General features: G+C 41.5%; 1 protein-coding gene across 1 annotated transcript; it reads left to right on the top strand.

Moving 5' to 3' along the window:
* The first annotated feature begins 83,681 nt into the window (after nucleotides 1-83,681).
* LOC148040285 (uncharacterized) lies at nucleotides 83,682-141,755 on the top strand. Its single transcript, XM_087666448.1, has 4 exons — nucleotides 83,682-84,615; nucleotides 134,595-134,678; nucleotides 140,253-141,533; nucleotides 141,625-141,755. Exons 1-3 carry the CDS (start codon nucleotides 84,383-84,385, stop codon nucleotides 140,302-140,304), a joined length of 369 nt encoding a protein of 122 aa, XP_087522574.1. The 5' UTR covers nucleotides 83,682-84,382; the 3' UTR covers nucleotides 140,305-141,533; nucleotides 141,625-141,755.
* The last annotated feature ends 2,424 nt before the right edge of the window (nucleotides 141,756-144,179 follow it).

Raw genomic sequence — 144,179 nt, 5'->3', positions numbered from 1 at the left:
TGAAGGGGAGGAAAATTGCCAAGTGCAGATCGAATTGACCCGAAGCTGGTGGAAAAGGCATTGGGCCTAGTAAACAAAGCAGAAAGGAAGTCGAAAAGAGACGTATATGCCTTACTAGGGATGGACAAGGTAAACGTCCACACCAATGACGGCATCAACTTGACAGATATTCCTGATCTTGAAATCCAACTCCAAGCCAAGATGGTGCACATGCTATTTTCTAGCCAAAGATATAACTCCATAATGAGATGCATCAACGTCCCCCTGCTAGAGAGTGCCGCAACAAGGTCACTGGATGAGGTCAACCTCATTGGGTTTGTGAGGAAGACCATTGAGACCTCAGAAAAATCCTTGGCAACGAGAGGGCAGCCCGTTGGATGAGAATCTCTCGCCACCAAGACTAAAATGAAAGCTTCGTCTTCAAAGGATGCAACCATTAGATTTGGTGGGGTCCTCACCCTGATCATTAGGGAAGCCCTAGGACAAGAGCAGGAAGAAGGAGAAGAAGGGGTGGACGAAACACCAAGCAGGTCACCACCCCACCAGGAGAACGGGAGGCATAGTCCAACAAAAGGACGCTGAGTGAAGAAGAAGAGGGCAAGGAACAAGAAGAGCAAACTAGCCGGGGAGAGGCTAGGAAGACAAACAACAAAATTGCAAAAGAATAGCAGGAGGATGAGAGGAGGAAACAAGAAAGGGCGGACTTGCAAAGGGCTTGCAGGGAGTCCAAACGGGCCGATGAGGAGAGAAAGAAAAAGCAGGAAGAGGAGGAGGAGCTGAGGAAAAAAGAGGAGAAAGACATGGCCCTTGCCACATGCAAGTCCATTGAGTAGCAATCCACGTATGATGAGCCAGAACCCACAAGCCCCATCAGAAACAAAAGGCCAAGCTCAAGTGCCTATGTGCCTGAGTTTGTGCCACTTGTAATGTAAGAAGGAAAGGGCAAAGCTCCAATCACCCCCATCCCTGCCCTCTTGATGCCCGATACCACCACCACCATCTCCACTCCTAGTTCTATGACCCAGGTAGACGCTAGCAACCTAATGGCTTGGGTCCAGTACTTTGTAAATAAGGAAATGGGCCAAGGAGCAGGAGAAGGAACCCTCTTGGTAGGGACCAAAAGACCGTGGTTGCGACAGATGCTGAGTCGAGGTGAGACCCTAAGAAGCAAAAGGTGGTAGGCTCCACAACCTTTGTCCCCACAACAGAGAGGCCACCCAAAGAATACAATGAGTACGTCAAAGAGATCCCCTCTCAACTAGAGAGAACCACGATAGCAGAGCTTGAAGTTAGAAAGGAGGCCATGGTGGCATTCCATCTACTAGAGAGAATGTGCCAAATGGCCATGTCCCAAAGGGAAGTCAATTGTCAAAGAGAGGAACTGGGAGAGAGAGAGAGAGAGGAGAGAGAAGACTACAGAGAAGAAGAAGAAGAAGAACAAAAGAGAGAGAAAGACAGTTACGAGGAGAGAGAAAGACTAGAAAAGAGGGAAAGAAGACATGGAAGCTTGGAGAGCAAGGTGAAGGAGAAAGAAGACTTGTATATTTATCAGATAATGAAAAATTAAGTCTCTCTCACCTTATATACCAGCCCCAGTGTAGCTAGTATTTCCCCGTTATTAAATCCCCCTCTCTTACATTCCATCCCCACCCGAAGGTTTTTGCCCTAAAAAACAATTTGGGAACGTGTGATAACTGGGAGGGGCCGATCAGAGTACTACTCTGTGGCACTATTACAAGGGTATACTGATGAATGAAGAGGTATTATTGTGTATGATGGGCCATGGGGTATGTATGATCCATGGGCCTTATTGGGGAGTTATAAAGATGCATTTTTGACCCAAATATTCGGGGTAAATGCGGGCTGGAGACAGTGGACAGCATGTTGTTTACTACAAGACCCTGCTGTAGTAAATCTGTCATAACTTTCTGTGGGAGACTCTGAACGGGATATGCTATACATCAAAATGGAGCTCTCAAGAAGTACGTTCAGGCCATGTAGGGTGTGCTTTGCTGTCCATAGTGTAGAAAAAAAACTGCTTTAAAACAGAGTGCTGTCTGCAATCTGTCTGGGGGAAAATAGGGCCATAGTTAGCTAGATTTCAGCCAAATCTGCTTCTAAAAGGTATGGGAACTCTTCCAAAACTGAAGTTGGCCTCCAAGAAGCTTCCTCAAGTGCTAAACGTTGCCACTTAATCAAGTATTCCATGATTGAGAGAGAGCGAAGCCTCTTTTCCCTTTGTCCTATGATTTTTTCAGGTATTTATAGAATGATGCATTCTTCATCTATTGGTGGGAGTTCCTCAACATAGTCCATGACTGAGCCAATGAAGGGCTTCAACTGACTCACATGGAAGACATTATGGATATTTGTAGATGGGGGTAATGCCAATCGATATGCCAAGTCTCCCACTCTCTTGATAATCAAGTATGGTCCATAGAACCTGTGTGCCAACTTATTGCTAGACCCATCTTTAAGGGAGGCATATCATGACTTAGGCACTTTCAAGAGCACTAAATCCCCATCTTGGAACTCCACATCCCATCTTTTGTCATTAGCATAAAGCTTCATTTGATCTTGCACTCTCTTCAAGTTAGCTTTACACTGCTGAAGTAAGGCCTGCATTCTCTCCAATTCTTCCTTGCTTTGTGGATTTATTTTATCATTGAAGATCACCACCGGAAGGGGCACCTTGTAGCCATACAAGGCCTCAAAAGGTGAAACTCCAATGCTAGCATGTGTGGAGTTATTATAGGCAAACTCAGCCAAGTGCAACCACGAGTCCCAAGCATGCTGCATATCATGACAAAAATGCCTCAAGTAAGTCTCTAGCCATTTATTGACCCTTTCTGTTTGACCATCTGTCTGTGGGGGATAATAAGCAGTGGTAGGTGCTAACTGAGTGCCCATAAAGCTGAAAACTGCCCGCCAAAAGTTACTCATAAACTTAGCATCTTGGTCATGCACAATGACCTGTGGTAAGCCATGCAATTTCAAAACATATTCCATGAATTGGCTGGCTACTTGAGAAGCATTATATTGAGTCTTCGTGGGAATGAAATGGACTGCCTTTGTGAGTTTGTCCACAACTACATAGATGCTGTCCCAACCTTTCTTGGTCACCGGTAGGCCGATGATGAAGTCCATAGTGATGTGTGTCCACTTGCCTTCAGGTATAGGCAATGGCTGAAGTAGACCAGATGGTTTTAAGGTGCTGTCCTTGTTTTGTTGACAAGGCACACAAACCAAGACAAAGTATTTCACATCTTTCCAAAGGCCCTTTTAGTAAATGCTTTTAGCAATTTTGTCATAGGTCTTAAAGATTCCCAAATGACCAGCTATGGGGGCTGAATGCATCTCCTGCATGATTTTTTGCTTGAATGGGGAGGTATGAGGGATGTCAATTCGGCCATTATACCATAAAAGCTCATTGTTCAGCTGATACGAAGAGTTTTCCATGCACTGTCCTTGTTGTAATTTCTGAAATGCATTGCTGAAATTAGCATCTAGTGGGTAAGCCTCCTGAAGCTCATGTATCCAATCACTGTGTAATTCCATGATAGCAAAGACTTTACATACCCACATTCTAGACAGGGAATCAGCCACTACATTGTCCTTCCCACGAGTGTGGGTGATGTCAAAGTCATAGTTTTGTAAGGTGGCTACCCATGTCCTTTGCTTCGGAGTCAGATTCGACTGAGGCAAGAAGTACCTGAGTACTCTATGGTCACTTTTCACTCTAAATCGCCTGCCATACAAGTAGTGATGTCATTTCTTGATGGCATAAAGGATGGCCAGCATTTCTTGATCATAGACATTCATAACCCTCTCATTTTCAGCCAACTTTTGGCTCTCAAATGCTATGACCCCATGTTCTTGTAGCAAAACTATACTAATTCCTCTCCAACTGGCATCGCACTGAATGGTGAATTCCCTAGAAAAATCAGGGCATACCAAGATAGGGGATGAAGTAAGCAAATCTTTCAGCTGATTAAAGCTTCTATCTGCCAGTGCATCCCAGAAAAATGCTTCTTTCTTCAGCCTATCAGTGAGAGGGGCTGCAATAGTGGCATAGTGCCAAATGAATCTGCGGTAAAATGAGGAGAGACCCAAGAATCCTCTTGAAGGAGGTGGTGTTTGCAGGTGTTGGCCAATCTCAGACACACTACACTTTCTTTGGGTCAGCTCTAATGTCTGCTTCATTGACAATGTGTCCCAAGTACTCAACCTCAGTCTGCATGAACAAACACTTTGTCTCCTTAACAAAGAGTCTATGATGTCTAAGTATATCAAATATCTGCCTCATGTGCATAAGGTGAGCTTCCTATGAGCGGCTATAAATGAGGATGTCATCGAAAAATACCAATACAAATTTGAATAAGTAAGGCTGAAGTATTTTGTTCATGAGGCTCTGAAACGTGGCTGGTGCATTAGTCAAGCCAAAGGGCATGACTAAGAAGTGGTAGAGCCCACGATCGGTCCTGAATGCAGTCTTTATCTCATCCCCTTCACGGATGCGTATCTGATGGTAGCCGAATCTCAAATCAATCTTTCTGAAATACTTAGCTCCCTTCAACTCATCTAACAGGTCATCCACCCTAGGAATAGGGTATCTATTTTTGATAGTGATCTTATTTAGATCTCTGTAATCAATGCACATCCTGAAAGTGCCATCTTTCTTTTTGACTAGCAAGATAGGTGATGCAAAAGGGGATGAGCTATGCTCAATGAATCCCATATCTACTAAATCTTTGACTTGCTTGGCCACTTCTTCTCTTTCACATTTGGACAGCATGTGAGGGGGTTTGTTGACCCCGGCTTGGAATGGGGCTCCAAATCAATGGGATGATCAACCGCTCTCTTGGGAGGTAATGCTGTGGGCAGCTGAAACAAGTCACCATACTCCGCAAGTAGAGCCTTAAGGGCTCAATTATCCTACATTTTTTTGGACTGATCTATGTTTTCCTTGTTTAATTGCAGCACAAAAATCTGGGAGCATTTCTTGAACTCTTTCTTGAGCTGTTTGGCTATAATAAGCTGAAATTCATTGCTATTTTCAATTCCCTGCAGATGAACAAGCTGTCCAACCCTGAAAAACTGCATGTATAGCAATGAAAAATCCATGGAAATGGTGCCCAAAGTTTTCAGCCAATCGCAGCCCAATACAATGTCTATCGGCCCCATATTGAGTGCAATCAAATCCACTTTCTGCTCATAATTTTCAACAAGCTTAATAGGTACAGTTAGGCATACATGAGTACTAATTTCCTCACTCCCATTGGTCACTTGCAACCTCATTGGTTGCTGTAAATCAGAGGCAAAACATTTCAGCCTGTCCATGACTGCTATATTTATGAAACTGTGTGTGCTACCACTATCTACCAAGACAAATACATCTTTCCCATGAATCTTTCCTTGAAGACGAAGAGTGTTGGCGCTCTTAGATCCTGTCCAAGCATCCAGGGAGATAGTACAAACAGTGGCAGCAGCATGTGAATCATTCTTATCACCCATATTCACATCCACATGACTGCCGGGGTCAAATGGAAAGGTGTCAGCTGGGTCAAAGAATTCTTCTTGCCCACATTCCTCTTCAACCTCATCATTTTCAACCGTGATTGCAAAGGCACTAGCATCCTCATGATCCTCATCTGATTCATCAAAGACTAACATGCTATGTACCCTTGCTTTTGCATTCCTCTAAGCACATTTAGATGCATGCTCGGCTGTATACTTTTCCCCGCATTTAAGGCAAAGTCCTTTTTCTTTCCTATCTTTGTAGAGGTCCATCGGGATAGAGCGTTGACCACCAAAAGCTGAGACATTTTTCTCCTTGTTGTCCCCTTGTCTATTTTCAACTCTCCCTTAGTTTGCAGTCCTAAAATTATTGTTTTGCCTAGAGGCATTAAAGGTGGGGTATGTGGGGATCTTTGGGGTGCTGAATGGCATATTTCCACCACCATAACCTACTCCAAACTGCCTGGGTCTTACAACACTTCTTGCTGCCCAAAAAGTGACTGCATAGGTCCTCTTTGCTGCTCAAACAGTGGCTCAGACGCCCCTCTTTGCTACCCATGCTGAAATGAAGCATCTCGGTGGTACTTACGAGAGTACCTCTCAGCCAATTGAATAGCTTTGAGCAAATATGATGGGTTTTGATCTGAAACATCAGCCGAGAGTTGGGGATCCAAACCATAAATGTATTTGTGAAGCTTTGCATCGTCACTAATGGACTCAACATACATTGTGAGATTGAGGAATTGGTTTGTATAGTCATGCACCGGTCATCCCACGTTGCTCTAAACCATACCATTGCCTTCTAAGCTTCTCCTTCTCAACCTAAGATACAAAGACTTGAATCATAAGGGCTTTGAATGCATCCCAAGTGTCAATAAGGTGCTGATTTTCCCTCTTTATGTACTGCCACCATGTGTGGGCAAAGCCCTCTAAGTGTATTGTGGCAAAGTGTATCTTTTGATCATCATTTCTTGGCATTATGTCAAAGTAGTCTTCAAGCTTCGAGAGCCATTCTTCTAATTCAGCTGGGGAGGATGACTGGCCATTGAACTTTGAGAAAATGATTTTGTCTCTCAACTCCCTTTCATGGTTGGGGGGTTGTCCCATATACCCAAAATGGGGCTGATCCATTGGGCTGCCAAGAAATGATCCATTGTTTGAGTGATTTCTTCCAAAAGATGGCTGAGCATGTATAGGTGGCATGGGTGTGGTTGGTGGCTGAGAATTACTTCTTATCCCATTGTTTGTGGGCTCTTCATACTTTGAGAGGGCTCTTCTTGTTCAAAGCTGATGTTGGGAATGCCCATTCTTTCCAAAATACCTTGAGTACTTGCATAGGTTGCATTTATAGATGGAATGGTCACTCTTTCAACTTGCATGCTTGGTTTATCCTCTTTTTCCTTGCCTTTCATTTGGGACTCCATCCACATTGAGAACTTGGCTGCAAGTACTTCCATGGTAGAGGTCATTTGGCGCATCTCCATCACCATTTGAGCTTGACCTTCCATTATTTCCCTATGCCTCTCTGCATGTCTAGTCTCGTGTGAGCTGAGGGTGTGATTGAGTGCACTAAGACTTCCCATGGAGTGGGAGAGGTATTCGTCTTCAACCTCAAAGTTGGTATCATCCCTCGGGGTGCGTGCATCCCTTATTTGTTGCTGAACATCTTCATTTGCTTTGTTTTTCCCCTTGTTACCCGCCATGTCTAGGTGTAGTCCTGTGAGACCACTTGTCACTGTTTTGGCTATAACTAGAGCTAGACAACTCCGATTGACTTACTTTTTTATTCAAAATGGAGGAAACAATGTCCTCTTTAAGATGAGTATATGCACGCATTTTTAGGTTTTATTCAGAAATTTCTGTAATAAAAAATGTGGGACTGTTCTGTGTAGTCCAGCACCCTGTCCACACCTAGGAAAGGCCTGTTATGGGCTGTAGGTACTTTGTATGCTCCAAGTGGGTATCCAAAACTGAACGGAGTTCTTGGAAAAGCCTGAAGGTAATCTCCAAGGTCAGCACCTCAATTCTTGGGAGTGGCAACACCTCTACAAATGCAAGCAATTTCTCCAGCACTCTAAAACAATCACAAGAGGGCTGAAATTGGGTTCTCCTTCTATCGCACTGTGGGATTCACTGTTTGCTTGGCATCATGCATCACTTGAGCACCCTTTAGCATGTTTGGCATCACTTCATCATTACTGAGCATGAGAATAAGTATTTTCATGACCGTATCAACAAGGTAGGCTCTCATACATGCATAATCATTGCCATTACTGCATACATGACTGCATAGGTGTATCCAATGATACATACATCCATCTTCAACCCAAGTAAGGCAATGCATTCCCATACATCACTACATACATGGCTGCATGCATATCTAAGGGTACATTTGCTTCATGTCATAGTCATCAAAATTCCATCATGCCAAGTCCATTTCTCAATTTTCCCAAGAAGTACATGCACCTCCAAACGAGTTTTGGGCTCCGGATCACCGGGAGGTGGGCAAAGTTCCCCCCGGGACGGGTTGTGTACCCCTTCAGGGTCCTTGATGGCAAGGGGGGTCACCCCTCTTTTGTCTTGCCACCTCGCCTGGCATTGGACTTTTCCTCACCCGGAATATACATGGCAAACATTTATTAATTAAACACCCAGCATGAGATGCATTTTAGGAATCAAAATTATGGGCTTTTCATGAAGTGCATGGAATTGGAATTGGGAATAGGGATAGAGAGCTTACCGGTAGTGACCCACTACCTACTCACCCTTATACAATGGATTTTTTAAATCAATTCTTGGCTCAGCCAATTCACAAGAAGCCAAACGGGTTATGGGTAAGCAAAAATATAATCTCAATGAAGCTTCAGCATGAGTAAAATCCATTCCAATGCCATAAGATCAAAGGGGAATGACTGAGATTAATATTCAGCATGCATACAATATCTAGGACTCCTATTACCTACTTGGACTCATACATTCTCTCAAACAAGTGGATAGGATTCAACAAGAGGCTTAAATGGAGAGAATGAGAGCCAAGAATCGGTTACCTTGAGTCTTTTGAAGAAGAAGGCAGCCACTAATGACACTTCAGTCCTTCATGAGAGCTCCAATTTGATCCCGCATGCTCCATAGCTCCAAAATGGTTGTGCTCCATCAAGAAAGGATGAAGTCAAGCTTGGGGAAGAAGGATTCTTCCATGGGGAAAGGGTATTGCTTGCATAGACTGATCAAGGGGGTGATTACTTTCAAATGAGCACTCCATAATGCCTTCTTGCTTCCAAGAAGCCTTCAAATCTTGAGAATGAGCTCCAATGTGGCTGTAGCTCGGGGGTAGGATGGCTCAAGACCTTCCCATGAAGAGCTCTTGCTGAAATTGAAGCTCTACTTCCATAGCCATGGCTGCCCACAAGTGCATGTCTTCAAATCTTGCTTCTAATCTTCTTCTTGTGCTTCTTGATGGCTGAAATCTTAAGATAGGCTTGAAGAGGGACTCCTGGGACCAAGAAAAGACCAAAATCTTCAAGATTTTTGAGCTGATACCAAGCTTACATGGCTGCCATGGACTACACAAGATCAGGGTTTCTTGAAGTGGAAAGAGGAATCCAAGAGCTGAGAAGGAAGCCTTCAATGTTGCCCAAGGGACTTGCTAAGAGCCAGGAGTGAGATCCAGGGAGGAGAGGAGGACTGGGGTGCTGTCCAGTAGCCCAGGAAGCAGCCAATTTTTTGCGCCGCAAATTACGGAGCTACTCCTGGAGGGTTGGGGATGACCACCCAGCTCAGCCCTACTTAATCTGTGGCTCCTAAGCTTCAGAAAGTGAATGGGAAAGGCTGATGCTTCATGGAAGAAGGGGGAGAGCAAGATTTGGGGCTGGTTTCCTCCATGGGAGCTTGCAGGTAGCTTGTGGAAGGAGGAGAAAGAAGACCCTCCCTGAAAAGTAACCCCAGCTAGACTTTCTTCTAACTCTTGTGACCACAGTTACTAAGAGTTTACCTTCAAAATGGGCCAAAAATGACCCACGAGCTGCTAAAGTCGGTCTTCCTCCCTCCAAACTTGGTCCAAGCTGCCATTAATGCTCCTGCCTACAGTCCTTGTGGTCCAGAAGTCTTTGGGAACTCCCCTACTGCTCCTTGTACTGTGTACATGTGACTCAAAATTTCATGTAACTAGAAAATTGTAACTAGGTAAAATGAGAGACTAACTGGGACCAAGAACCTAGGCCCTGATACCAATTGTCAAAGAGAGGAACTAGGAGAGAGAGAGAGGAGAGAGAAGACTACAGAGAAGAAGAATAAGAAGAACAGAAGAGAGAGAAAGACAGTTACGAGGAGAGAGAAAGACTAGAAAAGAGGGAAAGAAGGCATGGAAGCTTGGAGAGCAAGGTGAAGGAGAAAGAAGACTTGTATATTTAACAGATAATGAAAAATTAAGTCTCTCTCACCTTATATACCGGCTAGTGTAGGTAGTATTTCCCCGTTATTAAATCCCCCTCTCTTACATCAATGAGCTAAAAGAGTAGCTATAAGATAAGGAAGAGATAGAAGTTGAATGGCAAGTGCACTTGAACGGAGAAACCAAGGCCACACAACACCTACGGTAGCACAATGAAGAGATTGTGGCACTCTACGAAGGTCAGCAAGCTCAAATGGAGAAACTCACTAAAGCCATTGAAGAGCTGGAGGAGCTGAAGGAGGAAAGAGCTCACAAGTATGAAATAGAGATGGAGAGACTAACCCAAGATACTAACTCGGCACAGGAAGAGCAGCAATAGCTAAGGGCAGAAATGGAAGACCAAGAATAAAGGCTGATGTGCTAGCCCAGAAGCAGGGGGAAAGCCTTGAAGATGGTAAAAAAATTGGGAAAAGAGTTGAACACTCTTTCTCTTGTATGAGTTTCTTGCCTCTCACAATAGTAAGCTTCGAGCAGCCATAAATATGAAAACATTGATTACATTTACATATGATAAAAAGCTTTTCATTGAATCAAGAGTCACAAAATTGAAGTGAAAATATACAAGGATGCAAAATAACAATAAATATTCCTTTTTGTTTCTGTTTGCATCTATTTTTCTTCTTTTAGCTTTGTAACTTCTTCATCACTTTCTGCAAAGATATCTAATCTCCTTACAATGGCTTTTTTCTTTGATTGCTGGAAGAATTTGACTTGGATAGGGAGCCTCTTCTCTTCAGGAGATTGATGAGAAGATGGATGAGAAAGTGTTGGCATTTATTTCTGTTTGGAATTTACCTTACTAGTCTTTCTAGATGACTTGCCCTTCACCTTACCCTTACTCTTAGTTGAGGATTTTTGTTGTGGGGGGGGGGGGGGGGGGGGGGGGTCGGGGTTGACTGGCATGATTGCCCTATCCAAAATCAACTCAATACATCTCTCCCTTATGAGTCCCTTATCCACCACATGTATGAATTGGGGTAATCTTGGCATTGCGAGAAAAAATGTAATAAGTTGGAAAACTCAAAGACAGGTTGCACAAAAAATAAACAATGTGAAAAATACTTACATTAACCCCATCTATCTTGCGAATCTTTGAATCTATTTTCCTACAAACATTTGAAATCCCTCTCCATCCACAAGAATATGCATCATTTTGCAAGGGCACTTCTTGTTGGAGAAAGCTATATGGTTTTGAGAATCAACAATATCCTTATATGCGGTGTCCAAAAAGGTAGCCACGAGCCTGCTAGCACTGTATAAAAGGAAACATGTTACTAAAATAGACAATCAAATAAAATAAACAACAAACCAAAAGGCAAGCATTATTCTATTCAATGCACATTTTTTCTTGGCCATGGATACTACTAAGAGAGTTCATAAGGATAATATCTCTAGTGAGAATATCAATATATATGAGGCTCCAATGTCCTCTGCAAAGTGAAATGTTAGTAAGAAATGAATACAACAAAGCAGTATACATTAACCTTCACAAAATTGCATACCTTTCGACATAAGGAAAAAAAAAGGTAGTTTGTGATTGAATCAAATGTTTTGAAAAATATTTCTATGTTTGAACCATATCTCAAAAACAATTCCAGTAATAACAATGGATCAACAATAAATATAGTTCTAGAGATTTCTTGCTTGAGAGAAGCAATCAATGCCCTAAAACCAATAACAAAAACAAAGGAATGTTATTTGCAATGAACAACACGATCATTCCATAAAGTAAAAATTTTGAGAGTCAAAATGCCTTGCCTTATGCAACAAAAGTCTATAGAATCAAACAATTGAATATCTTTCTTAACAAGCATGGATTTATCCTCAAGAGAGATACTAAGATAGTCCTCTTTTGAAGAAGTGCAAGAGATATTCACAACCATTTGCTCGTATACCTCCCCCATTCTCTTTATATTGACAGGGCCAAGCACAAAAATTTTCATCTTGCATACTTCATCCTCCAACTCTATAGTACCTCCCCCATTCTCTTTATATTGACAGGGCCAAGGACAACGATTTTCCTCTTCCAAACTTCATCCTCTGACTCTATAACCTCTTGTGGTTTTTCTTATTAGGAAAACACTTGTTGGAACACGGTCTTTGTTGGGTATAAATGTATCACCTCCTCGATCCTGGCCCTTTTGCTCTCCTAGACAATTTTGGCAGAACATTAAGGATCTCAAAGACTTTTTTTATTAGTAGTGGGCAAGGGCCTCAATACCTTGTCAAATCTATACCTAATTCAACTGACCATACTAAATTCTTTGTTCTTCAAAGTCACCCTATGAGCATGAGCAATAGCAATGCAAGCATCGTTCATAAAATCAATAACAAAGTCTTCAATTGCCTATTGAAGACAAAGAATGATTACAAACTGCCATTTATTTTGCATTCCAACTTTAGTGGACACCCTTGGTAATCTATAAGAAATGACATTGACAACTTTGATAAAAGCTATCTTTGGAATGACATGCTTTGTAGATCTTTTTGCCTTCATTATCTTGCTAAAACATTTCTGAACATAATAAAATCTAGACTTTCTCTTTCTCTTCGGCTTGGAAGGCTCTTCTCCATGGCCATAAGAGGATCCATGTTGCTCTGTTTGCTAGATAGGGGCTTTAGGAGAGGTTGGAAACTTGGCAGTTGTAGGAGAGGACTGTCCAGCAAGGTCATAGGGTTGGTTGTTAACATAATGAAGCTTACTATGGGTAGGGGGAGAACACACAGTCTCTGCACTAGATTGCTTTGATTGCATGGCAGGTGATTGAGGGAAACTAGGGGTAGGAAGGATCTCACGAGGGATAACTTGAGGATCCACTGATGGCCTTGTCTCTTCCTCATGATCCTTGATGTCTATATACACCTTCCTTGAAGTTTGCTTTGTCTTGGCCATCACCTACTGAAAAATTACACAAATCAAAAACTTAAAATACAAATCAAAAGTGACATTAGATACAACGTGAAGAGAGGGAAGCCCAAGATGGAAGGTGATTCATTTGCACCGTATTTGCAAACAAATAGGGAGATTAACAACAAATACAACACAAAGGTAAAGGAGAGCCAGATCTGATGCCATGCATTCACACTGTATTTGTGGATAGTAAATCGTTTGGCACAACAATAGGTACAACGCGAACGTATGTAAGCGACAGATTGAAGGTTGACTACTTGTGTCATATCTTCAGATTGAAGGTTGTCTACTTGCAAGGCCGATACGATGCAAAGTCAGCATAATATTGGACAAGATGCACAAAGGAAGTTCACATATGGTGTGAATAGAGCAAATCAAGATAACGCACCAAACATATTCGCGCCATATTTTTGGCCTAGATCCTAGAAAGCGTAGCTCTATTAGCCTTCAAATCAAATTAACTGATACGGCACAATGGTGGGAGAGCGTTGGCAGTGTAAGAGGTCACTTGCTTTGTATCGTCGTTCACATCGTGGATGCCAAAAGTGAGCCACATAAGCTAGCACTTATCTTTTATACCTATGGGGCAAGTGACATGTGGCACTGTATAATTGGCTAGGGTTTGCAATGGCCATCCACGTGTCTGTCAACATGGTTGTTCATGTGGAAAATCCCTATCCTTGTCTATATATACATATAATTAGGCATTTATGGTTTTTTAAGAAAATTATCAAGCCTAGCTAGATTTGAGCTCTTCCTGTGTTTCTACATTTGTTCTTGTATTGTATTCGACTCAAGGATACAGAGCGATGATTTTTTTCAAGTGTCTTCAACTCTGTTGATTCACACTGTATCGTGCACTCCTTGATACAAAGCAAGCGGGCTTTCTCGTTGTTAGGGAAATGATCATTTCGTGCCGTATCATGGATCCCCTGATACGAAGCAAGGAGGCATTGTTTGTGTGGTCAGGTGCATCTTTTTGTGTCGTATCGTGCTTTCACTCATGTCTGAACCAAATGATTTTGCAGGCTCCCAAGAGGTGGTCACCCCTAATAGGAAAAGAAGAAGATTGTCTTTAAGGTCAAGGGCCTTTGGTTGTCCTGCCTTCTCCCCTAAAATTCCCATACTTCTTCCCCTTGTCCAACAGCAAATGTAGGAATGCCTAGGAAGTCTCCAAACAAAGGCAAGTCACCATTGAGGGTTCTTGGATTGTCTTAGATCATAGAGGTTTCTCCCTCAGAAAGGCTCCTAGACTTTCTTCTTCAGAATGGCATGGAGTTATCTTACTTTGGAACTGCAAAGGATATTGACTAAGATATAGATCATGTCTTAAACTCTTGCAATTAGTTTTTTGTAGAGGAGTTTACTGAGTTTGAAGGTCTTGCATTGCCTGTGGTTAACAACGATGCAAAGGAATATGTTCATATACTTATTGGGAGCTCACCTTCAGAGAAGGCTTTGTTTTCAAGAAAGTGTACATCTCATTCTCTTGACAGGTTTTGTGCATCAAATTTCTTTTATTTTGCTCATTCTAGGAAATGCAGGCTAATGTTAGAAGTAGTTGCATTCATTGTGTATAATCTTGTTAAATATCCTAACAAATCTGATGAAAAACAATTAGAGAGTCCAAAATGTTCCAAATTTTGCCTTTTGGATAAGGTGGCAAATGACAAGGATGCAGAGGAATGTTTGGACCTTGAGCAAGAAGCATATATTGCTGGCAAACTAGATGTTGCCCAATTCAAAGCTGAGACCATTATTGAAGAAAACCATGCAAATGCAGATATTGTATGCAACTCTTCTTTCTATATTGTTCCTCCACTTCCAACTTTGCCTATCAAGGACAAGGAATACATACTTCTATCAGATATCCAAAGGCTCTTCAATCTCACGGAGAATTATTGTTTAGTGATCATTGGAGAGGCTTTTGATGGTGGAAATGGCATTGTTGACTTCGAAAATAAATCTAAAGAAGAGTTACTTAAACTTGATATTGAAATGACAGATGACAAGTTTATTGAAGCAGGGGATGCCCTTTCTCTTTGTTTTAACAAGGCAAAGAATACTGAGAAAGAGTATGGAATTACTGATGAGGAGTTCCACCACCTTCAAGACACGACTTGGAATTTCCAATTTTGGAAGAGAGGAGTTGGTGTTTGTTAAAGAATTGGAAGATACCAATGAGGCACAATCATCAATTAATATATGTAATCCAACTAAGCTACAGAATTATGAAAATCAATTGATACTATTATCTTGAATTCTATAAGATACATTAATATGTTTGATTTCAACATTCATTTGACATTCATCTTCTTTTGTAGTTAGAGATTGAAGATTTTGATAACTTCTTGGGATGGAATAAAGGGACGAGATTTGGTATTAGTTCACTAAAAGATGTTGCACTTGGCCATTACTTAGCAAGGATTGATCCCCATGTTTTCTTGGTATTTCATAACATCTTCTTAGATGAAGAAACATAGCCTATACTATGTATCAAGGCACTTATAAGGCTACTTGGTTTCTTTGGGTTATAGTACAATGCACACAAGGTGATGTTTTTGGAGAAGATTGCGGCAATTAGGATTTTTGGTCATGGTCCTCATTTCTCTACTTTTAGAGCATGATAATTTTTGGCCCTCTCATCTTATGCTTTCGCAACAAACCGAACTGATATAAAATCAATAGTTGACTATAAGAGAAAAAAATTTCTATGTTATAGAGGAAAGATCCTGGAGGGGGATGAAGTTGTAAAGGATGTTGAGAGCTAGCTTTGTACTTTTCTTTCTTGAAAAATACTATGAATTTTCAAGTTTCATTATCATTTTTAGTATTCATTATTTGAAGGTTTCGTTGAAAAAACCAATTGAATAGCTCCTCAAGAGCATTGCTTTTTGTAACTCCTCCTCTATGTCTTGTGCTTCGAAAAAAACTTATACATTTTTGATAGTGAGATTTTTCCATGCCTTAGCTGAGGTGCCTGCTAGTCTCAATCCAAGGCACACCTTTTAGTAGTCCATTAGTAGGTTTTCCAAAATGATGACGCTCGATGCTCCCTTGGAGTATCATGGGGTTTGTCACTTAGGCCCTATTGAGCCTACATCGCAACGAAAGAGTTCCAACTGGAACCCACTAGGATCAACCTGAATTTTCAGATCCTAAAATCAAATGAGTCTCCTAATAGCCAGCTAACGTCAGTAATTTCAAGTTTCGACTTCTTACAGGATTACTTGAATGGAAGTGGACTTGCCATTGCACTTGGTTCAAAGAGAATGGGAGACTGAGGGGAGTGCGATACGTCAACCCTCCTGCCCGTAAGGCAAAATCCCATTTCGACCCTCTAAAACAATGCGAGTCAATTCTACCTAACAACTAGTTGGTCAATTTATCATCTTCCTATTTCTATCGCCGATTTAGAAAAGATCCCAGCTAACCGGGACCATCCTACTATTGGGTGGATGGACTCGTGCGTCGGGGGTCACGCCCACCTGCTTTCCTTTGAGGACGGTATCATCTTTAGTTTTTTTAATTACCTATAGCACATTTATTGAAACATATATAACTTGCTTCCTCAATTAGTCCATTAAATCACAGGTTTATTCATGTAATTTGTTTCATAGACACGCATACAATTCAAACAACCCTTGAATAGAAAACAAATTCCTTTATGATATTGGAAGTTTATTACAATTTCTATCTTTCTAATCCTGCGGAAGATATACTTACCCAACATAAACGAATTTCCTTTAGTTGGTACTTAGAAAAATATTGCGACAATAATTTAACGGGATGATTTACAAGATTCTTTAAATAGACTTTCACTTTGTAAGTGTTAATCAACTCCTAAGCATTATCGCATTTGGCAATAAATATATAGGATTTTTTTACTAATCTCGAGTGCGTATAACGTCCTTTACTCATTTCATGCAATAACCTTTTGCAACTATTTCCATCATGATTCTACAAATTATAATCTCGATTAATCTATCTACAAATAATAGGTAGCAGCTAACCATTTGTATGTGTATTAATACGCTCTCTAGATAAAACTGATATCTCGTGTTACAAGAGTAAATGCAAAAGCTAACATTTTATGTACTAAATTTTGAAAAAAAAACCTTATTATTTTATGTGACGATATGAAAATTATAGCCTATTTCTAATTTGTGAATAACCTGGCTTGGTACGACATCATTGGGAATTTCATCTTTGCTTGCACTTGCATTCGCCATACTCGATGTTCCATTGGTAATGGCAATTCCAACAACCTCAAGCATTCACGTATCTCTGGCAATACCTTCTTTGATTGATTGCAGTGGATTTCATGGTCTTTTTACCTCGTTGCTTTAGAGCCATCGTTCGTGAGCGGGTTGAGAGATAGAGAAGGTGGAATGAATTCGGGATGGAAGAGCGTGAGAGTTGCTTGCCGAGTTGAAAACCGAGACAAGGGGAGGTTGAGTTAATTTGTTTCCTCTCTAACCCCGTCTCTAATTCTCTCTCTCGCAGTCTCTTGGGATCTTCTTCCCTCTCTCTCTTTCTAATTCTCCCCCTGTCTAGCTCCCTCTCACAATCTCTTAGGGGGGTATCCTTCTACCTCCCTCTCTTTTCCTCCCTCTTACTCTATACTCCTAAGAAGGGCCTCTCCCCTCTTTCTCTGACCTCTCTCAATTGCTCCCCATGCCTATGATTTATAGCTAAATTAGAGAAGAAGAGTTGTGGGTAAGAAGAAGAGCTCTTTATGGAGGGGATCTTGGCAAAATCAGCAATATAAAGCTTCCAAGATGCAATCTAATGCTCAAATAGCAAATATGATGGTACCATTGGCTCCAAAAGGGGGGTAAAACCCTAGGACACATGATAAAAAATCATCCAGATCACTCCTTCTTCTCCCCATTTGGAGTATTGTTTGCTGCTTATAAACATTGATCGTGACACGCACAATTTTGCCAATCCTTCTTTTTTGTATTAAATCTCCAAAAATGACTGAAAAAGCCACTTACTTTTTTTACATGACATCTTGCACTAGAAGTTTTTATAGCTTTTTAGGATATTTAAAATAAAAAATATAAAAAATATGCTAGTTTTGTCTCAAAATCTAGTATTTTTGGACCATCCATATTATAAACACTAACACTAATGATTAATATGGCTCATAACTCCCGTTCATCTGGTAACTTCCATGACATGTGGCTATAGTCCTTGTCAATATGAAAAAAATATTGAGTTACGATCCTCAGTGTTTTTTTTTTGCTCAAGATATTCTCTATTTAATGATTTTAGAGTTCTTCAAGTCCATTTTTCAAGAAGTCGAGAAGATTTCAAATCAAAGTCGAGATATCACATAGGGGACCTTGCTCATTCATGGAGTAAGGCTCATTGAAATGAAAGATATGCTACAAATTCAAAAGAGTAACAATCATTTATGACATTGAAAATTTTATCAAAGAAATATTGGATTAAATATTCTCTCTTACCAAATAAAATGTGATATCCTTTTCTCCCCATGCCTCCTTTATTGCTTGAATAAGATTTGTAATCGAACATTTGAACTCTTCTGGATATGTGTAGGTTGTCTTTTGTTGCTTGAGGAGCTTTAGGAAGACATCGGGGTGTCTCCAAACCTCCATCATTAGAAATGCAAGTCGTGGTGTACTTGCAACGGCACACTTATCCCACACAGCTCTCTCCAATGCTCCCAAGTAATGCTCACCTTTTTTTCTGTATGGTTTCCTAAAATGTGTCTAGCTTTGAGACTCCCATTAAGACATTAGCCAAGAAATCTCTTGTTTTCCCTAAATTTTTTTTCTTAAGTAAACTTGACCTCCATGAAAACCCATTTTGGAGAGTAATGTCTCACATTTGTCTATATACTCATCTAATAAAGACAAGGGCCTAATTGAGTATGCATAGTTGAGACTCAACCTGAGAAGTTTATCAATAATTCTAATCTCTGTATGCAAAGTCCATATATGAACATTTGTAAGAGGAATTGAAAAAATGGGATCCCATATATCTTCCTTGTTTTTATATTTATTTAGATCTATAGAGTCTCTAGTTGGGGCTCTTCTTGCAAGGCACAAGTTGCTCCAATCTTTAGACCTAACACTTTTCATGCAATAAATACAAGGATATTTTACATTTGCCCCATTACATATTCCAAGCATACATTTAATCGTTTTTAAGTCAACGCTCATGTGACATTCCACATTAAAATTACCAACCCCATCACAATCAACATTTTTCCTTCACTTTGAGACTTAATAATGTTTGGAATACCTGTATGAGTGAACAACCATTTCTGTGTTTGATGATTCTCAATTGGTACCTGAGCTGCACCAACCCACCAAATCTCCATCTTAGACTAGAACTTATGCACTGATCCTTGACCCCCACCATTGATGTAGTCCAATACCTTGTTCATGATGCAAATACTGACTCTTTTCATCTTTTGTCCTTTTTGAATCTATGCTTCATCTAACTTCAAGGAAAACTTCAAAACACCATGACATTCCTCTAATGTGAGTCTATATATGTGAACCATTGCAATCTGCACTCTTCTTAGATCGACCTATATATTGTTAAATGCATTGTATTCAAAATTAGATTTTCTTTTTGTCTTTTTGTATGGCATAGATGTTTCAATATGAATATATTCTCCAAAAACATGTGGAATCTTATGATTCATGGCTATCTTTGTAACCGATACTATAAGGGCTCGAGGCAACCTAAATGTAGTTATTCTATTATATTTAAGATATTTAAACCATAATTTTGAGATAGTACGATAACCTTTTTGACTAGTATCCATAGTATCACATGTTTCTACAATTTCTTTTGGTTATACTATGTCCTTTAAGTCCTTGACCAATTCTTTGAGAGTTGGGCCTCTCAAATCCATATTCTGAGGTGACTTAAGAATCCTCAAAATATCGTTTTTATTCATGATCTCTTTTAAAATATTGATTCTCTCCTCACTCTCTCGAATATTAATGCCCAATATGTTAGAGACTTATTTCTTTGCAAGATTCAATCTTCTTTTCTTTACTCTCTCACACAAGCTAGTTATATTTTTTAATGGTCTCTTTCTCTCTCTGAATCCTATTGGAGTTTTCTTTAAGTGTGTTAGCTTGTATTGTAATGACTTATTAGCATTTTTTAGAACATCAATCTTATTTGTAAGCTCAGAAATGCTTGTGTGTGCAATAAATAATGCTTTTTTTATTTCGTTCATTTGAGCCATGTATGTGTAAGATACATAGTATAACCTTTCACAATAGCCAAGCATCCTATTATAACCTTTCCCAACATATCTCACGTAGTCATAAACGTTTAAAAAATTAGGAGGTTTACCTGTTGAAGGATCCTTTGGATAAATATTTTCATCCACCCATAAATCTACATGTTTCTTTCCTTGAGTTCACAATCTGTTGGCTTCCATCTCATTTGTTAGTACTCGATGATGCATACTTCTCGAAGATGAATAAATTGGATCTAGTTGGATGGTAAGTTTGTACTTGCATATGCTCACATCTGTATTACTTGCAGAGGTATTGCTAAACATTTTAGTAGATCAATGACAAATGAATCTCAAAGTGATAGGAAAGTGAGCACAAAGAAGAGAATGGAGAAAGAGTGTGTGAAAAGAAGACGTGGGAAAATACAAATTCTCCCAAGTTCTAAGATAAAAATGATCGAAAAGGTGACCCTAAAATAATTTAAAGATGAGGAGCAATTAATGGTTGACCTCTTCAATGAATTCAATATTCTCTCATTAATCAGATATGAGCAACCAAATTTGACAGTTTCATTCTTCCAAAATATCAACTAATTAGTAACTTAATCATTTTCTTAAAAGCACATTTTTTGAAGTGTTTTTGGCCCTAATGAAGAATCTACACTCTTCAAAGCTCAAAGGATCTTCTCCAACAAGCCATTGTAGATTTCTATCAAGTCATTGGATTCTCTTAAAGCATTGGAGCATTCTTATTGATCAGGTATTGAAATTACATGGGAGCAATCATATTGGACTTATTGAAGCTCATCTTATAATCTTCAATCTTGGTCCATTGATGGTGGTTTATGTTGAATATTAGTCGGTTGGATTCATCTACTATTCTTCATCATTAAAGAGGTAATTCTATTGCTTTTAGCTTAATCTCTCTTTTCATCCAAGTGTTGAACCAGTCCTATTGTTGATAAGAGAGTTTGAGTGTAATATATCCTCTTAATCCCCATTGAAGGGCAAGTAGAATTCAGCCTAAGACTGATTAGGATTGCTTAATGAATTTATTTCCTACCCATTCAAATGTTGATGCTAAAGTGATTGCATAAATGCTATCACTGCCTACTTACCTTGGATTTTTGTTGGATGATTGAACATTGATGCTATAGGACTAAAATAATGATGAAAAGGTAAGTGGGAATATTGTAAAAGCAGTGAGTCACTACAAAAGAGTAATGCCATATCCATAGCCTTTTCAATTTAGTCATTTCCCATTACCCACTTGCATTTCATTGAAGAATTTAAAGGCTTTTTTAGTCAATGCATAACATCCTTGCTTGATTAGCCATTAGAATGTACTTGCCATGTTGATTCCTATGAGGAAAAGTGAATGCTAGGTGAGTCGGAAAGACAAAAGAGAGGTGACCCTCCCTTTCTGATTATGACCTTGAAGGGGTGCACAACCCAGCTTAAGGAGGAACTTTGCACACCCCTCGTGTCTTGGAGCCCATGCAATTTTCAAATTTAGGTTCATCTACATTTTCCATTGTTAGAGTTTGATAGTAGTACAATAGTGATTAGCCCTATTCAGGATACCACAGGTGATTAAAGATTCCATTGGAATAAGATTGGAAGAGGTGTAGGGAATCTCTTATTTTTAGGATACCTACAAGTGGTGGTCACAAGTTTATAGGTCTTACAGCAGATACCTACCAATCTACAAGTTATTCTGGAGCCCTATAGGTGCCCCATAATCCTTTTCTGGTTTCTATAGTGGTTTACAAGAGTTTTTTCTACTCAAGGTGATGGGACCTAAAATGGGCCAACACTAGCTATAGCACTAGCCGGACCTCTGACATGCACAAGACAACCCCATGGCCTTGCAGTCAGGAGCATCTACATGACACATTGCCCTACCATCATACATACATTTTGCGTTTGTATTGTGTTCATAGTCCAACCCTTAACCTTCTCAGACTCCTCAGGGGGAGACCCTACACATCTTGGTGTAATTCACCACATAGAACAACATAGGAGGCACCCCTTGGCTGATTACTGTGGCCCCACTACGACCCTCCTACACCTTGGGGATTGGCCCCTCGATGCGTCGCTAACACATGTAACACATACGAAATAGACTCCACTCTTGGTACCAATATTATATCGTTCTAGAAATGTACCAGACCTCACTTACTTGTCCCCTTGGACCCACCATCTAGACCTACAGCTTGGGTACCTTACTCTCTCCAGCGTAGGTCATTTATACTTCAACCAATTGCTATGCATGCCAGGAATAGATACCATGTGTATGATTCATGCAATGGTAGATGCTTTATTGTGCATAAACAATTATGGTTTAAAATTAGCCTATATGTCGTGCAAAAATAACCCTTTTAATGAATTTCCCCTAATACACAATGCTGTGTTGTAGGAACCTAACACCAAGGCAAACCTCGTGCTGCTAGATCCATTATTTTCAAAATAAACTGCATTCTAAATGTTATGCATAAAAAGAACAATAAGACTTTTAATTATTCCAGCACTTAAACTATTATATTGTTCTTTTTACATAAATGTCACTTTTTGTATGTAAAAGCAATAAATACGTACTTTAACACAAAGAAAAAGGCCAAGCTGAGGCTTACCCTCATGCTTCAACCCTATCAGACATTCACATACATAGATCTTATTTTTCCTATTTTTTCAAACGTAAGAAATCTATTTTTTTTTTCATTTTTTTATTTTTTCTATTTATTTTTAATAGAAAATAGATATTTTCTATTTTTTTATGACTGATCATTTGAACTGAAACTCAGTATTTTTCTTTATTTTATCCCATGTCCACTCATTTTTCCCCACTCAAAATCAAAGAAACTATCAAATTTTCATCAAAATTATTTTTGGGTTTTAAAAATTATAATTGTTGTAAATCAATACATTTTCTGCATAACAGTGATTGCAGCCCTCAAACATAATACAAGGAACATTCAAATAAAATTTCAGTCCATGTGCACACCATTTAGACCATGAACGATAAAAAACAAGCAAAATTCTTTCATAAAATAGAGCATACCGCCTTTTTGTGTGTTTTGGGTTTTTTGAATATTTAATTGGGACTATAAATCAACCAACCAACCATGGATTTCAGCATAGATCTTTAGCCTTTAGCATCCTCAGCCTCTTGGAACAATCCGGTGCCTCCCGGACAAGCATCTATCACCCGATTCTCGAAAATGATTTTTGCCACATAAAGTGCCTCTTAAAGGGAGAGAGAGGGAGGAGAGAAAAATATTGGTTTTTGATCTCCACAACCAGGCAGCCATTTGACGAACAGAAGCAGGTGATAGGGAGCAAAGACTGAGTGTAGTCCGCGCATGAGATCAGTTGGGAGGGTTGTTTACAGCCCCCATAGCCCCCTCCTTCATCAAACGAAATGATGGCGCTCTCTTTTTCTCTGCGCATGGAAAAAATGCCCTCCCCTCCCCCAGATTTCATTTTTTGGTTGGGGTTCCAAAGGGAGCCCCCAAAAGTCATGTCTTTTGCCCCCCCTAAAGTCTATTCCCACTTGGCATTTTGGGCTTGGTCTCCCGAGCACTCCCTCTTCCGCATCCGGTGTCTGAATTGAAGTCCAAAAAATCCTGGCCGTCCACTGTTGGGCATCTCCCAAGGTCTCGTTTAACACGCCAAGAAATTATGAAAATTCACTAACTGTCATCCAGTGGGTTTTTTAAGCACTTTCGGGCATTGCCGCTTAAAATCGTACTGATTGCAACCGCCGCCTTCGACGAAGTCTATTTTTCCCCTGAAATTCGGAAATTTTGACTATTTATAAGCACTTCTCAGCATCAAAAATCATCCGTTACAAGGTGTTCCTATAGGGTCAAACAGGATACTTACAGGTGGTGGACAGGGTGCAGGAAACTTCTGTTTAGACCTGAAGATTCAATTGCAAAAAATTGTGTCCTAATCTAAATTGAGAACTTGATAGCTCCATTCAAAGAGGGGATTCTAAGCTTTGATTTGAATAAAAAATTTTGGTGATCCGATATCAAGAGCTTAAGTGATTGATTGTTGCTGATTTTCTAACACTAGGTACAGTGAGACAACACTAGGTACATCCCATCAATTGATGGGATGATGATTTTCTGACCCCTTCTACAAGTTCAAAATGTTTCAAATGGTTCATAAATATGGAAGGTATGATGGGCGAAGATCAGCCCATCATATCCCAAACAAGGAGCATGTTTCAAATTGTCAACCCTCATCTCATGGTTTTGGTCCACCTACTTTTAGGCAAAAATCATGGAACAAAGATTCATGGAGGCAACATTCTTATGGGTAGCCATCTTACAATGAAAAAGAATATAAGTAAAAGATTAATATCACTAATTTCAAAGGGGATAATGCTTCACCTTCGGAATGGGAGGGGTGGATTAATAAGCTTTAATTCTACTTCATCCTTTATCCTAGAAGTGAAGAAGCCAAGATTTGGTTCTAGCCCTTCATCTTGAAGGTTACGCCCATACTTGGTGACATTACATGCACAAGATTGGGCAAAACTTTCTCACTTGGGAGGAGTTCAAGCAAGCAATGATTGATGTTTTTGTTTCTCCTTTGGAAAAAAAAGGCTCCAAAGAATATGGTATACATGTACTCAAAGAGAAATGTCTGTTAGAGACTACTCCAATACCTACTTGAATCTTTCCATATATGTTGAAGGCATTTCAAATTTTGCTAAGCTAAATAAATACATTTTTGGTCTTGACCATGCCTTGTCATCGGAGATAGGAGCTCAACAACCAAAAACATTACATGAGACCATACAATTGGCTGAAAGATATTCCTTGAAGTACAAGAGAGATGTAGAAAAATTCCAGTAAAGGAGTATAGGCAATAATATTTCCAATCAACCTACAAAATATGGGCAAGTTTTCAACCAATCAAGAGACTCTTTTTAAAGCAAGAAAATGGGGATTATAATAGTGAAAATAATTATAATAGAAAAGTGCATTCTTTTCCTACTATTTATGCCTCTAAATAGGGTGAAAATTATGCATAGAAATAGGGGCAAATTTTGAGAAATATGGTTGAGAAAAAAGGCACTTTTTCAAGAGCTGAAAATACTCCTAAACTGTCCCACAATAGTTCTAATAGCAACTTCATTCCTCACAACAAGCTTAGAGAAATGTATGCCAAAGGATTATGCTTCAAATGTGGGGAGAAGTGGTCAAAAGATCATAAGCTAAAATGCAAAGCTAAGAATTCAAAAATCCATTTGGTGATCACTCAAGAGAAGAAGATCAAGAGGGAAGCTTACTACATGTTGATGCATACCCAATGATCAATACAAGGATTTATTTTAGCCACCATCATCTTTACCTCCAAAGCGAGAGATTGACCATCCTATTGATTTGTTGGCCAACACAAAGCCATCAATAAACCTACCTATCTCTTGTCCAAGTTTGAAAGGGAAGAAGTGGAGCAACAAGTCAAAGAATTGTTGCAAATGGGTTTAATTCAACAAGGTCAATCACCATTTTCCTCTCACATGCTCTTAGTCAAGAAGAAGGATGGATCATTTCGCATGTGCATTGATTATCAAGATTTAAACAAATCAATGGTCAATAATAGATATCATATTCTCCGAATTGATGATCTTTTGGATGAGCTTAAAGATGCAAATGTCTTTACCAAAATAGATCTTTGATTGGGTTATAATCAAATTCGAATGAAGGAAGGAGATGAGTTCAAAACAACTTTTAGGACTAAAAGAGGATTATACCACTTCTTGGTTATTCCATTTGGACTTTCCAATGCACCCATTACTTTTCAAGCCCTCATGAATAAAATATTGTAGCCCTTCTTCTTCAAAATAGTCCTTGTTTTCTTTGATGATATCCTTATTTATAACAAATCCAAGGATGAGCATTTGAAGCATATACAAGAGGTCTTTGGCACATTACGAAGACACACACTCATTGCCAAAATGACAAAGAGTTCTTTCATGGAAGATGAAGTTGAATATTTAGGTCATATTGTGGGAGAGCAAGGCATTAGATTTTTTAGGTCTTTTATGGCATCAAGGATGAGTTTTCTTGACTCCTCAATCATCTTTCAAAGACCGCATTATGCAAGAGGTGCACTCTTCACCTTTAGCAGGACATCATGGTTTGGTCAAAACATTTGATAATATTCATAAGAGCTTTTATTGGAAAGGGATTTGGAGAGATGTTAAAGACTATGTCATGTGTTGTCTTCCGTGTTAATAAAATAAGGAATCCACACTTCTACTCAATGTTTTGCTTTAGCCACTACCTATTCCTCATGGTAAGTGGATTGATATTAGCATGGATTTCATAATGGGATTGGCTACAACAAAGCACGGGTGGAATAACATTTATGTGGTGGTAGAACGGTTGACTAAATCAACCCATTTCATACCCAAATCATTCCAACAAAGGCTCAATTTACACAAAAGTAAGTGGCTGATCTGTTTATGGAATGTGTCTTCCTTAAGCTTCATGGAATGCCAATGAAGATTGTGTCTGATCATGACACCAAGTTTATGGGCGGCTTTTGGAGGAATTTGTTATCTTCTATGGGGTCTATTTTGACTCCTAGTATAGCTTATCATGCAAAAATGGATGGGAAAACTGAAAGGGTCAACAAATGGCTGGAAGTTTATTTGCATCATTTTTGCCATGGCACACAAACGCATGAGACTGTTGGCTTCATCTTGTAGAATTTTGTTATAATAATGCTCATCACATGAGTATTGGAATGTCTCCTTTTGAAGCATTATATGTTTACAAGGTTCAAGTGTCTTTCTCATTGTTTCATGATGATGTAAATCCTAATGCTTGTGAAGAGTTAGAGAAGATGGAGGCTCTTATGAAGCAATGCAAGGACAACATTGGAAAAGCTCAAGAGACGATGAAGGCCTATGCGGATGACAAAAGAAGACATGTGGAGTTTGATAAAGGTGAATGGGTTTTCTTGAAGGTTCCAAAATCTTTTTATGCTTCTCTTAAGGGAGGACATAATAAACTCGCTCATAGGTAATATGGTCCATACCAAATAGTTAAGAGAGTTGGGGATCTTGCCTATCAACTTGATTTACCTTCAACTATATGCATCCACAATGTCTTTCATGTATCTCAGCTCAAGAAGTATGTTGGCCCTGAAATCCAAGCTCTTGAAGAGCTACTATGGTTTGATCATTTATGAACCAAAAAAGATTATTAGTAAAAAGTGGGAGAAAGTTCTAAGGAACCATTTTTTGTGGAGTATCTTATTAAATGGAAGGGTTGCCTATGGAAGAATCTTCTTGGCACCATGCTTCATATTTGGAACAATTTCCATGGCTTCTCAGATAGTTCATTCGATGGATAGTAATCAGCTTGCTGTAATAAATTTTTGTTCTGAAGTTAAATGTTTTATCTTCATCAAAATTTGATTTTGATGGCATGGCTAGATACTACATATTGTCCTCTACATTTCTATACCTCATATATGGAAATTAGACACTTCTACTTCAAGATATGACCAGATTTGTACTACAACCTATTTTGGACAGCCTATAGCCATTTGTTCCATTTACATGGTTTTTCTTCATCAACTTATTTGGTCTTCTTCAGCATGGACTCCTATTTCAACATGACTTCATCTATTACAAGCTATTCTTGTACTCATTCTTGTATCTTGTTTCCAAATTCAGCTTTGAGGAGACAAAGCTTTTCTAGGCTAGGATGGCTTCTAATAGAGTAAAAGTGCCTAAATGCCTTGCCAATATCTAGCCTACTAGGGTTAAGTACAAAAGGCTAAGTTGTAACTAGACTAGGATCTTTTTGTTATTTTACAACATTACATTTTTGAGGTCTCTACCTCCCACCATCTAAGAGGGTGAATACTCTTGGCCACCATAGCTTGGGGTGCATACCATGCTACAACATGTCATCATTTGATTCTCAGCCAACAATGGTAATATCATTTTACGCCTAGTCACCTTGGCTATGGTTTCTTGCCAATTTAGTCTATTTCTTTGTATATTCAGTTTAATGGCTTCCTATGGGAATTAGCGTCTTTGCATGCCTTGAGCCACAAAGAGGGGCCGCTCTAATGGCAATACAGATAGTTATATTTATATATATATATATATATATATATATATATATATATATATTCACTCCATCTTCTTCTCTTCTACTCCTTACTCTTTTTCCTCTTCTTTCCTTTCTTATTCTTACTTCTTCTCCTTCACTTCTTCTTCTATCTCTTCCTCTTCCTCCTTCCTACTCTTTTTCTTCTTCTCCTAATCTTCTTCTCAAATATTCTTCTTTTCTTCTCCTGCACCCTATCTTCTTCTTCTACTCCCCTTCTTTTCTATTTTCTTCTAATACTTCTTCCACCATTAGATGAACTACAAGCATCCCAAGAAGACACAAAAATTAATAGCATATGCATAACCTTGCCACACGAGAAATCCAATAAGGAGAATATGAGTTTGTGTTTTGTGTTTGAGATTTGAGTTTTGAGTTTTTTGTGTGTTTTTCTTTTAAAGTTTATGTTTTGTGTTTTTGACTACCCTAACAATGCCTATCTTCACAATCTCAATCCAATGTTTTGGTTACTTCCGATTTGGCCTTTCTAACCTAGTTGCATGGGTTTCGGAATGCTAGCCACAAACATGGACGATTAGAACCCTATCGATCCCATCCATGCCCATGCACAAGCCCCCTATTCTACCACATAGTAAGAGTATGAGAACCTTGGTGGTTGCACTATTCTAGGTCCCGGCAAAATGGAACCAAAATGTTTAGCCAAACGCACCAATAATCGGGACTTTGGACGAACTTCTATTGTTTTAGAAGAAGCTACAACTCACTTCGAGCAACAATCTCTCAGCTTGTCTCTCAACACTCCACTCTAACTAACCAAGAATTCTCCTCTCCAACCCAAGAAAGCAAGAACACAAGACTAGCTCGAGTTGTAGTGAACTCGCCTAACTTACCTTCTTGCATTTGAAGACTTAAAGGCTCGAAGATGGTTCCACGACCATGATCAATACGATACAATGCCCTCACTCCTTTGCATCCACCACCAAGCACACTAACAATTTGAAGAGCTAGTAGAGAAGATGAGAAAAGCAAGATGATGATGAAGATCTTCACCTTCCCTCAATCCCTCACTCAACACACCTCTCACTCTCTCCCTCCTCTCAATCACTCTCAACACAATGGAAGAAATATGACAGACTAGAAAGATTGAATAAAAAGCTTGAGTAGTCACACACAGAGCTTCCGCAGCTTGAATGTGCCAAAAGGGGTGAATACAACTGAGATCTCCCACCCTTATATAGACTAATAATTAGGGTTAGGGTTAAGGTTTGCACCCTTTTACGTTTAGAATTTGTGCCCTTGTGAATTAGGGTTTGCATCCTCTCTTGGGCATCCTACCCACTTTTTGGACTCTAGGTCGATCAATCATCATTGCATACTTCAACCTTAGCCTAATTAGACCAAGCCTAAGATATTCTAATTACAAATACATGTGCACAACACATGCAATAGTGGTGGGTGTGACAAACACAATTGTGGGTGATAAACACAATGTGACCGGCTCTCACAGAATAATACAACCATGATAATGTGGTGATATCCATGAGTACAAAAATAATACACAAGTACCCAAAATAATACAGTAAATCTCCAAAAAATAAGAATCCCCCAAAAAATAGTATCAACACTTGCGCTTTTTCTGCAACCTTCTCAAAATACCATTAATAGTGTACTAATAGGCAAGCAATTGGATAAGAATGGTGCCAAGCTACAAAAAGTACATGATGTTGTTGAATGATTGACTTGAAAGATGGCTGATTATGGAAACCTAAGGCCTTTTGTGGAAATTAAGATCAATTATGTCAACAAATCAATGCATGCACATGCCAAACAATCAAAGGTACTCATTTTGCCATGGTTTTTACATTTTTTGTTAACAAATCTTGGGATAAGTGCATCAATATAAGCCATGTACAACCATGAAAGTTGGATAGGTTGGATGCTAATTGAGATTTGAATAGTAGCACGTGTGGAGAAAGATGAGATCTACTCATAGTAGCATTAAAATTAGTTAATAGTTTGGAGGTTGGAGACCATTTGGTAGTTCTAAAGTCTCTTGCAAACATAGCAATGAGGATTACTACATTCTTCTATGCAAAGAAGCCAAGAAATTCATCTCAAAGCAAGTAAAAGATGCATAGGGCAAAGTTTTCAACATTGGAGACCTAGTGGTGCAAGGTATTTACCATGCTAAATTTCCACAATGAAATAATATTTATGCCTTGCTAAGGGATGCACATATTACTACATTGCATGTTGATGTAATAGTTGCAATAAAGTTCCCAATGATACAAGCAAAGCACAAGGTGAAAGGGTATAGAACAATTTACTATACTCAAGAGGTGCATGAGTGCATCCTCAATAATATCTCCTACCTTAATTTCTAGCTTGCAAAACACCAAATTTGAAGGATTTATTAACTTTTCATTCAAAAATTCTTAGAGGACTCCCAATTTCTTTATAAAGAGATATATGAATATTTTCTAAGTTTCCTACAAGAGTAATATACTTTAAACTTTCTCTAGAATTTGAGTCCCAAATTTTAATTTTTCATGCAACACATAGTAATTAGTAAATAATGGAATATTTCTATCATCATAAAGAAGCTTAGGTATTACTAAGCATTTTGTAGAGAAAAGACCCATTTAGTAATTTTGGCACTCATTCAAGTGTAATTTTCAAAGCCACCTACTCAAACTAGGAAAAGTGTTATACATATATATTATACTTTACAGTAGTTTCACATGTAATAGTTGAAAAAAATTAAAAAATTTCTTCTGAATCAACAAGGATATTGGTTCAAACTTATACCATCTAATAGGTAAGTATGATAATATTTTTTACATACATAGAGTAAAGCAATTAGTTGAATCAATAAAAGAACATTTGTCTATCAATGAATACATTCCTATTAGTTAGGAATTTGTGTATGAGAGAGTGAGAGAGAGAGAATAATATTTCGCTTCACAAAAATTTGAACCATATAAAAAAAAAAAAAAGTATGATATTGTCCTATAAAAACTTCCACAAGTATCATAAAATCATCCTATTTGGCATAGTGTCTTTCAAGGAGGCATGGCTCTCATCATTATTTTTCTTCATATTTAGGAGTCCATGGTCTACTACATTCATCAACCATTGATACTTTAAGGTTAAAAGCTATATCTATATCCATCCAAAAGAAAATTATTAGGTAAAAACCTAGACTGCACCTATGGAACTACAAGTATTATCACCTTTAACCACTTGTTATTGATATCCATGATAACAATAGTTCAATAAACCTAGCTCATCTGAGACTCATTTAAAAACTTGACAATTGACATCTAGGTTTTTTAATTTCAATCAATGGTCCATTAAAAAATGACCATCTCTATCAATTTCAATCTATCATCTAGTTTTTAACATTATGTTTTTTAATTCTATTCTTCAATAGAACACCTAACTCAATGTTAAAAAATAGTGGTTATCAAATACATAATTAGGTAGCCTTTAGTAGGCTACCTATTGAGGGCTAAAATGACTAAAATTTTAGCTATTTTTTGTTGACTTTTGATTGATCTGAGGTATTATTGATTGGTTTCTAGATGGTTTGGAAGTGTTTTAGAGTGTTTTGGGTTAGGTTGAGTAGGTTTAAGAAGCTCATGATGGTTTTTATTGAGTTATGATGTGCTGATTGGTTTCGTGATGTGTCTATTTGGTTTTAATAAGTCAATTTTTGCCTTCATTTTGATATGTTTTCCTTTTGTTTGAGAGGTTGTGATTATGAATGAGTGGTTTGAGAATTTATTAGACTATGTTGAATTGTTTTTTAGGACTTGGATTGGTTTTAGTTTGAGCTAAATGGTTTTTTGTACTTCTTTTTTACCTTCTATTTAGCTTCTGTGGATCTTTTGTTGTCTTCTATATGCTTCTATGTGTGTTCTGTTATATGAATTTTTAGCTTGGGGATATTTTCCAATGCTGAAAAGAGAAGAATGGAAGCTCTTAATAGCTCGAAGTAGTAGAAAATATGGCTGTTGAAGACTTCAAGTGAAGACTGAAGTGATAGTGATAGTAGTGAGAGGTCTTGTAGTGTCTCTAGTGACCCTTCGTATCAGGCTTACCTCTTGGGAGGTGTATCCAGGACCAAGAGAGGATTATTGAGAGTGGTTCTTTATTATTGTCATGCAATATTGAGAGAGAGCATATGCGAGAGAGATAGTGCATGAGAGATAGCAATTTTCTATGAAAAAACATCATATCTATATGTGAGAGATTGAGAGAAAGACCATGAAGACTATAAAGATGATGAAATATGAATACTATGTGATGAATTCCATTAAAATTTGATCATTTCTTTTTGTTTCTTTGGTCATTTGGTTGTTTCTATGAAGAATATGTAGAAGTTTTGTTGCGATAAATCCATATGAGGTCTTACATATGATGCTATGCACAAAGTTTATTTGTTCCTACTATTCTTTTTCCTTCTTGTGGTTTTCCAAAGAATGAAGAATAAGCTTGTTTGTGAGAAAGATAGATTATCTTATATTTTTTCCCCCATGTCTTTGGTGATTCTCTTGAGGCTCTATGTTTTTAGTGCATACATAGGGAATACTACCATCAACAAGCACCAACGAAGGTTGAGAATGGGAGTTCTATCACTATTGAAGAGGAAGACAAGCAATGGAAGAGTGTAGACTTCTTGCCACTATCAAAGAATTGGAGATTTTCATTACCAAAGCTACTTTTTACAAGTGCATTCCTCAATGATAGAAACATATCACTATCTTGATACCGGCTCTCTATCATAGATGGATCACACTGTCTTCTAAAGCTATAGAAAGTTATATCACTATAGCCAAGCTACTACCTTCCTACAAAATTGAAAAGTAAAATAGAAAGAATGAGTATCAATGAAATATTTTTCCTTCATTGAAGAACTTCCAGACATCAAGTGGAAGATTGTGAAAGAAGCTTCTTCAGGAGTCATAGTTAGTGGAGGTTCACAAGGATAAGAAGAAAAAGAGCTGGGACTTGTTCACGGTTGCATAATAGCAAGATATGTGGGATGCTTAGTATAGAGATAATCTTATGTTTGTCCAATTGGAAACCCATTGAAAGTTGGTAGACATAGTTTTTTTAAATAACATAAACCATTGAGACCCTCTAAAGTTAGTACTATTAGGACAATGGCACTATGGTGATCCTAAGAAGAATGGATTTTGATACCTTAAGAATTAAATATCTTACCCTCTATAGTGGCACGAAACTCAAATTCAAAGATGTTGAAAATAAAGAAGTAGAAGAAATATTGGCAAGAGAGTCCTCTAAATACGAAAGTCCCTCTAATCCCCTTTTATTGAGTACAAAAAATGTGGAGCTAACTCCTTGATAAATGATGCAATAAAGAGGTAAACACTAAAACTAATCTAGACGTATGTGAGAAGAAAGAATGCAAAAATTGAAGTTGAGAATAATATAGCAACACAAAATCTTTCTTTGATACCCATATAGCACTTTTACAGAAGTCCTAATGGAAAATCAAGGTCCCCTTCCAAGCTAGATCCATGCTAGAAATGTTGATGACATGCCAACAAATACAATCCCATTGCTAATCTTCAAGGGATAATACAATGAAGACCCCGATCTTCATGTTGCCGAGTTTATGATAGTGTGTGTAGCCAACAATACTAGAACCCTAGATCATTGGTTGGAAATATTTTCCACCACCTTCAAAGGCATGGCATTTCAGTGATATGAGAGACAAGCAATAGGAACTTTTCAGCATATGGGATGATCTAAAAGTAGCTTTCTCACCAAATTTAGATGTGAAGCCTTCAAAGAGTGGATATGAGAGGAGTTTATGAACTTAAGTCAATTCTCTAGAGAACAAGTGGAAGCATATGTCTCTAGAATGGAATCCATAGTAAAGAGATGGACCTACCATAACTTGCATAAAGGCATACAGAAGAGAGTTTTTCTTAGAGACCTACAACCAAAGGTCCGTAAGTTTGTGGAGCTAAGAAGACTATAGTCAACTATAGTGAAAAGTGCAAGATTATATGATGAGGTCAAAGCAAGGTTATCTATAACTTCCTACCTCCTCCAATACCAAGAATGGTATACCTACCAAATGCAGTCCCAGGGATTGTTCCCTACCCCTATCCTCAAATGCAAAACATTGCCACAATATAGTGTACAAAGTCTTCAGTGGTCATAGACAATATCTGAAATAATGGTTCAATCACAATAGTAATGGCCTCAAATAGTTTTCCCAGTAGCAAAGCAACAACAACATTGGAACCCTACTAAATGAAACTAGATGTAGATGGCACAGAAAGACATCTCAAAGTAGGCAACAACCTTCCAAAGGAGGAGCTCTTGCCCCTTTTTATAACCTGTTAAAGGAGAATTTGGATATTTTTGCTTGGTTGTACAAAGACTTAAAGGGGATTGATCCCATTGTATGTCAACATCACATTGACCTAGAGCTTGATGCTAAGTCTGTACATCAATGTCAGAGATGTATGAATCCTAATTATTCTAGCCTAGTCAAGGCAAAGTTACTAAAGCTCCTAGAAGCTGAATTTATCTACCCACTGGCCAACAGTAAATGGATTTCTCCCAGCATGGTTGTACTTAAGAAGAATGGAAAGTTGTAGATCTGTGTGGACTTTTGAAAGCTCAATTCTAAGACTAAGAAATATCACTTCCCTATTCCTTTCACAGACTGACTATAATGGTACGTCATAAATGTTATTTCTTTTGCTGAATGATTTTAGTGGATATAAATAGATGCACATTGCGAAAGAAAACGAGTCCAAAATAACCTTAACCACAAAATGGGGAATTCATGCTTACAGAGTGATGCCATTTGGGCTCTATAACACCTCTGCTACCTTTAAGCAAGTTATGGTGGCCGCATTTTAGAACCACATGCATTGTTTTATTGAGGTATATTTAGATAATTTTTGTGTCTTCTATCATCTCTATAAGCATTAGGGACACCTAGAGTAGTACTTTGATCGATGTCGAGAGAATGAGATATCTCTTAACCCTAACAAATGCATCTTTTGAGTCACTTCAGGACTCATATTGGGCCACATTGTCACTGCACAAGGGATAGCCATAGATTGTGCCAAGATTGAGAATATTGCCTCTCTAGCTTTATCAACTAACCTTCAATAATTAAGCGGATTTCTTGGCCATATAGGCTAATACAGGAGGTTCATTACCCACTTTGCAACTTAGGCAGTCCCCCCAGACAAGCTCATCAGGAAGGATGCAAAGTTCATTTAGATAGATGATTGAGAATAAGGTATTAATTCCTTAAAGTAGTGCTTGATCAAAGCACCTATCCTACAATCTCCATATTGGATGACAAAATTCCATATGCACATTGATATATTAATTGAATAGCTAGACAATATGTCTTGTTAGAAAGGCTCCTCAAAGCTAGACCAACTAATTTATTATGCAAGCCTAAAATTCAATGATAGAGAGTGGAACTATATAGTGACAGAGCTTGAGTGTTTGGTGATGGTGTTTTCCTTGGAGAAGTTTTGGCATTACCTTTTGTCAACACATTTCAAGTTTTATGTAGATCATGAGACTTTGTTTTTCTTGATAAACAAGGCAAATGTCAAAGGCAGAATGATGAGATGGATCCATTTGTCCTACGAGTTTGATTTTGAAATGGTCACTAAACCTAGTTATTCCCATGTCCTAGCTAATCATCTATCATGAATCCCTCAGAGTAACGAAGGAAAGCAAGATAATCCAGATCTTCTTGATGCAGTTATGTTTCTAGTGGGGACTATTACCCCATGGTATGCATACATTGCCAACCTCTTTGCTACACAGCAATATTCTCCTGGCATCATGAGCAAAGAGAAAAATAAGATTTTTTCGGAGTTAACCCCCTATACCTTACTAGACGATATACTGTACAAGAAAGGCAAAGATGAAGTGTTGTGGATATGTGTTGCAAGAGATGAGATTAGGATTGTATTGAAAGCATACCATGACGAGCCACGCTCTGGACACTTTGTAGGAGAAACAACAGCAGAGAAAGCTTTATTAGCAGGATATTGGTGCCCTACCCTCCATAAAGATGCTTATGATTACTATAAGTGTTGTGATACATGTTAATGAATAGGGAAGCCCACAAAAACCAATGCCATGCCACTATATCCCATCCTTTCCCTAAGGCCGTTTGAGAAATCGGGTATCAACTTTCTAGGCCCGATTGATCTTCCAATCAGAAGGAAGTAAAACAAATACATTCTAGTACATATTAATTGTGTGACAAAGTAGTGTGAAGCCAAAGCTCTCAAACAAAATGCAACAACTTGGCTTTGTTCTCCTGTGCATGAGAATATTATCACCTTCTTTGGAAGTCCCTTGTCAGTGATGACAGAGGTACTCACATTCTGAATAAGATCATAGAAGAGCTAGTAGATATCTACAAGATTCCCCATCATAAGATCACACCCTATTATTGTCAAGAATCATGTGGTGGAGGGACTTTCTTGAGCTGCTGCGCCAAACACACACTGTATACACAAGAGGAAGCTCACTCAAGAACACAAGAAGAGAGATGGAGGCCAAAACGTTTTCTTGCTGATTTTTTCTTCTTCTTCCACACACTATACAATGTACAAAAAGTATAGATAAGATACAACGTAAAGGAAAGTGGCCTACTAAGTCAAACAATGCATAACAGACTACACTAATTGACTATCACTATATCTTTGCCAGCTGTAGGTAGGTGTAACATGCTAAATATAATAAGTGATAAGTCAGTTGCCATGTGAGTATCATAATGACCACCAACGTGCTAAGTGTAGATGTGCGGACCCATCTAGCCAGGCGGTCCATCATCAATGTCAACACGTGTTGAGCTTGCCATCTCAACAATTATCCCAGATCCAATAGCTAAGTCAAAGTCACCAATTGCATTCTCTGTTCAAGCCTAACAAGGACAATTGTCACACATCACCATGATTTGGATGATCAACTTATAGAAACCCTCTAGGTGTATAGAACCTCTCATAAGGCTCCCATAATACATATAATTTTTTCCAATTGGTCTATGGTATATAAGCCATCTTTTCTATTGAGCTGAAATTTCCCTCTCTACGAGTAGCCATCACAAAGCACTTAGAAGATGCCGAATCCCTACAATGCTATCTCTTGTACTTAGAATATCTGGAGGATGAGATTCACATGATGGCCTTGGGAGCCACACAATTTCAATGCAAAATCTATGATGATAACTCATCAAACAGAAAGAATTCAAAGAAGATTATCTCATCTTGGCATATGATTCGTGGTTTGGCAAGTTTCCTAAAAAGATTCAAAAATATTGGATGGGCCCTTACAAGCTACTCGCTACCAACCCTAATGGTTCTATAGAGATACAAGCCGTAGGACACTTCTAATGATCCTCTCCTAATTAATGGCTATCCCATGAAGAAGTATTTCCCTCCACCATGGGGATCTTGACAAGCATAACTGACAGTCCCTCTCTCCCTTTGGCGTCACTTATTAATGCTTCTCATGCTGCTTTTGAAAGTCATCATCATGTGGATTCTATTAATGATGTGGATGATTTCTACTATACACTCTTTTTTTAGCTATTGCCCCTTTTTTGTTCTCTCTCCTTCTAATCCAACAAATTTGGCAAGGTTGGTCCTAAACATTGCTACACTTGTCCTTGAAAAAGGAACAAACCAACAAAAAAAAGACAAGAACATTTTTTTTATAGGCTATGGGAGAAAATGTGGAAGTACCTTGGGAGTATGAAGACTAGAAAAAAAGAAAAACAAATAAATTGTTACGAGAGAAAATGAAAAGATTTCCTATTATAATAGGCCTCGCTCCAAGAAAAAGTAGTAATACCCTTGGGCAGAAAGCTAGCTATGGAAAAGGTGATAACACCCTGTAGTCTAGATTAGCTGACTTATCAATCAAACTCTCCAAGAGATGCAATCTCGAAGCTACCTCTATTGGTGCAATGTGTCCTGTCACTCTACAGAGTGTTTGACTCCTCCAGCAAAAGCACCTATATCTAAACCAAGTCCCTAATATATCGACTACTTCCTTGGATACATCCCTTTATCATAGATATTGTTTATCATCATCAACAAGCCCAAGCTGATTTTCATCAACAACCCCTTGAGTGATGTGAGTGTTCATCCTAATTGGATGGGGATGTGAGCATGGATTTCCCTCTATATCTATCAACACAATGTAAAATAGAGGATGGGGTGAGTGACTAGTCCTTGCCCTTCAATTCAAATGAGAGGTGAGATGAGTGAATGGAGTGTTGCATGCACAGGTTGGGCCTCTCAATGCACAAAGCATAATTTTTTCCTATACATGACACTATAAGGCTCTTTAGCCTTCCTTCTTACACTATATGCTAGTATAGGATAGGACACATTGTTGCACTATCAATTGTGCACAAGGCATACAAACATTTACACAAGTGACAATAAGGATTACATCAATGGCTATGAGCACTGGATTGCCCTCCTATCTCTATCAATAGTGCATGAGACAATTGGGGAGGGGGGGGGGAGGACTTAGCATAAGTAATCTTTCCTTCAATCAATGTGAGAGGTGAGGATTGAGAGACATTACGATAATTGACTATCAAGAACATTTTCATTTTCCTATAGACACATGTCAAGCCTCTATCACCACATCAGGACACATCAGTCTATTCTGTGCATTGCACTGTAAGGCTCTCTGGTCTTCCTTCTTGCACCTATGCCAGTTGGATTGGGATGCCCTAATACACTATTAATTGTACATACTGGCATACTCCCTCTGAGCCATCTCTCTCTTATTAGTTTCTAGAGGGGGTGTGAGAGATGGGTTCCTCTTGTTTGTCCTTTGAGTGATGTGAGCTATGGCATGCGTGATTGATATATCATTTTAGCATGATTGGCTATTGAGCTATGTGTTGTATTCTTCATCGACAACTTGATAGGTCTTCATCAATAATGCTACCTCCCTGGGTGCTACTACATGGTTCTAGCTATGATTGAAGCGTGATGTGGTGAGTCGCCATGGTATCTTTTACAGTCGACTTTGACACCTTACACATCAATGATTGTCTACATCAATCACCATCCAAATGGGCCAAGTGTTTCTAACCCTACCTCTTGCATTTATATATGCATGATATGTCTTAAGTATAGGGACACAAGGGTTCAATTGATTGATAAGTCTTAGGCTCTTATTGATTAGCAAACCTAGTTTGTTAAGGTTTTATGGGGACATATCCCTATGCATCTAGTCTACATACACTTATGAAAACAATTCTATCCTATCTTTAAACAACTCAATGTCTTTTCTATGCCATGCTAGGGTCCCTTCCTGACCCACTTGTTCTATTCTACCATGTACTCATGGTCTCATCTTCCCCATTTGGCCATTTCTCTTCTTTTCTAGTCTTCAATGTGAACACATCCTCACTTTACCAGAATTTCACTTTAATGTCATGATCCTACCTTTAAACTTGATATTTTTCCCTTTTACCACCTTGTTTAGAGTCATAGTTCATAAGTTATTAATTTTTTACGAATTTTACATGAATCAGATGTATTTCCATGTGAACACGTTGTTTTTGCTTCAAAACCATGGTTTGATCTATAACCAGATTCTCCCCTTCCCTAAAACATTTTTTCTTTTCATAACCCATCATTCCAATGCATGGATTAGTCATTATTAATTTTTACGTATTTACATATATTTTTCTTTGACATTTTTAGTCTTTTTTCATGCGAACACCCTCGTTTCTCATCAAAACTCTGTTGTGACTAAATAGCTATGCTCATTGTCTTCTACTAGCCATTTTTATTTCTTATTGCTTTTTATTCAGATAGACGAATTTTTTGTTATTAATTTTTGACTATATTTTCATGTTTTTTTTTGTATCTTTCCATGTGAATGCTTCTTTTTACTACTAGAAGCATTGGTTGAGTTGTCCATCATGTTTCCCCAGTTGTCCTACCCATTTTTCCTTTTTTCTACTTCATCATCCAACATTTGATTGGTCCCCAATTAAATTTTTTTTGTTTTTATGTTTTTTGGTTTTCCCACCTGCCAAGCGAACGCCCGTTTTTATCTCACAATGCGCACTCGTGGATCTGACGTGTCGTGTTCAACCCACCTGTCCTCTACACACTCCCGGTTGATCCTAACAGTTCAAATTCTTTTACCTCACCGCGCGCTTATGCGCAAGATGGGACGGCGCCTATGGTTCATCATTTAAAAGAGAAAAAACTCCAAAAAAAGAAACATAGAAAAGAAGGAAAAACCAAAAAAAAAAATCTCCTCCTCCTCCTCCCTCTTCTTCTTCTTCTTCTCCCATCTCTTCTTTCCTCTCTTCTCCTCCTCTTGCTCCTCCTCTCCCTCTCCCTTCTCCTCCACCTCCTCCTTCTCCTCTCACTACTTCTCCCACCTCTTATTCCCTCTCTTCTCCTCCTCCTGCTCCTCCTCTTCCTTTCCCTTCTCCACCCTATGGTTGCCCATCTGATACTCCCCACACCAAGCCGCCTATGTCATGAAGGGACCTGAGAGGAGAGAAAAAGAGGAGAGAAAAGGTTGTAGGAAAGAGAGAAGAAGAGTACGAAGAAGAGAGAAAGTTCAAACAATGAGAGAGAAAGACTAGAAACAAAGAGAGAAAGACAAGAGAGAAGGAGAGAGATAGTTAACATCCATGAAAGGACAGGAGGATCTAGAAAGATGAAGGACAAAGTTGTATGTTGTGTTTAAAAAATAATATCATGTACATATATCATTTTCCCTTACTCACATGGAAGACATTATGAATCTTCATGGATGGGGGAAATGCTAACCGATATGCCAAGTCTCCCACTCTTTTGGCAATCCGGTATGGCCCATAGAACCTGTGAGCTAACTATGGCCCATAGAACCTGTGGATCAATCTTTAAGGGTGGCATATTTGGACTTGGGCACCTTCAAAAGCACCAAATACCCTTCTTGGAACTCAACATCCCTTCTTTTGTCATCAGCATAAAGCTTCATTTGATCATGATGTTTCTTCAAGTTGACTTTACACTGCTGAAGTAAGGCCTACATTCTATCCAACTCCTCCTTGCTTTCTGGGTTTATCTTATCATTGAAGATAATCGTGGGAAGGGGCACCTTATAGCTATACAATGCCTCAAAATGTGAAACTCCAATGCTAGAGTGTGTAGAGTTATTATAGGCAAGCTCAGCCAAATGTAACCATGAGTCCCAAGCATGCTGCACATCATGACAGAAATGCCTCAAGTAAGTTTCCAGCCACTTGTGAACCCTCTCTGTCTGGCCATTGGTCTGTGGATGGTAAGCAGAGGAAGGGGTTAACTAAGTGCCCCTAGAGTTGAAAACTGCTTGCCAAAAGTTACTCATGAACTTAGCATCCTAGTCATGCACAATGACATGCGGTAAGCCATGTAATCTGAAAACATGTTCCATGAATTGGCTGGCTACTTGAGAAGCATTATATTGAGTCTTTGTAGGAATGAAATGGGCTACCTTGGTGAGTCTGCCCACAACTACATAGATATTGTTCCATCCTTTTTTAGTCACCACTAGGCCGGTAATAAAGCCCATAGTAATGTGTGTCCATTTGCCTTCGGGCATAGGCAATGGCTGAAGTAAACATGATGGTTTTAAGGTGATGTCCTTGTTTTGCTTACATGGCACGTAGCCCAAGACAAAATCTTTTACATCCTTCCATAGGCCCTTCCAGTGAAAGCTCTTAGCAATCTTGTCCTAGGTTTTAAATATGCCCAAATGACCAGCTGTAGGCAAGGAATGCATCTCTTGCATGATCTTTTGCTTGAATGGAGAAGCGTATGGGATGGCAATCCTACCCTGAAACCATAAGAGACTGTTCTTAAGCTGATATGGAGAGTTTTCTTCCACATGCCCTTACTATAATTTCTAGAAAATGTGGTTAAAATCAATATCTAACAAATATGCATCCTGAAGCGCTTCTATCCAATCATTATGAAGTTCCATGATGGCTAAAAGTTTACTGGCCCACATTCTAGATAACGAATCAGCAACTGCATTGTCTTTTCCCCGCGTATATGTAATGTCAAAGTTATAGTTCTGCAATGTAGCTACCCATCTGTGTTGTTTGGGGGTAAGATTAGACTGAGAGAGGAAATACTTGAGGACCCTATGGTCACTCTTGACCCTAAATCTGTTGCCATACCAGTAGTGGTGCCATTTCTTAATGGCATGAAGGATGGCCATCATCTCTTGGTCATATATATTCATGGTCGTCTCATTTTCAGCAAGTTTGTGGCTCTCAAACGCTATAACCTCATGCTCTTGTAACAATATAGCCCCTATGCCTCTGCCACTGGCGTCACACTGAATGGTGAATTCTTTCAAAAAATCTGGGCACAACAAGATCAGAGCTAAGGTAAGCAATTCCTTGAGCTGATTAAAGCTCTTATCAGCTGTGGCATCCCAGAAAAATGTATATTTCTTAAGCCTATCACAAGGGAGCTACAATAGTGGCATAATGCATAATGAATCTGCAATAGAATGATGAGAGACCAAGAAATCCTCTACATGAAGTGGTGTTTGCAGGTGTGGGCTAGTCTTTTATACACTGCACTTTCTTAGGATCATCCCTAATTCCATCTTCACTAACAATGTGCCCCAATTATTCCACTTTTGTCTACATGAAAGAGCATTTTGTCTCCTTGGCAAAGAGTTGATGCTGCCTCAACACATCAAACACCTGCCTCATATGCCAAAGGTGATCCTTCAGTGATCTACTATAGATGAGGATGTCATCAAAGAAAACCAACACAAATCTGAAATGAAAGGGCTGAAATATTTTGTTCATTAAGCTCTGAAAGGTGGCTGGTGCATTAGTTAACCCAGAAGGCATAGCTAAGAAATGATAAAGCTCTCGATTAGTCTGAAATGTTGTTTTGATCTCATCCCTTGCCCTCATGCGAATCTGGGGATAGCCTGACCTCAAATCTATCTTTATAAAGTACCTATCCCCCTTGAGCTCATCTAGCAAGTCATCTATGCATGGAATGGGATACATGTTCTTTACGGTGATCTTATTAAGATCCCTGTAGCCTATGCACATCCTGAAAGATCCATCCTTCTTTTTTACCAATAACAAGGAAGCATATGGTGAAGAACTAGGCTCAATAAATCCCATGTCCAGTAATTCTTTGACTTGTTTGGCAACTTCTTCTCTTTCACACCTAGACAATTTGTAAGGTGGCTTGTTTGCAAGCTTTGACTGAGGCTCCACATCTATGGGATGATCAACCGCCCTATTAGGGGGTAGTTCTGTAGGTACTTGGAAGAGGTCCTTGTACTCTTCTAAAAGAGCTCTCAATACTAAATTCTTTACTATTTTAGTGGATTGATCTGAATTTTCTTTATTTAACTGCAATACAAAGATTTGGGACCGTCTCTTGAAGTTGTTTGCTGGTAATAAGGTGAAATTCACTGTTATTTTGAATTCCTTGCAAGTGATTGAGCTGTCCCGTACTGGCAAACTCCTATAAGCAAGGAAAAATCCATGGTTTTAGTGCCCAAAGTTTTCAGCCAATCACAACCCAAGACAACATCTATAGGCCCCATTTCCAATGCAATTAAATCCATTTGCTGTCCAAAATTTTTAGCAAGCTGAATATTAACAGCAGGGCATACTTGAGTGCTAATTTCTTCATCCCCATTGGAAACTTGCACCTTCAATGGCTATTGTAAATCAATGGGAAAACACTTTAGCATGTCCATAGCTCTATTAATGAAACTATGAGTGCTACCACTATCTACAAGTATAAACACATCCTTCCCATGAGTTTTGCCCTTAATACATAATGTGTTAGGGCTTGTGGATCCTATTCAAGCATACATAGATATGGTATAAATAGTGGCAACATGTATTTCACCATGTGGTTCATTCTTTCCACCCATATCCCATGATACACGACCACCTTGGTCAAAAGGAAAAGACTCAGTAGGGTCAAAGAACACTTCTTGACCAAACTCTTCATCAGCATCATCCATTTTAGTAGTCATCATAAAAGCATGTGCATCCTCAGGGTCCTCCTCTGAGTCCTCAAATACCAACATGTTGTGAACATGTGCCTTAGCATATCTAAAAGCACATTTTGAGGCATGATCAGTTGTATACTTCTCGTCACACTTGAAACAAAGCCATTTTTCATTTCTTTCTTTATACAAATCCATGGGAATGGACTTTGGACTACCAAAGGCTAAAGCATTTTTTATTCTTGTTGTCCCCTTGATTATTATCCATTCTCAAGCTGTTTGCGGTTCTAAAATTACTTTGTGGTCTTGAGGCATTAAAAGTGGGGTATGTGGGGATCTTAGGAGTGCCGAATGGCATGTTACCACCAGCATAACTTGCCCCAAACTGTCACAGCCTTACAGCACCTCTTTGTGCCCAAAATGTGACTGCATAGGTCCTCTTTGCTGCCCAAACACTAGTTGAGATGCCTCTCTTTGCTATCCATGCTGAAATGAAGCATCCCATCGATAGTTACAAGAGTACCTCTCAGCCAACTCAATAGCTTTGAACAAATCCGATGGATTTTGAGCTAAAACATCTATCGAGAGTTGGGGATCTAGCCCATACACATACTTGTGTAACTTGGCATCATCACTAATCGACTCAACATACATGGTAAGGTTGAGGAACTAATTTGTGTATTCTCTAACAGTAAGATCGCGCTGTTTAAGGCCATACCATTGGCGAGCAATCTTTTCTTTCTCCACTGGGGCGACACAAATACTTGCACCATGAGTGCCTTGAATGCTTTCCAAAGTCTACTTGCTGATTTTCTCTTTTAATGTACCTCTACCATGTATATGCAAATCCTTCCAAGTGGATGGTTGCAAAATGGATCTTTTGGTCATCACTATGGGGCAAGATGTCAAAATAATCCTCAATCTTGGAAAGCCACTCTTTGAGTTCAGCTAGAGATGATGATTAACCATTGAATTTTGAGAAAATAATCTTGTCTCTTAGCTCTCTTTCATGATTAGGTGGCTGTCCCATATATTCAAACTGAGGCTGATCCACGTGGCTACCCAAAAATGATCCATTGTTAGAGTAATTTCTGCCAAAAGATGGGTGAACTCACATAGATGGCATGGGCCCTTGCGATGGCTGGAAATTACCCTTCATTGCATTGTTCATGGGCTCCTCTTACCTATGTGAAGGCTCTCCCTATTCAAAAGTGCTATTAGGGATGCCCACTCTCCCCAAAATACCTTGGGAGTTCATATTTGCTGCATTCACTGATGGGTCAATCACTCTTTCAGCATGCATACCCAACCTATCCTCATGTTCCTTCCCTTTCATTTGGAATTCCATCTACTTAGTAAGCTGGGGTAGCAAGGGGGTCCATAGTGGTCTTCATTTGACCAATGCCTTCTATCAATTCTCTATGCCTCTCAGCATGCCTTGTCTCATGCGAACTAAGGGTGTTATCATGAGAGTAATCTTCATCTTCCACCTCAAGGTTATTTTCAACCCTCGGGGCACGTGCATCCCTTATTTGTTGCTGGAGGTCATCATTTGCCTTAGTTTTTCCCATGTTCCCTACCATGGCTAAGTGAAGTCCCGTTAGACCCTCGCTCACTGTTTTGCTCGTGACTTGAGCTAGGGAGCTCTGATTGACCCACTTTTTGGTTCAAATCAAAGCTAATAATCCCCTCTTCAAAAAAAGCACAAGCACGCTGCAACAGGTTTAGTACAAAAAATTCTGTAGTAATAACAAATATGTAGCTATTTTGTGCAGTTATGCACCCCGTTTGAGAGCTGTAGGGGATTGTTTTGGCCTGTAAGGGATGGGTAGTGCCGAACTAAAGTGTCAAACTGATAGGGGGTTACTGAGGTATGCAAATACTCTTTGGGGCCTGCTCTTCAGTGCTGGTACTCACTCTTTACCTTTGTAACTGACTGAAAATGTCTACAGCACCCTGTAGGAATTCAAGAGAGCTAAAATATGGTCCCCCGTCTATTGTATGTCTACAACCACTTCTCCCATGGCACCATACATTTCTTTAGCATACATACACATGGTCTACACTGTAACATCATTGTTGAGCATGAAAATGAGCATTCCCATGACCGTGTCACTCACATATGAGCATCATACATGCACTATTTGTTGCATTCACTGTCATAACTACATACATGATTGCATGTGTATCTAAAGATACATTTTAGCATTGATTTTCAGTCATTAATCATTTCAAGTACATCAACAGTACATCAACATGCCATATACATTAGTGGCATAATCCCAAGTACATCAATCTGTCATATACATCAATGGCATCATCATAACATGCCAATTCTCATTATCCCCAAAATATCTCTACACACCTGCAAACAAGTTCGGGCTCCGGATCATCAGGAGGTGGGCAAAGTGCCCCCGGGTGGGTTGTGCACCCCTTCAGGGTCATAATCAGAAGGGGGCTTCAAGGTTCCCTCTTTTGCTTCCGACTCACCTAGAATGTATACATGGCAGACATTTGGTTTAATTAAACAATCAGCATGCTATGCATGGGATCTTAGAAGTAATTCTTTTCATGAAGTGCATGGATTTTGGGAATAGGGGAAGTGCTTACTGAGCAGTGACTCACTGCTATCTCACCTCATTTACAATGGATTTCAGATATTAGTTTATGCTCAAACAATCATCACAAGTCAAGAGATTAGGGTGAGGTAATCACTAAACAATAGTAAAAACTTTAGCATAGAATGGGCCATTTTCAATGCAAGAAAGCCTAAGAGAGGACTGAGATTAAATTGGCAGAATGTAAGCATTGAAACCTTCAATAAAATGCATGATTGACTACTTGAATCTCTCCCAACAATAGGCTTTTTGGCTCAACAATAGGATGGAAATAAAAGAGAGTTCAAGAGTCAATTACCTCTTTGATTAGTAAAGAAGGGCTAAGAATCAATGGCCAATATCCCAAGGTTGCTCTCCAATGCTCCAATTAGCTTCATGATGACAAAGCTTCAGCCAAGAATTGAGTCTTCAAGCTTGATTCTTCAATGGGAGAATGAGGGGTTGAGCTTCAGTAGATCCATGCATGCTTGAAGGCCATAAGAAGAAGAATCTCCCAAATTTTAACCCCATAATGCCTTCCCATGCTCCAAACCTCTTCCAAATTGGTAGGCAAGCTCCATTGATAGCAAAGACTCCAATCTTTAGACCCCAGGACCCAATCTTGAAGGGAACTTGAAGAAATTCAAGGTTCTTGGACTATGGCTATGGCTGCCCCAAATGTCAAGCCTCCATTTCTGCTTCCATCTTCAAATACAAGCTTCTTGATGCTTGCTTCTTCAAAGATTCTTGTAGGCACAAGCTTCTGGACCCAAAAGAGGGAAAATCCCTCAAGATTTAGTGAGCTTTGAGCAAAATTTCATGGCTGTCCATGGCCTGCACCTATTAGGGTTTCAGGGATCAAGAGAGCTCAAGAAAGGTGAGAAGAAGGCTTCATCCATGTCAAGACCACCTGCTGGAAGCTGGAGAAGAGAGCCAAGATGGAGAAGAAGCTCTAGATGACGATTATTTGCTTAGATTGCAGCCCCAAAATTTGCACCGCAAATCACGGGCTGCTACCTGGGGAGAGAGGGAAGGTCCAACCATTCAAGAGACAGCTTGAGATGAAGGTTAGAAGCCTTGGGAAGCTCTGGAAAAGTCATGAAGATCATTAAAGGTGGAGTAGAGAAGATGTATTGTGTTTTCTCCTCCATGGAATCTTGGTAAGAGCTTGGGAATGAGGAGAGAGAAGACTCAATGTGAAAAGTCTTTCCTAACTCCTATGACCACTGTCTTTAGAAATTTACCTTCAAATTTGACCCAAAATGACCCACGAGCTGCCAAATCCAGTCTTCCAGCCTCTAAACTTGGTCCAAGGACTCCATTAATGCTCCTAACTGCTATCTCCTTGTCCTTGACCTCCGGGTCCTTCAGTGCTCCTCCATTTTAGTACCTATCCCTATGTACCTAAAGCTTCTTGGATTTTTAATTGAAAAGGATGGTAACTGAGCATGTAAGGTAACTAAATGGATCAGAACCAAAGCTCTGATACCACTTGTCAAGAAGAGGAGAGGAGAGAGAGAGAGAGAGAAGAAGAGGAGAGAGAGTGTGCAAAAGAGAGAGAAAGACTACAGGAAGAGAGAGAAAGAGAGTGACGAGGAGAGAGAAAGACAACAAGAGAGAGAAAGAATCCATGAAAGCTTGGAGAGAGAAATGAAGATGAAAGGAGACTTGTATTATTATCTCATGGTGAAAAATCAAGTCCCTAACACCTTATATACCAACCAATGTAGCTAGTATTTCCCCATTATTAAATCCCCTCTCTTACAGATTCAATATATGCTTGTGCTATTGCCAAAGAATAAGAGGAGAATGCTAGAAAGTATCCAATTCTAGAGGCAGAATAGTCAGGTGCATAGTCAAAAATTTAAATGACCACCATCTTTTCAAAAAACATACCTCTATGGGCATTATATTGTAATTCAAAGTAGGCAAGAACCCTTGCAAGAGCTTTTATAAAAAGAATGGGCCCTAAGGCCTCCTCTGAGAAAGTGCTATGTAAAATCAAAAGAATATGAGGATCAATTCTAGCAAGGTAGTGTCTAAGTGCAACATTCTTAACAGAGCCACCACTGATTCTTGACCTTTGCCTCTTCCCAATAAATTATCCTCGTCTACAATCTCCAACTGGAGAAAAAAAATATAAGATGAAAAGGAGATGCAAGAAAAGGAAATGTAAAATATCTCTAGATATTCTGAAAAAGAAATAAAGCATTACCACTGGATTCTCATCATTCTCTAGTTTACTTGGATTCTATAAGTTAATTGATGATGTCTTCCTTGGTAGTGTTAAGTTCCTTAACATAGTTTGATTTTTCTCTCCCAAACTTGGAAATTTTGAGCCTTTCTCAAAGCTCATGAAACTCCTCATTAAGAATATGTAATTCCTTCTTGCAATCTTTTTCTTTGATCAATTACATAAAAAAGGCATCAAGTCCTTCAATGAAATTATCATTAAACGTTTTTGTATCTAGTAAGAGCAATTCATATTTAGACTCATGTTCAATTTAGACTCGTGCTCAATATCAATAATGCCATTAGCATCCACATAAGCTTCTGCAATAACTACCAAACAATAGTCCTCTCTCAAAATAAAGAGTCTTTGGATGTCAAACAATAGCAAGTACTCCTTGTCTTTGATTGGAAAGGTCAAAAAACATGATATAATAAGGCTTGAGGATGACTCTAATATTTCAAGGACCTCAACACTACTCTCTTCAATAATAGTCTCCACTTTGAAATGAGAAACATCTATATTCTTTGCAATAAATGCCTCCATTTGATGATCAACCTACTCCTCCACATCCTTGTCAACCTCCATGTCCTTGAGTAGACAATATCTGGAGGATCTCATTGCCTCCATATATTGCTAATCAAAAATCATTGGATACTCCACAAGAGAATACACAATGAACGTAGAAGGCTTCAATATAAGTCTATCTTTTCCTAAGTGTAGAGAGCACACAACATCTAAACCACAAAACTTCTCCAAAAAATGCATTGTACGCTTTTTTGTGAATAATACCTTCTCTATGGGTGACTTTCCAATAGGTATATGTACAAGAACCTTTGAGTCTACTTGCACAATTGGGCCTGCTAAATTTTCAAACTCTACATAGTCCTTTATGCAAAGTCTTTGCAATAAGTAACTACTTGATCAAGGTACCGTTTAGGATTGAGCATGTCCTTGCCAAATCAAAAAAATTACAATTCAATGTTATTTCAAATAAGAAAATCCAAAAGCCTTTCAGAGGGGGCTACTTATGTGATTTGAGTGAGGCATGGGATCCTCAGTGGTGATTTTCCTTTGCTTGGTGGAGTCCTCCTTGAAATTCCTACACTTCTTGTAGAGCCTAGAGAGTCGGCAGAAAGAACAACCTTTCTCTTTACTCACTCCTTAGATGTTGTAGAGGAGACACCCCTTTTCCTTTTTAGATTCAAAGCCTTGATAGATGAAATAGGGAGGGAACCTAACTCTTCAAATGTGCTTCAAGATTACCAAAATGGAAAATCAAGAGAAGAGGGAATATTCCACAATGGCACGAGGAGTGGTAGTGCAAGATCCATTTGATTCACCAATCATGCCATAATGGAATAAGGAGAATATTTGGAGGGAAAACTAGAAAAAGAAAATATGTCACAACAATGTGAACATAAGCAATCAAAGATGTGGTCCTTGCACCAGTCATACCATGATGGACATGCCAAAAAGCAGTGATAGTAGCAACCCAAGGGACATGGACACACAAAACTAGCAAAGGATTGTTGTAGTTCAAAAAACTAGCAAAGTAAAATATGCCACAATGGCACAGGGACAAGAAATCTGAGATTAAGCCCTTATGTTAGTCGCATCATGGTGGACAAGATAGGATTCAATGACAATAGAGACTCGCCAAGGGGAAGATCCACAAAGAAAAAAAATGCTAAATTATGAGTAGTAGTACACAAAGCAAAAAGGCTAGAAAAAAGCTTCAATGGATGTATTTATAGCCACTCATATTCATTGGCAAAAAATTAGCCATTGTATTGGAACATTGGACGTGTGGGAAAATTCTAGCCTTTGGAATTTTTGTTTGGAACTAGCCATTTGAAACTAGATCATCCCACTATTAAAAGCTTGAAACATGGCACGCAAAGTGGGAAAGTATATAAGGTGGATGTTTTTTGCATTGTATCATTCACACTCCTCTCCTAGCCCAACATTGTTGACTCCCTCCCTCGCAACCTCAAGTATCCTCAATTGTCTTGGGGGTAAATGCGCCTCTGCCTAGCCGCCCGTGTATTACTACATTGACAATACCCACCACTGCACACTATAGGTGGCGGGCGCCCATCACAGTCACTTATTCTTTATTCTTTTAGTGACAGTTTGAATAAAGGAAGGCCCGGCCACACATTGAGGTTGTTGGAGTTTCCACTTTTTGAGTCCCTCTCTCTCTTGGCTCTTGCTCTCCATCCGCCATAGCTCTCACCCCCAAGCTTCTTCCTCTTGGGTTCCACTTTCCTTTCAACTGGTATCAGAACAAAGGCATTGGAGCTTGCCCGACATTCTCTTTAGCCCAGATTTGAAGAGCTTCAACCCGGGCTTCTATGGTAGCCATGGCCCCTTCATTTGCATGTATGTTTTGATCTCATGCCTCCTCCTCGAGCTTCCGAACCTTCATCGGCTTCCTTTCAAGCTGAATTGGAGCCCCTTTGACATTGCCAAGTGCCCTCAAGGGCTGTTGAAGATCCCCTAGCCCCCAGGAATAGCCAGCACAATTTTTGGTGCATTTTTAGGGGGCTGGGCTGATCTGCTTTCCGGCATTTCCCTGCTCCTCCTCGGCTTCCCGGCACTCTTGGCAACCCTCCTGAGCATTGCTTGACTCCCCGGCATTAGTCCTTGACTCTCGGTGATCAATTCGAGTGCTTCTCCCTTTACCCCTTTGCTGTATACATAGTCCCAGAACTGTCAAAACAGGGCAGCACTTGACATTTATTGTTTGATGCTTCTTGGCATTGCCCATTTGATGCCTATTGATGCCCGGTGATGCCGGGATGTTATGGGATGCTATGTTTATGCTTTAGGACTGATTTGGAGCAAATTTGAGCACCGTTTGAGCTTCATTTAATAGTAAATTACTTACTGTAATACAGTGGGCTGAAGCTCATTTACTTGGTGTATGCATTGGTTAATGTATACGGGGTGCGCACTGGAGGTTTGAATGATCATACCGATGTATTTGGAGGTTTTCAAATGCTTCTTCTTGGTTCCGGAATGCTTTTGAGCTTGGATTAGGCTCCGAAATTGATCGTTCTTTACTGGCATTTGGCTTCAGTTGGCATGCTTTGGACTGGTCTATGCCTATTGTCACTGCTTGACATTTAGGCCTCTTGCATTTATGCTTTGGTTAGATATGGATGCCACTTGGTTTGGTTGCCCATGCTTCACAGCTACTTGGAGCTTCATCTTCCAATGTATTTGAGCATTTTGGATCTACTGGGCATTACATTTGGTTGTCAGTTACATGCTCTTTGAATGCTTTCAAGCTTATGCTTTACGAATCTGAGATAGCTTGGGATTTATGCTCCGGATGTACCCTACTAGGATTTGGCATGTTTGATGCTATGTATTTGATGTGTTAGAGTGTTGTTTGCTCTCTTTATATCTAACTTCACTTCCAGTGGGAGCCTCTTGGTATATTCATATGTACACAGAGTCTTATTTACAAATGAGCTTGAGCTTGTGACAGTTACATGCATTTGCTCTCTTGAGAGATTTATGTCTACAGTTAGTCTTTAATGGGCTGATTTGATACGCCTATTGGGGCATGCACCTCTCTCTATCACAGGTTTGTCAGTTTTGTATGCATCTTGGATGGTTATGTATTGAGCTGCTTGCCCTATCAGTTGTGCTTATGCTTGGTCTCTTCTCTTACCCCGAGACCCATTACATCATGACTTCTGGACCTATGAGATGTCTCTTGCCTGATAGGTTATTGGTTTGACAGTTCTTGGTACCTTCTTGCCCCTGGAAAATCATTGTTGGATGTATCTTGCTACCTGCAGTTGTAGTGACATATGTATCGGTGATTACTTCATTTTGGAACAGTTTTACATATTGCTGTCATTTATTACATCAAGATGAAATTGGCAGATTTTGAGCACTTCTATGAGGGTAATGCTTACTACTTCATGTTATCTTGGTCATATTTGGTGGATAGGTGTTTCTCTTGGTAAAATCCACTCTTTCAGCCAGTTTTAGCAATGGTTTTAGTGCATTTTTTGCTAATTACAGCAACCTGCAATTTTGCTTTTTTGCATTGATTTGGGACAATATGGCTGGTCATCTAAAAGACACAGCTCTCTCTAACATTGCCAAGTTGGATGGTACCAACTATGGGTATTGGAAGTCCCAAATATGGCAGATTTTGGTGCAAAAGTTGTAGATTAAACCCTTGCATTTCAAGGGTGTTAAACTTGAGGATATGGATGATGATGTTTGGATGGAAGTTGATGAGCTATGCAAGTCTACCATTATTTTGTCACTCTCAGAAGAGGTCCATCATAATGTTGTTGAAGATGAGAATCAGAGTGCATGGGATTTATGGGAAAAGATTCAGGAGCTCTATGCGCAGCAAAGTTCTGTGTCACAAATGTATTGGCTAAAGTAGTTAATGGACCTTCGCATGAAGGAGGGGACCTCCATTTCATCTCATTTCAGTCAATTTCATGCTATCATGAAGAGTCTGTTGTCACAGGGTATTGAGTTCAAAGACAACTTGCACCCGTTGTTTCTGCTTGGCACCTTGCCTGAATCATGGGATGTCTTCCGTACTGCAATATGCACGAACAAGCTTGATGGGCTCAAAATCAAAGATGTTGAGAGTGCTTTATTGACTAAGAAAATCAAGAGGAGAAATAATGATGCTTCCCGTTCTTCACATGCATTGATCGTTAGAGGTGATAGACATGGCAGGCATGATAATGATCATAAGGGCAAGAACTCTCAAAAGTCTCGGTCCAAGCCACGTGGTGTCGCAGTAAGTCCCGTGGAGGACTGAAGTCTAATCTTACCTATCATTATTGTGGGAAAGCAAGACATATTAGGCTGCAGTGCCATAAAATGCGATGATAAGCGCAAGAAAAAGGGAAAAGAAAAAGTGCAAGAAAAGTCTTATGAGCATAGTATTGTACTTGCAAAGTCCAGTGTGAAGATAAAATAGGTTAATGTCATGCAGGCCATTGATTCAGATGGTGATTACATACTTGCAGCTTCTTCATGCGTTGCCTTACAGGCTTGTGAGATACATTCTATGTATGCGCATTGCTGGCTTTTACATTCGGGTGCGTCCTTTCATGTGAAACCCTATAGAGATTGGTTTCATACCTATCATACCATGTCGGGTTCTGTGTGTCTTGGTGATGATAGGTCTCTTGACATTGTGGGCATTGGAGATGTTAAGCTGCAGTTTCCTTCTGGCAGTTCTTTTGTTTTCCATGATGTACGCCATGTACATGCGTTGACTCGCAGCCTTATGTCAGCTAGATAACTTGATGATGTAGGGTATTTTGTGTCTTTTGGAGACTCTGCATGGAAGATTACTCATGGCAGGCTTGTACTTGTAAGAGGTGCCAAGTCTGGCAGCCTCTATCCCTTACTTGTATATGGAGGTACGTTGGATCATGTTTTATCTGTGGGTTCTGTTCCCCATGTATCCCTTTGGCATGCTCGTTTGGGCATATGTCTCTTAAAGGAATGAAACTGCTCCGTGCTTTGCAGTATCTTCCGCCTTTTAACTCTTCACATTTTGATTCTTATGATCATTGTTTGTATGGCAAGCAAACTAGAAATACAGATTTTGATTCTTATGATCATTGTTTGTATGGCAAGCAGACTAGAAATACACATAAAAAAGTCTGGTAAGAAATGCATGGGTGAGCCCTTGGCTCTTGTGCACTCAGATGTATGTGGGCCCATGCCCTGTCAGTACCTTGGTGGGGCAAAGTACTTTGTTACTTTCATAGATGATTACTCATGTAAGGTTTGGGCTTATCCAATAAAGCAAAAATCCGATGTCTTAGACACATTTCATTGTTGGCTTGCATTGGCAAAGAACCAGTCTGGGAAAAGGCTCAAATGCGTAAGGTCAGATAATGGGGGTGAGTATGTATCACGTGCTTTTGAGAAATTTTGTGATAAGCGGGGTATTAAGGGTACTCATGAATAGGATGATTCAAGAAAGTGTCCATAGTATGCTTAGCCAGGCTGGCTTACCGCAAAAATTTTGGGCTAAGGCAATTACCACTACAGTGTATCTCATTGACAGGTCGCCTAGCACTGGCATTGACTTTCAGGTTGCAGAGGAGGTATGGGCAAGCAAGCCCCCCTCTTATGATCATTTGCGTGTCTTTGGATGTGAGGCATTCTGCCATGTGCCCAAGGCCAAATGCAATAAGCTGGATCCTAAAAGTGTCAAATGCATTTTCATTGGTTATGGAGATGTAGGAGAGATGGGTTACCATCTATGGGATCCACAGGGGCAAAAAGTGGTCCGCAGCCATGATGTCATCTTTCATGAGGACAAAATGCATATGCAGCCTGAGAAAGTGGTTGAGGTACGTAGAGTTATCTTTCAGGAGGAGCCACCTACTCCTATTCAGCCCACACCTTGGCCAGCTAGACAGCACGCAGCATCACCTAATGCTCATGGCCCAGATGCTAGACATGCTAATGTTAGACAGGATGTCGGTCAGGTAGAAGAGCCTAGATTGAGGCGTTCTACTAGAGATAGATGACCTCCTAACCATTTTGCGCCCTCTATGGATTATGTACTGGTTACAAATGCAAGAGAGCCTCTCACTTATGATGAGGCTATGTGCAGGGGTGATTGTCACTCTTGGGAGAGGGCTATGCAGTCTAAGCTTGACTCATTGCATAAGAATCAAACTTGGGATTTGGTTTCCTTTCCTCAGGGTAAGAAGGCTTTGCCATGCAAGTGGGTGTACAAGCTGAAAAGTACCCCTGGACATCCCAAGCTGGCATACAAGACTCAATTGGTTGATAAGGGTTTTAAGCAGGAGCATGGTGTTGACTTTGATAAAATCTTTTCTCCTGTGGTCAAGATGGCCACCCTACGCTTAGTCTTGGCCTTGGTTGCACAGCTTGACCTGGACTTGTACCAAACGGATGTCAAGACGGCTTTTCTACATGGAAACTTGCATGATGAGATTTACATGGAGTAGCCTAAGGGCTTTGCAGACCCTGGCAAGGAACACCTAGTGTGCAAGCTAAAGAAGAGTCTATATGGCTTAAAGCAGGCACCTAGGGAATGGTATCATAACTTTGATGCATTCATGCAATCACAGGACTACAGCCGTAGTGCTATGGATCCATGCTTGTACATGAAGAAAGTCTGTCGGTTCTTTACTGATTTTGGTACTCTATGTGGATGGCATGCTTTTAGTAGGGACAGCTCATAAGGAGCTAGATGCTCTTAAGGCTCAATTCAAGAAGAGCTTTGAGATAAAAGATCTGGGACAGGCCTCTCATATACTTGGTATGCGCATTACGCGCCATAGATCTCAGGGACTACTCTATCTGTCACAGAGGGAGTACATTCATAAAGTCCTTGAGCGCTTCCGCATGCAGGATGTTAAGCCTATTGGTTGTCCATTATCTTCTCATGTGAAGGTTTCACAGGCCGATTGTCCGCAGACAGATAAGCAAAGGGCTGAGATGGCCAAGATTCCCTATGCATCAGCCATGGGCAGTCTTATGTATGCCATAATAGCCACCCATCCAGATATAGCTTTTGCAATTGAGGTTGTGGCACGTTATATGGCTACACTTGGTAAGAAAAATTGGGATGCCGTGAAGGGTATCATGAGGTACCTGAAGGACACAACAAAGATGTGTCTTTGCTATGGCAACCAGGATACAAGAGTCGTGGGGTACACTGACTTTGATTATGCAGGATATGCAGATAGTAGGAAGTCCACTTCTAGCTATGTGTTCACTTATGCTGGAGGGGCTATCTCTTGGATGTCCAGGGCGCAGAAGTGTACGGCTCTTTCTACTATAGAGGCTGAGTATATTGCAGCCATAGAGGCTTGCAAGGAGGCTATCTGGTTAGGCGGTTTGATTGCAGACCTTGGTATGACAGATGCTATGCCTACACTGCATTCGGATTCTATGCGTGCCATTCAGTTGGCCAAGAATCTAGTCTTCCATGCAAAGACAAAACATATTGAGGCGAGGTATCACTTCATTTGCGAGGTCATTGAGGATAGGTCTGTTGACCTTGTCAAGATTCCAACTGACAAGAATCTTGCAGACTTACTCACGAAAAGACTCACTACCAAGCGTTTTGCCTTCCTTAGGAGATTGATGGGCATTGGATGAGATGACATATTTTTTCCCATCCTGTTGTACATGTGTACATGTTGTACTGTCTTTTCTTTTTCTCTCTCATTGGGTCAGATTCGCCTTTAAGTGGGAGGTTGTTGGGGGTAAAGGCGCCTCCGCCTAGCCACCCGTGTATTATTACACTGATAGTACCCGCCACTGCACACTATAGGTGGCGGGCGCCCGTCACAGTCACTTATTCTTTATTCTTTTAGTGACAGTTTGAATAAAGGAAGGCCCGGCCACACATTGTGGTTGTTGGAGTTCCCACTTTTTAAGTCTCTCTCTCTCTCTTGGCTCTTGCTCTCCATCCGCCATAGCTCTCACCGCCAAGCTTCTTCCTCCTGGGTTCCACTTCCCTTTCAAATTGTCCCTCACAACTTCACCCACAATGGTGCAATCCTATTGATCTGCACCCTAGAATGGTGTCTCCGCTATGACATCTTTCTTTTGATTTTTGAAGGTTATCCACAATGGCATAATCGTGAATTTTTTGCTATCAGCACAAGATCCCTTCACATTGGGATGGATTTCTTTCAATTCATGCAAGGTGTCTATAACACTGCGATTTCCACTTTTTGGCTAGCACCACAAGCTCCCCTTATTCCATGGTGGCTTTCTCCTTCTCTCCTCTATTTCTCAAGTTCCTCATCCTTCTGTTCTTGCTTATTTTCAATCATTTTCCTTATCCTTCTCTAATGGCTAGGACTAAGTTAGACTACAAGGAAGGTATTTATCAAACATCCCCATAGCCACAAGCCTTTAATGTTCCTTTCAAAGCATCTTGGCCAATCTATCCCAAATATTCCCATACTCAAGAGGTTCTCATTGACACTCCAATGGAAGCAACATCTTCAAATGTCAGTCAAAGAGCTTCTCCTAGTCCTTAGGCTTCAACCCCATTTGCTATCCCCAACCAAGGGGAGGATTCACCTACCCCAACCAAGAGAAAAAGGAAGTCAAGGTGGTCTTACATGCAAAGATGCTTTAGAGAAATAAGGAAATCCCAACAAAAAACTAACCATCTTATCCCAAAGGTTAAGGATATCTCAAATAGATTGTCCAGGATGGTCACAATTGATGGAATCCAAAGGAAGCAACAACTTTCATCCATTCTATGTTTACAAAACGCTACAAAGGACTTCATCATAGATTTTATGAATGATGCTTATATTGCTGCTACCCATGCACATAGGGTCACATTAATGAACAAGGACTTTAGTATGGTGAGTAAGCTTAGGTATAGGTTTTTGAAAAAGTGTTGAAGCCAATGCCTAGCACTAATTATAAAGCCTTTGAGATCCTCAATGTTCCCCCAATGTTGAGAAAGGTCACAAAGCCTATCATTGAGGATGTTAGTCACTTATATCCAACTAGAATTGCATCTCAGCAAGACAATGCCATGAAGGAGAAAATCAAAGAGGAGATTGAAAGTGAGAATGTTATTTTCAAGAGGAAGATTGATTCTATTGGCCCAATTAAAAATGAGAGGATGGGCAAGGTATTTGGCCAAATGGTTGTGAATATCTCTCGAGATGCAAATAAAGAGGATTACCTTAGCATCTCTAGAAGACAAGAATATGCTAGAGAAAAGAGATATACAACTAATAGATTTTGTTGTTTATTATTGTCTTAGGTGAGGTTTGTTGTTGGTCTTATGAACTTTTACAAAGTATCTTGCACTTCCATGTTCTCTTATTTTGGGCTTTTTTCCTATACAGGGCATACATTTCTTCTCTTAACAATGAAGTTGCAAATAACATTTTCATTATTGATCCACTTCTCTATGTGGATCTTTACTTCTCTCTATGGATGTTTTTTTAGAGTCTGGTTCAAATATTGCAAGATTCCTTAGTTTTTTTAATAGTGCCACACACACTTTTTTTTCATATGTTGAAAGGTCAATAATTCCCTTATACATGGTTGCTTTTAGTTATTTATTTTCATATATATTGCTAACTAATATTTTCTTTATATTGGACATTGGAATCTTATCTACTTTGATATTGTTGCTCAAGAGGTTATCCTTATGAATTCTCTTTCATGAATTCGTGGCATGTTCGGATTTGTTGCATCTGATATTTACTATTTCCTAACAAGTTTTCACTTCCAATGTTGCTAGACTTGTTACCACCTAGTTAGATGCCACTTTCAAAGATAATGCTGACTTTGAGAGACCTTTCAAGTTTCTCCTTCAAAAGATGCCTCTACAAAATGATCCACATAGTCTTGGATGGGGAGTTATCTTGAATGTTTGCAAGACTACTATGGATTCGAAGTTGTTGAAAATAGATGGGGTGAATGTAAGTATTTTGCCTTTTGCTTTTAAGTTAAAATTCTCTCATGTTCTCAACTAAGTTGTCTTATGTTTTGTTTCAATGCAAAGATTACCATGATTGATATACGTGGTGGATAAGGGAGAGGTGTATTCCAAGGGCAAAGCTAAGAGATAGGTGAAAGCACAAGTAGTAATAAGGGCATGCCAAGCCAACTACCCAAAACCCTCATTCTACCTCTACAAAGAATGGTGAAGGCATAGCCAAGTTAACCACCAAAAAGACTTATGTTTTCTCCACAAATAAATGTTCAAGTTGAGAGAGAGACAAACAAAGGGGAAAAACCTTAGAGAGTAGTATACTCTCTTCATTATTTTTATCACATGCAACTAGACTAGGTCTAAAGTGATTGTGCATACTAATTAGAGTATTCTATAACCCAACTTATTTACGAACCACACACTAGTGATAGCTAAGGACCTAGCTATCATGTCATGGTTCAAATAAGGTAGGATGGACTGAGCCTGCATAGTTGTAAACACTTCCCCTCAAGCTCAAGTAACTTCATGTATCCCAAGCAATGAACTTATATTTATCAAGTGATTTGGTAAAGATGTCTACAACTTGATCTTCAGTCTTCACATGAATGAGTATGGTGCCTTCCTAATGATCAAAATGGTAAGATACATGTATGTGCTTTGACCTGGCATTATAATTTGAATTGCTTGTCAAGAGCACACTGCTCATGTTATCACAATACATGTTGACTAGTTTATTCACATAAATCCCCAAGTCATCCATCAACTTAACTAGCCAAATAGCCTCACATGTAGCTAATACTACACCCGTATATTCTACTTCTGTACTTGAGAGAGCCATAGTAGGTTGTTTCATACTACTAAAACTGACCATGCTACTTCCAAGACCAAATGCATATCCATTGGTTGATCTTCTATCATACACGCAGCCAACCCAATCTACATTGCTATAACCTGTAAGCTCAAAAGGCTCACCATGCTCATAGAATAGCCCATAAGGCAATGTACCCTTCATGTATCTCAAGATCCTTCTCATAGCATCTAGGTGAGGTTTCTTGGCTACTACATAAGCTGACTAATCAACCGAACTGCATAACTCAAGTTTGGTCTATTGATAGTAAGATAGATCAGACTACCAACCATCTATCTATACATAGTCTCATTCTCTATCACATTTCCTATATCAATAGCCATCTTTACATTCTGCTCTAGTGGTGTGTCCATGGGTTTACATTCTAGCATGCCATACTTCTCTAACATATTCTATGCATACTATTTTGGTAGCATCCAGATCCCATGAGGTGTACGCATAACTTTAATCCCTAAGAAAAATTTTAGCTCTTCCAAGTCTGTAATATGAAACTCTTTTTGCAACATGGCTTTTATGTTATATCATTACATGTGATCATCAAATCATCTATACAGATCTATAATGTGAAATTCTTTCTACAACTTGGCTTTTATGTCATCAATGCCATGTATATCATTTCCTATGATCACCAAATCATCTACATAGATCACCAAAATCACATATCCTATCTCTATTTTCTTGGCAAATAAACTGTGATTAGCTTTACCCATCTAAAATCCAAGTGTTTTGCAAGTAGGAACCGATCCTTGTATTCCATGCACATGGGGCTTGCTTCAATCCATACAATGCTTTCTTCAATTTGCATGCATATAATGAATATTTGGGATGCACATAGCCCTCTGGCTAATCCATATAAACCTTTTCCACCAAATCACCATTAAGGAATGCATTTTTAACATCCATCTGATAAGTATTCCATCCTTTGGATATAGCCAATGCAATAACAATTTTGTACAGTTGCCATTGTAGCAATTAGACTAATGGTTTCCTCATAATCCATCCCATACTATTAGACATATCATTTCACTACCAACCTGGCCTTGTACCTCTCTAGTGAGCCATTAGACTTACATTTTACCTTATAGACCCACTTGCATCCAATAGGCATTTTTCCCTTGGGCAACTCAACCAAATGCCAAGTTCTATTTTTTAGCAAAGCCTTATATTCATCATACACAACCTTGCACCAATTCTCATCCTTAACTGATTATGCAAAAGATGTAGGCTCTTTGTATTTTTGCACTTATGTCATGTATGCACAATGTCTCATTGAGTATCCACTATAGGTAAGCCTATCCACAAGGTTCCTTTCACTCTACAATCTCCACAAAATTGAGGTGAACTAGATTCTACTCTCTCATGAGGCAGTATATATCTCTTCTTAACTCTAGGTATAACCACTATAGGCATGAAAAAATTGCCATCTAGACTCTCAATAGAGTCATATCTTGAAGTCAATGAACTTGTAACATCATCAAAAAACTTTTCTTTTCCTTTATCTCTCCCTCTCAGATATATCCATCTTACTGGTGGATGGAGACCCATGACTCCCGTAGCCTTTTTGTCCAAGGATGTACACTACCAAATGCATCTTGAGTAGGTCCACTGGTAGAAATAATATATTGCTATCCATTTTTCAACACATGTGCCCCTATGAAGGGTCATCATGCATTGTAACCTGCTTAGCACCATACCAAGATACTAACTCATCAAACACCACATCACACATGAGCAATATCTCACGTGTAATCAAAACATAGAACTTGTATGCCTTCCTTTCCTGTGAGCACCCAATGAAAACATACTTCACTACTTTAGGGTCAAGTTCCTTCAATTTTTCATTTGGAACATGAACATTATTAAAAAATGCTACCAAATACTTTCAAATGTTCGGATGTCAAAGTTGTAGCTATAGAGCTGCTCATAAGGTGTCTTTTCATGTTTTCCTACTATAGGTATTCTAGTCATGCCATAGATAGCCATAAGTGCTTCTTCAGCCCAATAAGACAAATGCATGTCCCTCTCATTTAACATGCAAGATGAAATATTTGATTAACATGTGTCACAATCGGCTTCTATGACACCCATGACCATCCTCACCCTTATCTTCTTAATTCTTTCTTTTACTTATAGTGCACTTAGAACCCTTAAGAAATGCATGACCAAATCCCACCCCCACAAAAACCCAACATGACTCTCCAACCACGACATCTAAGACATCAAAGTAGATACTTATTTCATCTTTGGTACTTAATTTACAAAATTATAGTGAAATAACACATCTCAAACTTATAATAAAAAACGATAGAGACATGGGTCTATTTAGAAAACTTGAAAAAAACAACTAATTAAACTAATTATTGATTTTTAAAAGAACATTCAAAAATAGGAAAAATTTCTAGTGAAATACTTATAAACAGTAATCACTTACAGAGTTTAGTAGAGAAATTAAATGCATGGTCACCTTGCCAAAATGCTGGAGAAATATACTTGAGAAATGATAGTGATAAAATAAACAAGAAGACACGTATGCACGTTTAGTTAAGAAAAATATCGAGTGAAGTTATTAGGAAAGTTTGGAAGTTATAAAAATGCTAGGAAAAAAATAGTAGGAAAATCTTATGTTCAATACCATATAAGTATTTAGATATTTTCAACACAATGAAATATCTAAATTGGTCCCAATAACAAATCTTAAAGTCACATACCTCAAAAATATGATGAAATAGTGTGAGAGGTCTAGTGAATGATTGGAATTCTCGGTGCTGAAGCCTAAGCATAGGAGTTAGAGGATGATATCATTGGGATAGTTGGGATATGGATACATAATTGTACCTTGTAGGCAAGTGGTAGTGGTAATAGTAGTTATAATAAGAAGAGATGTTATGTTTCCAGAGAGTTGGACTTTGTACTACTATGGAAACATCCTAGTCGAGGATAGAGATCACGCAATGCTATCACTAAGCAAGGAGGTGTAATAACTTCCTAAAATGTGCATGGCATAGGTGCATTTTGTACTTTTAGAGATCATGCTTTGATATTTTGTATGCTCATACACATGATGCTCTAGGGGTCATGCAATGATATTCCATATGCACATAGGGATCATGTGATGGTGTCTTTTCATGTTGAGACAGCTATAAGATACAACATATTTTTCTTTGATTTTGTACTCTATGTTTGAAAAGGCATGATGTTGTTAAAGATAGAGATTTTGCAATGCTATTTTGTATAGATGTAATAGATCCTACAATGGTAAATATTGACTTTGTGAGTGCATGGATACACTATCATGAAATATGAGAGTTTTGCAATAATGTCAAATGTTATTTTTGTGTAGCACATGAAAGTGTTGATAATTTGCTATGATGAAAATATTACAGTTTATGGTTGTTATGGGGAAAGATTATGCTTGCACCTAGATATGGTTGTTTATGGATGTGGCTAGAAAAAATGTGATAGAATGTAGACTTTCACCTAGATTATAGGTAAATATGTGTGAGGAATGTTCCTCCTTATGGTGGCACAAGAACTAATGGGGATTTGGACAATTAGAAAATACTCATGTAACTAATACTATGATACAAAAGGAATCCTTGATGGACATAGTGCATGTTGATGGGCATCGAGGGGACTTCGATTAGAAGAGAGATCTCATAGGGTGTGCTTAAGCAGGTTCACGATTAGGGTATGAAATGATAGATACCAAGAGAAATGAGAAAATTGGGATGAAGCTAAAGTATTCTAGCAATCTCAATTGGAGATCATTAAATTATACTAATAAATCAAAGCTATTTTGAAATATATTTTTCCCATTTTTTCATGTTGTAATTAAAGATATTCAATAATTTTTTTGTAATAGATTGATTAATGAAGCTACTTTTACATGTCTCATAGTGTGGTAAGGCCTTATTAGACAACTAGGCATGCCATGGTGTGCATGGAAAGCGGGTGGATGGATGTCTCATGACAATGATATCTAATTATGGATGGACCCAACTGATTAGGTGCTTTTCAAAAGGAATGAACCAAAAAAAATGCTAAACAATGACTACCTAGGGTCAATATCTTAGATCCTGACTAAGCATTATTTTAGGGGCTAGAGTTGAGATTATGCATTATGGGCAGAGGGTCAAGCTTAACTCTCCTTCACCTCTCACTATCTTTGAAGCAAGTACAACTCTTGGTCTACTTTGGATTGGGTTTGGTTTTTAATACCAAATGAGAGGGAAGCAATGGTGGAATCCAAGATAGAAGATATGGAGTGCAAGAGGATTGAGAGAAAGAGAAGTACATTAGAAAGTTTAGTGGGTATAATGAATGGTACTTTTATTCTTTGTTGTCTTTACTTATATAGAGGCAATCAAAAGGATGATTGAAGAATATTGAGCAATCCCAAAAAAGTGAGTGTGAAAAGTGAGGGATATATTAGAAGTCAACTATAATAGCTTTAAGACTTATTAATCTAGCAAAAAGCTTGCAATATATTTTGAGACACAAAGTATTATATGATAAAGATTATAAAAATATTTTTGAATTTACACCATAAGACTTTTAATAGTTTTCCCTAGAAAGGCATATAATAATTGCACAAGGAAATCTTCTATTCTAATAAAAGAAAATTTTGATTCTTAAATTAATGCAACTTTCACATTAAGCAACAATTTATCATATAAGCAACAATCTAGACACTGTTTCAAGAAAATGATTGCCAACTTCACTCTTTTCTAGTGAATAAAATGAATGTAAGGAAGTGTGAGGTGCCTCCTCCAACAGACCCGGAGGAGTTCTCTTAGTAGTCGATTGAAATTCATATCCATGCACATCACCATCCCTTCTCCCCATGTAAAATCTTAGACTTAGTTGAACATGGGAATCTCAGTTCTACTTCACAGGGGAAGTGTAGACAAGTCACCCCTAACAGCAATCTAACGCCCACCTAAGAAAGACCACTTTGTAATCAATCAAAGGCAGGAGTGAGGCTAACACCGCACTAGGTTCAAAGAGAGTGAGAGACGGGGGAGAGGGTAACTCAATCCCCCTACCCATAAGGTAAAATCTCAACTCGGTCCTCTAAAACAGTGTTAAACCTGGTAGCTAATCCTACCAATATTGGGAGGGTCACGATTTAATCAGCTCTATATAGTGTCAGAAAGTTACCCAACTTATTGGGTCCACCCTGCCATAGGTGTTCAATCATCAGAATCAAAGCCTCCCACTTTCCTCAATGGGGTTTGCTTAGTTTTCTAATTAGCAAAGCATACTACCACATTGTTTGGGCATATAAAATCAACTTCCTTTTATTATTGTGTTAAACTAGGTTCATTAAACTCAATCTTTAGCACATAGCAAACAACTTGAAAAACAGATACTTTATTTCATGAGAACATCCAGAATCATCACTCTGCAGAGTGATACAAAAATTTCTTTTTGCAGAAAGACACCATCCAACCTAGGATAGGACCTTCCAATCCCTCGGGATTGGGCTATATGTGATTGTACTCCATCCATGGTCAATAGGGAAATTACTGGCTTAGAGCCCCTCTAAGCTTCCCTAAGCCTTCGGAGCCGTCCTATATAACATGGGCACTTACCACTTGGCCCTTTGCCCTCTCAGGTGCTTGAGTGATAAAAAACCAAAAACGCCTACCTCTCTCAGGAGTGTAGGACCCGCACCCACATGTGAGTTTTTCCACACTCTGCAGAGTGTAAGGGAGCACTGGGTTGGGGGCCCCAATGTCCCAAACCACCACAATCCACAACTCGTTTGGCTGTGCAAGCCCAAAATCATAAGACCATAACTTATCATTCACAAATCCAAAAGCTGTCATAACCATAAGACATTTTACATCATCCACATCCTAGGTTTCCAATGACTTTCTCGTTGAGAACTTGCTCAAAATCCCAATAGAAAAACTGATATCTAGCCTGGTATTACAAAAGTAGATGAAGCTACCAACTCGCCTCCTGCACATCCCAATGTCTACTAGTGCTAATGTATCCTCAATGGATAACTTCACATTGACCTCCATAGGTGTAGCTATCTCCTTACACTTAGTTATGCCACATGATTTTAAGATCTTGCATGCATACTTGATGAAGATTTTGCTAGGCACTTTCTAGACTTCAATCCCCAAACAATAGTGCAACATGCCCGAGTCTATCATTTCAAACTCAGAGCTCAAAGCCTTTTCATTCTGATGGATCATATCTTGATTGTCACCTATAATAACAAGGTCATTCACATATAGGACAATCACTATAGACTTTTCACCATCCTTGTAAACATATAAATTAGCATGTGAGGCATATCTTTTGAAATTCAATCCTAATTTTTTTTAATCTATCCATTGGTACCATGATCTAGTGGCTTGTTTTAGCCCATACAATTCCTTCTTCATCTTACAAACATTGTTCTTAGAATGGGGGGCCTCAAACCCTAGTGGTTGAGCCACGTACACCTCCTCCTTGAGGTCACCATTCAAGAACATTGATTTAACATCCATTTGGTAAACTGGCCACTTTTTCAGAGTGGCCACTGCAAGTAGTATGCGAATAGTGGTCATTCTAGCAATTGGAGAAAATGATTCTTGAAAATCGAATCCTTCAACCTATGAAAATCCATGTGCAATTAATCTAGCTTTCTAATTTTCTAAGCTACCATCAACCTCGTGCTTAACCTTCTAGACCCACTTGGTGCCGATAATCTTCCTCTTTTCTGGCCAATCCACTGGCTCCCAAGTATCATTCTTCATTATGTGACATACTAAGCTTGCATAGCTCCTCTCCATGCTCGATTGGCAAGTTCTTTTTTCCAAGTATGTTGGCTCCTTTACTTCTCTCATAATCTCAACCATATTGACTATGTGAGTAGAAGCATGTCTTTGCTCCTCCATTCTCAAAGACCTCCTTGGTCAATTTGCCTATTCCTCAATTGTAGTAGGTATAGGATTACTATGATCATAGAGCTACTTCACCCATCGCGGCAATGGCTTTTCTGATGGCATGATTGTAGGTTGGTGAACTTTGTCCTCATCATATCCAAAGTCAATCCTTTCTTCTCCTTAAGAGTAGGGACAACTCTTAGGATAGGTTCATAGTAGAATACTTATTTTCTAGATGATAAAGTAGGAGAACTTATATTCTCCTCCTCCACTATATGTGGATGCTCCTTGAACACCACATCACGGCTCTCTATGATCTTCTTTACCTCTTGGTCATACAATTTGTAAGCCTTTTTCTCATCACTATAACCTAAGAATATATATTTTGTGACTTTTGGATTTAACTTGTTTCTCTTATCCTTTAGAACATGTGCATAACATTCATATCCAAAAGTTCTAAAATGTGAGACAGATGGTTTCTTACCAAAATAGGCCTCATGAGGATTTTGGCCCTAAAGATCCTTTGTGTAACTCCAATTGAGAATGTAGACTACAATATTAATAGCTTCTGCCCAAAACTAGTTAGGCAATCCCTTGCTATTAAGCATGCACCTTGCCATTTCCACAATGATATGATTTCAACATTCAACAATGCCATTCTATTGATGTATATGAGGCATTGCCAATTGAAGTTTAATCCCTTTGCTCTTACAAAAGTCTTCAAACTCCTTTGAGTTAAACTCACCATCACCATCTATTTTAAACTTCTTCACACTTTGCCCTGTTTCATTCTCAATAAGTTTTAGCCATTCTTTAAACTAACCAAAAGCTTGAGCCTTATCATGAAGGAAGTACACCACATCTTCCTACTATAGTCATCAACAATCAACATAAAATAAGAACATCCTCTTAAGGCTTTTGTAGGCATTTTACTACATAAGTCAACATGCACCAACTCTAGAGGAGCCTTTGCCTTGTTTTCTTGCTTTCTCATGGAAATTCCTTCCTTTGTTTCTTGCCCATCATACAAGCTTCACATGGTTCCTTCTTTTTAGTTACTACAGGTAGGTGAGCAACCATACCTTGATTATGCATCTCCTTTAACACTACAAAACTAATGTGACCAAATCTTTCATGCCAAAGTTTACTTGCGCCCACACCAGCAGTGGCTGTAAGAGCACTTAGATCATATAGGTTGTTCCTCCTTTCTCCTTTACAAACAACTTTGCTATCACTGTTAATAATTTTTGCACTTATCTTAGTGAACCTCACCTCATGGCCAAGATTAGTTATAGAAGCAACTGATAGCAAATTTCTCTTAATTTCTAGAACATACAACACATTTTGCAAGTTCACCATTTGTAGTAACAAAGGAAATAGTACATGTGCCCTCAACATGGCATTTTACATCATTCCCAATCATCACAGTAATGGATTCTTGTAGAGGCTTCACAAAGGCATATAGACCTTTCTTTTTAGTCATGTGATGGGAGGTGTCACTATCCAATACCCATGAGTCAGTGTTAGATATTTTTACACCAAGGAACACACTTTCTGAATGGTCTCCATGAATAACTCCACCTTTGCTTCAACTATATTGGATGTCTCATTTCCTTTAGTCTTCATGGTGCCATTCTTTTCATCTGCCTTCTTGATAGGACAATTTACAATTGCATATTCTTTTTCTTGCAATAGAAGTAATCTCCTTGAAACTTTTTCCTACCACCCTTCTTCTTTTTGTCATCAATGGTAGAGGAACCACCTTTTCCTTTCACATTGGTAGAAAATGTAGTGTCTCCACTGCGACTACCTTCTCAGGCTTTGAGTCTCAACTAGTCTTCCATTAGTATCACACAAAATTCCTCAAATGTTAAAGCTTGGAGTCTCACCTGAGTGTTTAGGGTAGCTATCAATTCATCAAATCTTGGGGTCTCACCACCTGAGTGTTTAGGGAAATTATCAATCCATCAAACTTTGGTGGACAAACCCGAAGACACCTCTAAGCTAGATCACTGGTCTTTTGTATCCCAATGCCAGTCATCTAGTTGTGTAGATTCTTGATCGGAGTGATTAATGCTTTAGCTATCTCTCCGTCAGTGAGATTCTCTACTTCTATGTGATTCTCCAAGTTTTGAATCCTTATTTAATTTTACGTTTTGTACTAACTCATTAGTACATTCCAAGCCTATGATTCCTTAGTTGTATGTTGAATCAAGGTCAAAAACACTATCATAATAGCTTGTAACTAAGGCACAAAATGTATCTATGCTCCATTTTCAAGCTCATAGAAGATCAGCATTTGGAGGAATCATAGTACTCGAATTTGATGGGTCAGGGGTGGATTGTGGTTCTAAGTTAGTCCCCAGCACTGTATCCAAAAGCTCATAAGAATCAAGGACAGTTGTGATTTTAAACTTACACAAAGTATAGTTTGTAACATCTAACTCACCTTCACTAAAGGTTGGTGGATGAATCCTTAGTGTTTAAATTGTCAGTATAACAACATCACCACTTGATATGCCAGTACCACTAATTGATGTAATGGATAATATTTCTTATCTTCGTTGTTGAAGCCCTTGCCTCTCATGTACTATTCACTCCTCAAAGCCCCTTGGGCTATGATACCATGTAGAAATTACACAACACAACGGACATAATCTAAGCAAGGAGTAGAGAACACACAGTAAATATGAGAAGAATAAAGACTGTTTTAATTTCAAACAAATTGATACAAAGATGGCTTTTTCCACCTATGTGCTTCCACTATGAAGCTTAGATGGCAATCTAGATAGATGATAGGTGAAGATCTTAAGGGTAGCTGGAAGAAATTTGACTAGGTGAAATATAGATTGGCGATGGCTTTAGAGGGGTGTTCCTTTTATATCTTAGGAAGATAGTCTAATTGGCATATCTAACCATATTATGAATCTTCCCTAGTTGGCCAAGAAATATTCCCTTTACTATAGGTCAGGGGAACTATCCTTGGATCCCTATTAGGGGGCCACTAGTTCCCTTGAGACCCCCTAGCTAGAGGCTGCATCCATAGCCCCTGGACCTTGAAATAGGGGCCCTTGATAACTCCCATGCCCTAAAAATTGATGCATTATGCCTTGAGTTTCTACCAGTATACTATTCTATCTAACCCAAAAGCTAGATCCACATTCTTCCCATAATGAGGGCCTTACAACTTAGAGCACAATATGGATCATTGGTGGCACCTTAGGAGGGTGGAGCATTTAGTACATCTAGCAAATATCTCATAATTGTACCCATCTCTTATAAGCCCCAAATTGGTTTCTCATGTTACAAATTCATATTGATATATCCAAGTCTACAATTAGAGTAATATTATGCCAGTCTCGTGAATACAACATGGATTTCCCTATGTGGCTCATGTGCAGGTAGCTCATGAATATGAATATGAATTACTCAACCGCTAAATAAGAAGGGTTGGGAATGATTTACATGGTTTAGAAGTTTCAATACTAACTTTTGCCTATCCCATTCACATTTTTCATAGACTATAAAGCCTTGCTACATGTTGCCAAGAGTAAAGAATGTCCAAGTAGATGTATTTCTAGATGACCACTATTATTGCTTCTTTTGACTTCTCTATGGTTGGGTGTAAAGGAAGAAACATAACATGGCAAGGATTCCAAGCGAAGAACTTGCGGAGTGATAATGGATGATCTATTAGATCGTTTATTCTAAATCATGTAAGAGAATGCATTATTTATATTGAACTTTACTTCTTATATGGATATTAATGAAATAGTGCATATATTTGGACCATGAATTTGTTAATAACCTACTAGAGAAGATAAGCCTTACACATCTAGTCATCAAGACTCAACCCTACAAGGTAATTATATTGCAACACTATGGGTTAGAAAAAGATAATTTGTTAATGACATGTGTATCCAAGCATGAGATTCTAGATATGCTCCAAGAAACGTACATAGGGATAGGAAGATGACACTTTGATAGAGGACATGTGTATATGAGCATGAGATTCTAGATATGCTCCAAGCAACATACGTAAGGACATATGTATCCAAGCATGAGATTCTAGATATGCTCTAAGCAACATATGTAGGGATAGGAAGAGGACACTTTGATAGAGAAAAAACTTCACAAAAGTTTTCCAAGCTCAATTGTGGTAGCTACCCTATTTAAACTATGGTTTGTTTTGTAAAACATTACGATGAGTATCAAAGCACTAGGAGGCTAATAAAAAAAGACAAAATGGAATAATATTTGTAGTAGCTTGTTAATCCTTTCAAAAATGGCAAATAGATATATATTAGTCACAATCAATGAGCTTACAAAGTGGGCTAAAGCTAGGGAAATAAGAAACAATGGAACCAAATTTATGATGCATTTCTTATGTGGGAGCAAGCCATATCAAGAGTTGGGCCATCCAATTGAAACTATGCATGATTGAGAAACACTTCCTCAGTTAAATGATAAAACATATTATATCTACCTATATAGTTATTCATAGATAGTCTTCTCCATACTATACACAAGCAAATGGCCAAGCTAAAATATAAGTAGAGGATGAAGTTCTAGGACTAGAAACCTTCAACAGTTTCTCAATTTTGGTAGAACAAATAACATTGAACTCGAAATTGTGTAAAGCAAGGGGATCAACTACTTTAGTTAAAGAAATGTTAATATGCATTATCTATGTGAACACCTACAACATACGCCACTAATACATCTACCTAGCATTGCCATTAAGGTAGTTATTGCTAGAAATATTGACCTAGAGGATGAACAACTAGTATGATTGGCATTTCTTAGGGCTAGGATAAATGTCAAAAGATAACAAAAAGTCTTGATCATAATCAAGAATGAAAGCACCCCACCAATATTTACATGCTTCAAAATAGAGATGATTTGGGAAAGAGATCTTGCTTGGATGAACCTTGAAGAGGATAGCTAAGTGTTGTTGAATTAAAAGTGCAATGCATTAATATTAGCCTTCCCAATGTCACCAATTAATCAATTTCCATTGTCACAAATAATGTGTCTAAGTGGGTGCTCAACTAGTAAAAGTGTCAATGCTACTCCGAATCCTATCATTATCAAGCAACAAAGACAAATGCATCCATTTAATAGACCTAGACCTTCTCATTGATTGCATTGATGAAACTCAACTTGACAATAAAATGGATGCCCAAAGACTTCAAAACCAAATTGCAAAACATTTGAACTTGCTCAAAACAACATCACTTGCAATCAAACCAACAGATCATTTTGTCTTTTTCTATAATTTAGCACAAGCTATTTAGAACTTAGAAGTAGATCAAGGCTTATAGTATTTAGTTTAAAGACCTTATATATAGATTACTAAGCATTGGTAACAAGTGAGATAGACTATTAGAAACAAGTAATTTTGTGTTGCAAATTGTTTGACACAAGTTGTAGATTATAGATTTCACAATTTTGAAGTTTGTTCTTGGTTGCTATTGTATGCAACAAGTAGTATTGGAGTAGAGACTTTGACAAACATAATGTAGCAATTGTATCTATGTAACTATCATAAGATCCTTTCATATTTTCTTGTGAAGGAGCAAGAACGCCATTCTTTGATGTATTGCAGTGGTTTCAAGGAGATCAATCTATTGATGTACTTCTAAATAGCTAGATATTATTATGTTACTATAACTATGAGATAGTGTTGATGTAATAGTATAATATTTTGACTATACACAATGATTTATGTAATGTGTCGATAATCATATATACATGATTAAAGATTAGTGATTCATTTTTTGTATTCTCTTGGTTTTAGTAATATTAAGCAAGTGCTATAGAAATTATGCCAATTTCATGGTACAATTTGTTGATTTTTTGGTTGGTTATTACTTGCTATTTCACGAATAGATTCATAATCAGCTATGGACATGGAATTGTATAATATAAAAAATTTTGATATTGCTAACTTTAGCTTGTGAAAGGAGCAGATCTAAAATGTTGTTATTCAAAAGAAGCGGCCCATAAGAGGCATAGATGCAAAACTAACAAACATGCCTAAAGAGGATTGGTTGGAGCTTGATGCATTGGAAAAATCCACTATTAGACTGCAGTTATTAAAATCTATGTATTTTACAATTGTTAATGAGATCGCTATACATGACTTATAGAAGAAGCTATGTGACTTCTTGTAAGAAGAAAATTGCCTGTAATAAGGTGTATCTCATGAAAAAGTTGTCTGAGTTGGAGATTAAGGAGGGAACTATGATTGCTTCTCACCTCAATGAATTCAATATCATATTGATTTAGATGCATGCTCAAAATTTAAGATAATATTTTTGTTGCGCTACTTGCATGCATCATGGGACATCTTTAGGATAGCCATTGTTTGATAATGTAGCTCTAGTTAGTGAGATGAGTTTTAATGATGTTATGGATAGTTTATTAGTTGAAGAGATATGCAAGAAATCCATGTACCAAGGCAAAAATGGTTAAGCATTGGCAAATCTTTAAAAAAGAGATAGAAAACAATATAAAGTTTAGAACCATGACATGGATGGTCATACAATAAATCTAGGTCTAGGAAAGATATTGAATGGTTTCATTGTGTAAAATATGTCATATTAAGAAGGTTTGTTACAAATGGAAGCAAGAGAAAAAAGATAAAAAGAGGAAGGTTAAGAATGTTGATGGGAAAAAAGATAAAGAAAAGGTAAATATTGAATAAATAAATGCAATTATTATGTATAATGATGATGGGGAGGTGCTCTCTCTTTTACTCTTCTCGCATTTATACTAGTTGCAATAAATTGGCAATTGTCTCAAGATTATATGCTTGACTTTGGCACATCTTTTCATGTGATACGAAGTGGTTTTGTTCATATGACAAGATCAAGCATGGCCACTAGTCCATCTTGATAATGACTATATATGTAACATAGTCGGTGTAGGTGATGTGTAGTTTGCTTTTTAGAATGGATCTATCTTTACTCTTTGAAATGTACACCATATGCCCAAGCTTACTAAGAGCTTGATACTTGTTAGTCAACTACATGACTTTGGATACTCTACTAATTTTGGGAGTCAATCATGGAAAGCCCACAAGGGATCATTTTTTATTTGCTAAAGGAGAAAAATGTGGTACTTTGTATCTACTTCATGTAACTTCTATCAAAAATCATGGAATTGTAGTAATGACAAGCAACAAAATGTATCTTTGTGGCATCACTAGTTGGAACATATATCTAGAGAAGGAATGTAGATGCTATCTAATTTGGATTACTTGCATTCACTTGATTTTTATAATCTTTCTATTTATGAGAATTGTATATATGGAAAGCATGCACATTCGACGCATAAGGAAAACTTAAACAAAAAAAAGAGCAAGCCACTTGACTTAGTGAAGTATGATATATGTGAGAATATGCATGTAAGTCTATAGAGAGCATCCTATTCTATCACACTCATTGACAATGCAACTAGTAAAATGTAAGCTTTCACTATGGATAGGAAAGACGAGGCTTTGTCTTATTTTAAAACATTTGTGGCACTTGTTGTCTACAATCAGTCTAGTAAAAAAACTTAAGTGTATCAACATTGATAATGGTGGAGAATATGTCTCTAGTGAGCTCAAAAACTCTTGTGCACGCACATGGGATAAAACAAAAACTCACAATAATCAATAACCCTACCCAAAATAGTATTGTAAAGCATATGAATAGGAGGATAAATGAAAAGATGTTGAGTATGCTATCTACTATTGATCTTACTCAAGGAGTTTGGGCTAGGACTAAGGTGATTGCTATACATTTGATAAATATGCCACACTTAATATTACTTTAGATGATGGCATTCCTAAAGAGGTATAGTTGGATAAGAAGTCCTCTTATGATCACTTAAGTGTATTTGAATGTGAAGCTTATGTACATGTATTAAAGTAAAGGTGTAGCAAGTTAGAGCCAAGATCCATTAGATGTATTTGTTTAGGTGAGATGAGTTATTGCCTTTTGGATCCAAAAGGTAGAAAGATTATACATAGTAATGATGTGGTCTTCAACAAAAGAAAGATGAATAAGTAGCCTGTGAAATTTTAAAAAATTGCTTTCTAGGATGCATTGCCACCTATTGTTTGCCATGTATGGAAAGTGTTATGCACTATATGCAAAAAGAGAACATAAATGATACTTTTGCTATGTTGAGCAAAAAGCAAGGAGATCTATTGTGAGCAATAGGTTGAGAGCCCTATGTTGCCTCAAGAAGAAATATTGGAGATTGAAATTTCCACTCTAGGCCTATTGTGTTATGAAGATCTACTCATATCTCTCATGCCCTTGAAATATTTCAATCAAGGGTCGACTATGTGATGCTTATAGATGTGGGGAGCCATCATACTATTAAAAAGGCCATGACTCATGATAATATCTTAAGTGGGAGCTAGCTATGTAGTCTGAAATGGATTCCATTATGAAGTATCAAATTCAGGAGTTAGTTTCTTTTTGTCAAAGGGTAAAAATGCTTTGCCATCCAAGTGGATCTATAAGTTGAAGGTTAGAGGTGATGCTAAACCAAAGTATAAAGCAAGCTTTATAGCCAAATCTTTGACTAAGAAAAAGGTATAGGCTTTGATGAGATATTTACACCTATGGTGAAATTGACTACTCTTCACATTATGCTTCCCTTAGTGGCTAAGGATGACATAGACCTTGTACAAGTGGATGCTAAGATAATTTTGCATGGTGACCTCCATGATGAGATCTACATATAGCAACTAGAGGATTTTATAGTATGTGGCAAAGAAAAGCTTGCCTCTACAAGCTAAAAAGGAGTGTTTATACATTAAAGAAATCCCTAAGGGAATGCTACAATAAGTTTAATGCCCTTGTGAAATCATATATGTCTGCAATAGAAGTGAGATAGTACACTAAAAAAGATAAAGATAACAACTTAATAGTGTTGATCCTTTATGTGCATGATAGGTTGTAGTTGGAAGAAAAAAAGTATGAGACTAATGCCTTGAAAAAAAGGTCAATAGGAACATTTGGAATGAATGATTTGGGACATGCAAATCACATTTTGATTATGCACATAATTAGGGATAGAACAATGTATGATCCTTTATGTGCATGATAGGTTGTGGTTGGGAAAAAAAAGTATGAGACTTGTGCATGATAGGTTGTATTTGGAGAAAGAAAAGTATGAGACAGATGCATTGAAAAAAAGGTCAATGGAAAGATTTGAAATGAAGGATTTGGGACATGCAAATCAAATTTTGATTATGCACATAATTAGGGATAGAACAAAGAGATTGCTCTATCTATCCAAAAAGGATCATGTAAGCAAAGTATTATAGCATTTCAATGTGGAGGGTGGGAAGGAAATTAATATTCCATTGCCTCCGATAGGGATGAAATGGCTAAGGTTTCATATTCATCTCTAGTGGGAGACTTGGACATTGACAAATACATGCCATTGTTGCACAATGATAGTCAAGAGTGCCATCATGTTGGCAAAGAGTCTTGTGCTTCATGTGAAAACTGAGCATATAAGAGTGAGGTATCACTTGATTCGTTAGGTGCTTAAGAGCAAGGGCATTAGGCTTGTCAAAGTTTATACTGATGATGATCCTATAGACTTTCTCACCAAGAGTTCACCCTCTAAAAAGTTTACATATTATAGGGAGTTGATGGGCATTGGGAAAGGGTACCTCACGTATATTTACCTCATATATTCTCTTATTATTTTATCTTCCTTAAATGTACATTGGCTGTTAAGTGGAAGATCGGTGGAGTAAAGGCTAATGTGGCTAGTTATCTATCTTACTCACTAATCCTAACTATGCATGTACACACTCATTCTTTATTCTTTGAATGAAAATGTAATAATGTACTTCTCACAAAAAGGGCTATTTGGGGGTACCACAAATGTAGCATTCTCTCTACCACCCCTCTCTATCTCTTTCTCTTTCTCTCTATGTGCAATCTCCATTCCCCTTGCAACTCTATCATGGATGTGACTACATATTACTAAAAAGAGCTAACAAAGTGTACATGTCTTGTGACTATACATTTAACATTTTTATACATGACAATAAAGGTTCAATGATATCTTCTACAAATACAATATCATGACTAACCTAGATACACTTACTTTGAGGATGGTATAACTTATAGCCTTTACTTTTATAATGTACCTAGAAAAATTTACTTTTACATCATTTTCGTACAACTTATTATGTTGTTGCATTGGTAATAGTGCAAATTGAGGTCAAAATAGACATGAATTAAAAAACTAATGATGCCCCTTCTTATGGGCTGTCGAGTAGTATTTGTTGACCTATGAAGACTTGTCAAATCCTGTCCCAATCTAATGAGATAAAGCAAAGGGCATTGATGACTCTACCCAAGGGATCAAAGCATCCTCTAATACCAATTATTGGATTTAGGGTTATAAGAATGCAAGTATACAACTTAGAAAGAAAGAAGCTTGAGAGAGAAAAACTCAGTGTATTGAGAGAAATTAATAGAGAAGATTTACAAGACTAAGTATGCCTAAAAGTGAATAGCAATATATAGAAGGACTAGGGAAAAACATCCTAAAGAGAAAAAACACTCCAATCATAATGTGGTCACACACATCACTATTGAAATATAGTAACAAGACTCTACTAAAGGTAGGTGGTTCATCCATTATCTTGGTTCATGCCACATTATAATCTTATGATATCTTTAATTATCTAGTCTACTCCTTCAATCAACTTGTCTATTTGGGTGTGATAGGCAATGTGGAAACCAAGTTTGGTTCCAATAGTTTGAAATATGCAAGTCCAAAACTTGGATGTGAATTTCAAATCTTTATCAAAGATTATACTTCCTTGGTGGCCCATGTGATCTAAACATCTATCTTATGAAGGGTATTACAATGTTTAAGAATTTGTAGGTGATCTTGATTAGAATCAAACAAACTACCTTTGTTAAGCTATCCACCACCAACATAATGGAGTCATATCCCTTGGTAGTGATAGAGGTAGAGTGACTATAAAATCCATACTATTGATTTTCATTTTAGGATGAAAGCATGCTATGGTGCATATACTGTTGGACAAAAAAATTAGTACTAAGTGTAGCTTCTGTTTTAACAAGCCTAATGATGTGCACATTTAGTATTGAATAAAAGGTTTATTGCATGAATAGTGATAATGAAAACAATGCATGGATACAAAGTGCATACTGTACTAATTTATGATGTATACGTGTTTCCTTTTGAGATTTTGAGCTCAAATTATAGGTGTATCATCAAACAACTCCTACCCCTCTCTTATGATTGATGAGTCTCTCTCTCTCTCTCTCTCTCTCTCTCTCTCTCTCTCTCTCTCTCTCTCTCTCTCTCTCTCTCTCTCTCTCTCTCTCTCTCTCTCTCTCTCTCTCTCTCTCTCTCTCTCTCTCTCTCTCTCTCTCTCTCTCTCTCTCTCTCTCTCTCTCTCTCTCTCTCTCTCTCTCTCTCTCTCTCTCTCTCTCTCTCTCTCTCTCTCTCTCTCTCTCTCTCTCTTTGCAATTGTGTTTGAATACACTTAACGTATACAAAAATCCACAATACCCAAACCTAGCATAGAGAGATTCATATTAAAGGTACATTACTTCATTGCACAAAAGAACAGAAAGAACCTCTAAGCAAAGACAAAAGTTAGAAAAATATACTCATGAAGTACTGCACTTCATTTCTATTCTCAAAATACATAATATTAATCATCATCATTATCATTGTCACACTAGAATGCCTCATCAAAATACAAAAGTATGTTATGCTAAATTGGAAGATGATAATAGATATGACTCTAAAAACAACTCATGACTCTTCTAGATGAATCTCATGACTCCTCAACATTTGGTCCATGACTCTTCTAGATGAATCTCATGACTCCTGAGCATTTTTTCCAAAACCCAACACATATAAACGAGTCGATCCAAGACTACAATCTGCATGTTGGAAACCAAAAATTCTAGAAAAATGATTGCTTCTTGCTTAAAATCCAATTTATATGGAGACAGACCCATGGCCACCTTATAGGAAGTTCGGTAAGCCCACAACATGGCTAGAAGCTTACTATTGCAATCCTTTCAACAATGCTCCACCAACTTGGTCAAAATCTTATACAAAGTTTTATTAGTAGACTCAACCAACCCATTGCCATGAGGATAGTAAGGGGAGGATTTCTTGTGAATCACTAAGAAGAATGTAGTCAAATGTTTAAATACTTTGTAAATGAAATAACTACCTCGGTTACTTACCAACTCCACCAGATAGCCGTACCGGGTTAAGATATCCTTAAGGGACAAGATGTAATGGAATTTTCTGAATTATCTTTTAAAGACCATGCCTCCACCCACTTTGTACAATAATATGTGGTGGTTGGCTATCATAATTACCTATTCTTGGTGGAGCTACTACTAGCTTGATTGGATCAACAAAAGCAAGGCCCCATCTCTAAAATGGTTCCAATCGAAAAAGGGGATGAAGAGGTAGCCTATCTTGGGCTAGAGGTTGTCCCAACTACTGATAAGAATCACATTTGCAGATCCATTTTCACACGTCGCCATGAATCATAAGTCATGATAATCTACCCTCCTAAAATTTTCAAATGGTTACCTCTACTAAAAATGTCCACCAAAGACTCCTTGGTGGGCTTCATCCATGACAACTTCATTCTCACCGGTAGAACTATCCTCTGTAGTACTTTGGACATAGTTTGATGATAAAGCCGACCCAAGATACAACCAAAGTGCTTACTGTGAAGTGCTAAACACTTCCATTGATCCATCAGCAAAAGTGATTTGGGACTTCAACTATCATTAAAAAAGTAAGTATCTCCTCATATGAAGAATAGGGAGGATTCACATGCACATTTTTCAAATTTTCAACTATTGCAATGGTAAAGAGTTGAGCATCAAGGAAATAATCATTCACATTGATCAAAACCTCATCAAAATCCAACAAAGAAAGACATTGGACAATAAACTGGTGAACAACCCAAACTCAAACTCTTGAAGTAGTAGGATCCAATGAGCCAAATGACCATTAACATTCTTTTGCTTCACCAGATAAACCAATGTTGGATGATCCACATGAAAGACAAAGGGATGGCCCAATAGATAATGCCAAAAGTTCTTGACAAAATAGATAATCCCTAAGCATTCCTAATCTGTGACAAAATAATTATTTTCGGCCATGGACAACCACTAGATAACATAGTAAATAGGCTGAAACTAGTCTTTAGAATCCTCCTACATCAAGATACTACTAATAGTGCAATTCAATGCATCCACAAAGACATGAAACTCCTTATTCCAATATGAAGAAATGAGAATGAGAGCCTTGGATAGCATCATTCAGAGTTGGAGAAAAGCCAAAATCATTGTGTCATCCCATTGGAATGAAGATTTCATAACATGGGCCAACTTATTCAAGGGGACACAAGCCAATAGTTACAAATGATGTCCGTGCCAACAAACTTGCCGTAGAAACTACAAAAATTTCAAATTGAGAATTTGGCACTTTTGCTTGCATGCTTGTGTTCACCTTTCGTAGATTAATATCAATTCCATCTCCTAAAATAGCATGTCCCAGAAGCATGCCTCCCTACATAGCAAACACACTCTTCATTGGGCTAAGGCTAAGGCTAACCTCTTAACATTGGGTAAGGAAGAGCCGTAGATGTTGAAGGTGTAAATGTACAACTCCAAATACACTAAAATCATCCAAGAATCCCCTCATACAATCAATTATTCATGGCCCAAAGATTTCCTGCATATCTAGCTAAAAAGACAGCGGGAGCATTGTTAAGGCTGAGCCAAATGACTCTGCATATAAACACTCTCCAAGACATAATAAAAGTTGTCTTGGAATGATCTTCTAGGGCAAGTTAGATCCAATTGTATCCACTAAAGCCATCCAAGAAAGAATATATTTCATGATCACAACAACTTCAGCCAAAATACTATCTAGATAGGGCAAAGGAAAATGGATCACTATAGAGGAAATCCATTTGATTTAAGTGGAATCTGATGTTGGTAGAAACACAGATCCAAGCATTTCATGTCAAAATAATCCGAGGCAAATACATCTTTAAATCCATGGAGCAAGGAAATCAAATGTTCCTAAAACTCCAAAGTCAAGTGAGCACTACTTTTGATAGGATTACTATCAAATGGACCCAAATAGATTGTAGAAATTTTATCTTTAGTGACCTTTGTCACCTTCTGCAAAACTAGATCTCAAACTCACAATAGTATGAGTTGAAGTCTTGCAAACCACAATCAATCAATAAATGGCTTGAATTGTTGTACTTCATACATTAGAGGGTTTTCTAGCATATTTGCAAGTGCCCTATGAGGATTTGTGGCCCTTGTCCTACTTCTTGGACTTCTTGGGCTTCTTCTCTGCCTTGTCCTCAAAGTCCTCCTCATCACTATTGCTAGCCCACCTTCTTTTTCTAGCTTTAGGATCCCACAAATGATATCCCATCTCCCCATAAGCACCATAGCTAAGAAAAATGCAATTGTTTGACTTGGGAGACAACTTGTCCCTAAATTCCTTAACATGGCAAAATGCCTCACAACTTTAAGATATTTGTATGAAGGTGGCTTTCTAGACCAAAGAACTTCAAGTACCTTCTCTTATATTGCCTTATTTAGAGAACTATTAATCAAATGGATAGCTATAGTAAGTGCTTCTACCCCAAATTGATTGGACAAACTAGCATTAGACAACATGTATTATACTTTTTCTTGAATTGTATGATTCATCCTCTCAACAACACCATTCATTGGAGGGTTATATGGAGCAATCAACTCTCTTCTAATACCCTTAGAATCATAGAACTCTCGAATGGATTTTTAGACATACTCCCCATTGTTGTATAATTGCAAGCTCTTGAGCTTCTTCCCATGACTAATTCTCCACTAGTGTCACAAACTTCAGAAACACAGAAAGAACATCATCATTTCTCTTGAGAGGATACACCCACACTTTCTATGAGTAGTCACCTATGAAAGTGACAAAATAGCTAGCACCACCCAAAGACAATGTAGGCATAGGCTGAAACACTCACTAAGTAACAGTGAAAGAAAAGGCTCATTTTTATGAGTACTACCCTTTTTATGTGGTGATTGAGTCTATTTATCTCGTAAAGATGTTCGCACAAATCAAATTCAGAAAAGTTGAATCCAGGAACATAGCGAAAATGAGACAAAATTTGCATTCCCTTTTTAGACATATGTCCTAATTGGGTGATGCCACAAAGAAACATGGTTGCTCGGTTACACAGATTTCATGGTTTTTAACATTGGAAACATGTAGAAAATAAAGTATGCCACACTTTGACCCACGGCTAGAATACGGAAACCTTTGGTGATTTTCCATGCATGATCACCAAATGAAGAATGATAGCCAACATCCAATTGGCATGTGCTAATCAAAGTCTTGGTGAGTTTGGGACGTGCCTCACATTTTGAAGTGTGAAAGATGAGCCATTCTAAAATTTCAACTACACATCATCAACGACGTTGATCTCACATGCATAGTCATTGTGCCAAGCCAAACAGTACCCCTACAAGATGCATCATATATGTTGAATGACTCCCTATTTGGAGTAACATGAAATGATGTCCTTGAATCTAAAATCTAGTCATGCAAGGCATAGCCATCTATGGCAACTAGATTGGCATGATGCTTAGCTAACATGAAAAGAATATCGCTATCATTTTCTTCCATACGCATAGTGTTAGCCTCGTCTATTTTTCCCTAGGAATCACTTTTGCCTCCTTGCTTCTTTTCTTTTCCTTTTTTGTGCCTCCACTTGCAGCAATCCTTCTTCGTATATACCTTTTTATGGCAATAGTAGTAGCACTCAAGTTCCTTCTTAAGAGTACATGTCTTACTCATAGATTGTGATCTATTGGCATTCTTCTCCTTGCCTTGTGACCCCAACCTCTCACAACAAGAGCATTACTAGACTTTGAGCCCTCTATGTTCATCCTATTGACCTCCTCTGGTAACAAATTACTAGACTTTGAGCCCTCTATGTTCATCCTATTGACCTCCTCTGGTAACAAATTACTAGACTTTGAGCCCTCTATGTTCATCCTATTGGCCTCCTCAGGTAGCAAATGACATTCAACATTTTTTTTTTCCCACAAAAAGATCCCTCTATGAGTAAACACGCTCCGCCCAAAGGGCTACAGACCCATGTACGAGTGATACAACTATGGCTGAGGGTGACTCTCCCTAGCAACGCGTTGAGAGTGACAAAAAGCTAAATCATACAGTAGGAGGAGGGAAGAGCTACACTGGTAGCCTATAGTGTCAACTGACCCTTCTCTGTTGAAGGGAGTAGAAGGGGCCATCCCGCTATATGCTCTGTAGAAAGCCTGATGGCGCGCTCTGTTCTCTTCAAGGATCCCTAAATGTAGTCGTACTATCCTTGGAGGGTGTGTATCATCTCTTGCCAAATACCATAGATAGTCTCGGTAGGCGGCTCCGGTCGCCCCTCAAACACATGGAAGCAGCACTTATGGCAGATGAACCAGAGACTAAGGTTGCTAATAAGAGTCACACTCCCACATCCAGGGGCCTGGCGAGAAGTCCTGCGGGATATAGTCGTGGCCGCTCGGAGTGTAGCCCAATCATCTGACGATCACTGTCTTGTAATCCATGGCTGGTCCAGAGGTTGTAGACCATGTAGCCACTCCCCATATGTAAAGCTCCTCTAGAGAGAGAGGGACCAGAAGGCAAAGGATCCTCAACCAAACAAATCTACTGTGCCTGAGGACAGTCCCAAAGGAAATGGCACTGTGTCTCAGACAGGTGAGAGCAGAGAGGGCACGTAGCCGAATTTCCGTTATAAGCAAGTCATACTCCCACTGGCTGCTGCGCCTCGATGCGCAACAGGCCACCAGAAGGTAGTGATCCTCCTGGCCTATCTTCTATTGGCCCAAAGCCACATCCAATAATTTGCCATGAAGTCCTAGGAGAGGCCCTGACGGCACCAGTGCTCTGATGCTGCTGGGATCATTGAACGCCTACCTATCAAAATATGGCGTCCCAACCTAAGTGTGTAATGGAAGAACTGTATGCCTGGAGCACCCTGGGGTCTCGCACCAAGGATCACGCCATGTCCACTCCCTGGGGTCCCGCTATAATCTGGCAAGGCGTCTCACACCAAAAGCCCATATCCGCAACTGTCATCATCAATAATGCAGAGCTTTGTGGGAAGGGGAAGGGAAAGGAAAAGAAGAACAATCACTACCAACCGAGCAAGCCAGTGAGGTAAGCAGTCATCCTATGGGCTGATAGGGATAAGGGAAAGAAGGGAAAAAGAGGGGGTACATCAACATCACTTCCACCACCACTAATAAAAAAATCAAAGCCAAGGAGAACCCAACAAGAGGATTGCTAAAATAAGGAGGAGAAGAATTTAGAGAATGAAAGACTCTTGGGAGGATAGCAATGGGAAGTCTCAATAGTATGTGGCTCCAACAAAGGACCCTTCATATATTGAGCCTACAAATGAGGAGATTGCTCAGATAGAGCCACACTTTGCATATCCACACCATGAAAGCACCAACATTGAACACATACATGTCATAGGTAATCTTTATTCTTCACATGGATATGAAATTATACTTTGTAAGAAGGTATTATTTTTGTGGATAGATACTTATGGCAATGTGAAAGTAATGTATTTGCCTAAATAAGGTGCGACATAGTTGGGTTGTCAATGCCATCTGTTGTAATGCAAGACAACCACATAGATAATCATTTGATTATTACCTTGCATATTAATGCATCCTTAGTTGGATAGTGGTGCCTCCCATCAAAGGACCGACAAGAAAGGTCTATATAGTTTTATGAAGCATCTACAAGAATCCATTACTCTGATGGTTGGGAATGATGCAAAATGCCCTGTTGAGGACACATGTACTATTTCCTTTGTGATTGCAAATGGTGAACTCAAGAATCTTCCAAATGTATTGTATGTTTCAGAGATTAAGAGAAATTTGCTATCAGTTGCTTCTATAGTTTATCTTGGCCATGAGATGAGGTTCATTAAGATAGGTGCAAAAATTACTGACAATGCTTACAAAGTTGTCAGCAAAGGAGAAAGAAGGAATAACTTGTATGAGCTAAGTGCTCTTACAGCTAGCCACTGCTAGTGTGGGCACAAGTAAACTTTAGCATGAAACATTTGGTTACATTGGTTTTGTAGTGTTAAAGGAGATGCATAAGCAAGGTATAGTTGCTCACCTACATATCTAAAACCAAAGGCTCTTAAGGATAAAAATTCTCATGAGGCCTATTCTACTATGAAACCATCTATCTCATATTTTAGAACTTTTAAATGTGAATGTTATACACGTTTTTCAAAGGATAAGAGAAATAAGTTAAATCCAAAAAACACACAATGTATCATTTTGGATTATAGTGATGAGCAAAAGGCTTATAAATTGTATGACTAAGAGGCAAAGAAGATCATAGCGAGCAGTGATGTGGTATTCAAGAATCAGCTACATACAATGGAGGATGAGAATATAAGTTATTCCACTTTACCATCCAGCAAAGAAGTAGTCTACTATAAACCTATCCCAAGAGTTGTCTCTACTCTCAAGAAGGAGAAAGTATCATCTTCGGATTATGAGAACAAAGTTCACCAACTTGCAATCACACCATTGAAAAAAGCCATTGCAGTGATAGGTGAAACAGCTCTATGATCGCAATAATCCTATGCCTAATACAATTGAGGAAAAAGCAAATGGACCAAGGAGGTGTTTAAGAATAAAGGAGCAAAGAAAGGCTTTTGCTCACATAATCAATATGGCCTTGATGGTGGTTGAGATTATGGGAAAGTAAAGGAGCCAACTGACTTGGAAGAAGCACTTGCCAATCTAGCATGAAGAGCAATTAGAAACTTCATGGAACCAGCGGTCAGCTTGGTTGGGTGTTGAAAATGAAATTCGTGAACCTTAAGAGAAGCTCCTTAAAGATGTGAAGCTAGTTCCCATGTTTATTTACTTGCATCATAGCCCTTTCAATGGACAAGATATTGTAATCTATCTCTTGAAATTGTCGAACAGAGGATTTTGCCTACATATTCTTGGTGCTCTTTAATTATGATTGGAGGTGATGGCTTTGGTTTTGAGGGAGCTTCTTGTGTCCTTGAGTGAGCTTCCTCTTATATGTATTATGTGTGTTCAACACACAATATCTCAAGCATAAACTGACTCATGAGTGCAACAGCATAGCTCAAGCATAAACTAACTCATGAGTGTTCAGCACACAATAGCTCGAGCATAAATCGACTCATGAGTGCAACAACATAGCTCAGGTTTGGCCTTGTGATTTTCATATAGATACACAAGAAAAATATATGTCATCATTTTGGGATTTTCTTGCTAATTTGTTGTAAGTGTTGCCTCATTTTCCACCATGGATTGGCTGCATTTGATTCTCTCTTACATCTCATTTAACCTCATACCATTCTTGATCATGATTCTTGAGTGTAGAGAGAGAAGTTTTCAGCACGGTTAAGGAGTTATTAGATCATCATTCTTTCTAGCAATATTTCTTCAAGACTTAGTAGAGAGTTGTTCTTACAATCCATAGCTCCCCTTTGCATTCAATCAAATCTTAGGAAGGCAAAGGCGCAGTCATTATGGATGCAATACTTCAAAGATCCTCGCAGTTGTGGGAGTCCAGACAATTGCAACATCAAGGTAGTTTACCCCAATATATCTAATTACAACATATTCAACCTTTACATCTGATTATGACATATTCAACATCTGCAAAACTCATACAATAAGCCTTGAAGCTAGGCTACAACAAAGAGGTAAGTCCTTTCTCACTACATCTCGATATTGATTTACATTTATCATTTCTTGGATAACAAAGGTAGGTGTAATTGGTTTTAGTAGAGCGTAAAGTATAAGGCTATAATGGCAACTTAGAAAAGTACAAAGCCAAATTAGTTGCACATTGATTTTCACAAGTTGAAGGATTTACTTTTTAACTCCAATTGCTAGAATGACCACTATTTGCATAGTACTTGCAGTGGCTACTCAGAAGAAGTGGCTAGTTTACCAAATGGATGTTAAATCAGTGTTCCTAAATGGTGATCTCAAGGAGAAGGTGTGCATGGTGTACTGGCTCAACCACTAGGGTTTGAAGCCCCACTTTCTGAGAATAAATTTTGTAAGCTGAAGAAGGCATTGTATGAGCTGAAATAAGCCCCTAGAGCATGGTACTAGCATATAGATAAATTCTTTATAGGTTTGAATTTCAAAAGATGTGTCTCAAACGCTACCTTGAATGTTTACAGGGATAGTGAAAAGTGTGTAGTGATAATTCTATATATAGACAACCTTCTTATTACAAGTGACTATGAAGGTATGACACTAGAAGGGAATGGGGAGATAGTGATGGCAGTTTGTGACACAAAATAGCAGTATCGCTATTTGCATCGCAAATAGCATCACTGAGGCATTTTTGTGACGTTATTTGCGATGCAAATAATATGCTTAGTGATATTAATTGTGATGCAAAAAATGACCTTAGCAATGCTAATTACGATACAAATAGTGATGCCGGTGTCAGAGGGGTTTTTGTTGAAAGATCGAATCCACCGGGGATCAGAAGTAGAAGGAAGTAGAGATAGGAGATGGAAGAGAAGATAGAGAATACCTAAGTGGTAAACACTACAAAGACAAATCACAATAAATTGAATCAATATATATTGAAAGAACCTGGAATCTTCGCACTACTTAGAAGCAATCTCCAGGCATTAGATCTCTTGGAGCTTCTTCGTAGAACAAAACGTGCATAAAAATTACAGCTCCTCTGCTGCTCAGAACCCAAATCTAATGGCTCCATTGGCTTCGAAAGGGGGGTAAAACTTCAAGACACCTACTCACGGATCTCCCAGATCACTCCTTCTTCTTTCAGTTCAATCTGCAGTTTTCAGCCTGTTTTCAGTTATCATAACGCATGCAATTTCGTCAATTTGTCCCTCTCGTAAAAATTTCCTAATTGGTTAAAAAAGTAACTAGCTTTTTGCATGCCATCCTAATCTAGAAGTTTTTTTTTTACTTTTATCAAAAATATGCTAAAATTATCCAAAAATCTAGTATTTTTGGATAATCCATGCAACTCACACTAGTACTAATGGCTCAGATCACATTGACTCTCTAGATCAATAAAGAAGTCGGATGATGATGCATTCCATACTTTTTCACACTGTGTCCTCATAACATCACGACATCCACCCCCTCTGAACCTGCACATCCTCCGACATGTGCCAAAATCCTAGTTGTCACCGGATTTTGAGTCCTCCTCATCCTCTATAACCATATTCTTTACTTCTTCATCTTCCATATCTTCCTGACTAGCCCCTATATCAGGACCACTATTTTCTTCCAATTCTGGCAACTCATAGGTAGTAGATTTCTGCCTTTTGAATAATTTGATTCTTTTCCCTGATACTGGAAGTTTGATGGCTATCCCATCCAACTCATTTAATGCATAAGTAGCATTATCAAACACATGTCTTACCACATAGGGTCCAAACCATCTTTTGAAAACTTTACGCATGGCACTATGCTAGTTATCTAAACTGCTATCATAAACCAATACCCAATCCCCATCTTGTATGGTTCTTGGTCTCAGTCTATGTCTTTTGTCAAACCGTTTCTTGTTTTGTATCATTGCTGCCCTTAACTTTGCAGTTGCTGCCTCTATGTCTTTTGACTTTCTTTCCAACTGTCTAATGTGTAAGGCCAACAACTCCTCTAGATTCAACTCCTCCTCCCAAGGTAACACACTCCATGTGACTATCATCTCTTCTATCGGCATAATAGGTTTTTGACCATACATCAATTCTGCATGCATATATCCTATAACAGCACTATGAGTTGTTTTGTCAGCCCACAAAGCATAAGGGAGCAATCATGGCCACTCTTTTACCTTCTCTCCATATGCTTTTGCCAATGCCTTCACAATAGGTGAGTGACCTCTTTCACTTTTTCCATTTCCTTCACGGTTATAGGCTGAAGTTAAAGCAAGCTTTATCCCCAACCGTACAAAGAAATCATGAGCTTCATCTGCATCCAACTCACCCCTATCTGTTGTAATTTTTCCCACACAGCCATACCGATAAAAGATCTCTTCTAAGAGAAAAGTACACACAACTTTTATTATCTTAGTACGTAAAGCTTTCCCTTCCACTTGATTAGTCAAGTCTTCATGAGCAAACACAAGATACCTCATTTACCAAAGACCTGTAGGCATTGTGACCAAATCCACCACCCACTTAAAATGAAGAGACAATGGATATGTGGGTTGCAATCCATCCCGATGTCTCACAGATGAATACATTTGACATGTCATACATGTTTCCACAAAGTGAGCAACATCCTTATACATACCCTGCCACCAATATCTTTCTTTGATCTTTGTAAAAGTACCCCAAACACCTCTATGACCAGCCCACAAGCTTTCATGAAATTCTTGCATTACTTTTACTTGTGAAGCTCTATCACCCAAAACTCGCAATGGCATACCCTGTTTCTTTTTAGCATGTTTCCATAAGTATCCATCTTTTTAAAAAAACCCATATGATTTCCTCTTAATTTTCTTAAACTCCTCATCTGACCATTCATCTCTCTTTGTTAATGTACTGAGGTATTGATCAATTCTCAGCCACTCTCCTATATATTTGTCTTCCAAAAACACTTCTACACAAGATACAAAATATCTAAAGTGTCTTCTCTTTGTTGTCTAAGCTTTTGTTAATGTTGTAGCAACACCTTGCATTGCTAAATTCACTCTTGCAACATCATTTTCAACCATAAGAAAGTCATCTTCTTCCTCCTCATCCATCATTCCATCTTCATTCTCATAACGTGCTCGAGATAACATGTCTACCCACTGGGTTATCTCTTCCTGCAATATGCTGAAATTCAGGGTTCAAAGATTTTATGTATGCAATCCACCAGAGCATAGCAATGTCTGGAGTAGTACAACTAGTAATCATACCCAATACCGGCAAACAATCGATCTCAATGACTACATGAGCACCCATAAAATACTCCTTATCACATTTAAGGGCTGTCACGATTCCCCATAATTCTCTTTTAACATGTGAATATCTTCTCTGTCGTTCATCAATACTTTAGCACCAAAGCGAATTGCATATCTTTGTCCTTTCTCATCATCTTGCCCAATTGCCCATCCAATCCCGATTGGGCTTGTATCAACAGTAATAATGATAGGCTTTCCATGTGAATAGTCAGCCTTTCTCAATGTAGAAGCAGTTTTTAAGAGTTGCTTCAATTTCTTCATTGCTTTCTGATGCTTCCTTTCCCAATGAAATGACATGCAAAGTGAGGAATCCATATCAAGTAGAACACACATGCACCCAAGAATCTACGCACCTCTAATACATTCATGCATACATCTTGCATTCTATCAATCCCATCTATTTTTGCTAGTGATGGCCTTCGCCCATAAGGCCCACACATATGCCCAACAATCAAAACCTCTTCAACTCCAAAGACAAACTTTTGTCCAGAAAGAGTTAAATGCACCTCTTCTAGACATGTCAAAATCCTCTCACAATCCACAATATGGTCTGCAACAAACTGTATGCATCCATGAGCATCCATCTCTTTATTCTTTTCATCCACTGCACATCTTTTGATTGGAACATCATCCAAGAAGGGTATACACAATTGTGGTATAAAATCCTTGAGTACCCTATTCATAGCATTTGTCATGTATATCACTGAGTTTGTTGTACTGTGTGGGAGAGTACACATCTGTACTAACCCCAAAGGAGTCTTCATGGTTGTGATATCCCTACTTTCAATTGCAAGCTAAAACTAATCATAACCTGAGTAAAGATCACCCAAAGAATAGATAGCTCTCTGCCCACAAAAGCCTCTGCAAATTTATCAACCACAGGACCTGCACCCACATTTTTTATGGTCACTTTATTGACCGGTTACATGTCTTGAATAAATTTCAAAGCCCCATTCTTTTTTGGCACAGTAAACCAACGATTTGAGTACGGGGCTAAAGAAGGCTCCAAGATCTTCATGCGAATCATTTCATTTAGCAAATCCATCAGCTTTGGCAAGTAAGCTTTAGGCACTGGAATAGGCCTCAAGTTCTATGGTACATGTGGCACAGTAAATATGACCATAGGAGAGACAACATTTGGATCCACACAACCTATTTCACTTGGCTAAAATGCAAACGCCTTCCCATGTCTAGTCAATATCCGCATAAAACAGTCTCTCTCAGCAGGCAAAAGAAACCCTTCTGCACCAACTTTCAATTTCTGTAATGTTTCAGATGTAAACTGATGACCTATATCTTTAGGATCCCATAAGCTTGGCTGCCTTGACACTTTTTCATACATACCCTCACTCTCTGGTGGAAATGGCAAAGCAATTGGTTTCACCTTTTTGTCAACTATCTTATACTTTGTCTCCACAAGTGCTTCAGCCCATTGTAATCCTTCCTACTGAACAAATAATACTATAACATCATACATATCCAAAGAACATACTGACAACAGTGTTTTCAACCTCATTTTCTGCATGTATAGTTGCTGAAATTTCAGCCATAGTGTCAGTAATATTCAGCCCATAAAAGATGCTTGAAATGCCATCTGTAGGGGAGCTTCAAGCTCTACCCCGAGACCTACTGACCACTTATTGCTCAAGTGTTTCGAACCGAGTGGCCATGGCTACCTCTCACATAGCCGACACGCAATGCCTACCTTACGGGTGTAGTGAGCTTACCTTGATGCTCGATCGAGTGCCCTCCTCTTTCTTGCACCCCGGTAGCTCCACAATCCTTGAGGCAAGCTTAAGCAACCTCAATCCCTCTCCCATGAGCTTCATCCTCCATAGCCACACACGAGACAAGAGAAGAGAAGAGAGGAGGAGAAGATGGAGAGCTTCTTCTCCAAGATCCCTCACTCTCACACAATCACTCCCTCACACTCTCTCAATCCCTCTCTCAAGTACAAGCAAGAAGGCAAGAAACAAGAGAAGAAGAAGAAGACACTTTTGCCACACACAAGAATGAGCTTCTCATTCACTTTTCAACTTTATATACAAAACCCTAAATCCTTTTTGGGCGGTCATCCCCCTTTCCCCTTTTTTACATGGTCGGCCGTAGCCTAGGCCCTTTTTTCCATTGTCCTTCTATCTTCCTAGCTTCCTTTCCACCGCCCGTCTACATTTACAAATTGCACAGGTGAGAGCCCGGTGCTCTTTTACAAGATTTCAAGGTGCGCCTTTTTATTTTAAAATGCGCCTTTCCCCTTTTGTATTTGCCTTGGACTTTTAAGGTTGCCCTTGCACTTTTGGTCTTTTTTCCTCTTCTTTCTTCAGTCGGGCTACCTTTTTTCCGCCTTTGCCCTGCGTCTTTTCCACTTTCTTTTGCTTTCTTCGTATTGGGGTTAACATTACCCTCCTCCTAGACGAGTGCCAGTCCCATGGCACTGTGGTGGGAAGTAGTGGGATAGATGATGCTATTGCTAGGTGTAACTGGTGGGTAGATCACACTGAGGCTTGTGAATGAGAGGTGATGGAGTTTGATGACGATGACCAGGAGAGATTCCGGCGTGCTTTAGGCTTTTTGATGATTCTCAGCATCTTTCTCAATGTTCTGGCGCCCCTATGGAGCCGGTCGTCTTTTGAGTAGCCGAAACGCTTGAAACAATAAGCAATCCCTTAGAAGGATGGTATTGGAGGAATTTATTCTGGAGAAACCCCCTGAACATTGTTTGCCTTGAAAAGTCGTGGCCTGGGTTGAAAACCCTTGTCTGGGAGTAGAGGATCTTCAGTTTTGAGTTGAAAGTCTTCAGGCTTGTGGTGTTAATAAGCAATCCGTAGATCTTGAGGCGGTGGGCATGGATCATCGGACGGTGAGGTTCCAAGATCTATGCCAATGACAGCCCATCATGGGGTTTTTCTTCTGCTTGATTTGGTTCAGTCATGGCAGCCCCCATCAGTAGGCAGATGATTGGCAACATGAAATCTGTTGGGCCATTGAAGCTTTCACAGCGAAGCTCCTAAAGTGTTAGTAATGGGGTCATGTCCGACTCCTAGAAAAATTCCTTGTCATTGGAGGATATAGTAGATGATCTCCTTCAACCGAGCAGCCCGTTCTTGAAGCATGAACATAACCTGCAAGAAAAGTGGTGCACTTCTTAGGGGGTGTGTCTGTCTCACTGTGTAGTGCATGGTGCACGTGCCAGTGGAACTGGGAGATGGGTCTAACCTTGGGCAAGCCCTTGGTAACGTCCCACACTTGAGGACCCAGTTCGTGCGGCGTTGGAGGTGCGGTGCAAAACTCAGGGTGACAGGTCTAAAAGTCCTGCCCTTGATATACCCTAAGTGTGAAGTGGGGGAGGGGCTAGAGTGGACTCTAGATACAATGAGTATGGTGCACCATAATAGTGAATGAAGACTGCAAGCACTTTCTTTTCTTTTCTTTTCTTTTTCTTCTTTTCTTTTTCTTTTTTTTTGCTTTTTTTTTGTGAATGAGAGAGAGTACATTGGGCAATGTATGGGGCACCTATTTAGTCACGGGGCGGTCGCAGGCATTGTGATAAAAATGCACGACTTTGTAGGTATTCCTTAATACCGGCTCTAGCTCTTAGAGGAGTGGTGGAAAAAAAGGGGTGATTACACCTTGCAAAACAGGTGTCACTCATATTTTCTAATAGCTCTAAGCAGAAGGCAAGGAGGAGAGTAGCACGCATCATCAATCTCGTCATGGCTCGACTATCTATTCCTAGGTTAAGATCAAAAAAGAGTGGAGGGAGATGGGCTTCCTCTGCTGCAGGTTTCTGGAGTAGCAGGAATTGAGAAGTCGGAGGTAATTACAAGTGGTTAAGAATGCTGGATCGGGGCAGGAAGAGAAATCTACAAGAAAATGATTTATGGAGGGAAGTATATCTTCTACCCTAAATACTAAGCACTCCTCCGGGCTTCTAGCGTTTACATTATAAATTTTCGAGAAGTCAAAATCTCCATGTAAATCTTTGTCGTAATCCACTCCATGCCTACGGGGGTAGGGCATGTAGATGGGATCGTTACGCTCTTCGAGGAGGGAGCTACAAAATGTAGTCCAGGCATCAAAATTGGTGTCCCAAATCCTCCTCCGCCATTTCGGTTGTGCCTCGTAGCCTTGGATGGATTTGGGAACCAGACCGACCTTGTCTTCCCAGTATTCTCATGGCTCTTGTCTCCACCTAGTCATTATCATGCTTCTTTCTTCCATCCATCTGTTTGCGAGTTCGTTATCCAGATCTTTGATCTTGGCTACGACTCCTAAAGGTAGGGCCCGGTCCAGGGAGCGTGGAAAAGCGAATGAAAGCTCGAATGGCCTCTTATGTAGCTCTCTCTGGCGCCAGATGACCAACTCCTAGGGCCAATCTATCGGATGTGTATCATTTCTCAGTGGTATGGGCTCCTCAGGGAGTTGTCATGGAAGTATGCGTGCTCGGCGTTGGGCCTCCTCTGCTAACTCTTGCCTCCTTCTCCTTGCTGCAATTATGTGTTCAGGTAGCTCGACATCGGCAGGTTCCTCCTGTGGGATCTCGGGTTGAGGCAGACTCGACATCCTTTGTGGCTCTTCGTCATCATCTTGTTCGAAGTCCGGGCCCTCTTCGACATTTCGCTCTACCACAGGAGGAATGACTAGTGGTGGTGGCGGTGGCTGCTCCTGCTCCTGAAAATCCAACTCCTTGAGCTCCACAGTGGAAAGGCTCGTACAGCGCAGGTAGTAGAATTGTTGCTCTTTAGTTATTCTTGTACTTGTTGGAAGCTCCCACTCTTGAAGTCCGTATCTTAGCGCCCGGGTGCTTAGCTCCAACTTTCTTTTTACTCGTTCCACTGTATCATCGCCCTCGGCTTGCATCACATGGAGCACCGTGTTGAGAAAGGCCTGTCGCTAGGTCTTAGTGGTTATCTCTGCAGCCTCAACCCTAGCTTCGGCCAGCATTCTTTCACATTCCGCCACCGCCAGGCGTTCTGTTAAGTCCCTTACCCTGTCAAAGTTTTTCCTTTCCCACTCCATGGCTCTCTCCTCCATCCTTTGCCTTTGTTCCTCCAGCTGGCTTGCCAGGGTGGTGACTACCTGTTGCTGCTCATTTGATAAAAACCATAACTGGTTTCTTTCTCTTAGTTTTTGAGCGAGCTGCTCTTCAGTGATCCCTCTTGCTTGATCAGCAATGCTGAGCCTATGGTGCACTTCGGCCAGGATTTCTGGTTTCTCAGTGTACCAACTGTTCTTGGCTTTGGATTTCAACGACGAGGAACAGCCTCTTCTGATTAAAGGTCATGGCCATGAGGGCTTCCACGTCTTCCTGGGAGGTCTCTAGCACATCTTGCAATCTCTGCACTTCATCCTGTAGTCGTTTTGCTTCAGCTACCCCCGGCCCTTCATTTTTCAGGAATTCAATTTCCCTTATTAGCCTGTTCTGTTCTTCTTACTCGTGCCATGAGTGGGGCTCCGCGGCATGTTCTTGTGGAACAGTGGCTTCACCTTCCTGAACCTCCCGGTAGAGCTTTTCCACTTGGGCCACCCTTTGCTGGAGATCACTGTATTGCTGCATCAATACTTTTAGGTTCCTTTGTTCTGCCACCAGGCTCTGCTCCTCATCTTCCAGCCTTTGCCTAAGGTGGCTTTCATTGGTTTGGGCTTCCTTTGTTTTCTCTGCTAGCTGCTCCTGCAGGGCCTTTATCTCTCTCCGTTTGTCAGCTTCCTGCCTTGAGACCTCTAGCCTGAGGGCCGCTAACGTCTCCTTTTCTTTCTCTAGTTCCAGCAGGGCCACCTTCTTCTCTTCTCTTGCCTTGTCGAGTTGTGTCAGTAACTCGGCCACATATGCGTCATAGTCTGCGGCAAGTATAGGAGTATTGGGCGTGGTGGTCGATGCCTCCAGCCTTTGTCGTTTGGGGTCTTGCCGTGACTCTGCATCTGCGGCAGTCAGCCTTTTCAATCTAGTTTCAGGGACAATTTCGGCCACCTTGCTCACGAGCATCTGCACCATGGTCATGAGCTGTGCCGTGTCAAGGGGAGGCGTAGGTTGTGCAATAGTTGCAGTCGTAGTTTCAACCGTTGTTGGCACAAAGGAGGGAGGGAGTGGATGTAGGAGGGACTTGCCCTTGCCTACGACCACCGGTGCTGCTTCCACACTTGCGCTGGCTTCGGCTTTATGGCCAGGGCTTGCGGCTTCGAGTTCTCCATCCCCATGGGTCTCTTCCACCGACCTTCGGGTAGCTTCCGCCAGTTTGGCCAGTTCCTTGAGTCGTTGCTCCTCGACTTCTTCCTCGGCCCTCCTTTTCCTATCCTCTTCTACCTTCTTCAACTCCTCTCCTATTCTGGAAAGCTCCTCCTCCTCTTTCCTCCTTTCTTCCTCGGCCCTTCGAGATTCTTTTTTAGCTTTTTTTATGTCAGCCCGTTCTTCCTTACTTAATTTCTCTTTCTTCTCCTTCTGTCTCCTATCACTTTTGCTTTGTTTTTCGGGTTTGCTCGCTCGTGGAGGCGGCACTTCCTACTCTCCCTTGTCACTTGATTCCCCTCCTTCATCGTGAGGCGGGCTTTGATGTGTAGCTTCCTCATCCATGACGCCCTCATTCTTTATTGCTTCATCTATGATGGGTATCAGGATGCCCCTGTATCTGATTGTAGCTGCTTTTGATGCAGGTTTCTTCCTTGCGGAGCGTGCAGTTGAGGCAGGGGATTCTCCTCCTGCTGATGCTTCCGCCGGAGTGAGGAGGGAAGCTGAACTTTGAATGGTCTTCTGTACGAATCCATTCCAGTCTATTTCTTCAGGGACTCCTACTGCTATGCTTTCCAATAGTGGGACCCCGATCTTGTTCATCAGCGCATTGTAACGTTGGCCCGAGAAGAGGGTATGGATCATCTTTGCTTGTAATTTCACCGTTGGGTCCGGGATGTCAGCCAAGCTGATTCCATCCACAGTATGCACCGCTTCTTTCTTGACCCCCAGCATGGTGTAAACATCTCATCTCGGCCTTCTCTCTTTCTTTGGTACAAGCCCCAGGGCCTTTTCTATGATTGTTGCATTGAGGGGCACTTCGATTATTCTTTCTTGCTCCCCCATCCTTACTATGACGGTGCCACAGTTCCTGCTTTTGTCGAAGTTCCTCAGGAAATCCGTGCACATGCTATAATCCACAGCCTGCCCCACCTTCTCCACGTACTTGTGGAGGTGGCATCTATCCACCAAATCTTTGATCACGGGTTCCTCCAGGATGATCTCGTCCAAATTCAATGTATGCTTGAAAGTGAACTGACTGAATCCGCGCGTTTCGATGCTGATGCCGAATTAGGTCATTTTCTCTTCAGAGAATGGGATTTTGCCTCCTTTGTCCTGTCCTGCCATGGTGGTGACCTGTCAACACACCATGCCAACGTTAATGCCTAACAATCGGCTTATTTCAAATCAGAACTCAGTTTGAGAGAAAAATATATGTGCTCAAAATGGGTACGCTTGCTTAGAGGCTTGACCATTGCTATTGTTTTACTCTGCAGTATTCTTCCATAGAAACTTTCTTAATTATAACAATCTACTAGCTAGATAGCATAACTTTTCATCTTTGCTCTGCTCTTGCTCACCTTGCTCCCCCCTCCGTCAGGGATCTTTCAAAGAATCCTTCCTAGGATTAGCACAGGAAGGGCGAGGTAAGCACTATTTCGCGTGGGTTGACTTACCAAACCAATAGCCAATCATAGAAGCTTGTTTTGTATTCGAGTTTGGCATGACAGTCCAGAGTAGATGGTTGGATGGAGACTTGGGAAATGTAGGTCAAAACGTCATGGAAGAGATCTCCAATATTGAGGCGACTGGCAACATGTAATTCCTCTTCGGTGAGGAATTGGTCAATGTAGGGGTGGGCGAGCATGTGGTCATCCAAATGCTGACTACGGGTGATGGCCAAGACCCTAAACGAGATGGGTGCCACATAAGTGGGGTCATATTCGATAGTTTTAATTGCCCTGCGTTGCTCAGCATTGGTCATTATGCGACAACCTTTTTTCTCCCATTGGATCCTTAGCGTAAACCACTGCTGCAAAAATGTGGAAGGTGAGCTTGCCATCTGCTTAAGCTCTTGCAACTCCTATTTAGGAGCAGAACGAGGAGGATTACGATACGAAGTGATAAGTCTTCTGAGGGCAGCTTGATCCTTCGAGATTTCATCGTTTGTTATCAGTTCGGCAACAATTTTGGGAACTTTAGTGGTCATAAGTTCGTATTCCTTCCAAGTGCATGGTAATGCACGAACATCTGAAGCAAGCGTTTCGTCGAGAAGGCCTAGGTCTAGCCTCTCATAGCTTCTAGCAAATGTAGTGAAAGTTTTGTCTAACACTTTAATGCAGGTTATTAAGTCATCCCCAAAAGTTGTGGCAAGGTCCTTAGCCAAAGAGAGGAAAGGTCGTATTGCGTATGAAGGTTTAAGACCCGCTGGCAGGGGTGGTGCAACTGGACTGGATAGTTGTGACTTCCTCATCGGTGCCACGGGTTGGGCCTTGCACTCTGAAGCATTTTGAGATGCTGCCAGAGGCTCCGGAGGCATGAGGGTTGTACTAGGTTCTGAGTGAGCAGTCATAGTGGTTTATAAGTTCTCAGGATTAGGTAGGTTTAAGGCCTGTGGCATTTGCTTTGGTCGATAGATGAGCTGAGGCTTGCTAGCCACCGCTGGCCCTGGCCTGCTAACTGTGTTCTGGGCGCCACTTGTGCAAGCCTCTCTCATTAGGGTGAGATTGCTTATAGATGAGCTTCTTAGCTGGCCATTTTTAGGCACCCAAATCCAGGGATTGCCCTCGTAGTATCCTTGTGCCCGCAAGAGATCTTTGGGAATCCAGTGCGCCGTGGTTATGCGTCTACGACGATAGCGCCTAAACTGCCTCTTGGGTCGGGACGGTTGATAATTTTGACGTTTAGGATCATACTTGGGTGGTCTACCCGGATGTGGTTTTTGTCGTTTCGACACCCATAGAAACTTGGACTCTTTGGCCTTGTAAGCGCTCTTGGTGGGCGTGGGCCTGGGGTTGAGAGCCCGGCACGAGGCTGTAGTTTCCATCTGTTCAGACTCGGGCTGAAGCGTGGTCGTAGGGGTTTCTACCGGTGGCTTCATAAAAGTGGGGGAGTTAAGACAGCCCTTGCTGAAAGTCGTCACTATGCGCACATTGCCGATAGCAAGATGTATGCGATTTAGGTTGTAATCCACATTACAGTTGGTTTGCTTCTTGAAAGTGCGACCCAATAGCGACACATTACCAGCTCCTTTATTGTCAGGTAATACATGGAAGAAGGCTGGTAAACTCTCAGACTCGATGGAAACAACCACCTTGCACTTTCCTAGGAGTGGGTAAGCGGTGCCCCCAAACGGGGTGAGTTTAGCATTAGTGGGCTGTAGTTGCGGTTGACCAATGCGTGTCCAATGGTGCGTCAAGATGTTGTAGTCGGCACCTTCATCAATCAAGGCCTCAAAAGAATACACCGCTCCTGCTGCGACTGTGATTCGTAGGTATGTTGGTGCCACTGCTTCTTTGTCCTGATCTGTAAGGTCAGTCACAGTCGCCATGCGGACATTCAGTGGGGGTTCTGGCATGGGTGGCTCATGTAATGGATGTGAAGGAGGATAGTACTTCTTAATGCGGCTGCCGTTAAAAAAGCCTATTCCTTCATCATCAAGTGTCTCCAACTCGACATTTCCGGTCCTATCGATCATGCGTACTCTGAAAGGCCCTAGCCCCCGAAACTTCATCTTCTGTTTATGTCCTTTTACCGAGTACAGCAGAACAAGGTCCCCTTGTTCGAAGTCTCGCTGCGTGACATGCTTGTCAAACCACATCTTTCGTCGAGCCTTTTCACAAATCAGAGAGTGAGTGGCGAGGAGTCGGGTCTCCGTTAAACGCTCGAGCTCCACTAAGCGGTTGGTCCAAGCCTCTCTTCCCTCCCAATGCTCCTGGACTGCTAGCCTCAAACTAGGGATGAAGAATTCTAAGGGCAAAATGGCTTCAGTTCCGTACGTCAGCCTAAAGGGCGTCTGTCCTACAGTCGTTTTATAAGCTGTGCGATAGGCCCACAAGGCTACCATTAGCTTGTTGTCCCAGTCACTTCTCGAAGTAGACACGAATTTTGTAAACACATTGACTAGGATTTTATTTGTGGATTTGGCTTGGCCATTAGCCTGAGGGTAATAGGGAGAGGACTTCCGATGAATTATTAGGAAGGTGGAGAGCAAGTGGGCAATCACTTCATTAATGAAGTGTGTGCCTTGGTCACCTACAAGTTCGATTGGACAGCCAAACCGTGAAATGACCTGCTCCCACAAGAACTTTGCGGTGGTCCTAGCATCGTTCTTCCTCGTGGCTCGTGCCTCTGCCCATTTCATTAAATAGTCGATCGCCACTATGATGTATCGAGCTTGGGAATATTGTGCTGCAGGACTGGCAGGTCCAATAAAATCGATGCCCCATTTTTCAAAGGGTTGTCGGGCTATGACATGGGTCAACTCCATCTTGTCCTTTCGCATAGGCACTTTGGTCATTTGGCAGTCATCGCAGTGTTTTACAAATTTAGCTGCATCGTGGAATAGGGTGGGCCACCATAGCTGGGATTGTAGCACCTTTCGGGCTGTTGTGTCCCCACTAAAGTGTCCTCCAGCTATTCCGCCATGTTCTTCGTTTAATGCATCGTGCATCTCGTGCTCACACACGCATCTGTGCAATAAACCGTCTTGTCCCAACCTGTAGAGTTGGCCAGCTATCAGTTGGTATGGCTGAATTTTCAAGATAAGTCTCTTTAGCCTGGCCTTCTCAATGGGTCGCTCTGGTAGCCCATTTTCTAACACTTGCACTATGTCATCGGCCCAATATGGCGTCAAATCCACTCTAAATAATTCTCGTTCACTAGACAAGTTAAGAATATGGGTGTCCGGTAAATCGTCAGGCATGCCTTGTCCAGCGGCTTCTCTTGTGGGTATGCGGGACATGTGGTCAGCCATGTAGTGCTGCTTTCCTTTGCGCACAACCACAGAGAAGTCAAACTCCAGTAAAAGGAGTAACCATCTAGCTATGCACCCCGTAGCGCAAGGCTTGTTCATAAGATACAGTAGGGCTTGATGGTCAACAAAGAAGACAAAGGGAGTGGCCAACAGGTAATGCCTAAATTTCTTTACCGCAAATACCATGGCCAACCCCTCCCTTTCCAGCGTGGAATAGTTCATCTCGGTCTCTATGAGCTGCCTGCTGGCAAAACTCACCGGGTAATCCAAGTTATGCTCACCAGGGTGGCATAGCACGGCTCCAATAGCAAACTTAGAGGCGTCTATGTGCACATGGAACGTTACGTTCCAGTCTGGGGCTCACAAGATTGGTGCAGTCGTAAGAGCCTTTTTCAATGCTTCATATGCGCGTTGGCATTCGTCCGTCAACTCAAACACTATCAATAGTTTGTACAAAGGTCTAGCTATTAATGCATAATTTAGCACAAATCGTCGATAATATCTAGTGTGTCCTAAGAAGCACTGAACTCCCTTGTAGTTTGTCGGGTGGCGGTAGGTCAACAATGACTTTGACTTTGGAAAAGTCAATAGCAATGCCGTTCCTTGACACTACGTGCCCTAAGATGCATCCGTGTTTTACCTAGAACTGGCACTTTAAGGGGTTTAGCGAGAGGTGGTACAGCCTACACCTTTCAAAGACAGCTCTCAATTTCTTCAAGTGTTCGGCCCAACTAGAGTGTAAAAATAGCTCGTCTACGAACACTTCTAGTTCACGCCTAAGCATGTCCTTAAGGATAGTGCACATTAGGCGCTGGAAAGTTGCAGGTGCGTTCATTAGCCCAAAAGGCATGACAATGTAGGCGAATACGCCCCATTCCATGGCAAAAGGCAGTCTTGTGCTTGTCGTCGAGGTGCACTTGCGCTTGATTGTAACCCGAGAAACCATCCAAAAAACTGTAGGCTTCCCTCCCTGCTACCCTCTCCAGTATGTGCTCGGTGTAAGGTAAAGGATCGTTATCCCTTTTCGTAGCGGCATTCACCTTTTTGTAGTTTACGCACACTCGGATTTTTCCATTTTTCTTCATGACAATCACGATAGGTGACACCCAGTCCGTGTGCTTGATCTCATATATGAAACCTGCCCTCATGAGTTTATCAATCTCCTCCTTCACTGCATGGGCATGTTTGGGATTCATGGGGTAAGGTTGTTGTTTTGTTGGCACTACATCTGGAACCATTGGGATTTATGAGTCACGACCCTAGGGTCGATTCCCTTAAGTTTGTCCAATGTCCAGGCAAACACGTCAACGTACTCTTGCAGGAGCGCAACGAGTTTGGTCTCTTCCTCCTCCCCCAAGTCATCTGCAACGAACACCGGTCTTGGTTTTTCACCTTTCCCAACCAAGTTAACCTCTTTGACTTTGGCGGGTCCCTCGATCGGTTCACTAGTCTGACCTTGTCTTTTTGCACCTAACAGGACCACCACTCTGTCACCCTTTTTGAATTTTGTAAACCGTTTGGGTAGATCCTGTGGTTTCCTCTGCCTTTCCGCTTCTGAGTCCCTTGCTTGCTTCTTGGCCTCCTCTTTTAGCCTCCTGCGCCTCAGGTGGACTGGCAAGTCTCCCTTGGTGCGTTTGACCTTAGAGGGTTGCGGTATCTCGGGATCACTCTCAGTGCTAATTTCCGACTCTAAATTGAACTCGCATCCCTCACTTGAGGAAGGTGTTTCCCCAGGGGGTCGTAGTTCCGAAGGTGAATCTGTCTTGAGCACTGGGATTACCCATGATTGTGCTACTCCGGCTTACTCGTAATCTACAGCTCCTATTCATTCTAGCCAGGATCTGTCACACTCTATTAGCAAGACTCCTTTTTCGTTCCGATTGATCCCTTCTCTCCTAGGCCTCAAGTCTGCCCTAATTTGTTCTATCGCTTTTACCTCCGTGTCGTACTCTATTGTGTCTACCTCTTCTTCACTCTCTTCTCCCGTAGAGTGACAGTCCTCATATTCCTCATCATCCAGATCCTGTCCTTCTGACTGCTCATCATCCCCTAAGCTTCCCTCTTCAATCTCCTCGTCGTCAGTAACTAAAGCCCAATTATATAACAAGTTCAGGTCATGGACCTTGGTCCATTTCCATTTTGGCATTCAATTTATCGGTCAGATTGTAAAATATTACACGGCGCAGCGAACAGAATCTGAGAAAGAGATAGAGAGTACACAACAGATAAGAGGAGAATCAGTAAAATTCTTTAACTCCAAACAACTGATACAAAGATGGCTCTGTCCACCCGTGCGCTTCCAATGAATGAAGCTTAGATGGCGATCTAGACAGAAGATAGGTGAAGAGCTTAAGGCTAGCTGGAACAACAACTCTGACTGGGTGAAAGATAAGTGTAAGATGGCTGCGAAGGGGTTTAGCTTTTATAGCCCGCGAAGGTCGTTAGGTCGGCCTGCTGACCGACCTACCATATGAGCCTCCACTAGTCGGCCAGGGAATATTCCAGGGAATATTCCCTTGACCATCGGGCCGGGGGCGCTGCCCCCGGACCCCCGCCAGGGGGGCCGCTGGCCCCCCTGGGACCCCCCAGCCAGGGGCCGCTTCCGCGGCCCCCGGACCCCACAATAGGGGCCCCTTTTAACTCCCTTACCACGCAACTCAATGCAATGTGCCTCGAGTTGCTACCAGCTTAACCACTCCGTCTAACCCAAAGATTAGACCCACAACAGTCACCTTTTTTGCCATCCGGTCACATAGACCTCATCTGATATACAAGTCAGGACTCAACCAATGTCCGGGCTCACATTTGGCTTCTCCTCATAATGGGGGCCTTACAACTTTGAGCACCATGGATCATTGGTAGCACCTAATGAGGGTGGGGCATTGATCATATCTAACACCCCCCCTCAATGTCCACCCATAGGTGAACTATCTCCTCGGCCCAATGCCGAGTCTCTGAAGATGAACTTGAAGCAGATCCTTCGTAAGTGCTTTGGTGAAGATATCTGCTCCATTCTCCTCTGTTGGACAGTAGACCAATTCCACTATCCCATCCTCCATCAAATCACGCACATAGTGATACTGGATCTCTATATGTTTGGTGCGTGCATGAAACACTGGATTTTTGGCAATGGCGATGCAACTCTGATTGTCACATCTCAGCACAGTTGGTTCTTCATCCTGCACTCCCATATGCCATAGAATCCTTCTCAACCATACGGCCTCACATGCAGCAAAACAAGCTGCCTTGTACTCTGCTTCGGTAGAAGACAATGCCACTGTTGGTTGCTTCTTACTAATCCAAGAGAAAATTCCTGAACCCAAAGAGAAACAATAACCAGAAACTGACTTCCTGGAATCAATGTCTCCTGCCCAATCTGAGTCACAGTTCCCCACAAGAGAAGTTCCGAAACTGTATGTGATACCATAGTCAAGAGTTTTCTTCAAGTATCTGAGCACTCGCATCCCAGCCTTCCAATGACTCTCATGAGGTTTGTTTGAGAACCTGCTCAAAACACCAACAGCAAAACTGATATCTGGTCTGGTGTTACACAAGTAGATTAGACTGCCGACCAACCTCCTATACCTCCCAATGTCTGCTAGTGCTGATGTATCCTCAACGGATAACTTTACATTCACCTCCATAGGTGTAGCTATCTCCTTGCACTCGGTCATGCCAAATGCCTTCAAGATCTCCCATGCATACTTCTTCTGAGAGATGAAGATCTTTCCTGGCTCTTGCCAGACTTCAATCCCCAAACAATAGTGCAGCAAGCCCAAGTCTGTCATTTCAAACTCAAAACTCAAAGCCTTTCGAGTTTGGTTGATCATATCTTCATAGTCACCTGTAATAAGAAGGTCGTCCACATATAGGACAATCACTACAGACTTTTTACCATCCCTGTAAACATACAAGTTAGCATCTGAGGCACATCTTTTGAAGTTTAGGTTTAAAAAGAACCTATCTATCCGTTGGTACCATGCTCTGGGGGCTTGTTTCAGCCCATACAATGCCTTCTTCAGTTTACACACTTTGTTCTCAGAATGGGGGGCCTCAAACCCTGGTGGCTGAGCCACGTACACCTCCTCCTTGAGGTCACCATTTAAGAACGCTGACTTAACATCCATTTGGTACACTGGCCACTTCTTGTGGGCAGCCACTGCAAGTACCGTGCGAATAGTGGTCATTCTGGCAGTTGGGGCAAATGACTCTTGAAAATCAAACCCTTCAACTTGTGAAAATCCTTGGGCAACCAGTCTAGCTTTGTACTTTTCTAAGGTACCATCAGCCTTGTACTTTACCTTCCAGATCCACTTGGTGCCAATAATCTTCCGCTTTGCTGGCCGATCCACTAGCACCCAAGTGTCATTCTTCATTATGCTGTCATACTCCGCCTGCATAGCAGCCTTCCATGATGGATCTGCAAGTGCTTCTTCTAAGTCAGTTGGCTCCTTTACTTCTCTCATAATCTCAACCATCAAGGCCATGTTGACTATGTGAGCAGAAGCCCTCCTTTGCTCCTCTATTCTCTGAGACCTCCTTGGTCCGTCTGCCTTCTCCTCAACAGATGCAGGCATAGGATTATTGTGGTCATAGAGCTGCTTCACCCAGCGCGGCAATGGCTTTTCCGGTGGGGTGATGTCAGGTTGGTGAACTTTTTCCTCATCATCTGAAGATGATGCTTCCTCCTCCTTAAGGATAGGGATAGCTCTCGGGACAGGTTCATAGTGGACTACTTCTTCGCTTGATGATAAAGTGGAAGACCTTGCCTTCTCCTCCTCCACTGTATGCGGCTCCTCCTTGAACACCACATCACGGCTCGCGATGATCTTCTTTGCCTCTTGGTCATATAACTTGTAAGCCTTTTGCTCATCACTATAACCCAAGAAGATACATTTTCTGCTTTTTGGTTGTAACTTGTTTCTCTTCTCATCTGGAACATGTGCATAACATTCACATCCAAAAATTCTGAAATGTGAAACAGATGGTTTCTTACCAGTGTAAGCCTCATGAGGTGTTTTTCCCTTGAGAGCCTTTGTGTAGCTCCGATTTAGAATGTAGACTGCAGTATTAACAGCTTCAGCCCAAAAATGGTTAGGCAATCCCTTGCCCTTTAGCATGCATCTTGCCATCTCCACAATGGTACGATTCCTGCGTTCCACAACACCATTCTGCTGAGGTGTGTGAGGCGTCGTCAATTGACGCTTGATCCCTTTGCTCTTGCAAAAGCCTTCAAACTCCTTTGAGTTGAACTCACCACCACCATCTGTTCTAAATTTCTTCACACTTTTCCCTGTTTCATTCTCAACAAGTATTAGCCATTCTTTAAACTTACCAAAAGCTTGAGCCTTATCACGAAGGAAGTACACCCACATCTTCCTACTGTAGTCGTCGACAATCAACATAAAATAAGAAGATCCCCCCAAGGCCTGTGTAGGCATCTTACCACACAAGTCAGCATGCACCAACTCTAGAGGAGCATGTGCTCTATTCTTGCTTTCTTGTGGAAATGCCTTTCTCTGTTGCTTGCCCATCATACAAGCTTCACATGGTTCCTTCAATTCAGTTATTGTAGGTAGGTGAGCAACCATACCTTGCTTTTGCATCTCCTTCAATACTGCAAATCCGATGTGTCCAAACCTTTCATGCCAAAGCTTACTTGTGCCCACTCCAGCGGTGGCTGTAAGAGCACTTAGCTCATACAGGTTGTTCCTCCTTTCTCCTTTGCCAACAATTGTGCCAGCACTATCAATAATTTCTGCACCTGTCTTCTTGAACCTTACTTCATGACCAAGATCAGTTATGGCAGCAACTGATAAGAGATTTCTTCTGATTTCGGGAACATACAACACATTTGAAAGCTTTTTGACTTCACCATTTGCAGCAACAAAAGAAATAGTACCTGTGCCCGCAGCAGGGCATTTAGCATCATTTCCAACCGTCACAGTGATGGATTCTTGTAGAGGCTGCATAGAACTGTATAGACCTTTCTTGTTGGTCATGTGACGGGAGGCCCCACTATCCAACACCCAAGAGTCAGTGGTAGATTCTTCTTGCGCCGAGGAGCACACTTCCTCAATGGTCGCCATGAATAATTCCAACTCTGCTTCAGCCGTATTGGCTGTCTCTTTCCCTTTACTTTTAAGGGTACCATTCTTTTCATCTGCCTTCTTGACACGACAATCTGCAATTGCATGTCCTTTCTTCTTACAGTAGAAGCACTCTCCTTGAAACTTCTTCTTGCCGCCCTTTTTCTTTTTGTCACCATCATTTTTGGTGGAGGAAACACCTTTGCCTTTTGCATTGGCAGAGAATGCAGCATCTCCATTGTTGCTTCCTTCTCGGGCTTTCAGCCTCAACTCCTCCTCCATTAATAATGCACAAAACTCCTCAAAAGTCAAAGCTTGAGGTCTCACCTGAGTATTAAGGGCAGTTACTAGTCCATCAAACTTTTGTGGACAAATCCGAAGACACCTCCGAGCTAGCTCTTCGCTAGTCTTTTGTATCCCAGCGCCAGCCATCTGGTCGCGTAGATTCTTAATCCGAGTGATGAATGCTTCAACCGTCTCTCCTTCAGCAAACTTCTCCGCTGCTAGTTGATTCTCCAAGTTTTGAATCCTTGTTTGGTTTCGTGTTTCATACTGACTCCTTAGTACATTCCAAGCCTCCGACGCTTTGGTTGTATGCTGAATCAGAGTCAAAACACTGTCAGAACAGCTTGTAACTAAGGCACACAATGCATCTGCATTCCTTCGTTTCCAAGCTCGTAGAAGATCTGCATTCGGAGGAATCATCACACTAGGATTTGATGGGTCGGGGGTAGGCTGTGGTTCTGCGTCAGTCCCCAGCACAGTCTCCAGAAGCTCATAAGAATCAAGGATAGTAGTAATTTTGAACTTCCACAAGGTGTAGTTTGTACCATCTAACTTGCCTTCGCTGAAGGTTGGTGGACGAATCCTCAGTGTTTGAATAGCCGGTACAGCAGCACCACCTCCTGCACCGCTTCCGGATGCGCCAGAACTGCTTCCCGGAGTCGACATCGTTTCTCTTTGCTGTTGAAGCCTTTGCCTCTTGCACTCTCTCCGATCTCTAGAGCCCCCTGGGCTCTGATACCATGTAAAATATTACACGGCGCAGCGAACAGAATCTGAGAAAGAGATAGAGAGTACACAACAGATAAGAGGAGAATCAGTAAAATTCTTTAACTCCAAACAACTGATACAAAGATGGCTCTGTCCACCCGTGCGCTTCCAATGAATGAAGCTTAGATGGCGATCTAGACAGAAGATAGGTGAAGAGCTTAAGGCTAGCTGGAACAACAACTCTGACTGGGTGAAAGATAAGTGTAAGATGGCTGCGAAGGGGTTTAGCTTTTATAGCCCGCGAAGGTCGTTAGGTCGGCCTGCTGACCGACCTACCATATGAGCCTCCACTAGTCGGCCAGGGAATATTCCAGGGAATATTCCCTTTACCACGGGCCGGGGGCGCTGCCCCCGGACCCCCGCCAGGGGGGCCGCTGGCCCCCCTGGGACCCCCCAGCCAGGGGCCGCTTCCGCGGCCCCCGGACCCCACAATAGGGGCCCCTTTTAACTCCCTTACCACGCAACTCAATGCAATGTGCCTCGAGTTGCTACCAGCTTAACCACTCCGTCTAACCCAAAGATTAGACCCACAACAGTCACCTTTTTTGCCATCCGGTCACATAGACCTCATCTGATATACAAGTCAGGACTCAACCAATGTCCGGGCTCACATTTGGCTTCTCCTCATAATGGGGGCCTTACAACTTTGAGCACCATGGATCATTGGTAGCACCTAATGAGGGTGGGGCATTGATCATATCTAACACAGATACTCTATGATTTCCTGAAGCTCTAATTTGTTGTTGGGGATGCGGGATGAGGCTGGTTTTCCTAGGTTGAGTGAGCTTCATGCCATCATGCAGAGTGGCATCAATGGCTCCTCAGTCGGCATGGTTGTAGCTTTAGCAGCCTACTGACGTAGTCCTTCCTTATCCGAGAATGGTAGATCAATGGTTGCCAAAACGTGCATCCAATCCCTCTCATCCTCAAGGCAAGGAATATATCTAGTGGGCGATTCATAAGGTTTGGTCATTTGAGTGTCGCCTTTTAGCATGGCTAAGATGGCAGCCAGGTCGACAGGTGACGTCGTCCAAGTGTCCATCTCTACCCTCACTGCACTAGTTCTATTCCCTAGGAAAATCAATCCATTGCCCCAATCCTCTATGACTCGTGCATTCCTCATCCAAGGTCAGCCTAACAGTATGTCGTAATCCACTCCCTTCATGACAATTAAGTTTACCGAGAATTGCACACCGGCAATCTTTACCGGCCAATTCTTTAAGATACCACATGGTTTAGCACACTAACACCGGCGCCTGTGTCTACAATTCCTTTCCGAGTCATGTCTCCTAAGGCTAGGATGGGCAAAACTGCGTGCATTTCAGTGCCTTCCCAAAAAGCATTGATGTGCAAAGACTTAGGATCTAAGTGTAGAGTTAGACTTGGGATCCGTGTAACTGCATCATGATCTTGCAGATCAGCACACCCGCAAGTTCTGCGTGTCCCTCAATCGAGTCTTTTAACTCCTGCCACAAGGAGTGATTTTGCCTAAGTACATCCTCCAGGCTTAGAGTTACTGGGGTGGACAGCAAAGTTCTGAGGAGGCTATTGGACCCTTGTCTTCCTTCGAGGCTAGCAGTTCTAGGCCATGCATTCTATCTGCCCTGGTAAGCTTCCCCCAACCTTGCTACTGAGTTGCTCCTAGTGGTGCAGGTATGCTCCCAGCCTATGGTTTTGAGGGTGAGACTGGTGTGCTAACACTGGAGAAGTCGTCCATAGGGTCTTCCAATATGGGTTCAGCATCTTCGAGGTGCTTTTGGGCATCCTTGACCCACTCCTTGACCTTGGCTATAGCTACGAGTTGCCATTTGGGGTGGGGATATTCCCCTACCTTGGCACTCCCTAGCTCTACTATCTTAGGAGCCGAGGTCTCTGCCTCTGCGTCTGTGACCTTCTTTCCCGTCACCAGCGTAGTCGTTTCCTCAGTTTTAAGGGTTATCTTTGCATTGGTTCTCTTTTTCCATCTCCTCCGACTTTTCTTCCCTATTGAGGTTGCATCAAGGTTACTTGGCCCTGGCAAGGAGATGCCTGCTTGTTTCATCTGAGCTCGCGTCATAGCATGTAGTGGGATGGGCGTATCCTCACTACCAAAAGTTTCAACTCCAAACAGCCCCAAAGGCACCGATGACATGTTGGCAGTGCTTGTTGATGGTTTCCGCCTAGGACAGTCAGGGAACAGATGTGTGATTCCACACTCTGTGCATCAGAGATCTGCTTTGTCCTTGTTAACTTGTTCTCGCTCTGGATAGCATGATGAAATGTGGCCTGGGTGGCCGCAAGTCTAGCATGTGACTGGATCCTGGCTAGGCCCTCCAAAGCCTCTCCCTCGTCCTCTTCCTAAAGCCATCACCGGCACTGGCCAATAGTCCATCAGGACTGGGTTGCCCTCCTCGTCGTAGGATATGTACGAATTGACATATGTCTCTTCCTCATTAGGCTCCTCCACAAAGTGAACAGGAGCATCACTAGGTGGGTGAGTCACAAAAGGCCCTAGTGGCCTGGGTATACCAGTTGGGTTCATCTCCAGCCTAGGCACGACAGGTCTTGGGTCAGTTGATGCTGGAAGAGCTAACTGGGTTCCCCTGCCAAAGAAATTAGGTGGCCTATTACCTAAGTATAGAAGGTTGTACTGATGTGTGTATGGGAACCTCCTCGGCATTCTGCAATGCGCTGCATCATGTCCAAATCTACCGCAGTTTGAGCACGGCTGAGATCTAGGATCTTGGCACTCCACTGGGAGGTGATTACCGCCGCAGTACATACATTGTACATGCGATCTCACAGGCTTTATAACGAGCTCTTGCAATTGCACAATTTCCATTCTCATCTCTTCCATCCCTTGGTCGTGGTCTACACTCTTTCCCTTGTCCTGCGCGCTAGCAGTTACTTTTTCCCCTAAGATGGTTGATCTCTCAGGGTCCCTCTGGCTTGCACTATCTCGGTTGGTAATCCTCATGCTACGTTCCCTGAGTTGATCATCTACGCATATTGCCTCCTCGAAGACTCAAGCTAGCACGTCTCGTTGTAAGGTGGAGTTACTGGCCAAATCCTTGTAGAACTCCTCGCTTCGAATCCTGTTCATGAATACTATAGACACTGCCCTCTCGCTAGGTCGCTCATTGGCAGGGATTCTCTTATAGAGACTATGCACCTGAGTAACGTAATCCCTAACGTCCTCCTTCTCCCTTTGACTGATATTCATCAACCTAACAATGAGGTTGTTTGAATACCCTGCCTTCGAAAACCTCTTGATGAAGAGGCCCTTAAGGCGAGCAAAGTTTGTACGTTCTGCGTCATCCAGACTAGAGTACCAAGTCCTCCCCTTGTCGCCTAAGCATAGGCCGAAGGCTTGAGCTCGCTGCGCAGGGTCAGTAAGACCATTCACCTCACATACTTGCTCAAACTGCTCCATGAAGCTGTATGGATCACTGCTAGGTTCGTATCGAGCTAGTTGTTTTGCTACTACAGGGATTCTAGCCTGCCCTTTAGTCCCTTGCGTGACTCCCAATCCTGATAGTAGCGCAGTGGCTAGGGCAGTAGCACTCTGTTCCACGGATGTATTTTCCATGAGTCGCTTTGCCACTAGTTCACTCAACGTCATGCCAGCCTCTGCTGCCCGTTTCCTCTCTACGTTCGGTCCACCCTAGCTAGGTCTAGTACTCGTCTAGCCTCGTACATATCCATGTCTTGCTGCAGCCTTCTAGCCCTTTGCTCATGGTTGTAGGAAATTATGCCTTCCAGTGCTCTCTTGATAGCTCTTCTCTCTTCTTCCAGGTTAGCCACTACGTCCTCTACATGTCTACCTTGAATCACGGTCCTGGTGAGTAGATCGTAGTCATGGACCAGTTCCTGGACCGAAGTTGAAAATTCTCCTAAGTCTAATTGGTCTTCCCCTTGGTCGCCTCTTGTTCCCGACATTGTTTTTGCTTCCAACTCCACAAGATTGTCGATGAATCCAATCAGCTCCGGCAGCTTCCACTCCTCTATCTTGTTGCTTCCCATGTCTTTGTGTTTTCTCCAGGTACTACTAGTAGGGCATTTAGGCACCTGTCTAAGTCTTGGGGTCTTCTCCTACTAGTGGGTTCCTTAATGTTATTAGGTATCCAGATGTGTTCCTTGTTATTTGAAAGCAGCGACGCTCCTTATTCACACATTGTGCTTAGTGCTTTCGTGGTGCTTGGTGTGAAAACAAGCTTTTCTCTTTTCTTGCTGTGCAGATTTAGTGGAGCACAAGAGTGAAGTGCCGATGCAGAAAGCGTTTAATGCAAACTCCACCTTGTTTCTACCCACGTTCTTAGCCTAATTTGAGCTTTCAACTCGGTTCCCGGCTATTCTATGGTCCTTCCGCACCCTAAGTTCGATTAATTTCTGAGGTTCTAATGGCCAAATTGGGTTCTGGGGTTGTTCAGGGTTGTGTCCTAGGGTCAGGTCTGTGGCAAGGTTAGCAAAAGATCCTTATCTTTGTGTTCTGGCAAGATGGTCCGATTCTGGGAATCGGACCGAGATGCTCCGACTCTAACAATCGGACGGGGTTGGTCCGATTCTGGGAATCGAACCAGGAGGATGATCCTATTTTTGAAGTGGTCCGATCCAAGCCAGCCCCAATGGTCCGACTACGATGGTCCGATTCTAAGGGCAGTTTGAGTGCCACGTGGCACGTCCGATCGGGTTGGTCCGATTCTGGCAATCGGACCAGTCTGGTCTCTCTCAGTCGGACGGTCCGATCCTGGGAGTCGAACGGCCGACTCCAGAACTCAGGTGGTCCGATTCTGGGGATCGGACCACTGCGGGTTGGTCCGACTGCATCGGCGGCGAGCGCGATTCCGGCACGTTTGAATCCTTCCTAATGCCTACTATACTCAATCACCACAAACTTCCCATAACCGATTAGAGCACCAATGGAACACACCGGACTCACCTGAAGCAGCACAAATCGAATGCGCCTAGAATTGGGGTCGCGTTTTCTCGTCCTGTGAACCAGAAACGCTCTCCCTCTCTCTCTCTCTCTCTCTCTCTCTCTCTCTCTCTCTCTCTCTCTCTCTCTCTCTCTCTCTCTCTCTCTCTCTCTCTCTCTCTCTCTCTCTCTCTCTCTCTCTGGGCCAACTAAATAAATGAGGTCTGTCATGGCTTTCCAAACCTCTTAAGGTTCTTTCCCAGCACTGCAAAACCTTACGGCCAATTCCCTGTCCCTGTTTCACCCAAAAACTTGAATCTGGGCCCCTGTTTTCCTATTTCCAGCAGCAACCAGAACCCCTGTTTTCTCTTTTCTTACCCTAATCTAACCTTAATCTAGTGTAGGCAATATGAAAAACAGAAATGCAGAATAGTAGTCCTAATCTAATTCTTGCAACAAACCCAAATACTTACCTGTTCCACGGATTAAACCCTCCTAAATCTCCTAGTTATCTCGAGCACTGGTTTAGGCTGCAAACCCTACTTCCATGCTCGATCTGATGCGCACGGGGCTCAAGGCTCGATTCCGTCTGTCCCGCCAATGGAACCAAAATGTAGGGGAGCTTCAAGCTCTACCCGGAGACCTACGGACCACTTATTGCTCAAGTGTTTCGAACCGAGCGGCCATGGCTACCTCTCACATAGCCGACGCGCAATGCCTATCTTACGGGTGTAGTGAGCTTACCTTGATGCTCGATCGAGTGCCCTCCTCTTTCTTGCACCCTGGTAGCTCCACGATCCTTGAGGCAAGCTCAAGCAACCTCAATCCCTCTCCCATGAGCTTCATCCTCCATAGCCACACGCGAGACAAGAGAAGAGAAGAGAGGAGGAGAAGATGAAGAGAGAAGATGGAGAGCTTCTTCTCCAAGATCCCTCACTCTCACACAATCACTCCCTCACTCCCCCACACTCTCTCAATCCCTCTCTCAAGCACAAGCAAGAAGGCAAGAAACAAGAGAAGAAGAAGAAGAAACTTTTGCCACACACAAGAATGAGCTTCTCATTCACTTTTCAACTTTATATACAAAACCCTAAATCCCTTTTGGGCGGCCATCCCCCTTTCCCCTTTTTTACATGGCCGACCGTAGCCTAGGCCCTTTTTTCCATTGTCCTTCTATCTTCCTAGCTTCCTTTCCACCGCCCGTCTACATTTACAAATTGCACAGGTGAGAGCCCGACGCTCTTTTACAAGATTTCAGGGTGCGCCTTTTTATTTTAAAATGCGCCTTTCCCCTTTTGTATTTGCCTTGGACTTTTAAGGTTGCCCTTGCAGTTTTGGTCTTTTTTCCTCTTCTTTCTTCAGTCGGGCTACCTTTTTTCCGCCTTTGCCCTGTGTCTTTTCCACTTTCTTTTGCTTTCTTCATGTTGGGGTTAACACCATCATTTTCAACTAACAACCCCAATGCTCTTAGTTTCTTAGTATCCCATTTCATAGATACGTGTTCAGCCCTACACATAGCTTCCATAGGCTTAAACCAACATGAACTATTTGCTGTAAACTGAGAATTACCAATAGTAGATACATGCTTCATTTCATCAAGAGGTGAGTACACCCACTAAACAACACTACTGTAGCCCCACATTATAGCAATGCTTAATGAAAATCCAAGCCTTTGAACTCCCTTGCATTTGAAACCAATGGAGACTCTCGAAGCATATCCTGATTTCTAGGATGATTAACAGAAACAGTAAGAAATTGGACTACTTTTCTCCCATCCTTGCTTCTGACTCTTGCATAACCAGAACCATCATCAAGCACCTTTGTTTCCATATGCACACCTGTAATATAGGGCTGTCCAAAAATCACTGCATATGAGGAATTATCTTGCACAAAGAAGTGTTGCTCTTCCTCTACATCACCAATCATCACTTTTACATTAGGACATGCAGCATAGAGCTCCCTTGAAGAATTATTTGCAACCCTCATTCGCCAAGCATGATCAGTGTCTACAGGCCATGCACCATTTTCATACAATCCCCGCTCAATGACATTTATCTCAAACTCATGGTCAAGTAAAGCAACACAAGGAGTTTTCCATTCCCCTATTTTCACTACCGTTTCAGTGGTAGCTCTAGCCCAATGATTTCTTGTGTAGTGACTTCGAGGAATAAATCCTAGAGTCCCTTCTCTATATTGTTGCATTTTCCTTACTCTTCCATGCATATTGTTATAAGACAATGCATTTTCAGCCACTTTATTCTCTTTTCCACATGCTATCCATTGATTAGTAGCATCCTGCATAGACAATCTTGTACTTACTTCATGCTCATATTCAGCCCGAATACCCAACAAACCAGTTTCCTCTTCAAATTGCAACAATGCACTAGTGGTATCACCAACAAACTAACGCTTCCTTTTAATTATGTCAATGATCTCATCATGAAATTCTCGCTTGGCAATGCCAAGCACCTCTCCCAAGGTAAATTCCACCCGGCTGTTTAAGATTCATTCTTCAAGAACCTTCTTAAGATCTGTGGCTGTCTCAATGTCAGATTGCAACTTATATCCTGGTTGCTTGCCCTTCTTTTTGCCCTCTTGTTTGTTATCATGTTTTTGCTCCTGACTGACTTTTTCCATAACATGCTCGGGAGGTGGCCGATTTGCAACTTTAGGCTGATCCACACTTCTTCTTGTCATTCTTTTAGATGTCCTTGCAATATCTTCATTTCTTTTTCGTTTTTCTTCCACAAGTACATCTGTGTTTTGTACCTTTGCTAAATATGCATCTACTGTTGATTCCCAACCAGTTATGCCATGAATGTCTTGCTCTGCATGAGACATTTCACTATCAGTGACCTTTCTCTTTTCAGCTGTATGTAAAGCATGTCTCCATATTTCAGCCTTTGGACTAGCCATCACTTAGCCATGCATTCTATCCAACTGTAGACTAAAAGTAGAAGCATGTACTGCTACATAAGCATTTCGAACAGCCAAGTCTTCCCACAACTTCTTTCCTTCTTCTGACGACCTTTCACATCGGGTTCACCAATGTCAGAGGGGTTTTTGTCAAAAGATCAAATCCACCAGGGATCAAAAGTAGAAGGAAGTAGAGATAGGAGATGGAAGAGAAGATAGAGAATACCCAAGTGGTAAACACTACAAAGACAAATCGCTGAATTGAATCAATATGTATTGAAAGAACTTGGAATCTTCGCACTACTCAAAAGCAATCTCCAAGCATTAGATCTCTTGGAGCTTCTTCGTAGAACAAAACGTGCATAAAAATTACAGCTCCTTCCCTGCTACTCGGAACCCAAATCTGATGGCTCTGTTGGTACCGAAAGGGAGATAAAACTCTAGGACACTTGGTCACGGATCTCCCAAATCACTCCTTCTTCTTCTTTCAGTTCAATCTACAATTTTCAACCTATTTTCAGTAATCGCGATGCACGTGATTTCATCAATCTATCCCTCTTGTGAAAATCCCCTAATTGGCTGAAAAAGCAACTAGCTTTTTGCATGCCATCCTAATCTAGAAGCTTTTTTTTAACTTTTTTGGATTTTTACAATAAATAATATCAAAAATATTCTAAAATTATCCAAAAATCTAGTATTTTCGGATAATACATGCAACTCACACTAGTACTAATGGCTCAGATCACATTGACTCTCTAGATCAATAAAGAAGTCGGATGATGATGCATTCCATACTTGTGGGAGCTCTCGCTCAACCGCCAAGACCCACGGACCACTTATTGTTTCAAGCGTTCCAAGTAAGCTCTAATGGCTATCTCTCACCTAGCCGATGCGCCGTCGATCCTACGAGTGTAGTGAGCTTACCTTGATACTTGATCGAGTACCCTCCTCTCTCTTGCACTCTGATAGCTCCACGATTCTTGATGCTAGCTCAAGCATCCTCAAGCCTCCTCTATCTCCGAGCTCCATCTTCCATAGACGCGCACGCAAGAGAAGAGGAGAGAAGAGAAGAGAAGAAGAGAAGAGGAGATGGTGAAGAGCTTCACCCTCTTGATCCCTTACTCCCACACACACTCACTCCCTCACATTCTCACACTCCCTCTCTCAAGAGCACACACAAGCAAGAAGGAGAGAACAAGAGAGGAAGAAGAAGACTCATTTTGCCACACACCAAAGAATGAGCTTCTCATTCACTTTTCAACTTTATATACAAAGCCCTAAATCCTTTTTGGGCAGTCATCCCCTTTTCCCTTTTTTTACATGGCCGACTGTAGCCTAGGCCCTTTTTCCCATTTCCCACCATTCTAATTTATCATGTTCCCAACTAATGCGTACACTTTGCATAGGAGCGAGCTTGGCGCTCTTTTATAAGGATTTGGGAGTGCTTTCGTATTTAATGGTGCGCCTTTTACTCTTTTGTCGCCTCGAGCGACACTGAGACTTTTTGAGGGTTATGCCCAAACCCTTAACTTTTCAGGGTCTGGTTACCGGTCAAGGTGCCTTTTTCGCTATTTCCCTTTTTTTCGTTTTCCGCTCCTCTGTGTTGCAGGAAAACACGGTAACATTACCCCCCTCCTAGCCAAGTGCCAATCCCATGGCACTACAATGGGAAGTAGTGGTTAGTTAGGGTTGCTGCGAGGCGGAACTGGTGGGTGGATGACACCTCTTCCAAGGTGGTTGTGTGAATGAGAGTTGATGGAGTTTAGTGGCGATGACCAGGAGAGGTTCCGACGTGCTTTAGGCTCCATGAAGATGCTCGGCATCTTTCACACAATTGTGGCATCCGTTATGTGGCCGGTTGTCCCTTGAGCATTAGAAATGCTTGAAGCAATAAGCAATCCCTTAGGAGGATGGTATTGGAGGGATTTATTCTGGAGAAGCCCCCCCCCAAACTCTGTTTTGACAAAGATATAGTTTGTCTTCGTATTGAAAATCTATGTCGTTGATTTGAAGGTCTTTGTCTTTGAGTTGAAGGTCTTCAGTACGGCATTGAAGATCTTCAACCCTGCATTGAAATTCTTCAGGCTGGTGGAATCAATAAGCGATCCAAAGATCTTGAGGCATTGGGCATGCATCTTTGGAAAATGAGGTTCCAAGATCTATGCCAATGGCAGATCTATCTTGACTTGATTCAATCATGGTAGCCATCAACAGGCAGATGGCTAGATGCTGGCACATGGAAAGAAGTTTTAGTCATTAAAGGATGCCGTGGGTGATCCTCTTCTGCGGAGTAGCCATTTCTTGAAACTCGAACATAACCTGCAAGAAAAGTTGTGCACTCCCTAAGGGGTGTGTCTGTCTCGCCGTGTAGTGTGTGGTGCCCTGGCAGTGGAACTGGGAGATGGGTCTAACCTTGAGTAAGCCCTTGGTAACATTCCACACTTGAGAACCCCGTTCGTGCGTCGTTGGAGGTGTAGTGCAAGTCTTAGGGTGACAGGTCTGGAAGTCTTGTCCTTGATGTGCCCTAAGTGTGAAGTGGGGAGGGGGCTAGGGAAAACCCTAGGTGCATATTGTGGTGCATTTCTCTCTCTTTTTTTAAAAAAAATGATAAATAGGCCTAATTGTCTTCATCGGAATGAGGAGGAGAAGGGGGTCGGATAGATTTGCTCAAAAACAAGCAACTTTGCATGTAATCTTTCAGATTCATGTGGACATAAAGAGAAGTGGTGAAGAGGAAAGGGTGATTGCACCTAGTGAATTGGCTGTCGTTCATATCTTCTAGGAGGGCTAGGCAAAAAGAGAGAAGGAGACTAGCCCTCATCATGAGACGAGCCATGGCACAATTTTCTATAGTGTTAGGATCAAAGAATAGGAGAGATAGGCCGTGCTCTTGTGGAGCTGGGTCTTGCTTAAGAAGTAGCCTAAGTAACCTAAGATAATTACAAGTTGTTACAAAAGCGGGGTCAGGACATGAGGAGAAATCTGCAAGAAAGCGCATCATAGACTCATCTAGGCTTTCGGCGGTAAAAAGAAGGGCATGCTCGAAGGATACTATAGTGGAGTTATAAATAATGGGAAAGTCGTACCGCCCGTAGAGGGTGGCATCAAAATCTACCCCTACCCTTCGAGGGTACGCCATGTAGGTAGGGTTGTTCCGCTCGAATGGCAGGGTGTTACAAAACGCCATCCAGGCGAGCATGCTGATGTTGCATACTCGCCTCCTCCACAGGGGTTGGCTTTTGTAGCCCCGTACAGTGTGTGGGACTCAAAAAATTTATTTTGCCAGTAGTCGGCCGCTTCTGTGCCCCAAGAGGTCGGGGTCTTTTCCCACTCTTCCAGCCATCTTTGCCCCAACCGGCCACCAACCGCGATTACCTCATCCATCACCTTGAGCAGCAGGATCCTCCGCAGACTATTGGGTAGGAGGAAACTAAAGGGGAATGGATCCTTCCCTAGTTCCTATATCTCCCACAACACCAGTTCTGCGTGGAATCCCGCAAGAAGATCATCAGGGCATGGAAGGAGAGGTGCGGATGGTAGCACGACTGGCTTGGCTCTCAGTTTTTTTTTGGCTTCCTCCACCATCTTTTTGCGTCTTTCCCTAGAGGCAGCTTTTGTTTCTGCAGATGGGTACTCTTGTGGTGGCTCTTGAGACTGCGGCGAGGGGGGTTGTGGGACTACATCCTCCTTGAATCAATTCATGTCAATTTCCAATTTTGCTTCTTCCCCCTGCCATTCTGCGAGTGTGCTGCTTCTTTCTCGAATCCAAGGGTGTCGATCTCCTGGGGGATTAGGCCAGCCAGCATTAGGTATTTTCGTTGCTCATCCAAGCTCAGCCTAACCTCCGCAGGTAAGGGTGGCATCTGCAATCCAGCGTGTAGGGCTCTTCGTGCCATGCCGAGATTTCTTTGCATCACCTCCAATGGCTCTTCTTGCGTTGTGTGGGTGGCGTCCAGGATGGTGTCGAGGAAGGCCTTCTATTGAGTGCTGAAGGCCACTTGGGCAGCTTCTGCCTTGATCTCTGCGATGATGATTTTCTCCTTTTCTGCCAGACCAGTGTCTTCACCCTCTTTTCATTGTGCGCAGCCCACTCCTCTGCTCTTTTGTTCATCACCTCCAATCTTTCTCCCTATTTTAGGGTTAGCATCATAAGCTTCTACTCATAGTCTTCCAATTCCCTGACTAGCCTCTCTTGCTCTTCTCTTTCAGAGGTTAGCTGGTTTGTCAGGCGCTCAATTTCCTCCTGTTGTTCCTTCATGCCTTGTTTTCTTTCTTCGTCCCTGGCATTCAGCTCAGCCACAAGTGCATCAATCTGAGCAGATTTTGCAGCAAGCTCCTAGTATTGTACTATTAGGAGCTTGTGCTCTCTTTGCATTTTTACTAGCTCCTGTGTCTCGTTTTCGAGCTGCTCCCTCCAGTGCTCCTCCCTCTCATCCCTAGCCTTCATTTCTTGTCTGAGATCTGCAATCTCCCTCTGTTGCAAGGCTATCATTCTTGTTTTATCCATCTGGAAGGCGGCCACTGATTCCTTCTCAACTGCCAACTCAGCCATGGCTATCTTGCGTTCCTCCTTAGCTTTCTCCAATTGGGAGAGCAGCTCGGCAAGGTATTCGTCATAATTAGCCGATGGCATCATTGTTGTGTGGATGGGCGAGGTTGAGGCTTCGACTTTCTGCTTTTTGGGCTCTTGCCTAGACTCCACATCCGTAGTTGGCCTCTTCTGTCCTGTGGCCGTGGTTTCTGTGCTCTGTCCCTGGCCCATCTCTTTGTTGATGAAATATTGCATCCATGCCACGAAGTTTGACACGTCTGCACTGGTCGGGATGCTGGGGGTGATGGTGGTGGATTCAGCGGAAGGCACCAGGAGGGTAGGAATCGGATGGATCGGGGCCTTGCCCTTGCCCTCGGGGACTGGAGGTGGCACAAACTCTGGCACTTGCGTGCTAGACCCTGGCCCCTCTTCTCTATGCAGGCTCATGCTCCTCAGTTCATCTGCTTGGCTCTGTTGTTCGATGGACCGGTGGGTGGCTTCCGCAAGGTCCTCTTCCTCCTTCCTTCGTAGTTCTTCCTCTTCCTCATGCGCTTTTCTCTTCCTTTCCTCCTCCGCTTTTCTCTGCTCTTCCTTCTTTTTCCCTTTTTGTTCTTTTTCCCTTCTTTTCTTCTCTTCTACTTCTTGTTTCGATGCCTCCTTTGCTTTCTGTAATTCCTCTTTTTCCTTCTCCTCCTCCTATCTCTTTGTCCTCTCTCTCTCCTTTACTTCTTTTAGGGACTCTTTCTTCGCCCTTTCCAAGTCTTCTCTCTCCTTCTTCCTGCCTTCGTCATCCTTCTTCTTCCTCTGCGTCGTCTTCTTCTTGGTTTTCCTGATTGTCTTTTTGCTAATCTGTCCCTCCCCTTCTTCTTCTGTTTCAATTCTGTCAGTGGACCTATCTTTGTCCTGGTGAGGAGGAGACCTCTCTGGCGTTTCTCCTTCTCCCTCTTCCGCCTCCTGTGCTTCCTTTACTGCCTCCTGGATGAGTGCAGTCAAGGCTCCTCCATACCCAATGAAGGAGGCTTTCTTCCTTTCCGTAACTTTAGAAGCCGGAGATTCTCATCCTATTGGTACACTTCTTAGGGCCAGCGCTTTGGCCACCTGATCAATCATTTTCCGCACGTACCCATTCCAATCTACTTCGTCTAGGGTATGGGCTGCTACATTCTCCAGCACGGGTGCACTAATTCGATGCATCAAGGAATTGTAACGCTGGCTGGGGTACCAACTTGGCCTGCAACCTGGCTTCTGTGTCAGGGATGTCCTGGATGCTTATGCTGTTATTTGTGAGCACCTCTTCCTTCTTCATTTTCAGCATGGCATAAACATCCCTTTTTTGTTTCCTTTCTGTCTTTGGTACCAATCCCAAAGCCTTCTTCACCAAGGCAGGATCCAACCGGACTTGTACCTTCTTTGCACCTTCTCCTCTGCCCACTGTTACAATACCACTTTCTTGGTCTGGGTTGTATGTTGTGAGGAACTCCATGCACTTTAGGTGGTCCGGCTCCTACGAGAATTTTTCGATATACTTTGTGAGGTTGCATTGTTCCACCACCCTCCTGACTGCTTCCTCCTTGGCCACCACGACTTCTATGTTGTGGATGGTTCGGAACTTGAGCTGGCTGAAGGCGCGGTTCTCTAGATAGATGCGGTATTGCTCCCTTTCCTCGTCTGTGAACGGGAGTCGATGGGCGCGGTCTTGTTGCGACATTTTATGCTCCTGCCATAATTCGTAACTTTCATTAGTATTTTCCACATATCAATTCGCTGGTTGCGTGAGAATAAAAACTCTTGAATGAATTTCTTAGGAAGCCATTTTTTCATACTATATGCTTATGCTTTTCACTACCTTTACTTTACTGTGTCCCTTTTGATTCATTTCCCATGTGATTCCTTTCATCTTCATCATACCCCCTCCCCTTCCATCTTGAAAAGAATCCTTCCTAGGATTGGGGGTCAAAAGGTTAGGGGCTTTTGGCATGTTGGGGTAGGAGTTACTTGTGAAGGAGCCAAGTGTAAAAATTTGGATCGTATTCCAGTTGAGCGGCGTGGTCCAGATCAAAGGGTCAAATTCCTATGTGTGAGACGTATGTGAGGACATTTGTGAGGAAGTCACTAGAGTCGACCCGACTCATGATGTGGAGCTCTTCCTCTATTAAGAGGCGGTCAAGATAGGGATGCCCCTTGATATGCTCGTCCATGGGTCAGCCCCGAAGAGTGGTTAACACTCTATACGAGGTAGGCGTGACGTAAGTGGGTCATACTCTGTCATTTTGATGGCTCGATGTTGCTCAGCGTTGGTCATTATGCGACATCCGTCAACCTCCCATTGCAACCTAAGAGCATACCACTGCCTGAAGAAAGGTGATCCAGTGTCAGCAAGGTGGGATAACCTTGCAATCTCTTGGTTAGTGATAGCAGAAGTGGTCCATGGATCGTATGACGTGATGAGACGTTTAATGGCTTGCTCTTTGGAGACCTCGCTACCGAGCAACTCAACAGCAGCAGCAGAGCGAGAAGCCTTTGCAAATGGGAATTCAAAATTCTCCCAAGAGCAAGGCATATTGCGCACTTCCGTTGCAAAGGGTTCTTCTAATAGACCCAAGTCCAAGCGGTCGTAGCTGAGGGCTAGCGATATGAAGGTGGCATCGAGTCATTTAATACATTCCACTACGTCATCCCTGGTGTCCTCCGCAAGGTCAGCGGCTAGCGCCAGAAAGGATTTTCGTTCGTAGGAGGGCGTAAGGCCGACAAGTGGTTGAGGTTTGGCAGAACAAGTGTTTTTTACCACGAAGATGGGCGGTTGGAAGCTTCCTTGAGCTTGCGGTTGGGCTGCTTGGAACATGGGTGGATTAGGGTGTCTTAACAGATGGACTGCTATATTCAACTTTGCTTTGGGGAGTCGGATTGACTTAGTCGGGTGATGCCTCCTGTGACAGTGGCTGTTGCTTGGGCCGATAGGTTTGTGTGACTCTCTTGGGCCGAAGCGTAGACGAGTCGGATGGTTGGGGCGCTGGAGAGCGTTGCGGTCTATGGTTTTGAGGCATTGGGAGGCATGGGCTGATTAATCTTGAGGGTGGCGTATGAATAGTATTCTTGGCCGTGGGGACCTTTGGGATCCACAGCCAGGTATTTCCCTCGTAGTAGCCTTGTGCATGCAAGATGGCTTTAGGGACCCATCTTTGCTTGATTATGCGGCGCATTTTGTGACTGCGTCTTGGCCTCCTAGGTTTAGAGTTATGGGTCTTATGAGGATAGGCGCGTCGACTCCTAGGCGGTTGTTGCAGCTATTTAGGCACCCATTGGAAGCGAGGCTGTTGGGTCTTCGCTTTGATCGCTGCGGGCTGCGGTTTATGGAAGTCGGGGAGTGGCAGCCACGTATTACCCCCCTCCTTAGTCTTGCCTACGGACGTTTTGATCGGTGGCTTTGCGGACGGTGATAATGTCGCTGTGACAATACGCACATTGCCTATTGCTAGGTGGATACGCTACGACTCATAATCAATATTGCAGTGAGTCTACTTTTTGAAGGTTCGCCCCAGCAGTGACTCCGTACCTGCGTCTGTGGTGCTTGGCAACATGTAAAAAAGCATTGGAACAGTCTCAGACTCGATAGAAACGGCGACTCTGCACTTGCCGAGAAGTGCGTATGATTGAGCCCCATATGGGTTTAGCTTGGCAGCTGTGGATTGAAGTAGTGGTTTGCCAAGTTGGATCCAATGACTATGGGTTAAGACATTGAAGTCTGCTCCCTCGTTGATCAAGGCGTTGAAAGCGCATGTTTGGTTGGCAGTGATCGTGACACAAAGGTAAGCGGGTTCCAGGGCTTCCTCATCATCTTCGTTGATTTTAGTGATTGTAGCTGCTCATATTTTGACCGATGGTTCTAACATTGGTGGCTCATGCAAGGAATGAGTGGGAGGGAAGCACTTCTTGACACGACTGCCATTGAAGAAGCCTATTCCTTCACCGTCTAGGGTCTCAAGCTCGACATTGCCGGTTCGGCTAATTGCACGAACCTTGAAGGGTCCGAGACCTCTGAATTTCATCTTTTGCTTATGCCCTTTAACTGAGTAAAGGAGCACTAAGTCACCCTGTTCGAATCCGCACTGCTTGACATGCTTGTTGAACCAGCTTTTGCATCGGGCTTTCTCACAAATCAACGCGTGGGTGGCTAGAAGACGAGTTTCTGATAGGCGTTCCAGCTCAACCAGGCATTGCGTCCATGCCTCCTTCCCGTCCCATCGTTCTTGAAGTGCTATTTTCAGGCTAGGAATAAAGAATTCTAACGGTAGAATTTCCTCAGTCCCATAGGTCAGCCTAAAGGGGGTTTGGCCCCGACAGCCGTTTTATAAGCTGTGCAGTAGGCCCATAAGGCTGCCATCAACTTGTTGTCCCAGTCGCTTTGTGAGGCTGAGACTACTTTAGTCAGGACGTTGATAAGAATTTTGTTAGTTGATTCTGCCTAGCCATGGATAGGAGATGTGCTATCACTTTGTTGATGAAGTGAGTGCCTTGGTTGCTAACCAGTTCGATGGGGCAACCGAAGCGCGAGATCACTTGCTCCCATAAGAACTTGGCGATCGTCCTAGCGTCGTTTTTTCGTGTGGCTCTTGCCTCTGTCCATTTCGTGAGGTAATCTGTGGCCACTACGATGTACTTGGCTTGTGAGTACTGCGTCGCAGGACTGATGGGTCCTATGAACTCAATTCTCCATTTTTCGAAGGGTTGGCGAGCAATAATTGGGGTCAACTCCATTTGATCTTTACGAATCGGGACTTTTGTCCGTTGGCACTCGTCACAATGCTTGACGAATCGCTTGGCGTCGCAGAAAAGTGTGGGCCACCATAGTTGAGACTGCAGCACTTTTCGTGTTGTCGTGTCTTTGCTAAAGTGTCCTCCCGCAATGTCATTGTGCGCCTCTGAGAGCACATCATGCATCTCATGCTCACACATGCACCTACGCAGCAATCTGTCTTGCCCTAGCCTATAGAGTTGGCCTGCAATCAGCTGGTAGGGCTGGATCTTCAGGATCAAGTGCCTAAGTCGGGCCTTTTCTATTGGTCGCTCAGGTAGTCCGTGCTCGAGCACTTGGACTATGTCGTCCGCCCAATATGGCGTTAGATCAGCCTTAAATAGATCTCTCTCACTGGACAGGTGGAATAAGTGGGTGTCAGGTAACTCGTCAACGATGCCTTGTCCAGCGACTTCTCCTATGGGTATGCGGGACATGTGATCAGTCATGTAATGTTGTTTTCCCTTTCATATCACCACGGAGAAATCAAACTCTAGGAGCAGAAGGAGCCATCGAGCTATGCACCCTGTAGCACAAGGTTTGTTTACTAAATAGAGCAGGGCTTGATGGTCCACGAAAAAGATGAAGGGTATGGCCAATAGATAATGCCGGAATTTCTTCACAGCGAACACCATGGCTAGTCCCTCCCTTTATGTTGTAGAGTAATTCATTTCCGTCTCAGTGAGTCGTCTGCTAGCAAAGCTCACTGGATAATCTAAGTTGTGCTCACCAGGTTGGCACAACACTGCCCCCACGGCAAACTTAGAAGCATTGATGTGCACGTGGAAGGTAATGGTGCAATCTGGGGCTCGTAGAATTAGTGCTGTTGCTAGAGCCTTTTTCAATTCTTTGTATGCCCATTGGCATGCCTCGGTCCACTCGAAGACAATCAGCAGCTTGTACAATGGTCGGGGATCAGCGCATAGTTGAGTACAAATCGCCAATAGTATCCTGTATGGCCTAAAAAGCATTGAACTCCCTTGTGATTAATTGGGGGTGGAAGGTCAACAATAACACTGACCTTCGAGAAGTCAGTGGCAATGCCGTTCTTCGACACCACGTGTCCTAAGATGTATCCGTGCTTTACCCAAAACTGACACTTCGAGGGGTTCAAGGAGAGACGATATAAGCGGCACCGTTCAAAGACTGCGCGGAGTTTGTGTAAGTGTTCGATCCAGGTCGAATGGACACACAAGTCGTCGACAAAGACCTCTAACTCCTTGCGAAGCATGTCCTTAAAGATGGTGCACATGAGGCATTGGAAAGTGGCGGGGGCATTGGTCAACCCAAAGGGCATGACTATGTATGCAAAGATGGCCCACTCTCAATGGCAAAGGCGGGTGCCTGTCAGTAGGATGCACTTGCACCTGGTTGTACCCTGAAAAGCCATCCAAAAAACTATAGGCTTCCTTGCCTGCCACCCTCTCAAGCATGTGCTCCGTGTACGGCAATGGATAGTTGTCTCTCTTCGTAGCAGCGTTCACCTTCTTGTAATTGACGCACACTTGGATTTTTCCGTTCTTCTTCATCACAATGACTATGGGTGATACCCAGTCCGTGTGCTCAATTTCGTAAATGAATCTAGCTCTCATCAGCTTGTCAATTTCCTCTTTGATAGCATGAGCATATTTTGGATTCATAGGGTACGGTCGCTACTTGACCGGTGTTGCATCCATCGTCATGGGTATGTTGTGAGTCACAACACTCGGATCTACCCCCTGTAGCTCTTCTAAGGACCATGCAAACACGTCTATGTACTCCTGCAAGAGAGCGACAAGACTCAATTCTTCTTTACCAGTCAAGTCATCGGCAATGAACACTGGTCTCGGGGTGTTTCCCCTTCCAGGGCTAGGTCTACCACTTTGACCTTGGCTGGTCCTTTGATTGGTTCGCTCGTCTGCCCTTGACGTTTGGCACCTAACAGAACTACCACCCTATCCCCTTTTTTGAATTTTGTGAAGCATTTAGGGAGATCCTGCGGCTTTCGCTATTCTTCTGATTGTGTATCCCTAGGGTGCTTTGCCTTTTCCTGCCTTAACCGTCTATGCCTCAGGTGGACGGGTAGGTCCCCCTTGGTGCGTCTGGTCGTGGGCGGCCTAGGGATCTTTGGATCACTGTCCGAAGTAACTTTCGATTTAGAGTCAAACCCTCCATCTTCACTAGAAGACTTGGTCTCCCCTGGTGGCCGCAATTCAGATGGTGATTCAGTCCTAAGTATTGGCGTCATTCCTAGCTGGGCTAGGCCTGCTTGCTCAAGGTCTATGGCTCCTATGCATTCCAACCAAGCGCGATCACATTCCATGTGCACGACTTGTCGCTCTATTCTAGGGGTCCGCCTTCCCTGCAGCTTGGCGTCTTCTTGTATCTGCTCAATTTCTCGTCCTTCAGTGTCGTATTCTATGGTATCTATTTCACCCTCGCTCTCTTCGCTGAAGGATTGGCAGTCTTCGTATTTGTCGCTAGAATCCTTGTCATCCGACTGCTCGTCATCTCCTAGGGCTTGGTATGCCTCGTGTCGTTGGTCAGGAACTAGGGCCCAGTTATACATGAGGTTTAAATCGTGCACCCTGGTCCATTGCCACTTGGAATCCTCTAAGAGATCCTGGAGTGGTTTGAGATTTACAGCTGGGTTGCCAGCTAGCTGGTCCGTTAGGTATTCCAGTACCCCCCGGAGTTCCCTTTTGTTGGATGGTGCTTGGAAGGTGACAGGCTCAAGCTTTCCCCGACGGCTTCCTTCCATCATGCAGACTGGTGTAGAGAGTGCTTCGTTGGTCTTGCCGATCGTTTTGATGGCTTGCCCGTACGTCTCATGGTCTGAGAATGGTAGGTCGATTATAGCGAGAACGTGCATCCAATCCCGCTCACCCTCGGGGCATGGGATATACTTGGTCAAGGGCCCATAGGGCTTCTTGACCTGAGTGTTCCCTTTGAGCATAGCAGAGATGGCATCTAGGTCGACTAGAGAGGTCTTCCAAGTGTCCATCTCTATTCTTATGGTGTCTGTTCTATTGCCAAGGAAGATCAAGCTGTTACCCCAATCTTCGATGACTCTAGCGTTGCGCATCCAGGGTCAGCCTAATAGGATATCGTAGTCCACACCCCCTTCATAACTATAAAGTCGACAGAGAACTGGACACCTGCGATCTTCACTGGCCAATTCTTTAGTACCCCGAATGGCTTCACTCTCATGCCATTTGCTAGCGTGACATTAAACCTAGCAGCTTCGACAAGTGGGTTTCCCCAAATCTGAAGCACTGCGTGGCTAAGCACACTAACCCCAGCTCCCGTGTCTACGATTCCCTTTCTTGTTGTGTCACCCAGGGCTAGGACCGGTAGGACCGCGTGCATCTCAGAGCCTTCCCAAAAGGCGTTGATGTGCAAGGATTTAGGCACGGAGTGTAGCGTCAAACTTGGCAATTGTGTTTCTGCGTCCTGGTCTCGAGGGTTTGCAGTGACCTGCTCTTGTGATCCTTCGACCCACTGCTTAAGGTCTTGCCATAGGGTAGGATGCTGCTTAAGCAGATCTCCCAGGCTAAGTGTTACAAGGGTGGTCACTAGCGTGGTCAGGAGATCGTTAGATACTCATCCTTCCCCCAGCCTAGACTATCCGAGCCAATGGCCGCGCGGCTGATCTGCGGCTCTGTCGCGTCTAGGCTTGGTCTTAGCGGCACTGCTTGTGGCACAGGGGTGGTCACTAGCGTGGTCAGGAGATCGTTAGATACTCGTCCTTCCCCCAGCCTAGACTGTCCGGGCCAATGGCTGCAGCTGATCTGCGGCTCTATCGCGTCTAGGCTTGGTCTTAGCGGCATTGCTTGTGGCACAGTTGCTTCTGCCAACTTAGGTTGAGGCGGTGATATTGCTGTGCTTCCACTGGAGAGATCATTGATCTCGTCCTCTATGATGGGCTCAGCGTCTTTGAGGTGCTATTGGGCCTCCTTCACCCATTCCTTCACCTTTTCTATGGCCTCTAACTGTCGCTTCGGATGCGGGTACTCCCCTACCTTAGCGCTTCCCTTTTCGGCCATCTTAGGGGCTGAAGTCTCTGCCTCTACGTCTGAAACCTTCTTTTCCGCAGGTAGGGTCGTAGCACTCTCGGTCTTTAGTGTGACCTTAGCTTCCGATCTCTTCTTTTTTCGCCTGCGACTTTTCTTTCCTATCAAGGTTGCGTCAAGATTGCTAGGTCCTGGTAGAGAGATGCCGGTCTGCTTTGTTTGGGCTCAGATCATAACCCACAATGGAATAGATGTGGCCTCCCCGTCGAGATTTTCGACACCAAATAGCCCCAATGGGACAGATGGCAAGTTGGTTGTGCTAGAGGACGGCTTTCGCTTTGGGCAGTCTATGAAAAGATGGGTGATTCCACACTCTACGCACCTTTGGTCAGCCTTGTCCCTGTTTTGCTGCTCTCTTTCAGGGCAGTGCGATGAGACATGACCAGGGTGTCTGCAAGTCCAACAAGTGACTGGATCTTGCGGGGCTACCCTCCTAGGCCTCTACCTCGCCCTCTTCCTAGTGCCATCACTGGCATGGGTCAATAATCCTTGAGGACCGCGTTGCCCTCGTCGTCATGCGAGACATAAGGGTATATATAAGTCTCTTCATCGTTCGGCTCCTCCACATAGTGTACTGGAGCATCGCTCAGTGGGTGGGTCACGTAAGGACCAGGCGGTCTAGGAATGCCTGTAGGATTTATGTCCATTCTAGGGACGGTTGGTTTCATATCGTTAGGCGCGGGAAGAGCCAATGGGGCTTCCCTTCCGAAGAATGGCTGCGGCCTGTTCACTAGGTAAGGCTGGCCATAGGATTGCGAGTATGGAAGTTTTCTTGGTTATCTACAATGTGTGACATCATGGCCGAACCTACCGCAGTTAGCGCAAGGTCTTGACCTAGAGTCTTGACACTAGGCCGGCAAGTGGTTTCCGCCACAATACACGCATTGGACGTGCAGGCGCGTTGGTCATCTCAACATGTCTTGTAACTTGGCTAATTCCATCTTGACCTCAACCAAGCCTTGATCTGTCTCGGTGGCCTTCCCCTTATCTTGGGATGATGGGATGGACCGCTCACTAGAGGCTAACGTTCTCTCTGAGCTTCACAAGTTGGGTTCTTCTAGATTTGAGCTCCTAGAGCTCCGCTCTTTCAGCTGGTCGTCGACTCTAATGGCTTCCTCAAACACTCTAGCCACCACGTCCCGCTGCAAGCTTGAAATGCTTGCCAAAGCCTTATATAACTCCTCGTCTCGAATTCCGCTGATGAATACAGTCGAAACTACTCTGTCAGTCAGTCGCTCGCCTAGAGGGATTCTCTTAAAGAGACTCCTCACATGGGTCACGTAGTCGCTGATGTCATCCTTCTCTTTCTGCTTGGCGTTCATCAAGTGTATTAGCAGGTTATCGGAGTATCCGGGCTCGGCGAATCTCTTGATGAAGAGATCCTTGAGATTATTGAAGTTGGCTCGTTCTACGACATCCAAGCTTGTATACCACGTCCTACCCTTGTCACCTAGGCAAAGCCCGAATGCTTGCGAACGTTGAGTCTGGTCGTTGAGGCCGTTGGCTTTGCAGACTTGCTCAAACTGCTCAACAAATCTGTATGGATCGTCATGCGGTTGGTACTTATCGAGTTGCTTGGCAACAATCGGTATTTTGGCCTAGCTTTTTGGGCCTTGGTTTGCCCCTAATACTGCAAGCAGAGACGTCACTAGTGCGGTGGCACTCTGCTCTACTGCGGTGTTATCGAGCAGCCGTTTCATAAGGAGCTCACTCAATGTCAAGTCTCCCTCTAGTGCTCTCTCATGGTCCGTTCGATTTCGGCCAGCCAAGTTCAGCACTCATTGCACCTCATGCAACTTCATGCTTTGCCTTTGACTCCTAGCCTGTTGATCCCTATTATAATCAGCCATTCCCTGCAATGCCTTGCGGGCTAGCCTTCTCTCCTCCTCTAGGTCTGCAATGATTGCATCTGCTGTCCTGCCGCAGTGCTCGTACCGGGCATGCGCGTCGTAACTGCTCACCAGCTGCTGGATAGCATCTGGGAATACACTCAAATCGAGCTCCTCATTAGACCGATGGTCTAATCTTTCTTCCGTCATGGTCAAATTCTTGCACTCCCCTATGCTGTCGATCAAGTTGAATAGTCTTGACAGATCTTCGTCGTTGGCGTTCCTTGCTTGGTCCTACTCTGTGCTTGATTGTTTGTCTATATCTTGGGTCCTCTCCTATTGGTGGGTTCCTTGAGTGTTTTATCTGAGTGAGTCCCTTTGGTTATTGAATACAGACCTCAATTTAGGGTCACTCGGTGAGTGTGTCGTTCCTCGTGCACTTGTCCCCAATCAGGCTTTCAGCTTTCTTAAGTGTACTTCAAGTGTAAAAATTCCATGTGAGTGCAGTGACCAATTCCTCAGCATCCTACCCACCATCGCTTGTTTCGAGCCTGATAGGCTTATAGGTCCATTTTCTAGCCGTTTAGTCACGGTTTAGGGTTTCCTTGTATGTTTCCTTGTTCGCTTTCGGTCAATCAGGTTTTACAGTTCAGCGACTCGCGTCCAAGTCCTTGGGTCCCGCAACTGTCCCCTTCTAGCCGCTAAGCGGCTGCGCACTACAATTTCTCTTGTCACGTGTGCTAGAATCCAGTTCTGAGCACCCGAAGGGTTTCAATAGTTTGCGCTAATGCGTATTTTCCGGGTCAGGTCAAATTTACGACAGATTTGACAAAAAGTTGCACTCGAACCAACTGATCCGAATTGCAGGGTCCGAGTAGGTCACTCGGACAGGCCGAGGCACAGGGTCGAGGGTCGAATTTCCAGATTTGACTCGGACGATTTTGATTCGGACGGGTCGAATGGCGAATTCGGACAGGGTAATTCGGACGGGCCGAACGGCGCTTGGCCGAGGGCCGAATCCCGGGTGTGGCCGAGGGGGGCTGAATTTGAGACTCGAACGAGTCGCTCGAATGGGCCGAGGCCGGATGTGCCATGTGGCAAAGAGCTTTGACTCGGACGACCGAGTGGGTTGACTCGGACAGTTGCTCGGGCCGAGGGCCGACTAGGGTTTGGCCACGTGAGCCGAGTGACAAGGGCCGAGGGCTGATTCTGGGACTCGGCCCAGGAGAGGCCACTCGGACGGGCCGAATGTGGCGCACATAACCCACGCAAACGCGATTTATTCGTTTTACCAAATTTAGACCGGCGCCATGGTCATTCACTTCCAGATCCTATCTAGGGAAGTAGATGGAGAGGTTTGTATACCTGAACGGGCCGGTGGGTGCGTCGGTGATCCGATCGAATCAACATGGGCTGGAGCTCTCTCTCTCTCTCTCTCTCTCTCTCTCTCTCTCTCTCTCTCTCTCTCTCTCTCTCTCTCTCTCTCTCTCTCTCTCTCTCTCTCTCTCTCTCTCTCTCTCTCTCTCTCTCTCTCTCTCTCTCTCTCCTCACTGAAATGGCACAAATGAGCTCTCTTTTGGCCTCCTGGCTCTTATATGCCTTCCCAAATGTGGCGTTGACGTCCCCAATCATTCACTTGCCGATCTTAGGCATCATTAGCGAGCATTTTACACATTTTGCACGATTTTTTCCCTATTTTGCCCTGTTTTGAAACAGTGAACCCTACCCTTTTCCGGTTCGATTTCCTAACTCTAACCTACGCTAAATGCAACAAAGATCGAAGGCAAAAACCTGAATTAGATTCTCCATTCTTTCCCATCATCAAACAACCAAAATTTCCCAAAATACTTACTTGTTTTGAAGATTAAAAACACCCAAACTTCCTACCTATCTCAAGCTCCGTTTCAAGGATGAGTACCCTACTTCGACACTCGATATGAGGCACGCAAGTGCTCAAGCTTGAATCCGTTGGTCCCGGCAACGAAACCAAAATGTGGGAGCTCTCGCTCAACTGCCAAGACCCACTGACTGCTTATTGTTTCAAGTGTTCCAAGCGAGCTCTAATGGCTATCTCTCACCTAGCCGACGCGCCGTCGATCCTACGAGTGTAGTGAGTTTACCTTGATACTTGATCGAGTACCCTCCTCTCTCTTGCACCCCGGTAGCTCCACAATTCTTGATGCTAGCTCAAGCATCCTCAAGCCTCCTCCATCTCCGAGCTCCATCCTCCATAGCTGCGCGCGCAAGAGAAGAGGAGATAAGAGAAGAGAAGAAGAGAAGAGGAGATGGTGAAGAGCTTCACCCTCTTGATCCCTCACTCCCACACACACTCACTCCCTCACATTATCACACTCCCTCTCTCAAGAGCACACACAAGCAAGAAGGAGAGAATAAGAGAGGAAGAAGAAGACTATTTTTGCCACACACCAAAGAATGAGCTTCGCATTCACTTTTCAACTTTATATACAAAGCCCTAAATCCTTTTTGGGCTGTCATCCCCTTTTCCCTTTTTTTACATGGCCGGTCGTAGCCTAGGCCCTTTTTTCCATTTCCCACCATTCTAATTTATCTTGTTCCCAACTAATGCGTACACTTTGCACAGGAGCGAGCCTGGCGCTCTTTTATAAGGATTTGGGAGCCTTCCGTATTTAATGGTACGCCTTTTACTCTTTTGTCACCTCGAGTGACACTGAGACTTTCTAAGGGTTGTGCCCGAACCCTTAAATTTTTCAGGGTCTGGTTACCGGTCAAGGTACCTTTTTCGCTATTTTCCTTTTTTCCATTTTCCGCTCCTCTGTCTTGCGGGAAAACACAGTAACAATACTTTTTCACGCTGTGTCCTCATAACGTCACGACACCTGTCTAAGAAAAAAAAGAGCCGAAAACCCGAGCGTGGCATTTGCCACAAACGTTTTCGAGAGGGTGTGAAAGAGAGAGCAAGAGAGATCGTTGCCTTGAGAGGGAGAGGGAGAGGAAGAGGGAAAGAGAGAGAAGGAGAGGTCCTCACATTGCTACTATTGTTGTCACATGTACGCGAAGAAGAGGGAGAAATGCACAAGGGAGAAAGAAGGGACATCATGAAGAGCAGGCAGAAAAGGATTCATCCTCGATCATTTGTGATAGGTAACAAAGAATGAGAGAAAGAGAGAAAGAGAGAAACAAAATATGAAGCAAGGGAGAGGAAGAGAGAAACGAGATATAAAGGAAGAGAGAGAAAGAGAGAGAGAGAGAGAGAGAGAGAGAGAGAGAGAGAGAGAGAGAGAAAGGAGGGAAGGGGAAAAGGGTAACAAAGAGAGAGAGGAAGAGAGATATGCGATATAAAGGGAGGGAGAGAGGAGAATGAGTGAGAGAAACAACAAAGGGGGAGAGAAACAAAGAGAGAGGCAACAAAGAAAAAGAAAGAGAGGGGGAAGAGAAAGAGAAATGGAGAGTAAAGGAAGAGGTGGAAAAAAAGGGTGAGGTAAAGAGAGGAATGAGAGCGAAAAGAAAAGAGAGAGAGAGGGAGAAAAATGAATAGAAATAGGGAGAAAAAGAGAGATAGAGAGATTAATAAATAGAGAGAGATATAGAAACGAAAACAATGAGAGAATTAAAGAGAATGGAATGATAGAAAAATAAAGGGAGATGGAAAAGAGAGACATAAAGAAAGGTGGAGAGAGAGGATCTTTCAATGTCCTTGTTTTATAAGTTTTTTATTTTCTATCTTTGATGTTGATTCTAACGAGATCCCTTGAGTAAGAGTGGAGAGGAAAAGAGAGAAAGAAATAGAGAGAAGAAGGGAGGGAAAGAAAAAGAGAGAAGAACTAAGCGTGGGAGAAAAGATGGGGGAGAGAAAGAAACATCGAGATAGAGAGAAACAAAGAAGGATGAAGGGATGCAAATAAAGAGAGAGAGAGAGAGAGAGAGAGAGGGGAGGTGGGGAGAGTAACAAAGAAGAATGGAGGCAAATAAAAAAAGGAAAAGAGAGAGAGAAAGAGGGGTGGGGAGAGAAATAGAGAGGGGGATAGATAAAAACAGAGACATAGAGAGAAAAGAAATGGACAAAGAGAGATGGATGGAGGCAAATAAATAAAGGGAAAGGGAGAGAAAGAGGAGTAGAGATTAAAATGGAGGAAGATTACTAATGAGGGGAACAAAGATCTATCGTTTGTCATAACATAGACTAAATGAAAAATGATGATGGTTGTGATATCCAAGATTGCAAGGCGTATCTTAATCAATGTGTCCCGTGTCCTTACACTCAATGCAAACTAGCAATTAAACAAAAGTGTTATTTATCCATAGAATACGTACGATTCTTTGGAGAGTTTCAATCGGAGATCATTAACCAAGAGATCTCAGACTTTGAGAAAATAGTAAGAAAAGTGTGTATCAATCATGCTTTACATTCACAAAGTAATTGAATATCATATACAAAAATATTAGATGTGCCCATGAAATTTGTACAGAGAGGTGAGGCTTCATCCCAAGGAATGCACCTATTGTGGCCCATTAGAAGAGTTCGTGGACGTGCAATGGATGGAATGCATGAGCCAATACACCAATTGGAGGGCATGCCACAGACTATACCCTTGATACCAGAGGAGACAATGGACCTTTCAGACCTTCCTCCGATCTTGGAGCCTGAGATGGATGCAATTTTCAATGCATTAATGCCCATGGATATCGAGTCATCTAATCCATTGAGAGAAAATGCATCCATACCACTATATGATGGCTTTCGAGTATCTCCCTTGAAAACACTTCTTGCACTCCTAAGTTTGCAGGCAAAGTACGGGTGGAATGATGTGAGTGTAACTGAGTTGTTCAGGTACATTCTATGCTCCGTTGATTTTTTTGACTCTATTATAAAATAAAAAACACTTCTTATGCTCTTAAGGCATCTTTTGATTTTTTTTAAGGTTACTAAAGTATTATATATTACCACCCAGAAACACAATGCTTAAGTCCCGTAATGATGCACAATTGGTATTATGAAAGCTTGGCATGGACTACAACAGCATCCATGCATGTGTCAACGATTGTGTGTTGTTTCGAGGAGACTACAGGACTATGGAGACATGTCCAAAGTGTGGTGCTCATAGGTATCAACAGGATTTACAATGGTAAACTATCTCTCAGAAGATTCTCAAACACTTTTCACTTATATCGCGTATACGTCACATGTTTCATATGTCAGCCATGGCGAGCTTGACAAGGTGGCATACATAGAATAGATCCACAAATGGATCCCAATGAATATTACATATTCATGCACATGGAGCCACATTGACTCCACCTTTCCAGGCTTTGCATGAGAGCCAATGAATCTTCGGCTTAATCTTGCTATGGATGGCATAAATCCATTTGGTCTCTACTCAACTTCTTACAATATGTGGCATGTAGTCCTTGTTAACTACAACATCTTGCCATGGCTTTCTACTACAAAGAACTGACACCTGATCCTTAGCTTGCTCATTCATAGGTGCTACAAAGTCAAGAACATGGATGTCTACCTCCGTCCATTAGTTAATGAGCTTAAGATTTTGTGGGAGGGAGTCGATGTGGAAGATATAAGCAAGCATGATGATCTACAGTCCACTAATAGATAAGACATTCTCATGTGGACCATGCATGACTTTCTGGGATTCGAGGGAAGTGCTTAAGTAAGTGGGCTTCCGTTCTTGTTGATAATATCTAACATAGCTCGTTTAAGTTTGTGTTGACTAGATAGGGGTGTTATGATAGGTCTGGTTACATCAAGTTATCATGCATGTCCATTGTATGGGCCACAGTTACAAAGATCACAAACCATGAAGAAAATGGTATATCAAGGATACACCACTTTCTTGCTAAAGGGTCATGAACTGAGGGAAGGTTTTCTTAGATTATCTCCAGTACGAATGAATAACCAAAGTTGGGACGACGAGTTGAAAATGGTCCACAAGGAGTCACATCCAAGTGGAATGTGATGGTTCTTCATTTTCTACGAGTTGCCATATTGGACCCAATTATAGATCAAGCATTTGTTGGATCCCATGCATATTTTCAAGAGTGTGGGTAGCTTATTATGGGATCACATCACAAGAAAGAGAAACATTATAGGGACAAGAATGGATTTGAAGGAGGTAGGCAAGATTGAGGTACTTTGGCTACAATCAACGAGCACTGATGGTCGCTTGCAACTACCTTATAATCCTTGGGTCCTATCTACTAAAGAAGAGTGCATTGTGAAGTAAATTATCCCTTGCATAGTTGCTATTTAACCATTCAAATCCTGAAATGTGACTTGACCTTTTCCACAATGGATATGAGCATCATTAGGAATCAGCCAATCCATTCCTAGTAAACATTCATAGGCTCCTATGTTCATTACTTTGAACCTCATACTTGAAAGGTTTTCTCCTAGGTTAAACTCTACCTTGGCAGTTTGCTGTGTAGAAAGTACTTCCTTCCCATTTGCTAATTCCACAAGTAGCTTTGATGCATTTACTGTATCTATTCCTATCTTCTTAGCACACTTGGGTGAAATAAATGAGTGTGTACCTCCACAGGCAATCAAAACTTTAAATGATTTACCTTGGTGACTAGCCAGTGTCCTGTATTACCGAATATTGACAATTTGGTCCTTTCCTATGGAATGCAGCATGAACAGTTGCTCTTTCAATATCTTCTTCCAAAGTAGGGTCTTCCTCCTTATTAGTCTCTTTTAGGGTAATATTTGATGTTCTTCCTCTCTCCATAGCTACATCCATACCCCAATGGGTATAATGTGTTTACTCAGGTTTGCTTTCTTTAAGACAACCAACTATCAAGGTTGAAATCCCATGATTGGCATAAGATATGCCATGTTTATCTTGATCTTGGTTGCAAGTAGCCTCAATATTTTGCTATTTAGTTTCTACCCGATATTCATAATGCTTCTCCATTTGTGACAATTTTTATACTACCGATCACAATTGCGAGGTGCCTCACTCCAAAAATACGTGAGGTGATTCACAGGTTGTTGAATTTAGTGCAATGGATCTCACAAAAGGAGATTGAGACATCATCTATTGAATCTACAAGGTGGGAAACGATAGAGATTGTCTGTCTCTTTGAGAATTACGTATCCACGAGCATACTCACGATACAAACTCACCTCTTGGTGCATCTCATAGATGAAGTGGAGATTACTGGACATGTCCATACATGATGGATGTTCTTCTTGGAGCGCTTCATGAAAACCCTGAAGGGTTTTATGTGACAATAAGCTTGACAGCCAGGAGGTAGCATAGCTGAAGGTTGGCTAGTATTAGAGACATTAGTGCATATTTTAGAGTGACTACCAATGGTGGATTCAGACAACAGTATGTTATGGTCGCTGAAGGACAATGATAGAGTAATCGGAGATGTGGTGGTTAAAAATGGAGTAGAAAAAGGATGAATACTGCCATGGAGAAGAAAGTGAATCATTTTTGCATGTTGCTTCATGCATCCATGGAGAAGTGACTCGCTAGGTACGAGTAGACTAGAAAAGACTGAGAAGAAGCACAATCGGAATTTCGATGCAGTACATGCCATCGACCAATTCAATATCTTGAGAGCATGGAGGATATGCCATGGTTTATGTCTATGTGGTGGTTACATGGAGCTTTCATTGCAGCTTCTTGTGAAGGGATAGAGGTCTCTACCAAGAAGAGTGGAAAATTCTCGAGGGGATGTAGTCCGAAGGTGACTGTATGCGTTATTTGCTATCATATCTAGATTTTATGAGCGACAACTAATCTAACTGTTTCAATATATAATATAAAATCTACAATGTGGCATGGTTGCACGGGTGATATTTTTGTATTAATAAGCACATTGACAAAATGCACTCTGCAATGGATTATGGTGTCATGGTAAAGTTCGAGTAAGAGAGACAACGTCGAGCCATGGATACAAACACTATGGTAGATGAGATGGAGTATTTTGGAAACTTACAAAATGTAATCTCAGTGGATTACCATAGTTTCTCCGTGATCATATTCAATGTACAATGGTTTAAAGTGGTATTGGAAGAAGCTAAGACAACCATTCATCGAGGTCCATCTAGATTTCTGAAAATAGATTCCAAGAAAAGATGGACGAATTTGCGCAACACGTTTGTCCTACCAGGTCATTGTGAATAGGTGCATGACCTATTTTTTTAATTTTTTCATGACATGAATAATCACAAATGTTGATTCACTCTTATATGTGATATTGAATAGGTAATCTTCTATCTAAATCACTGACAACCTCGATAGTGGTATGCCGTGACGTTAAATCGTCAGAGTGCACGAGTATATGATAAAAGCAATGTTTTCAGCATAGATGAGGAGAGTATACATGTGGAGGGATCGATAACTACAGTGGGTGGAGGGCGAAGAGAGCTTGGAGTGTGTAGAGAAGACAAGCATGGGTAACATAGACGAAGAGACAAGAGGCCAAGAATTTTTTAGAATGAAGTGGACTCCTCTTTCTATGGTGACCTATCTATAGACCTTCCAGTGTACGCCGAGTTGTGCCAAGAGATTGACATGGGGCCATAGACCGGGTCATATTTGTATCCGCTTGCTCAATTCGTTGATGATTTGCTTTTAAGGGTACTTTAGTATATATATTATAATTAGCATCCTTTTTTCAAAGTTATATTGTCGTGGTTTATCTAAATCCTTATATTGAATATGCTAACATCATATTATGTCTGTGCAGGTTACCTTTGACGATACCCAAAGACCAAGATGAGTTGAGGGATGAGCGATAAGGAGTTGCAGGAGATATTCACACATATGTCTCTAGATCAAATGGCCTGATTTAGAGATATGGAGGACCAGAAGCTATCACATAGACATCATCATGCCGTTATGTAAGGTCTGCTCCGACATGCTTTGATGGTTCACAATGTCTAGTATAGACGAGGTCAATGCTCTAGACTAGCCCCGAATGGAGGGAGTGGTTCTGGGAGATGCTACAGAGATGTGGATGGTGTGATCCCGCAGTTGGTTCCAAAGAGGGTTGTTACTCATCGCTCTCATGTCGGTTCCGGAGAGAATGGCTCAAGTGGGCGTTATGGAGACACCGATGTAGTGTCTCCATCTCGTCGATCTAGCGGATACTTGTCACCTTCAGGATTTGTCATGCCTATAGGGACATCTACTCCCATGACTCCAGGTTGCACTCAGCCGTCTGCAACAACTAGCACCCCTATAGATGCTACTACAAGAGATACTATCCCCGTAGGTATGCAAGACATACAGGGATCTCTTGGTTATGCCCACAAGCGTGGTCGTAGGTGGGAGAGGACACACCTTAGACATACCCTAGTAGGGTACGAAAACCTAGTAGATGACAGGACATGTGTTGTAATCATGAATTATGAGAGGAGGGTGATGTCTCGCATGAGGGAGTTGTGCCAACAAGTATTTAAGTATAATGTTCTTGACCATTGGAAGAATATACTTGAGGGGACCAAGGACTATGTAGTGGCTTCTTTGCATGAGGATTTTTCAATATCTACGATGGCAGAGAGGTTTTGCACTGGGTGGATGATGAAGTGTATGCATACATATATGTCGCGTAAACGATCAGGCAAACGCAAGGTAATCAAGAGTGGCGCCTCTCAAAGCTCAAGTAACTAATGCAAAGGATTGGCAAAGACTCAAGAAGGAGGCCACTAATTCTCCAAGACAATAGCGACAAAAGTAGCAACGGGAGGCAAGGAGGGCAAGATTGAAGATAGAGGTCGTGCATCATCTAGGGAGTGACAGCAGCCAACACGACTTATTTGGAGGACTTTATAAGTTTTCTTTTGGTTCTTTCCGCTTTCTTATTTGGAATATCACTTGTACTAACAATCGTGTTTCTAACAATGCTATTCTATTTTCTTTGCAATACTCCATCACAAATCCCAATCCCATAGGTTTGGAGACTCAATATACAGAGAGATACGGTCTCACTGCACTTATCGATAGATTGTACGTACGCGGTAGCCCAGTAAGTTAATCCTCTTTCTTGTCGATAGTCACTAGTTTCTTTTATGATGCATTATGTATAGTGGACTAATTTTTAGTTGTTCATTTTGCAGAGTCCATTCGATGTTCCTTTGCATCGAGAAGAGCTTTCAGATGGTGAGGATCTGTAGCACGCACTTGAATTCGTGAAGCGCACATCATTTTCTTTTTTGGTCCTGTGATATGTGCATGTCTCTTCCATGTATCATTCCTTTGATATACTTATCATACTTTGTATACAATCACACTTTATGATATTTATAAATAAATTTTCATGTTTGTTTTGGCTCTTCTCTCCATGGTTCCATATAATTTCATGAATTGTCATCACTAGTCTTGTACTTATTTTATGAGCTATCAATCTTGTGGTTTTAATAGTTTTTATGCTTGTCTTGATGACGATTATGTATCCAATATGTAATTACTTTGCAGAATATTATACAGCATAAGGTGCCCTGCCACAAAAAAAAAGTCTCAACCATCGCTATTTGCATCGCTAATTTACTGCACGTATCGCTATTTATATCATAGAGATTGTCGCTATTTAGCAACGCAAATAGCAATGTCTCTACAACAAATTTATAAAGACACATACCGATGCTTTTAGTGACTATGGGGGTAAAATTTTTTATGAACATTTGTGTCGCTTTGAACGTCGGTAGTATGAGGCATGTATCTTGTAGTGTGATCCATCAAACACAAAAGGCTTTGAGCTCTGAGTTTGAAATAATAGACTTAGGCTTGTTGCAATATTCTTTGGAGATTGAAGTCTGGGCAAAAGCTTCATCTCTCAAGAGAAATATACATGGGAGATCTTAAAAGCATTTGGCATGACCAAACAAGTGTAAGGAGATAGCTACACCTATAGAGGTCAATGTGTAAAGTTGTACATTGAGGATACATCAGCACTAGCAAGCATTGGGAGTGTAACACCAAGCCAGATATCAATTTTGTTGTTGGGATTTTGAGCATGTTCTCAAACAAACCCCAAGAAAGTCATTGAAAAGCTAGGATGCGGGTGCTCATATACTTGAAGGGAACTCTTGACTATGGTATCACATACGGTTCCAAAAGTGCTCTTATAGGGAGCTCTAACTCAGATTGGACAACTGACAGTGATTCCAGGAAATCAATTTTTGGGTATATTGTCTCTTTAGGTTCAAGAATCTTCTCTAGGATCAATAAGAAGCAACCAACTATGGCATTGTCTTCTACTAAAGTAGAGTACAAGGCAACTTGCTTTGCTACATGTGAAGTAGTATGGTTAATGAGGATCCTATTTCATATGGGAGTATAGGATGAAGATCCAATAGTGCTAAGATGTGACAACCAAAGTTGCATCACCACTACCAAAAATCTAGTTGTTCATGCACGCACCAAATACATCGAGATCCAAGATCACTGTGTATAACTTGATCAAGGATGGTAGGGATGGTAGAGCTAGTCTACTATCCAACGAAGGAGAATGGAGCAAATATCTTCACCAAAGCTCTTACAATGGTCTCCTTCGAATTCATCTTTAGAGACTTGGTATTAGGTCGAAAATGTAGTTCACTTGCGGTGTTACACGAGAGGTGATCGAGAGCAAGCCTCACTCACAACCTGATAACGAGATGTTACGGAGTGCCGGTGATAACGTAGGGGTTGTTTGGAAAAAAATTTAAGTGAATAAACATGTAGGAGTTGCACTTGCACAGACCTTAGGGTATCCCAAACATGGCCAATTGGACATCAAATCCTTGGAAATGTGTACATGAGTACCCAATGTGAAACTCTACGAAGGATTTGATGTCCAATTGGCCATGTTTGGGATACCCTAAGTGCAACTCCTACATGTTTACCCACTTAAATTTTTTTCCAAACAACCCAGGTCATGTTTCTTTCATTATCCCATGATCGTGTTATTTGGACATGTATTCTCACCCAAGTTCACTATCAAGGTGTCTCAACATTACCCATAAACATAGCTATATCTATAGTAATGTGATGACACACAATACCTCTTGTAGCTCGAAATCAACAATAAAACTCAATTCGATAGAACATCACACACACCTTATGTAATGTTCAATGACAACCAATTGTAAAATTCTCATACCTTAATAAATCTTGAGCCAACACTCAGCACTTCAGTTTCAAATTCTCCAACTTCCCAATTGGCACGACAAGAGTCCACACTCTTGCATGTGACCCTCTACTCTTCCTCACTCAAATTACAAGAATTTTATGAGGAATAGGGCAAGATAAGACCTCTCACATCTTCCTTTTATAGTTTTTCATCTACTCACGTTGGTCTTGCTTTTCTAAAATCTTAAGGCTTTTTGCCTTATCTTTTCATAGGTTAAATGTTTAGGCTAAAGTAAGCCTTAAAGGCTAAATAAAAATGTAAATTTGCTTTACGCTTTAAGGCTATAAAGCCCCTTCAGCGTTTCAAAAACACTGCCACATGTCCTGATTCTGCCATGTCTTGATAAAACACGTCAACGATAATCGTCGTTATTGCCCGCCTTCCTAGCTCGTCATGAAGAGCTCACATTGAAACTCCTCGAGGGATGTAAACATCTCCTGACTTCACAACAATCGCTTTTAGTGGCCTGAATTATGTCTGATATTTTCACCAAATTGTTCT

Source organism: Lygodium microphyllum, chromosome 2 (genome assembly GCF_053477565.2).
Source record: "Lygodium microphyllum isolate KBCC chromosome 2, Lygodium_microphyllum_v1.1.10, whole genome shotgun sequence".
Lineage (NCBI taxonomy): Eukaryota > Viridiplantae > Streptophyta > Polypodiopsida > Schizaeales > Lygodiaceae > Lygodium > Lygodium microphyllum.
Note: the sequence above shows the minus strand (reverse complement) of the source record. Positions and strands in the feature narration are given on the sequence as shown.

Bases quoted from the DNA above. Each gene is read 5' to 3' on its own strand.
- LOC148040285 (XM_087666448.1), top strand. From the start codon at position 84,383: ATGGCGTCCCAACCTAAGTGTGTAATGGAAGAACTGTATGCCTGGAGC. The intron at 84,616-134,594 runs GTAAGCAGTCAT...ATGTACGCGAAG, and splicing joins CAACCGAGCAAGCCAGTGAG to AAGAGGGAGAAATGCACAAG. The intron at 134,679-140,252 runs GTAACAAAGAAT...ATGTCTGTGCAG, and splicing joins TCCTCGATCATTTGTGATAG to GTTACCTTTGACGATACCCA.